The sequence below is a fragment of the Centropristis striata genome, chromosome 4, assembly GCF_030273125.1.
Source record: "Centropristis striata isolate RG_2023a ecotype Rhode Island chromosome 4, C.striata_1.0, whole genome shotgun sequence".
Lineage (NCBI taxonomy): Eukaryota > Metazoa > Chordata > Actinopteri > Perciformes > Serranidae > Centropristis > Centropristis striata.
In genome coordinates this window covers 28655134-28784348 of record NC_081520.1, presented here as the reverse complement: position 1 = coordinate 28784348, position 129215 = coordinate 28655134, and the positions used below count along the sequence as shown (strand labels likewise).

At 40.6% G+C, this 129215-nt stretch overlaps 1 protein-coding gene, 113 non-coding genes and 8 pseudogenes across 114 annotated transcripts; all 122 read left to right on the top strand.

Moving 5' to 3' along the window:
* Positions 1-2240: 2240 nt before the first annotated feature.
* LOC131970866 (U4 spliceosomal RNA) lies at positions 2241-2382 on the top strand. The gene has a single exon (XR_009394280.1). It is a non-coding gene; the product is annotated as a U4 spliceosomal RNA (small nuclear RNA).
* Positions 2383-23773: 21391 nt separating this feature from the next.
* On the top strand, positions 23774-23914 carry LOC131970814 (U4 spliceosomal RNA). The gene has a single exon (XR_009394231.1). It is a non-coding gene; the product is annotated as a U4 spliceosomal RNA (small nuclear RNA).
* A 376-nt stretch (positions 23915-24290) lies between these two features.
* Positions 24291-24431, top strand: LOC131970852 (U4 spliceosomal RNA). The gene has a single exon (XR_009394267.1). It is a non-coding gene; the product is annotated as a U4 spliceosomal RNA (small nuclear RNA).
* Positions 24432-24801: 370 nt separating this feature from the next.
* LOC131970861 (U4 spliceosomal RNA) lies at positions 24802-24942 on the top strand. The gene has a single exon (XR_009394275.1). It is a non-coding gene; the product is annotated as a U4 spliceosomal RNA (small nuclear RNA).
* Positions 24943-25312: 370 nt separating this feature from the next.
* Positions 25313-25453, top strand: LOC131970838 (U4 spliceosomal RNA). Its single transcript, XR_009394254.1, has one exon. It is a non-coding gene; the product is annotated as a U4 spliceosomal RNA (small nuclear RNA).
* Positions 25454-25829: 376 nt separating this feature from the next.
* On the top strand, positions 25830-25970 carry LOC131970864 (U4 spliceosomal RNA). The gene has a single exon (XR_009394278.1). It is a non-coding gene; the product is annotated as a U4 spliceosomal RNA (small nuclear RNA).
* A 377-nt stretch (positions 25971-26347) lies between these two features.
* On the top strand, positions 26348-26488 carry LOC131970829 (U4 spliceosomal RNA). Its single transcript, XR_009394245.1, has one exon. It is a non-coding gene; the product is annotated as a U4 spliceosomal RNA (small nuclear RNA).
* A 1215-nt stretch (positions 26489-27703) lies between these two features.
* LOC131970902 (U4 spliceosomal RNA) lies at positions 27704-27844 on the top strand. The gene has a single exon (XR_009394306.1). It is a non-coding gene; the product is annotated as a U4 spliceosomal RNA (small nuclear RNA).
* Positions 27845-28221: 377 nt separating this feature from the next.
* Positions 28222-28362, top strand: LOC131970837 (U4 spliceosomal RNA). Its single transcript, XR_009394253.1, has one exon. It is a non-coding gene; the product is annotated as a U4 spliceosomal RNA (small nuclear RNA).
* A 373-nt stretch (positions 28363-28735) lies between these two features.
* On the top strand, positions 28736-28876 carry LOC131970789 (U4 spliceosomal RNA). The gene has a single exon (XR_009394209.1). It is a non-coding gene; the product is annotated as a U4 spliceosomal RNA (small nuclear RNA).
* A 377-nt stretch (positions 28877-29253) lies between these two features.
* On the top strand, positions 29254-29394 carry LOC131970813 (U4 spliceosomal RNA). The gene has a single exon (XR_009394230.1). It is a non-coding gene; the product is annotated as a U4 spliceosomal RNA (small nuclear RNA).
* A 373-nt stretch (positions 29395-29767) lies between these two features.
* LOC131970876 (U4 spliceosomal RNA) lies at positions 29768-29881 on the top strand (annotated as a pseudogene).
* Positions 29882-31829: 1948 nt separating this feature from the next.
* LOC131970901 (U4 spliceosomal RNA) lies at positions 31830-31970 on the top strand. The gene has a single exon (XR_009394305.1). It is a non-coding gene; the product is annotated as a U4 spliceosomal RNA (small nuclear RNA).
* Positions 31971-32347: 377 nt separating this feature from the next.
* LOC131970787 (U4 spliceosomal RNA) lies at positions 32348-32488 on the top strand. The gene has a single exon (XR_009394207.1). It is a non-coding gene; the product is annotated as a U4 spliceosomal RNA (small nuclear RNA).
* Positions 32489-32861: 373 nt separating this feature from the next.
* Positions 32862-33002, top strand: LOC131970786 (U4 spliceosomal RNA). Its single transcript, XR_009394206.1, has one exon. It is a non-coding gene; the product is annotated as a U4 spliceosomal RNA (small nuclear RNA).
* A 377-nt stretch (positions 33003-33379) lies between these two features.
* On the top strand, positions 33380-33520 carry LOC131970811 (U4 spliceosomal RNA). The gene has a single exon (XR_009394229.1). It is a non-coding gene; the product is annotated as a U4 spliceosomal RNA (small nuclear RNA).
* Positions 33521-33893: 373 nt separating this feature from the next.
* Positions 33894-34034, top strand: LOC131970785 (U4 spliceosomal RNA). Its single transcript, XR_009394205.1, has one exon. It is a non-coding gene; the product is annotated as a U4 spliceosomal RNA (small nuclear RNA).
* Positions 34035-34411: 377 nt separating this feature from the next.
* On the top strand, positions 34412-34552 carry LOC131970820 (U4 spliceosomal RNA). Its single transcript, XR_009394237.1, has one exon. It is a non-coding gene; the product is annotated as a U4 spliceosomal RNA (small nuclear RNA).
* Positions 34553-34929: 377 nt separating this feature from the next.
* Positions 34930-35043, top strand: LOC131970875 (U4 spliceosomal RNA; annotated as a pseudogene).
* Positions 35044-36991: 1948 nt separating this feature from the next.
* Positions 36992-37132, top strand: LOC131970802 (U4 spliceosomal RNA). The gene has a single exon (XR_009394221.1). It is a non-coding gene; the product is annotated as a U4 spliceosomal RNA (small nuclear RNA).
* Positions 37133-37509: 377 nt separating this feature from the next.
* On the top strand, positions 37510-37650 carry LOC131970784 (U4 spliceosomal RNA). Its single transcript, XR_009394204.1, has one exon. It is a non-coding gene; the product is annotated as a U4 spliceosomal RNA (small nuclear RNA).
* A 370-nt stretch (positions 37651-38020) lies between these two features.
* On the top strand, positions 38021-38161 carry LOC131970843 (U4 spliceosomal RNA). Its single transcript, XR_009394258.1, has one exon. It is a non-coding gene; the product is annotated as a U4 spliceosomal RNA (small nuclear RNA).
* A 373-nt stretch (positions 38162-38534) lies between these two features.
* LOC131970783 (U4 spliceosomal RNA) lies at positions 38535-38675 on the top strand. The gene has a single exon (XR_009394203.1). It is a non-coding gene; the product is annotated as a U4 spliceosomal RNA (small nuclear RNA).
* A 377-nt stretch (positions 38676-39052) lies between these two features.
* LOC131970804 (U4 spliceosomal RNA) lies at positions 39053-39193 on the top strand. Its single transcript, XR_009394223.1, has one exon. It is a non-coding gene; the product is annotated as a U4 spliceosomal RNA (small nuclear RNA).
* A 377-nt stretch (positions 39194-39570) lies between these two features.
* Positions 39571-39684, top strand: LOC131970868 (U4 spliceosomal RNA; annotated as a pseudogene).
* Positions 39685-41632: 1948 nt separating this feature from the next.
* On the top strand, positions 41633-41773 carry LOC131970900 (U4 spliceosomal RNA). Its single transcript, XR_009394304.1, has one exon. It is a non-coding gene; the product is annotated as a U4 spliceosomal RNA (small nuclear RNA).
* Positions 41774-42150: 377 nt separating this feature from the next.
* On the top strand, positions 42151-42291 carry LOC131970933 (U4 spliceosomal RNA). The gene has a single exon (XR_009394336.1). It is a non-coding gene; the product is annotated as a U4 spliceosomal RNA (small nuclear RNA).
* Positions 42292-42664: 373 nt separating this feature from the next.
* On the top strand, positions 42665-42805 carry LOC131970932 (U4 spliceosomal RNA). Its single transcript, XR_009394334.1, has one exon. It is a non-coding gene; the product is annotated as a U4 spliceosomal RNA (small nuclear RNA).
* Positions 42806-43182: 377 nt separating this feature from the next.
* On the top strand, positions 43183-43296 carry LOC131970874 (U4 spliceosomal RNA; annotated as a pseudogene).
* A 1948-nt stretch (positions 43297-45244) lies between these two features.
* LOC131970899 (U4 spliceosomal RNA) lies at positions 45245-45385 on the top strand. Its single transcript, XR_009394302.1, has one exon. It is a non-coding gene; the product is annotated as a U4 spliceosomal RNA (small nuclear RNA).
* A 354-nt stretch (positions 45386-45739) lies between these two features.
* Positions 45740-45880, top strand: LOC131970931 (U4 spliceosomal RNA). The gene has a single exon (XR_009394333.1). It is a non-coding gene; the product is annotated as a U4 spliceosomal RNA (small nuclear RNA).
* A 377-nt stretch (positions 45881-46257) lies between these two features.
* On the top strand, positions 46258-46398 carry LOC131970797 (U4 spliceosomal RNA). The gene has a single exon (XR_009394216.1). It is a non-coding gene; the product is annotated as a U4 spliceosomal RNA (small nuclear RNA).
* A 377-nt stretch (positions 46399-46775) lies between these two features.
* On the top strand, positions 46776-46916 carry LOC131970898 (U4 spliceosomal RNA). The gene has a single exon (XR_009394301.1). It is a non-coding gene; the product is annotated as a U4 spliceosomal RNA (small nuclear RNA).
* A 377-nt stretch (positions 46917-47293) lies between these two features.
* LOC131970796 (U4 spliceosomal RNA) lies at positions 47294-47434 on the top strand. Its single transcript, XR_009394215.1, has one exon. It is a non-coding gene; the product is annotated as a U4 spliceosomal RNA (small nuclear RNA).
* A 370-nt stretch (positions 47435-47804) lies between these two features.
* LOC131970897 (U4 spliceosomal RNA) lies at positions 47805-47945 on the top strand. Its single transcript, XR_009394300.1, has one exon. It is a non-coding gene; the product is annotated as a U4 spliceosomal RNA (small nuclear RNA).
* Positions 47946-48322: 377 nt separating this feature from the next.
* Positions 48323-48463, top strand: LOC131970840 (U4 spliceosomal RNA). The gene has a single exon (XR_009394256.1). It is a non-coding gene; the product is annotated as a U4 spliceosomal RNA (small nuclear RNA).
* A 377-nt stretch (positions 48464-48840) lies between these two features.
* LOC131970790 (U4 spliceosomal RNA) lies at positions 48841-48981 on the top strand. The gene has a single exon (XR_009394210.1). It is a non-coding gene; the product is annotated as a U4 spliceosomal RNA (small nuclear RNA).
* Positions 48982-49331: 350 nt separating this feature from the next.
* On the top strand, positions 49332-49472 carry LOC131970896 (U4 spliceosomal RNA). Its single transcript, XR_009394299.1, has one exon. It is a non-coding gene; the product is annotated as a U4 spliceosomal RNA (small nuclear RNA).
* Positions 49473-49849: 377 nt separating this feature from the next.
* LOC131970930 (U4 spliceosomal RNA) lies at positions 49850-49990 on the top strand. The gene has a single exon (XR_009394332.1). It is a non-coding gene; the product is annotated as a U4 spliceosomal RNA (small nuclear RNA).
* Positions 49991-50367: 377 nt separating this feature from the next.
* On the top strand, positions 50368-50508 carry LOC131970855 (U4 spliceosomal RNA). The gene has a single exon (XR_009394270.1). It is a non-coding gene; the product is annotated as a U4 spliceosomal RNA (small nuclear RNA).
* Positions 50509-50884: 376 nt separating this feature from the next.
* On the top strand, positions 50885-51025 carry LOC131970851 (U4 spliceosomal RNA). The gene has a single exon (XR_009394266.1). It is a non-coding gene; the product is annotated as a U4 spliceosomal RNA (small nuclear RNA).
* Positions 51026-51402: 377 nt separating this feature from the next.
* On the top strand, positions 51403-51543 carry LOC131970795 (U4 spliceosomal RNA). Its single transcript, XR_009394214.1, has one exon. It is a non-coding gene; the product is annotated as a U4 spliceosomal RNA (small nuclear RNA).
* Positions 51544-51913: 370 nt separating this feature from the next.
* Positions 51914-52054, top strand: LOC131970822 (U4 spliceosomal RNA). Its single transcript, XR_009394239.1, has one exon. It is a non-coding gene; the product is annotated as a U4 spliceosomal RNA (small nuclear RNA).
* Positions 52055-52431: 377 nt separating this feature from the next.
* On the top strand, positions 52432-52572 carry LOC131970844 (U4 spliceosomal RNA). The gene has a single exon (XR_009394259.1). It is a non-coding gene; the product is annotated as a U4 spliceosomal RNA (small nuclear RNA).
* Positions 52573-52945: 373 nt separating this feature from the next.
* On the top strand, positions 52946-53086 carry LOC131970929 (U4 spliceosomal RNA). Its single transcript, XR_009394331.1, has one exon. It is a non-coding gene; the product is annotated as a U4 spliceosomal RNA (small nuclear RNA).
* A 377-nt stretch (positions 53087-53463) lies between these two features.
* On the top strand, positions 53464-53604 carry LOC131970805 (U4 spliceosomal RNA). Its single transcript, XR_009394224.1, has one exon. It is a non-coding gene; the product is annotated as a U4 spliceosomal RNA (small nuclear RNA).
* Positions 53605-53981: 377 nt separating this feature from the next.
* On the top strand, positions 53982-54122 carry LOC131970842 (U4 spliceosomal RNA). Its single transcript, XR_009394257.1, has one exon. It is a non-coding gene; the product is annotated as a U4 spliceosomal RNA (small nuclear RNA).
* Positions 54123-54495: 373 nt separating this feature from the next.
* On the top strand, positions 54496-54636 carry LOC131970831 (U4 spliceosomal RNA). The gene has a single exon (XR_009394247.1). It is a non-coding gene; the product is annotated as a U4 spliceosomal RNA (small nuclear RNA).
* Positions 54637-55013: 377 nt separating this feature from the next.
* LOC131970803 (U4 spliceosomal RNA) lies at positions 55014-55154 on the top strand. The gene has a single exon (XR_009394222.1). It is a non-coding gene; the product is annotated as a U4 spliceosomal RNA (small nuclear RNA).
* A 377-nt stretch (positions 55155-55531) lies between these two features.
* Positions 55532-55645, top strand: LOC131970867 (U4 spliceosomal RNA; annotated as a pseudogene).
* A 1948-nt stretch (positions 55646-57593) lies between these two features.
* On the top strand, positions 57594-57734 carry LOC131970835 (U4 spliceosomal RNA). The gene has a single exon (XR_009394251.1). It is a non-coding gene; the product is annotated as a U4 spliceosomal RNA (small nuclear RNA).
* A 377-nt stretch (positions 57735-58111) lies between these two features.
* On the top strand, positions 58112-58252 carry LOC131970926 (U4 spliceosomal RNA). Its single transcript, XR_009394329.1, has one exon. It is a non-coding gene; the product is annotated as a U4 spliceosomal RNA (small nuclear RNA).
* Positions 58253-58625: 373 nt separating this feature from the next.
* Positions 58626-58766, top strand: LOC131970925 (U4 spliceosomal RNA). The gene has a single exon (XR_009394328.1). It is a non-coding gene; the product is annotated as a U4 spliceosomal RNA (small nuclear RNA).
* A 377-nt stretch (positions 58767-59143) lies between these two features.
* Positions 59144-59257, top strand: LOC131970872 (U4 spliceosomal RNA; annotated as a pseudogene).
* A 1948-nt stretch (positions 59258-61205) lies between these two features.
* LOC131970893 (U4 spliceosomal RNA) lies at positions 61206-61346 on the top strand. Its single transcript, XR_009394298.1, has one exon. It is a non-coding gene; the product is annotated as a U4 spliceosomal RNA (small nuclear RNA).
* A 377-nt stretch (positions 61347-61723) lies between these two features.
* Positions 61724-61864, top strand: LOC131970924 (U4 spliceosomal RNA). The gene has a single exon (XR_009394327.1). It is a non-coding gene; the product is annotated as a U4 spliceosomal RNA (small nuclear RNA).
* A 350-nt stretch (positions 61865-62214) lies between these two features.
* On the top strand, positions 62215-62355 carry LOC131970923 (U4 spliceosomal RNA). Its single transcript, XR_009394326.1, has one exon. It is a non-coding gene; the product is annotated as a U4 spliceosomal RNA (small nuclear RNA).
* Positions 62356-62732: 377 nt separating this feature from the next.
* On the top strand, positions 62733-62873 carry LOC131970892 (U4 spliceosomal RNA). Its single transcript, XR_009394297.1, has one exon. It is a non-coding gene; the product is annotated as a U4 spliceosomal RNA (small nuclear RNA).
* Positions 62874-63250: 377 nt separating this feature from the next.
* On the top strand, positions 63251-63391 carry LOC131970794 (U4 spliceosomal RNA). Its single transcript, XR_009394213.1, has one exon. It is a non-coding gene; the product is annotated as a U4 spliceosomal RNA (small nuclear RNA).
* A 377-nt stretch (positions 63392-63768) lies between these two features.
* Positions 63769-63909, top strand: LOC131970891 (U4 spliceosomal RNA). The gene has a single exon (XR_009394296.1). It is a non-coding gene; the product is annotated as a U4 spliceosomal RNA (small nuclear RNA).
* Positions 63910-64286: 377 nt separating this feature from the next.
* On the top strand, positions 64287-64427 carry LOC131970792 (U4 spliceosomal RNA). The gene has a single exon (XR_009394212.1). It is a non-coding gene; the product is annotated as a U4 spliceosomal RNA (small nuclear RNA).
* Positions 64428-64797: 370 nt separating this feature from the next.
* LOC131970889 (U4 spliceosomal RNA) lies at positions 64798-64938 on the top strand. Its single transcript, XR_009394295.1, has one exon. It is a non-coding gene; the product is annotated as a U4 spliceosomal RNA (small nuclear RNA).
* Positions 64939-65315: 377 nt separating this feature from the next.
* LOC131970832 (U4 spliceosomal RNA) lies at positions 65316-65456 on the top strand. The gene has a single exon (XR_009394248.1). It is a non-coding gene; the product is annotated as a U4 spliceosomal RNA (small nuclear RNA).
* Positions 65457-65833: 377 nt separating this feature from the next.
* On the top strand, positions 65834-65974 carry LOC131970922 (U4 spliceosomal RNA). The gene has a single exon (XR_009394325.1). It is a non-coding gene; the product is annotated as a U4 spliceosomal RNA (small nuclear RNA).
* Positions 65975-66324: 350 nt separating this feature from the next.
* LOC131970882 (U4 spliceosomal RNA) lies at positions 66325-66465 on the top strand. Its single transcript, XR_009394287.1, has one exon. It is a non-coding gene; the product is annotated as a U4 spliceosomal RNA (small nuclear RNA).
* Positions 66466-66842: 377 nt separating this feature from the next.
* On the top strand, positions 66843-66983 carry LOC131970921 (U4 spliceosomal RNA). Its single transcript, XR_009394323.1, has one exon. It is a non-coding gene; the product is annotated as a U4 spliceosomal RNA (small nuclear RNA).
* A 377-nt stretch (positions 66984-67360) lies between these two features.
* On the top strand, positions 67361-67501 carry LOC131970854 (U4 spliceosomal RNA). Its single transcript, XR_009394269.1, has one exon. It is a non-coding gene; the product is annotated as a U4 spliceosomal RNA (small nuclear RNA).
* A 376-nt stretch (positions 67502-67877) lies between these two features.
* Positions 67878-68018, top strand: LOC131970850 (U4 spliceosomal RNA). The gene has a single exon (XR_009394265.1). It is a non-coding gene; the product is annotated as a U4 spliceosomal RNA (small nuclear RNA).
* Positions 68019-68395: 377 nt separating this feature from the next.
* Positions 68396-68536, top strand: LOC131970818 (U4 spliceosomal RNA). The gene has a single exon (XR_009394235.1). It is a non-coding gene; the product is annotated as a U4 spliceosomal RNA (small nuclear RNA).
* Positions 68537-68906: 370 nt separating this feature from the next.
* LOC131970821 (U4 spliceosomal RNA) lies at positions 68907-69047 on the top strand. The gene has a single exon (XR_009394238.1). It is a non-coding gene; the product is annotated as a U4 spliceosomal RNA (small nuclear RNA).
* A 377-nt stretch (positions 69048-69424) lies between these two features.
* LOC131970845 (U4 spliceosomal RNA) lies at positions 69425-69565 on the top strand. Its single transcript, XR_009394260.1, has one exon. It is a non-coding gene; the product is annotated as a U4 spliceosomal RNA (small nuclear RNA).
* A 377-nt stretch (positions 69566-69942) lies between these two features.
* LOC131970920 (U4 spliceosomal RNA) lies at positions 69943-70083 on the top strand. Its single transcript, XR_009394322.1, has one exon. It is a non-coding gene; the product is annotated as a U4 spliceosomal RNA (small nuclear RNA).
* A 373-nt stretch (positions 70084-70456) lies between these two features.
* On the top strand, positions 70457-70597 carry LOC131970919 (U4 spliceosomal RNA). Its single transcript, XR_009394321.1, has one exon. It is a non-coding gene; the product is annotated as a U4 spliceosomal RNA (small nuclear RNA).
* Positions 70598-70974: 377 nt separating this feature from the next.
* LOC131970833 (U4 spliceosomal RNA) lies at positions 70975-71115 on the top strand. Its single transcript, XR_009394249.1, has one exon. It is a non-coding gene; the product is annotated as a U4 spliceosomal RNA (small nuclear RNA).
* Positions 71116-71492: 377 nt separating this feature from the next.
* Positions 71493-71606, top strand: LOC131970871 (U4 spliceosomal RNA; annotated as a pseudogene).
* Positions 71607-73554: 1948 nt separating this feature from the next.
* Positions 73555-73695, top strand: LOC131970834 (U4 spliceosomal RNA). Its single transcript, XR_009394250.1, has one exon. It is a non-coding gene; the product is annotated as a U4 spliceosomal RNA (small nuclear RNA).
* A 373-nt stretch (positions 73696-74068) lies between these two features.
* Positions 74069-74209, top strand: LOC131970918 (U4 spliceosomal RNA). Its single transcript, XR_009394320.1, has one exon. It is a non-coding gene; the product is annotated as a U4 spliceosomal RNA (small nuclear RNA).
* A 377-nt stretch (positions 74210-74586) lies between these two features.
* On the top strand, positions 74587-74727 carry LOC131970916 (U4 spliceosomal RNA). The gene has a single exon (XR_009394319.1). It is a non-coding gene; the product is annotated as a U4 spliceosomal RNA (small nuclear RNA).
* A 350-nt stretch (positions 74728-75077) lies between these two features.
* LOC131970863 (U4 spliceosomal RNA) lies at positions 75078-75218 on the top strand. Its single transcript, XR_009394277.1, has one exon. It is a non-coding gene; the product is annotated as a U4 spliceosomal RNA (small nuclear RNA).
* Positions 75219-75588: 370 nt separating this feature from the next.
* LOC131970860 (U4 spliceosomal RNA) lies at positions 75589-75729 on the top strand. The gene has a single exon (XR_009394274.1). It is a non-coding gene; the product is annotated as a U4 spliceosomal RNA (small nuclear RNA).
* A 370-nt stretch (positions 75730-76099) lies between these two features.
* LOC131970848 (U4 spliceosomal RNA) lies at positions 76100-76240 on the top strand. The gene has a single exon (XR_009394263.1). It is a non-coding gene; the product is annotated as a U4 spliceosomal RNA (small nuclear RNA).
* Positions 76241-76617: 377 nt separating this feature from the next.
* Positions 76618-76758, top strand: LOC131970816 (U4 spliceosomal RNA). Its single transcript, XR_009394233.1, has one exon. It is a non-coding gene; the product is annotated as a U4 spliceosomal RNA (small nuclear RNA).
* A 373-nt stretch (positions 76759-77131) lies between these two features.
* Positions 77132-77272, top strand: LOC131970914 (U4 spliceosomal RNA). The gene has a single exon (XR_009394317.1). It is a non-coding gene; the product is annotated as a U4 spliceosomal RNA (small nuclear RNA).
* Positions 77273-77649: 377 nt separating this feature from the next.
* LOC131970913 (U4 spliceosomal RNA) lies at positions 77650-77790 on the top strand. The gene has a single exon (XR_009394316.1). It is a non-coding gene; the product is annotated as a U4 spliceosomal RNA (small nuclear RNA).
* Positions 77791-78140: 350 nt separating this feature from the next.
* On the top strand, positions 78141-78281 carry LOC131970862 (U4 spliceosomal RNA). The gene has a single exon (XR_009394276.1). It is a non-coding gene; the product is annotated as a U4 spliceosomal RNA (small nuclear RNA).
* A 370-nt stretch (positions 78282-78651) lies between these two features.
* LOC131970858 (U4 spliceosomal RNA) lies at positions 78652-78792 on the top strand. Its single transcript, XR_009394272.1, has one exon. It is a non-coding gene; the product is annotated as a U4 spliceosomal RNA (small nuclear RNA).
* Positions 78793-79162: 370 nt separating this feature from the next.
* On the top strand, positions 79163-79303 carry LOC131970846 (U4 spliceosomal RNA). Its single transcript, XR_009394261.1, has one exon. It is a non-coding gene; the product is annotated as a U4 spliceosomal RNA (small nuclear RNA).
* A 377-nt stretch (positions 79304-79680) lies between these two features.
* On the top strand, positions 79681-79821 carry LOC131970807 (U4 spliceosomal RNA). Its single transcript, XR_009394226.1, has one exon. It is a non-coding gene; the product is annotated as a U4 spliceosomal RNA (small nuclear RNA).
* Positions 79822-80193: 372 nt separating this feature from the next.
* LOC131970824 (U4 spliceosomal RNA) lies at positions 80194-80334 on the top strand. Its single transcript, XR_009394241.1, has one exon. It is a non-coding gene; the product is annotated as a U4 spliceosomal RNA (small nuclear RNA).
* A 370-nt stretch (positions 80335-80704) lies between these two features.
* Positions 80705-80845, top strand: LOC131970798 (U4 spliceosomal RNA). The gene has a single exon (XR_009394217.1). It is a non-coding gene; the product is annotated as a U4 spliceosomal RNA (small nuclear RNA).
* A 377-nt stretch (positions 80846-81222) lies between these two features.
* Positions 81223-81363, top strand: LOC131970801 (U4 spliceosomal RNA). The gene has a single exon (XR_009394220.1). It is a non-coding gene; the product is annotated as a U4 spliceosomal RNA (small nuclear RNA).
* A 372-nt stretch (positions 81364-81735) lies between these two features.
* On the top strand, positions 81736-81876 carry LOC131970912 (U4 spliceosomal RNA). Its single transcript, XR_009394315.1, has one exon. It is a non-coding gene; the product is annotated as a U4 spliceosomal RNA (small nuclear RNA).
* A 377-nt stretch (positions 81877-82253) lies between these two features.
* Positions 82254-82394, top strand: LOC131970870 (U4 spliceosomal RNA). The gene has a single exon (XR_009394281.1). It is a non-coding gene; the product is annotated as a U4 spliceosomal RNA (small nuclear RNA).
* A 377-nt stretch (positions 82395-82771) lies between these two features.
* On the top strand, positions 82772-82912 carry LOC131970799 (U4 spliceosomal RNA). Its single transcript, XR_009394218.1, has one exon. It is a non-coding gene; the product is annotated as a U4 spliceosomal RNA (small nuclear RNA).
* A 370-nt stretch (positions 82913-83282) lies between these two features.
* Positions 83283-83423, top strand: LOC131970911 (U4 spliceosomal RNA). The gene has a single exon (XR_009394314.1). It is a non-coding gene; the product is annotated as a U4 spliceosomal RNA (small nuclear RNA).
* Positions 83424-83773: 350 nt separating this feature from the next.
* Positions 83774-83914, top strand: LOC131970859 (U4 spliceosomal RNA). Its single transcript, XR_009394273.1, has one exon. It is a non-coding gene; the product is annotated as a U4 spliceosomal RNA (small nuclear RNA).
* Positions 83915-84291: 377 nt separating this feature from the next.
* Positions 84292-84432, top strand: LOC131970817 (U4 spliceosomal RNA). The gene has a single exon (XR_009394234.1). It is a non-coding gene; the product is annotated as a U4 spliceosomal RNA (small nuclear RNA).
* A 377-nt stretch (positions 84433-84809) lies between these two features.
* LOC131970853 (U4 spliceosomal RNA) lies at positions 84810-84950 on the top strand. The gene has a single exon (XR_009394268.1). It is a non-coding gene; the product is annotated as a U4 spliceosomal RNA (small nuclear RNA).
* A 376-nt stretch (positions 84951-85326) lies between these two features.
* Positions 85327-85467, top strand: LOC131970865 (U4 spliceosomal RNA). The gene has a single exon (XR_009394279.1). It is a non-coding gene; the product is annotated as a U4 spliceosomal RNA (small nuclear RNA).
* Positions 85468-85837: 370 nt separating this feature from the next.
* Positions 85838-85978, top strand: LOC131970856 (U4 spliceosomal RNA). The gene has a single exon (XR_009394271.1). It is a non-coding gene; the product is annotated as a U4 spliceosomal RNA (small nuclear RNA).
* Positions 85979-86348: 370 nt separating this feature from the next.
* Positions 86349-86489, top strand: LOC131970849 (U4 spliceosomal RNA). The gene has a single exon (XR_009394264.1). It is a non-coding gene; the product is annotated as a U4 spliceosomal RNA (small nuclear RNA).
* Positions 86490-86866: 377 nt separating this feature from the next.
* On the top strand, positions 86867-87007 carry LOC131970806 (U4 spliceosomal RNA). Its single transcript, XR_009394225.1, has one exon. It is a non-coding gene; the product is annotated as a U4 spliceosomal RNA (small nuclear RNA).
* Positions 87008-87379: 372 nt separating this feature from the next.
* On the top strand, positions 87380-87520 carry LOC131970910 (U4 spliceosomal RNA). The gene has a single exon (XR_009394312.1). It is a non-coding gene; the product is annotated as a U4 spliceosomal RNA (small nuclear RNA).
* A 370-nt stretch (positions 87521-87890) lies between these two features.
* LOC131970905 (U4 spliceosomal RNA) lies at positions 87891-88031 on the top strand. Its single transcript, XR_009394308.1, has one exon. It is a non-coding gene; the product is annotated as a U4 spliceosomal RNA (small nuclear RNA).
* A 372-nt stretch (positions 88032-88403) lies between these two features.
* LOC131970808 (U4 spliceosomal RNA) lies at positions 88404-88544 on the top strand. The gene has a single exon (XR_009394227.1). It is a non-coding gene; the product is annotated as a U4 spliceosomal RNA (small nuclear RNA).
* Positions 88545-88921: 377 nt separating this feature from the next.
* Positions 88922-89062, top strand: LOC131970847 (U4 spliceosomal RNA). Its single transcript, XR_009394262.1, has one exon. It is a non-coding gene; the product is annotated as a U4 spliceosomal RNA (small nuclear RNA).
* Positions 89063-89439: 377 nt separating this feature from the next.
* LOC131970836 (U4 spliceosomal RNA) lies at positions 89440-89580 on the top strand. Its single transcript, XR_009394252.1, has one exon. It is a non-coding gene; the product is annotated as a U4 spliceosomal RNA (small nuclear RNA).
* Positions 89581-89953: 373 nt separating this feature from the next.
* LOC131970909 (U4 spliceosomal RNA) lies at positions 89954-90094 on the top strand. Its single transcript, XR_009394311.1, has one exon. It is a non-coding gene; the product is annotated as a U4 spliceosomal RNA (small nuclear RNA).
* A 377-nt stretch (positions 90095-90471) lies between these two features.
* LOC131970810 (U4 spliceosomal RNA) lies at positions 90472-90612 on the top strand. The gene has a single exon (XR_009394228.1). It is a non-coding gene; the product is annotated as a U4 spliceosomal RNA (small nuclear RNA).
* A 373-nt stretch (positions 90613-90985) lies between these two features.
* On the top strand, positions 90986-91126 carry LOC131970908 (U4 spliceosomal RNA). The gene has a single exon (XR_009394310.1). It is a non-coding gene; the product is annotated as a U4 spliceosomal RNA (small nuclear RNA).
* Positions 91127-91503: 377 nt separating this feature from the next.
* Positions 91504-91644, top strand: LOC131970819 (U4 spliceosomal RNA). The gene has a single exon (XR_009394236.1). It is a non-coding gene; the product is annotated as a U4 spliceosomal RNA (small nuclear RNA).
* A 377-nt stretch (positions 91645-92021) lies between these two features.
* LOC131970869 (U4 spliceosomal RNA) lies at positions 92022-92135 on the top strand (annotated as a pseudogene).
* Positions 92136-94082: 1947 nt separating this feature from the next.
* Positions 94083-94223, top strand: LOC131970907 (U4 spliceosomal RNA). The gene has a single exon (XR_009394309.1). It is a non-coding gene; the product is annotated as a U4 spliceosomal RNA (small nuclear RNA).
* Positions 94224-94600: 377 nt separating this feature from the next.
* Positions 94601-94741, top strand: LOC131970828 (U4 spliceosomal RNA). Its single transcript, XR_009394244.1, has one exon. It is a non-coding gene; the product is annotated as a U4 spliceosomal RNA (small nuclear RNA).
* A 377-nt stretch (positions 94742-95118) lies between these two features.
* On the top strand, positions 95119-95259 carry LOC131970827 (U4 spliceosomal RNA). Its single transcript, XR_009394243.1, has one exon. It is a non-coding gene; the product is annotated as a U4 spliceosomal RNA (small nuclear RNA).
* Positions 95260-95632: 373 nt separating this feature from the next.
* On the top strand, positions 95633-95773 carry LOC131970826 (U4 spliceosomal RNA). Its single transcript, XR_009394242.1, has one exon. It is a non-coding gene; the product is annotated as a U4 spliceosomal RNA (small nuclear RNA).
* A 373-nt stretch (positions 95774-96146) lies between these two features.
* LOC131970839 (U4 spliceosomal RNA) lies at positions 96147-96287 on the top strand. Its single transcript, XR_009394255.1, has one exon. It is a non-coding gene; the product is annotated as a U4 spliceosomal RNA (small nuclear RNA).
* A 370-nt stretch (positions 96288-96657) lies between these two features.
* On the top strand, positions 96658-96798 carry LOC131970904 (U4 spliceosomal RNA). Its single transcript, XR_009394307.1, has one exon. It is a non-coding gene; the product is annotated as a U4 spliceosomal RNA (small nuclear RNA).
* A 377-nt stretch (positions 96799-97175) lies between these two features.
* Positions 97176-97316, top strand: LOC131970830 (U4 spliceosomal RNA). The gene has a single exon (XR_009394246.1). It is a non-coding gene; the product is annotated as a U4 spliceosomal RNA (small nuclear RNA).
* A 373-nt stretch (positions 97317-97689) lies between these two features.
* On the top strand, positions 97690-97830 carry LOC131970791 (U4 spliceosomal RNA). Its single transcript, XR_009394211.1, has one exon. It is a non-coding gene; the product is annotated as a U4 spliceosomal RNA (small nuclear RNA).
* A 370-nt stretch (positions 97831-98200) lies between these two features.
* Positions 98201-98341, top strand: LOC131970815 (U4 spliceosomal RNA). The gene has a single exon (XR_009394232.1). It is a non-coding gene; the product is annotated as a U4 spliceosomal RNA (small nuclear RNA).
* Positions 98342-99622: 1281 nt separating this feature from the next.
* LOC131970245 (alpha-2-macroglobulin-like) lies at positions 99623-121979 on the top strand. Its single transcript, XM_059331588.1, has 36 exons — positions 99623-99779; positions 100001-100181; positions 100349-100505; positions 101353-101405; positions 101683-101703; positions 102062-102227; positions 102317-102401; positions 102518-102668; positions 104543-104660; positions 104767-104876; positions 104977-105144; positions 105228-105455; positions 105809-105872; positions 105984-106129; positions 106605-106754; positions 107046-107192; positions 107296-107389; positions 109479-109620; positions 112122-112347; positions 113670-113796; positions 114079-114200; positions 114272-114323; positions 114619-114702; positions 115084-115260; positions 116527-116602; positions 116925-117081; positions 117183-117257; positions 118115-118277; positions 118709-118896; positions 119612-119824; positions 120692-120810; positions 120950-121040; positions 121128-121196; positions 121281-121386; positions 121526-121567; positions 121778-121979. The coding sequence occupies exons 1-36, from the start codon at positions 99694-99696 to the stop codon at positions 121780-121782; spliced, it is 4359 nt and encodes a 1452-aa protein (XP_059187571.1). The 5' UTR covers positions 99623-99693; the 3' UTR covers positions 121783-121979.
* Positions 121980-129215: the final 7236 nt, after the last annotated feature.

Genomic DNA, 129215 nt, shown 5'->3' with positions numbered 1-129215 from the left:
AATTGCCAATACATTTGGAATAAAATATATTTTTTAACCTTTCAATCAATCAATCTCTTCCAAACATATCACTATGAAAATGAAATCACAATTAGCAGAGGATTGTCTCTGAAAACAAAATGATTCCAACTTCATGGACGACCGTGTATTATTGGATTATTATTATCAATGCATTTGCATGCATATGCATAGCATAGCTTTTGCATTATCTCAAGGTAGAGCTAATTTTAACTACTAAACATACTGTTATGAGGTTTAATAAAAAATACAGAATCACTTTGAATTTAAATTAAACATTTTTTTATGTTAAACCGTGTTAAAAGAACAACAACAAATACAATATAAAATACAATTGCAATAAGTCTTATAGAGATATGTACAAATATGTATATGTAACAACAGTGTCAAAGTGACAAAGTGAATTATTGCACATGATTTCTATAGAAAGTAAGTATTGCGAGGATTAATTATTATAAACAAATAAGTTATGAATTATGTACTCGTGTCTGCTGCCATGTTGCACCAAAATTTCCTAATGGATGATAAAGTGGTATAAACTCTTAAATATATTTGTTCAGCTTTAATCTGACGGGAACAAAATATGGGGGCCAGCAACTAAAGATGAAACATAAAAAATATAAGTTACAGATAGAAGTCATAGAAATATAATTGTTAGCTCATTATCTTTGTCAGTGATAATACATTTGGTGATTTCTACTTGAAAAGGTGTTGAGTTTCAACTAGCTTTAAAATTAAGGTTAAAACTAATAATACAAAAAACTAGACAAACAATAACAAAAAATACACATTTGAATTGGACCTTGTCTGAATTAATTGAATTATTCATACATTTTTTTATGATGGTTAAGTTTTTATCCATTACTATGTCTACAACATTTCACTTACATAAATTAAATTAAAGGTTACTCTGCATGTTTAAATACGCTTGTTGAAACAGGATTCTCTGCAAAAAACAAACAAAAAATATGTTGCAAAAAAAGACATTTGTTTTAGGGGTTATCACAAGATCTACAAAAATATTTGACAACCTTCAACTCAGCACAGGCAGGTTTACCAAACTGTGGTTGTACTACTGACTGTAAAAATTTAACAGTAGGTCTAGCATGAAGTTATTTACAGAGACTGATTATAAACATACCCCGGATAAAGAACACAACCGTGTAGATTTCACTTCATTGTGTAACTTCTGTTCAGTTCCACTCTGTCAGCTGCTGTGTACATTGTGGTTGACTGGGTCACTAAAAGTTTGAGAAGAGAAGATGGAAGGTGAAATACTCATCGATTGATCAACAGGTCCCAACACATCCTGTGTAATGACTTTGAAATGGAAGAGAAATGCAGAGAGATATTTGGGGCTCTGGGTTGCGCTTTCTTGTCCAACAACCCAACAGATGACTGAAACTGCCAACTCCTGTTGAATGAGCTATTACATTGACATCAAACTTTAAAAAATTCTGTCATGTAAAGATAAAAAGTATTGTTGGTTTGTGGTGGTAAGAGGCCATTAACACCTACCATGAGACCTCATGCTGTAGTTTTTCATACACGGTAAAAGGCATTGGTTCATAAAACTGCAGTAGTTCATTCTCTAACAGCTAACTTGTGGCTGCTTTTGCTTGTACAATTAAATATTCAAACTAAACCACTGACAATAGTGCCAAGCATCTCGTTGTGTTGGCCCATTTTTAATCAGCAACAGCCCTATAGTGTCAGTAACTTCCAGTCACTGCTTTACAATAAAGGCCACTGCATGGTTCACCAATTAAATGCTTTATATTTTAGGCTGCAGTAAAAGGAAACGTTGAACTTGCACAGCAGTTCTAGGACAGTTATCAGTGCACAGAGAGGGTTTTCATGAATGAGATTTATTGGAAACACTTACACTTACTCTGAGTCTCTTGTGGATGTGTGGGCCATTTGAATCTTGTTTGGGAAAAGCAAAATCCACAACAATGAATGACACATATGTTTATTTTGCGTCTATTGTGTTAGGAGACATAGTTTCTGCATGATTCTCTTAATTTATATAATTGCTGTACATTCCATTTGCATTATTGTCAGTACTTTCAGTGTAAAGGCATGGTTGTTTTCTAATTTTCCTCTTGGGAGGCAGATCCAGGAAATGAAAACATATTCTCACTCATATCCATTAGTCCTAATGCACTAATGACTACAACACACTTAATTTCCAGGTGCAAAAGAAACATGCAGGTTGCATGAGCCAAAAACAGAGGCAATTTCATAGTCAATGAAGTTCTACTGAGACGTGATTTTTGCTGGGTAAAAACTTAAAACCAATACCCCGCAAGGATGACTTGAAATACAGTCAGCCAAGGCAATTTTTGTTAGTCTCTTAGGAGACTTTACACAATGTATAAAAGTAAATCCAATAGGTTTTTAATGTTAGACTGGCAATTTAAGTTCCTGTGTTTTTGCATTTTTGGGGGGTTTTTATTGCAAAAACTATGCATCTTTTGATCAGCTGAAGTCTTTGATTACATATGTCTATTCATTTCAATCCTGGCTGGCCACAGATATCTCACAAAGTAGGTTTTCCAAAGGGTCTAGTACTTCCCTATTATGACTGTCATTTTATGAAAAAGGTGTGGCTTCTACTCATGAAGGCCAATCAGAGGGACCATGACTTCATAGCATAGTGCCGGAGCACATGGACTAACTTAAATACTGACAACACCACCTCCTGTTGAAGGCCAGGAGGAACCCTTTGAACCTTGAATATTTTCATTAATGTTGTGTGACCAACTCTGACCAACTCTGATTTCCCCTAACAGGAACAATAAGCAGGAGGCATGAATAGTACAAAATAAGTTGTAATTTATGACAAAATTTAAACAGACTGTACTGTGTAAACAGTACACAGTACAGTCTCCTCGCGGCAGAAAGGTCGGGTCGGCTCACACACACCACCCCAGGAGGCGACTGAAAGAGAGAAAAGGGGAGACAGAATGCCTGACACAAGCACATGCACTACACACATAACATCTATAAGATAAACTACAAAAATGTCATGCAGTTGTCACTACATAAATGTCATGCAATTGTCACTACCAATTGTCATGCAGTGTCGCAGTTATACATACTAACCACTACAGAGCGTCCACCCAGTACAGTCTCATCACAAGGAGGCAGTGTGGCAACACAGACTCAGTCATGTACAGGTTTAAGCTGTGGATATACAGATTACCCCCTGTAGGCTCCTACACTGGTATGGTAAAGTAAACCATCAACCCAACTAAACTGATAAAAGAAAACAAAGGTAAGATAATAAGTAGAAAAACAGTGGCTGGCCTGATCCCCCTTTGAGAAAACAAACAAAACACATTAGTTGCCAGTCACAAGATTACCGTGTCTTGCAAATAATTAAAACAATAAAAATAATAAAATATGGGCCTACTTTGCAAGAATACACAAACTCCTGTAGCGCAGTAATGCAGGAGGATGGAGAGTTCCAATGCTACTGATAAAAAAGAGAACGCATTGTAAATATCACAAAGCTTTGACTCATAAAATACTGAGATAAACCATGTATCGTTTACCAGTATCCTCTACACCCACAGAAATTTGATGGTGGTGAGGTGGCATCAGTTGTAAAGTAAAACATACAAATGAACCTTCCTTAAACAGGCAGACAAACAACTGAAGCTGTTCACAAGTTAGACGTGCAACATTGGCCGGCATCAATAATGCACAGCCAAGCAGTCGCATCAGCAAACAAAAGGATAGCATTAGCCCAAACCATTCATTGTTACACCTTAATGTTAAATTACCGTCAGTTTGCTTCAGTTCCCTCAGTGAAGGATGAGATACTTCATCGCCCTGTGCGAAAGGGAAAGTCCACCCGATATGGTGCGCTCAGCCAGAGGAAAAGGACTGACTAAAGTAACTGGCAAACTTTTTATCACTTCCTGCTTAGCTGCGGGTCATGTGACTAGGCGTGTGCACAAATCGCCTGCGTTCCCACATCCATCCCCACCAGAAGACGTTGTCGCCCCGACTATCAACTGACTCATAACCAACCAACTGACCCATATCCCACTACCTCAGGCGTTAGGGAAGCAGTAGCCCTTACCAACACCATATTGTTATTTGCCACCGTGGACCTTGGCAGATTGTGGGGGTTCGGATTCCTCCTAGCAGTAGCCTGGGTGGTACGCCAAGGGGCCGATGTCTCCGGCCTGTCATGAGGTGCGGTAAACTCATCTTCAACTGCCCCACTGTCCCCTCCCTAGATGTCCGCTGCTCTATCTGGGATGAGCTGTTGAACATCCAGTGGAGTTGTGGCAGCAGGCTGGCAGAGTTATTCTATACCTACCAATACCTGGGTTTCTTCATCTCCACTACTGTCAGGGTCACTGTCTTGGGGACTAGCCTCAGTGGGCGGCTTAGCCACCACTGGTGCAGACGGCAGGTTTTCGAGCTGCTTCCTTGTGGATGGTATGGTATGGTATGGATTTCTCAATCTCGGTCAGAGGCTATCCTTTTGGGCATCCTAAACCGGTTGAACTAGCTATCAACCAGGGTCTTTGCTACAGTAACAGCACTTTGGTCCTTGGTTGGCACGGCCTGAGTATATTTGGTGGAAACGGCAGTCATGACCAACACATTCTCCCTCTGGTCTGCTGCAGGTTCAAGCAGGGCGAAGTTGATGGCGAGCACCTCCAGCGGGTGACTGGCCAGAAGAACGCCCTGGTAGGTCTTCACCTTCGGCTGGACAGCCTTTGACAATAAACAACGCTGGCAGTTCCGACAGTGCTTTTCTATTTCCATATATATCTATACAGCAGGCCATCCTTTTCCAGGATGTGGCCCCACTGCCCGAGTAGACGCTGACAGACTCTGGGAGTTGCAACTGCTCCTTCTTGTTGGGTGGCTTTCCCACTTTCCAGAAAGAAAGAAAGATTGTTAGAGTTGGGTCATCGCTCTGCACGGTTGCCACTTCAGTACCTGATCGACTCGGAAGAGCTGCAATTTGTTGCTGTGTCACCACCTCAGATACCTCCGGATCATGATAGACGTCTGGAGTGCTCCTGTTCTGCTGATCAGGCTCCTCACGCCTAGTCACTGTACTGGCGGAAGAGAGAATCAGCATTACCATTATTCCTCCCTGGTCGATAATGCACAATGAAGTCAAACTGGGCTGCCCATCGTTGTTCAGTGGCGCCAAGCTTGAAATTCTAAAAGTGACTTAGAGGGTTTTATCAGTATATACTGTGCACTTGCTTCCTTGCAGATATTCTCTTCATTTTTCGGACACTGACCATTTCACTGCAAGGAACTTCGGTTTCATAGAGCTAAAATCCATGTTGCGCTCAGAACCCCGCAAAGAACGGCTGGCATAAGCCACCGGCTTTAATTTACGCTGTTGTTCTTGTGAAAGGACTGCCCCTGATGACTAGCATCGACCTCCAAGACAAACGGCTTGGTGAAGTCAGCAAAAGCTAAAATAGGTGCACTTGTAAGCATCTTCTTAAGACCACTGAAGCTCTGCTCACACTCCTCAGTTCACATACTGGGCAGGACTGCAGCTGGCCTTATCCTGCTTAATTAGGCTACTTTAATGACATCTGCCACAAGTTGGTGCAAGGGGGCAGCTAGCTGTGTGAAGCCCTTTACAAAGCATTGGTAATAGTTGCAGAAGCGAAGGAATGATCGGATTTCAGTGACATCCCGGGGCCGCCTCCAGTTCTCCACAGCAGAGATATTTTCTGGGTCAGTAGCCACTCCCTCTCTGGATACATGGTGTCCAAGGTACTGCACCTCAGGTGAGGACCATTTCCAGCCTTTGCAAATGCTGCTCTATGGAAGAAGAAAAGACAATGACATCATCCAAAACTAAAAGGAATGACTGGAAGCTCTGATCACCAAATATCCTTTCCATGAGCCTCTGAAAGGTCCCAGGGGCATTGCATAGGCCGAAAGGCATTCTCTCACACTCAAAGACGCCAAATGGGGTCAAAAGGCTGTCTTAGCTTTGTCTCCTTCAGCTACATGGGACTTGATTGGAGCCACTTGCCAGGTCAAGTGTAGAGAACCATTAAGCACCGGCAAGGGCATCTAAAGACTCTTGGATGCGGGGCAATCGATAGGCATCCTTCCTGGTTTTGGCGTTAAGTAATCAATGGACGACACACACCCTTAGCCCTCCCGTCTTCTTCCGCACCAAGACAATCGGTGATGCATAAGGGCTGCTGCTCTCCCTAATCACTTTACTATCAAGGAGCTGCTGAATATGGTTTTATACTGCCTGCCACTGTGTAGGAGGTATTCGCCTGTATCTTTGACGGATGGGGACCTCATCAGTAAGTGGTATCTCATGTACGTGTGTTGTACATGTATGTGTTGCTGTGATGTTACGGAGAGTGTCTTTCACAACTGCAGCCATAACTTTGGCCACGAGAATAGGCGAGTTCCAGGCCCTGTTGGTTTGTGCTAACTGCTGCAGGTTTTGGCCGGACAAGTCAGACAAGGTCCGTTGTCTCAACCCTGCATTCCTGCCTCAGGTCCTGTCTGAGTTCCACAGTCCCAGTCAGTTGGCTGTGATCTCTCTCTGCTCCTGGAGAGATCAATCAGCAGCAGATGTGCGCTGTGTCCTGTCCAGGCTCTGACGGAGTACATCCAACACACACAGGACATCAGAATGACGGATGGGCTCCGTCATTCTGTTTATGATATCTGATATTTTCAGGTGTGCCTGCTCCTGCTCTGGGCACTCTTGACTTGTGGTACGGCTGCTTCATGGGCTTTAGGGTAGGAGCCTCTGTGGCTACCAAATGCGCTTCAGCCACTTGGTCCTTCCAATCCACATTTTCCAGGTTCTACCGGCTACATGTAGCAGCCAGCCCCTCCTCTGGTGAGCGGGTACTTGCATGGCTCGTTAGTAGACAACTGGGTGACTTTCGTTTCCGAGTGGCCACTGTTCACAGGTTTGGCCTTTGTGCCTTTCCACAAAACTCTGATTTTCTGACCTAAGTGTACTCTTCACTGTCAGTATTGCACTGGGACTATCATGGTAGGTCTCCTGGACTCTAGTAGGATGCAGTTCATTGTCAAGCCTCATCTTAGTTGGTGTGAAGCAGTAACACATTGCTGGGTAGCAGCAAGAATAATCCCAGATACTTCTGGAACTGATGGTGGCAGCGTTCATCAAAGACATTGTCACTCTCGTTTATCCATGTGAATCGGATGTTCTCAACTTCTCTGTTGATCAGGAAGTCATACAAGTCCTTTGGACTTTGTGGGTCTTTGCCCCCATGGACATAGTTGTCCGCCATCCGTTTCACTGCTCCCCCAACTTCATCAGGTGCATCCTTACCATTGGTTCTCTCTGAGTAATTCCATTTGATGTGCTTGAGCCCCCAAATATGAGGTACACTGCTGAGGAGGTAACAGTTTGCCTTATTTTTATATTGCGTAACCGGACCGTCTCAACACATTGAAGAGTGTCAATCTTGTGGGCATTGAGGCTGAGAGAGTCAGAGATTGTGGCAAGACACTTTGACCCTGTTGATGTGTAAGCCACTTGCATGGATGGATGCTTGCTGCCGGTTTCCTCCAAAATGGAATGACTGAATCTTTGTGTAACCTAGGTTACTAGGCCCTAACCATGAGACTAAAAGAAGGCAAGAGTTAAACAAAGGATTAACAGTAGTTTTATTAATGTCAGATTAATATTCCTCTTGAAAACTGAAATAGTGCACTGTCGTGCAATAAATAGACCTAAATCTTTCATTTTGAAGGTTGTTTATTTTCATTTTGATTTGTGACTGTAGTTATTTTCCATTATTTGCATAAGTCCAGGTGACATTTGAGTGAAATAGCCCTTTAATTGGTGTCCATGTGATACATGCATGATAAAAGTAACCAGCCAATCAGGTTTCAGCCTGGCTGCATGATTTGCTAGCACAGTAGTTGTGCTTCATATTTTTGCCTGTTTGGCAAGGATATACATTTTTGTTGATATATGTCGAGTTTGCCTTGGACAGACGAGGATTTGGCTGTTGTATGCAGTGCTAAGTCGACGGAGATGTAAGTTTATCTCATGTTACCTTGTGTTTGCTAGTGATAGTGAATTACCTGCATAAAATGGTCGGAATTTAATAATTGTGAGAAGCTAGATGTTAAATTAATACTGATTTTATTCCCATGTCACCTGGCTCTGCAAAAGTGGATGGATAACTGGGTTTTGTGAGTCGTGGTTTTTCACCAGCTAGGAGAATTGACCCTTCTGGTGAGTAAATCTTATTGTTATTCCTGTAAATGAATTAATTGAATCCGACCTCTATTAACTGTCAATTGGTGAATAAACTGACAGGTTTTTTGGTGTTCCAATGTGATTTTTTTTAACATGATTGAGCTACCTAAATTTCCCGCTGTGTGTGTGTTTTTTCTAAGCGGCAACCTCCAGTCCTGAGCTGTGAGGCCTATGAGGAAGTACCAAAAACACTTCCTCGCAGTTGCAATTCTTCGATTTACAGATTGAGGCTGGCTGCAGAGGAGAGCAAGTTAGATTGACCCTCATGTTAAAATGCAGTCCAGTCCAGTTTTACAGTAGAAATGAACATGTACAGCCTGGTTCTAAAGATGCCTCTATTCTCAAAACCGTTCCATGACAACTCTGAGGGGGGTGAATTTTTTTATATCTCACTCGTTTAAGTTTTGAAAATTCTGCATAATTGAGGGCGCTCCACTTTGAGTGACAGGTGACGTAGCTGTCCGTCACTAGCCGCTAGCTGTCTATTACCGCAGCTAATTCACTGGAAACTGTTGGCTGTCGGAGAGTTTTACATGCAAACATCAGACAAATAACACCACTTGCTGTGTGATGAGCTGTACCACTGCTGCACAAGAAGCCCATGCTCCAGTTTGTTTGGTGAGTGATATTCTCGTTTTATGTTATCTTATATTAGCAATTATTAGCATCCACAGTAGTTTGTTAGCTTACGTTAATAGCCAGCTAATGCTGCCTTCGATGCTAACAGGAGCGAATGAAAGGAGATATTATTAGGGCCTCGGGGCAATCGCACCGAGCACTGGTCCCATACAGCAATAGCTGTAGGGACCAGTACTGTTATACTGTGGATTTCTTCCCGCTACTAGTCCTACAACTTGAAGAGTTGCAGGACAAATTATACATCAAAACGTGCGGTTTGATTGGGATCGGTGTGCTATTACTTTTCTCTACAGAATATGAATTTTTTAGAAAAACTGCCCAAAATTTTGTATGAAATGAATGGGACGGCCGAAAGAAAATGAGCGAAAAAGAACAATAATTGGAGATTTTCAAACGTCTACTTCTCCGGCATAATTTCAGCTAGAGACTCCATTTAAACTTTAAACAGTAGACACAAGTCTTGTGTATTGGTGTATTAATCCACGTTTCGATAGGTCATATAGTTTTTTATCAATCCCTGTTCAATGACCATGATCATTTTTGTAGAAATTCTGAGATTATAATGGGTGTGTATTGCACGGAATGTTTGTGTCACAGTGTGTGATGTCATCGCTCAGAGTGTAGAGGGAGAGAAACATTGTCAAAAAATAAATTTGAAAACTGCGCTCCAGGCCGCAAATTCCACTCTACAGAAATAATTTATACATAGAAACGTAGGAAAATTTGTCTTCTCACTCACAATCCTCTGGTAAAGCTGTCAGAGTTATAGTTTTGGTGTACGACGCATAGATGCGCCACCAACACCACTAACAGCCTCATTGGGTCCCATATTAAAAACGCAGGGAGATTTCGGAAAAGGGGAGATGGAACAGTTTTTTTAGATCACTCTAACAAAGCTATTTTTTCATTTTTCTTAAAAAAAAAAATATGTAGACGTTCAGGAAGAACGTGGTGGCGCGTCTGGTCTACAACCAGCCAAAAAGGTCACATGTCACACCGCTGCTCATCGAGGTCCAGTGGATACCTGTTGCAGCCTGCATCAAATTCAGATCTAAAATATAAAACTGTGCTTATCTGGTTGTGTCCATTGTCTTTGATTACATATTTCTGTTCAATTCATTCCTGCCTGACCACAGAAATCTCAAGACTTCCGGTGTAGTGACTGATGGAGTAGGACACGCCTCTCTGAGCTCCTGCAACAACCTTCACAAATTCTATTTTAGGCACACTTTTTCTCTCTTTTTTCGGTCTGTGTTTTCCCCACCACCATAATCTGAACTCTACGCCGACCTCTTACTGATCAAAATGCCTCAAAAAGCTAAACAAACTTTACAACCTCCGCAGCCTACTCCGCCCGCCGCATCCCCGCCTGCTGCATCCCCGCCTGCTGCATCCCCGCCTCGCGGTGGCTCCAGCTCCTGCTCCTGCTCTCACACCTGGATTCCACTGGATGCGTAACGGCTGCAGATCCGTCGTCGGAGCCGTTACGCAACCATTATAATCAATGTGTGAGATTCCACCGACTGCAGATCCGCTGCGTAATGAGTCCGACAACACATGGCCATCCGACAGCCCTTGCAACACTTGCGCAGAGCTTCTATTTTTGTCGGACGACGGAGCACTACGCATAAATTCAGCACAGAGCAGATCGTTCGGGACAGGAAGTCTTGCACAGACACAAAATAAAACACCGGTATATTTTCAAAATAAAATACCTCAGGTTCGCTAACGAGGTCGGCCGGCTCGTTAACAAGCCGGCCGACCTCATTAGCGCTCATTAAGACAGAGTCGCTGGATTTGTCTCCAGTCATTAACGAGGAGATGTTGATTATCTTCCAGTTATATCAATTGATTAGGCGTGAATTCGCGAGATCTCGTGCGTCCTCGGGACTCTGCTGTCGGCAACAGCTCCGACACAGACGGATCCGGTGGGTGTTGACGGACTGCGTAGATACGCAGCCGTTGCGGACAGATCCATGTCGGAGTCGTTACGCATCCAGTGGAATCCAGGCGTTATGGAGCCGCAGGCGGCACTCCTCACCCCGACTTCAAGGCCGAGCTGCTCTCGTCACTCCGGGTTGAGATGGCAGCTATTTTTAAAACCGAGCTTCAAGCGGCCTTTGACAAAATTTGTCAAACATCAAGACTGAGCTACGGGCAGTGAAGTCGGAGTTATCTGACAGCATTACAAACATTCAGTCTGATGTATGCGCTCTGAAGGGCACCGTTGGTGAAATGGAAGCGTTGCTTTCCTCCTGCACTGACGACATCACTACCTTACAAGCTAAAGTGGAGCGTCTGTCAACAGAAATGATAAGATTGGACAATAAATGCGACGATTTGGAGGCAAGATCTCAGCGCAATAATATACGGTTAGTGGGAATCCCTGAGGATTTTTTCACCTCTTCTACTGCTACAGCTATTTCCTCTCTGCTCAAGGAGGCACTGAAGCTCGAGAAGGAGCCTCTCGTGGACCGCGCTCATCACACTCTCCAGCTGAAGCCGAAACCCGGTGACCGTGCCCGCCCCATTGTCGCTCGCCTACATTACCATGTGGACTGTGTTGACATATTACGCCGCGCCAGGGCTCAGCAACGGATCAAGATTGGAGACATGAGTTTCTCTATCTTCCCCGACCACACTCCGAGGACGGCTCGTGCTCGAGCCGCCTTCAATGATGTCCGGCGCCAGCTCCGTGAGATACCGGGGATACGTTTTGGGCTGCTCTACCCGGCGCGCCTCCGGGTTACACACAGCGGTGCAGAGAAGGAGTTTAAATCACCAGAGGAAGCCAGCGCATTCATCAGGTCGCTGGACGCATAAGGGGAAAACATACACCACACTGATGTAATAATTAATTATTAATTATTAGTTTTTCAATTTATATGGACGTGTTTCACGTCTTTACGGGTTGTGTTTTGTTTTCTTTTTCTTTTCACCCTTCAGTGGTTCTCAGTTTAACTTGGACTTGATTAGTGCCTTGTTGCCAAATGTTGCTAGCTTTGCTGGAGCTCAAACCGAAGCCTGACTGTTACTATTAGTCTAAAAGCCGTAAGCATTTGTTATAGGGATGTAACTCCTTGTGGAGTTTGCACTAGGTTCTCCATCGTTTGGGGGTGGGGTCGTGGTTAGTGCTATATGGGGGTGGGGGGCCTGTGTTCTGAAAGTGTTTCTGTGTTTTTTGTTTTTTTTTCTCTCTTTTTAATTTTTTTTTCTCCTCTCCTTTTCTCTTTTTTTCTTCTTTCTTCTTCTTGGGGGTTCCACATTCAGTCTATTTCTATGTCCAAGAACATGAGAAATGGCCTCAATTCCTACTGCTTCTGATACCCCACAGATTGGGTCTTCTGTGAGATTTTTGAGCTGGAATATTAAAGGCATGGGGAGTCCAATTAAGAGATCTAGGATATTTGCGCATTTGAAACGTCTTAAAGCTGATCTAGTGTTTCTACAAGAAACCCACATGCGCACCAAAGATCAGGTCAGACTTAAATGTCCTTGGGTTTCTTTGGTATTTCACTCAAATTTCAATTCTAAAGCCAGGGGGTTTGCTATTTTAATTGGTAAGTCAATTCAGTATTCACCTTCTAAGGTTATATCAGACAAAAATGGCAGATACTTAATTGTTACAGGTACACTATTCAATGTTCCCATTTTATTAGTTAACATATATGCCCCCAATTTCGATGATCTGCATTTTATGAATAAGCTTTTTGAATGTCTTCCCTCATTCCCTCAATAATAATCTCCTTATAATTGGAGGGGACATGAATTGTGTAATCAATCCCAATTTAGATCGCTCTAACCCGCGCACTTTGACCCCATCATTAATGTCAAGGTCTCTTTCGGATTTCATGTCCAAAAATGGTTGCATTGATCCTTGGAGATTTTACAACCCTCACACCAAGGAATATTCATTATTTTCACAGATGCATCAGTCTTTCTCTCGGATTGACTATTACTTTATTGATTCTAAACTAATTTCTAAAGTACTTACTGTTAATTACCACCCTATTGTTATTTCTGGCCATGCCCCTCTTTCTTTAGACATTCAGTTTTACTCACAACCCCGGTACCCTACACCTTGGAGGTTCAATATGTGATGAGTAGGGCTCTCCCCTTCCTCTTGCCAGTGCAGCCACACCCCTTAATCAACCCAACTGATAGCAGGTGAGTGCTAATCACCACAGTCCCTTTTTAAATGTAGCTGCAAGCAGCCTGCAGCAGGCTGGCCTTGCTCTCTCTACCTACCGTCCTGGTGGAGCAATATTGTCCCGGAAGGATCAGAGCTATATGTGGACGCAGTGGCTGCTCTCCTCCCCTCCTTGTGCTGTGTAGCACATAGTGCATTTGTATTCCAGATCACATAGGAATGAGATGATGATGGTGATTGCTGCATGACCTAATTGCTGTAAGACAATTGCCAAGGAGGAGCTCTGACCTACTGCTGTTTTTGTCCCTGTTTAATTTACTTTGTATATTTTTGGGGTTATTTTGCTTTAGTATACTACCTGTGAGTGATTTTTATATAGTTGTTGGTGCCAGTACAGGTGGGCGGCCATATTTCTGTAGGCGGTGAGTCACATGGTGGAGGTTTTCCTTTTTGTCTGCTTCTCCCCTGCCTGTGTTTGGCATGTATAATTTATGGCATTTTGCATGATTATTTTGACTTTGTGTGAAACTTATCACTCGCGTGTCTTTTGTGTTGCAGTGCGTTTGACTTCCCTTTATCCCGGCCTGGTGGTGGTTCCCCCTTCCCCTCACTCACTCCCTCCTGCAGACTTCCCTGACACCCCCTCCCTTGTACTGGTAGCCATTTTAGCTTGTCACTGTTGCGCATTTTTAAGTATTGTGTGCATTATTTTATATCGAAATAAAATCTCATCTATTTGTCTATACCTGGAAACGCACTTCTCTGCTCCTCCTTTTTATTAAGAACCGAGGTAGTAAATGTGTATTTCCCTGGGTGAAACTCCCAGGGTGGCGTTGTCATATCCAGTGTCAGGGGCTTATAGTTGCCCCGGTCACATTTTGGCGTTGTCGGCAGGATTTGTAAAGCAGAGACGTGTCCTTCTAGTATATTCACTCACAGGACATAATTTGTTTTTTGTTTTCATGATGTACATTTTGCTTTAGTTGGTTTAAAGAAAATTAGTTTTTTTTTTCTTTTTGGGACAAAAACAGCAGTTTGACTAGAATTCTACTCGGAGACACTTCTTCTGGGAAAGAATCTTCATTCCTGCTCTGGACTTTGCTCCCCGCTGTCAATCCAGGACATTGACTCTGTTTCATAGATATGGAGGACGAACCGCAGGATTTGCGGGACGTGGTGATCCAGCTCAGAGCTCAAAATGAACAGCTTAGACAGGAACTGTCTGCATCACAAGCTCGCCCTCCAAGCTCTGTTTCTGGCTCCTCTTGGCCCTCTGTCCCTTCTGGGTCTGCTGGCCCTCCTGGTACAGTCCCTGAACGCCTCCTCTACGTGCCCAGAGAGAGGAAGTGCCCTGTGTTTAGTGGGAATGTGGGTATGGGTATAGTAGAATGGGTTAGAGAGGTTCGGGCTAGCATGAGAGCTAGGCACCTGGCTCCAATAGATCAGGCATACTTTATTTATGATCATTTGACAGGGCCTGCCAAAGATGAGATAAAGTATAGGCCTAAACAAGATCGTGAGGACCCAGAAAAGGTTTTGTCTATACTGCATGAAGTGTATGGATGTCCACTGTCTTATGTTGCTTTGCAGAAGGATTTCTTCTCTAGAAAACAGCTTGAGGCTGAGTCATTACAAGAATACTCCCATGCTTTATTTGAGCTTATGGAAAAAATAATGAGAAATGCCCCCCAGGCCCTACCTAACTCTGCCATTCTATTGCGAGATCAGTTTGTTGAACATGTTAATGATCCAGATCTCCGTAGGACTTTAAAACAGATTGTTCGTGCCAAGCCAGCAGCTACCCTCCTAGATGTGCGAGGTGAGGCGATCAGATGGGAGAGGGAAGGTAGACAACCAGAAGGTAGGCCACGCAGCTTTTCAGTCCCCTCTATCTGTGCCACCCATACTTTTAGGGTGTCAGATCAGAACATTGTGCCACCTCAAACTGATTTGTCTGAGATAAAAGAGATGCTAAAGAACCACCAAGAACAGCTTAATAAACTTTCTGCACACCTTCTGCAGCTACAGACCCCTCCCATGCGGTCCCGGCCTCCTAATAGTGGTCCTCTGATCTGTAGGCGCTGCCAACAGCCAGGGCACTTTGCTAGCGATTGTGACAATGAAAGGGTCCCTTCTCAGCAACAGCGCCCCCAGTCACGTCCCATACAAAGGTCAGCTGTACAGAATCAGCTGTCGGAAAACTAGCGCCCTCTGTTTTGCAGAGCCACAAATCAGAAGGGGGCGTTGCAGGCTCAGATCATACAGTAGATGAACAGTTTATCTCTCAACTTGTAAGTCCTTGTCCCCATGTCACAGTGCGTATGGGGGAAGTGAAGGTGAATTGTCTGCTTGATACCGGATCCATGGTCTCTACCATCAGGGAGTCATTTTTCCTTCAGCATTTTAGCAACTCTCCTAATGCATGCCACTGGTTAGAACTCAAAGCGGCTAATGGGCTTCGCATTCCATATGTGGGGTATGTAGAGCTAGATGTTGCGGTATTGGGTAAAGTCATTGCCAAGAGGGGGATTCTTATTGTAGAGGACCCCCCTGGGTCCTCCCCAGAGACTGATGTCCCGGGCATACTGGGCATGAATGTAATACAGCCATGCTATGCAGAGTTGTTTGGTCAGTATGCTTCATCCCTGTTCGATATCCCCCTCGTGAAAGACGCCCCCATGACGTGGAGGAGGGCCCTCCAGGAGTGCCATGAGGCTCGGCTCAAGAGGCCAGCACGTGACAGCGGAGTTGCCAGGGTGAGGGGTAGGCATCCGATTCACATACCTGGGGGGACAATTAAGTTGGTGGCAGCAACCTGTTCTCACAAATGTTTTCCGTCATCTCAGGCTTTATTTGAACCTTTGGCCAACCACGATGCCCTCCCCTCAGGTTTGTTAGTGTCCCCTGCCATGGTCACAGTGCATTATGGCACTGCATACATCCCAGTGGTGAATGTTGGTGCTACTGATGCTAAACTTTACCCCCGTTGCGCTCTAGGGATGCTGAACCAGGCCCAGATAGTGAGTTTACCCACAGGCATCAGCGAGGTCCCCAAGGAGCCAGAGGGATTGTATACCACGGCCACTGTGAGTTCCCAGGCAGGGCAGGTGAGCAACATTTCTGACACTGTAGAGTCCCTTGACCTAGGTAATGTTCCAGAGGCAGAGCAGGCTAAGATAAGGTCTTTGTTAACAAAACATCAGTCTGTCTTTTCTGCATTTGAAGGGGATCTGGGGTGTACTAATCTCATTGAACATGAGATCCCACTGCTGGACGATGTGCCTGTGAGACAGAGGTTTAGGAGAATCCCCCCCTCAGACTATGATGGTGTTAAGGCCCATATTAACCAGCTCTTAGAGGCCCAGGTGATCAGAGAGAGTTGCAGTCCCTATGCTTCCCCCATAGTCCTTGTGAAGAAAAAAAATGGCAGCCTGCGGATGTGCGTGGATTATCGTCAGCTCAATAGCAAGACACGCAGGGATGCTTTCCCTCTTCCCCGGATAGAGGAGTCTCTGGATGCTCTGTCTGGGGCACAGTGGTTCTCAACCATGGATCTGGCAAGTGGCTACAACCAGGTACCTGTAGCCGAGAAAGACAAGGCAAAAACAGCTTTCTGCACACCTTTCGGCCTTTTTGAATTCAACCGCATGCCCTTCGGCCTCTGTAATGCACCAGGTACATTTCAGAGGCTGATGGAGCGAATCTTTGGCCCTCAGCACTTTCAGACACTGTTATTATATCTGGATGATGTGATTGTGTTCTCCTCCACAGTAGAAGAGCATCTGGAGCGCCTTGACACAGTGCTGACTCGTCTTCAACATGAGAACCTGAAAGTGAAGTTGGAAAAATGCTTTCTTCCGTCCAGAGGTAAACTATCTTGGTCACGTGATCTCCAAAGAGGGGGTGGCCACAGACCCTGGAAAGATCTCAGCAGTATCAAATTGGCCGAGGCCAACAGGTGTGAAAGAGTTGAGGTCATTTTTAGGTTTCTGCAGTTATTACAGACGATTTGTGGGGGGATTTGCGAAGATTGCTACCCCTCTGCATCGCCTGGTTACTGAAATGACAGACCCTCACACAAAAAGAGCATCTCGGAAAGTAATTGGGGAACTTTGGACTGAGCAATGTGAGGAAAGCTTCCAGAACCTTAAGGCCAGATTGGTTAGTGCCCCTGTATTGGCCTATGCTGACTTTTCTCTGCCTTTCATTCTAGAAGTGGATGCCAGTCTCAGTGGATTGGGGGCCGTGCTGTCGCAGGAGCAGAATGGTAAAGTGAGGCCGATAGCATACGCCAGCAGGGCCCTGACCCAGTCAGAGAGGAACATGCCCAACTACAGCTCCATGAGACTTGAATTCCTGGCCCTGAAATGGGCCATGACTGAAAAGTTTCGGGAGTATTTGCTGGGTCAAAAGTGTGTGGTTTGGACTGACAACAATCCACTCAGTCACCTGAACACTGCAAAATTGGGGGCCACCGAACAGCGGTGGGCGGCCCAGTTAGCAGCATTTGACTTTTCCATCCGGTACCGTTCAGGCCGCTCTAATACTAATGCTGACTCCCTCTCTAGGCAACACCAAAGCGCTAACCTACCCCTAGATCTGGGGACAGTCCTCCCTGGCACGGCCCTCCCGGAGTCCCTGAGGAACAAAAAAGCTAAACAGCCACTGCAGGTAACGCAGCTGTCGATGTCTGTCCTCCCCTCTTACACTTCAACCCATCTTCTCACCCTTCAGCAGGCAGAGCCGGTGTTGGGGCCCTTCCTCCAGTTTTGGCGCCGTAACTCTATTCCTGACAAGACGGAACGTCAGGCCCTCTCTAAACCAGTTCGGGAACTGGTACGTCAATGGAATCGAGTGGTGGAGAAAGAGGGGCTTCTGTATCGCCGCATCCTCCGCCCAGATGGTGGGGAAGAAATCGACCAGCTGTTACTACCCGCCTCTTTGAGAGAAGAAGTCCTCCAACAATTGCACCAGGGGCATGGACATCAGGGAGTGGAGAGAACCACCAACCTGGTCAGACAGCGGTGTTATTGGCCAGGTTTGTATAAGGACGTGAAGGACTGGTGTCAGAAGTGTGACCGTTGCATCCTGGCCAAACCGGTACACCCTGCTGTGAGAACACCCATGGGTCATCTGCTGGCTTCCCGACCAAACCAGATCCTAGCCATTGACTTTTCCCTATTAGAACGTTCTCATGATGGCAGAGAACAAGTTCTAATCATGACAGACGTCTTTTCCAAATTCACCCAAGCTGTACCTACCCGTGACCAGAAAGCGTCAACTGTGGCAGGAGTACTGGTCCGGGAATGGTTTTATAGGTTCGGGGTGCCAGCACGAATACATTCCGATCAAGGCCGTAACTTTGAGAGCCACCTAATCCAGCAGCTTTGCTGTTTCTATGGCGTACAGAAGACTCATACCACACCATACCACCCTCAGGGAAATGGCCAGTGCGAAAGGTTCAACAGGACCCTACATGGCCTGTTGCAAACCCTCCCACCTGATAAGAAAATGGATTGGCCCACCTACCTGCCGCATGTGACCTTCTCCTATAACACCACTGCCCATCAAACCACGGGTGAGTCACCACATCTCTTAATGTTTGGTCAGGAACCCCAACTCCCTGTTGATTTTCTCCTTGGCAGGATTCAGGATCCGATCAGAGGTACGGTCAGTGATTGGTTGCGGGAACATCAAAGGCGACTCCAGACTGCCTTCGATGGTGCCAAAGAGCGAATTCAAGCAGCGGCTCGCCTCAGGAAGGAACGGAACGACCAACAGGTAGTCGGTGACAGTCTGACTGAGGGTGAAGTGGTCTACTTGCGAGACAACAGTGCTCGAGGCAGAGTGAAACTCCAGGACGCTTGGGGTCCCAGGAAGTACCAAGTCATTAAGACCCCCTCTAATGGCGGGGCCGTATATGCAATCGCACCTCTGGATGCCCCAGGAAATGTTAAACATGTCCACCGAACCTTGTTGCGACCAGCTCCACCAACCACTCCACTTCCTCTGGAGCCGCAACCTGTGGAACCAGTGGGCCCCTCTGCTAGTGGAAGTGAAGAACCCAGTGGTGAGTGGTGGATCATTCCTCAATCGGTGACAATTATTCATGATGCCCCTGCTTCTCCTCCGCAGCCACTCTCAGCGGCGGAGCCTGTTGCCACTGCCCCTCCAGCAAACATGGAGACTGACGATCCCATGGAGGGGCCTAGTAGGCCCCCCCTTCGCAGAACTCAGCGTGAGACAGCAGGGAGGCACACAAATCCCTATCATCTTCCCGTGACAGTGGGGAGAAGAGGGACTGGGGCTGCAAACTCTCGGGTCCCTGGGTCTTGTAATAGGATTTCTGCCATCTCTAGGCTATGGAACTAATTCCCAATATGCCCTTTTTAGATTTGGTTATCGGCGGGACGCCAATAGAAAGCGGGGGGTAGATTGTGATGAGTAGGGCTCTCCCCTTCCTCTTGCCAGTGCAGCCACACCCCTTAATCAACCCAACTGATAGCAGGTGAGTGCTAATCACCACAGTCCCTTTTTAAATGTAGCTGCAAGCAGCCTGCAGCAGGCTGGCCTTGCTCTCTCTACCTACCGTCCTGGTGGAGCAATATTGTCCCGGAAGGATCAGAGCTATATGTGGACGCAGTGGCTGCTCTCCTCCCCTCCTTGTGCTGTGTAGCACATAGTGCATTTGTATTCCAGATCACATAGGAATGAGATGATGATGGTGATTGCTGCATGACCTAATTGCTGTAAGACAATTGCCAAGGAGGAGCTCTGACCTACTGCTGTTTTTGTCCCTGTTTAATTTACTTTGTATATTTTTGGGGTTATTTTGCTTTAGTATACTACCTGTGAGTGATTTTTATATAGTTGTTGGTGCCAGTACAGGTGGGCGGCCATATTTCTGTAGGCGGTGAGTCACATGGTGGAGGTTTTCCTTTTTGTCTGCTTCTCCCCTGCCTGTGTTTGGCATGTATAATTTATGGCATTTTGCATGATTATTTTGACTTTGTGTGAAACTTATTGCGTGTCTTTTGTGTTGCAGTGCGTTTGACTTCCCTTTATCCCGGCCTGGTGGTGGTTCCCCCTTCCCCTCACTCACTCCCTCCTGCAGACTTCCCTGACACCCCCTCCCTTGTACTGGTAGCCATTTTAGCTTGTCACTGTTGCGCATTTTTAAGTATTGTGTGCATTATTTTATATCGAAATAAAATCTCATCTATTTGTCTATACCTGGAAACGCACGTCTCTGCTCCTCCTTTTTATTAAGAACCGAGGTAGTAAATGTGTATTTCCCTGGGTGAAACTCCCAGGGTGGCGTTGTCATATCCAGTGTCAGGGGCTTATAGTTTCCCCGGTCACAAATATATTACTTCTTTCAGATGATAAGTTTAATAAATTCATTGCAGCTAAAATTGATGATTTTATTGCTATAAATAAAAATGACACGGACCCAGTCTCATGCTCACTGCTCTGGGAATCGTTAAAAGCATACCTACGGGGACAAATTATCTCGTACTCCGCCCATTTGAACAAGTCCCGTAAAGCCAAATTGCAAGAACTCTCTATGAATATCACTAAATTAGACCAACAACTTGCTACCTGCCCCTCTCCCACTTTACTTAAACAACGGGTTGAGCTACAGACTGAATTTGATTTTATCACCACTAATGATGCAGAGCGACTTCTCTTACGATCACGCGCCACATATTATGAACATGGTGATAAGGCAAGCCGGCTTCTAGCTCATCAGATACGCCGCTAGGCAGCTTCACGTATGATTCCCCAGATAAAAGATTCTTCAGGCACTTTGCATAGAGATCCCACCACCATTAATTCTGTTTTTCACTCATTCTATTCCTCCTTATATAAGTCTGAATCTCCACCCGACACTACTGAAATGAGCTCGTTCTTAGAGCCTCAATTTCCCAGTGATAAATCCAGATTCTGCTAAAAAACTTGACTCACCATTAACAGTAGAAGAAATTATTCTCGCTATGAGAAACATGCAAAATAACAAAGCTCCTGGCCCTGACGGATTCCCAGTTGAGTTTTTTAAGAGATTTCAGGATAAACTGTCCCCATTATTGCATGCTGTGTATAAGGAATCGCTACAACATGGTACTCTCCCTCCCACTTAAGACAAGCCTCCATAAGTCTCCTCTTAAAAAAAGAAAAGGATCCGGTTCTCTGCAGCTCCTACAGACCCCTCTCATTAATAAATGTAGATGCTAAGATCCTAGCGAAAGCTCTGGCCAATCGCCTAGAAAATATTGTACCAACTATTGTTTCACCTGAGCAAACTGGATTTGTTAAGGGGCGGCAGCTGTTCTTTAATATCTGTACTCTTCTAAATATTATCTACTCTAAAACTAACACAGCAACACCTGAAGTAGTGATCTCGGTTGACGCTGAGAAAGCATTCGACAGGGTTGAATGGGACTATTTATTCACTGTACTAAAGAAATTTGGGCTGGGAAATGTGTTCATTTCGTGGATACGTCTCCTTTATACATCTCCACAAGCTAGTATCTTCACCAATAACATCCAATCTAGTTTTTTAACTCTTGCCCGTGGCACCAGGCAGGGTTGTCCTTTATCTCCCTTATTATTTGCACTAGCTATAGAGCCCTTGTCAACTTTTCTGAGGTCCTCTTCCATTTTTACTGGGATTTCACGATTGGGCACTGAATTTATCTGAATTTAGAAATCACTTTATGCTGATGATTTATTGCTGTATGTCTCAGATCCTGTCCTTTCCATCCCAACAATTTTATCAACTCTTCAGAGTTTTGGATCATTCTCAGGCTAAGAGTAAATATTTCTAAAAGTGAATGCTACCCTGTCAATGCTTCAGCATCACAGCTCAAACAGTCTGACATCCCTTTTAAATTTAGCCAGTCTGGCTTTAAGTATCTAGGGATCAATGTAACCAGAATGCTTAATTCTCTATTTTCTGCTAATTTCCTGCCTTTAATGTCTAAAATTAAATCTGACCTCCAAAGATGGGGAAGCTTACCTCTCTCGTTAATTGGAAGAATTAATGCAGTCAAAATGAACATTTTGCCCAAATTTCTATTTTTGTTCCACTGTCTCCCACTTTTTCTCCCAAAACAGTTCTTTAAAACAATTGATCAAACTATTTCTCATTTCCTATGGTGTGGAAAGGCACCCAGGATCCGCAAATCCACACTTCAGAGATGTAAATTCAATGGCGGATTGTCACTTCCAAATTTTCAATTGTATTATTGGGCAGCACATATCCACAAGATTTCGTTTTGGTTCAAATCAGTTGATCTGCCATGGTGTGATTTAGAGGCGCGGTCATGTGTTTCATCCTCTCTAACTGCTTTACTTACCTCTTCTATTCCATGCAACCTCTCTGACTTTACAAATAACCAAGTGGTTCGTTCCACACTAAAATTTGGTATCAATTTAGGAGGCACTTCAAATATAAGTCAGCATCTACTTTGGCTCCTTTATTGAGGAATCATTTATTTCGACCTGCATTTACAGATTCAACCTTTTTTGCATGGCATAATAAGGGCCTGAAATGTTTTAAAGACCTTTACAAGGATGGTATTTTTCGTAGCTTTACAGATCTCTCAGGAGAATTTCATCTCCCACCCTCTCATCTTTTTCGCTACTTTCAAATTAGACACTGTGCTAACGGTTTGTTTCCAGTTTTTCCCTCATTACCACCAAGTCTACAGTGGGAGGAGCTTCTAAGCCACGACCCACTTCATAAGTCACTCATCTCTAAAGTTTATAATGAACTCCTGTCTTTTGATTGCTCACCAGTTACCAAAGTCAAGGCTGCTTGGGAACAAGTGGCTCAATGATACCATGTCTTTTCTAAAGCTGGAGAAGATAATAGGTAATAGGTAATTCTGATAAATTCTATAACAAGTGGCTTCCCTTTTTAAGATTCTTTCACTCTCTTCACTCTATACCTACTGATTGATGGACCCCCACCTCCTCTCTTTGTTTTTCTTCTTATCTTTATCATTATTATTATTATTTATTTATTTGTTTATTTTCTCTTTTCTCCTGTCTTTTGGCTTCCCTTGTATTTTGTCTACACCCTGTGTAGCTAAAACACTTATTTAATTATTACATACAAGAATCCTCAGTTACTTATTTATTTATTATCATTACTTATTTATTTTTACGTTATTTTTTAATTTTTCATTTTAATTATTATTTTTTGATTTATACATTTTTTTGTTGTTCGTTTGTTAGTCACCCAATCATGTTCCTATTGGGCCATAAATATAAAATAAGAAAACATCCTAGGAGGCAGACTGTATGTCTTGCTCTTCATTCTTCATGATGCACAGTATTTCTATTGTATCGATATGTTTATATTTTCAATTGTGATGCGGATGTGATGTGATACTCCATGTAGTTATAACATTGGTTAACTGGTTCCTGTTGTAATGTGCCTTACCTCCTAATAGAAATATTGAGAAAAAAAAAAAAAGCAATCTCAAAAAATAGGTTTTCCAAAGTGTCCAGTATTCCCCATAAAGGTGTGATTGTCAATTCATGAAAAAGGGGTGGTCTTTGCCCATGAAGGCCAATCAGATGGTCCGTCAACAAGACTGTATACCCTATGGAGTGGGGAAAATGCACCACGTGTGTTGTGAGTTTTTGACCGGGTGCCTTTCAAACATCTATTTTTCCTGGGCATTCTTGTGCAGAGGCAATTTCATAGTCAATGAAGTTCTACTGAGACATGATTATTGCTAGTTGAAAACTTAAACCAATGCCCCGCCAGGATGACCTGAAATACAGTCAGCCAAGGCAATTTTTGTTAGTCTCTAAGGAGACTTGACAGAATGTATAAAAGCAAGCCCAATCTGTTCTTAATGGAAGACTAACATTATAAATTTTGCTGTCTTCTAAATTGATCTAGGTTATTGCTGAAACTATGCTCATCTGGTCGTCCGTCGTCTTTGATTACATATTTCTGTTCAATTAATTCCTGCCTGACCACAGAAATCTCAAAAATTAGGTTTCCCAAAGTGAACAGTATTCCCCATAAAGGTGTGATTGTCAGTTAATGAAAAAGGGGTGGTCTTTGCCCATGAAGGCCAATCAGATGGTCCGTCAACAAGACTGTATACCCAATGGAGTGGGGAAAATGCACCACGTGTGTTGTGAGTTTTTGACCGGGTGCCTTTCAAACATCTATTTTTCCTGGGCATTCTTGCGCAGAGGCAATTTCAGAGTCAATGAAGTTCTACTGAGAAGTGATTATTGCTAGTTGAAAACTTAAACCAATACCCCGCCAGGATGACTTGAAATATAGTCAGCCAAGGCCATTTTTGTTAGTCTCTAAGGAGACTTGACAGAATGTATAAAAGCAAACCCAATCTGTTCTTAATGGTAGACTGGTACTATCATTTTTCTCTGTCGTTGTATTTTTCGTATGTTATTGCTAAAACTGTGCTCTTCTGGTCGTCTTTGATTACATATTTTTGTTCAATTAACTTCTGCCTGACCACAGAAATCTCAAAAAACAGGTTTTCCAAAGTGTCCAGTATTCCCCATGAAGGTGTGATTGTCAATTCATGAAAAAGGGGTGGTCTTTGCCCATGAAGGCCAATCAGATGGTCCGTCAACAAGACTGTATACCCTATGGAGTGGGGAAAATGCACCACGTGTGTTGTGAGTGTTTGACCAGGTGCCTGTCAAACATCTATTTTTCCTGGGCATTCTTGCACAGAGGCAGTTTCATAGTAAATGAAGTTCTACTGAGACGTGATTATTGCTAGTTGAAAACTGAAACCAATACCCTGCCAGGATGACTTGAAATACAGTCAGCCAAGGCAATTTTTGTTAGTCTCTAAGGAGACTTTACAGAATGTATGAAAGCAAACCCAATCTGTTCTTAATGGTAGACTGGTACTATAGTTTTTCTCTGTCGTTGTATTTTTCGTATGTTATTGCTAAAACTGTGCTCTTCTGGTCGTCTTTGATTACATATTTTTGTTCAATTAATTTCTGCCTGACCACAGAAATCTCAAAAAATAGGTTTTTCAAAGTGTCCAGTATTCCCCATAAAGGTGTGATTGTCAATTCATGAAAAATGTGTGGTCTTTACCCATGAAGGCCAATCAGATGGTCCGTCAACAAGACTGTATACCCTATGGAGTGGGGACAATGCAACACGTGTGTTGTGAGTGTTTGACCGGGTGCCTTTCAAACATCTATTTTTTCTGGGCATTCTTGTGCAGAGGCAATTTCATAGTTAATGAAGTTCTACTGAGACGTGATTATTGCTAGTTGAAAACTTAAACCAATACCCCGCCAGCATGACTTGAAATACAGTCAGCCATGGCAATTTTTGTTAGTCTCTAAGGAGACTTTACAGAATGTATGAAAGCAAACCCAATCTGTTCTTAATGGTAGACTAACATTATAAATTTTGCTGTCTTCTAAATTGATCTAGGTTATTGCTGAAACTATGCTCATCTGGCCGTCCGTCGTCTTTGATTACATATTTCTGTTCAATTAATTCCAGCCTGACCACAGAAATCTCAAAAATTAGGTTTCCCAAAGTGAACAGTATTCCCCATGAAGGTGTGATTGTCAGTTAATGAAAAAGGGGTGGTCTTTGCCCATGAAGGCCAATCAGATGGTCCGTCAACAAGACTGTATACCCTATGGAGTGGGGAAAATGCACCACGTGTGTTGTGAGTTTTTGACCGGGTGCCTTTCAAACATCTATTTTTCCTGGGCATTCTTGCGCAGAGGCAATTTCATAGACGATGAAGTTCTACTGAGAAGTGATTATTGCTAGTTGAAAACTTATACCAATACCCCGCCAGGATGACTTGAAATATAGTCAGCCAAGGCCATTTTTGTTAGTCTCTAAGGAGACTTGACAGAATGTATAAAAGCAAACCCAATCTGTTCTTAATGGTAGACTGGTACTATCATTTTTCTCTGTCGTTGTATTTTTCGTATGTTATTGCTAAAACTGTGCTCTTCTGGTCGTCCATCGTCTTTGATTACATATTTTTGTTCAATTAATTTCTGCCTGACCACAGAAATCTCAAAAAATATGTTTTCCAAAGTGTCCAGTATTCCCCATACAGGTGTGATTGTCAATTCATGAAAAAGGGGTGGTCTTTGCCCATGAAGGCCAATCAGATGGTCCGTCAACAAGACTGTATACCCTATGGAGTGGGGAAAATGCACCACGTGTGTTGTGAGTGTTTGACCGGGTGCCTTTTAAACATTTATTTTTTCTGGGCATTCTTGTGCAGAGGCAATTTCATAGTCAATGAAGTTCTACTGAGACGTGATTATTGCTAGTTGAAAACTTAAACCAATACCCTGTCAGGATGACTTGAAATACAGTCAGCCATGGCAATTTTTGTTAGTCTCTAAGGAGACTTGACAGAATGTATGAAAGCAAACCCAATCTGTTCTTAATAGTAGACTGGTACTATAGTTTTTTCTGTTGTATTTTTCGTATGTTATTGCTAAAACTGTGCTCTTCTGTAGTGATGGCTGATCGAGGCTTTGTTGAAGCTTCGACACTTTATACAAAAGATGGTTCATTACTCAAAGCTTCAATGACACACAGTGCTCCAGTAGGACATCTAGTGGTCAATAAAATGAAGTGCAATCGAGACGTCTCATTGATTGGTTCATGCATTTGTTTTCAACTACACGACTGAATACAACAACAATGATGTTTTATAAGGCGTCCCGGTGGCTCACACCGGTAGAGCGCGTACCTCTGAGGTTGAGTGCTGCGGCGGACCCGGGTGCGAATCCGGCCTGAGGTCCCTTTTCACATGGGGCTGGCGCAAATACAGATTATATTATGGAATTTGGCAAATAATGTTTTGGGGTTCATTAGTAAAGAGGTTCATGGGTGGGTGGGGAAAGAGATTGTGCTTGAAAAACAGGGCAGTGACTGTGCTTGTGTCACTTGTTATGAATTTTTATTTAGAAACAACAGTTTTTCCACAGTTTTGGGATTCAAGCGGTTTCTTCTTTTCAATACAATTTCCCCAGCCTTGGAAATAACCTGTTCACACGGCACGGATGAGGCTGGGGTGCATAAGAAATGTTTAGCAACTTGATAAAGATTGGGATATACATTTTTGTGGTTTGCCCAGTATGTGAGCAGTTCTGAAGTTCTTTCTAGTGGAGGATCAGCGAGGTAGCGGTTCACTTCCACTGTTGGTGATTCGGTGACGTTCGAAGCACTTTGCTGCTTCGAACGTCACCGAATCACGTGACCAAACCAAGCCTCGGCACAGTGCTTCGGGACGTTTGCTTCATGAGCTACCGCGCATGTGTCGGAGCTTCAAGTGTCAGCGGACCATCACTACTCTTCTGGTCGTCTTTGATTACATATTTTTGTTCAATTCATTTCTGCCTGACCACAGAAATCTCAAAAAATAGGTTTTCCAAAGTGTCCAGTATTCCCCATAAAGGTGTGATTGTCAATTCATGAAAAAGGTGTGGTCTTTACCCATGAAGGCCAATCAGATGGTCCGTCAACAAGACTGTATACCCTATGGAGTGGGGACAATGCAACACGTGTGTTGTGAGTTTTTGACCGGGTGCCTTTCAAACATCTATTTTTCCTGGGCATTCTTGCGCAGAGGCAATTTCATAGTCAATGAAGTTCTACTGAGACGTGATTATTGCTAGTTGAAAACTTAAACCAATACCCCGCCAGGATGACTTGAAATATAGTCAGCCAAGGCAATTTTTGTTAGTCTCTAAGGAGACTTGACAGAATGCATAAAAGCAAACCCAATATGTTCTTAATGGTAGACTGGTACTATCATTTTTCTCTGTCGTTGTATTTTTCGTATGTTATTGCTAAAACTGTGCTCTTCTGGTCATCCATCGTCTTTGATTACATATTTTTGTTCAATTAATTTCTGCCTGACCACAGAAATCTCAAAAAATATGTTTTCCAAAGTGTCCAGTATTCCCCATAAAGGTGTGATTGTCAATTCATGAAAAAGGTGTGGTCTTTACCCATGAAGGCCAATCAGATGGTCCGTCAACCAGACTGTATACCCTATGGATTGGGGAAAATGCACCACGTGTGTTGTGAGTGTTTGACCGGGTGCCTTTCAAACATCTATTTTTTCTGGGTACTCTTGTGCAGAGGCAATTTCATAGTCAATGAAGTTCTGCTGAGACGTGATTATTGCTAGTTGAAAACTTAAACCAATACCCCGTCAGGATGACTTGAAATACAGTCAACCATGGCAATTTTTGTTAGTCTCTAAGGAGACTTGACAGAATGTATGAAAGCAAACCCAATCTGTTCTTAATGGCAGACTGGTACTATAGTTTTTTCTGTTGTATTTTTCGTATGTTATTGCTAAAACTGTGCTCTTCTGGTCGTCCGTCGTCTTTGATTACATATTTTTGTTCAATTAATTTCTGCCTGACCACAAAAATCTCAAAAAATATGTTTTCCAAAGTGTCCAGTATTCCCCATAAAGGTGTGATTGTCAATTCATGAAAAAGGGGTGGTCTTTGCCCATGAAGGCCAATCAGATGGTCCGTCAACAAGACTGTATACCCTATGGAGTGGGGAAAATGCACCACGTGTGTTGTGAGTTTTTGACCGGGTGCCTTTCAAACATCTATTTTTCTTGGGCATTCTTGCGCAGAGGCAATTTCATAGTCAATGAAGTTCTACTGAGACGTGATTATTGCTAGTTGAAAACTTAAACCAATACCCCGCCAGGATGACTTGAAATACAGTCAGCCAAGGCAATTTTTGTTAGTCTCTAAGGAGACTTTACAGAATGTATGAAAGCAAACCCAATCTGTTCTTAATGGTAGACTGGTACTATAATTTTTCTCTGTCGTTGTATGTTTTGTATGTTATTGCTAAAACTGTGCTTTTCTGGTCGTCCGTCGTCTTCGATTACATATTTCTGTTCAATTAATTCCTGCCTGACCACAGAAATCTCAAAAAATATGTTTTCCAAAGTGTCCAGTATTCCCCATACAGGTGTGATTGTCAATTCATGAAAAAGGTGTGGTCTTTACCCATGAAGGCCAATCAGATGGTCCGTCAACCAGACTGTATACCCTATGGAGTGGGGAAAATGCACCACGTGTGTTGTGAGTGTTTGAGCGGGTGCCTTTCAAACATCTATTTTTTCTGGGCATTCTTGTGCAGAGGCAATTTCATAGTCAATGAAGTTCTACTGAGACGTGATTATTGCTAGTTGAAAACTTAAACCAATACCCCGTCAGGATGACTTGAAATACAGTCAACCATGGCAATTTTTGTTAGTCTCTAAGGAGACTTGACAGAATGTATGAAAGCAAACCCAATCTGTTCTTAATGGTAGACTGGTACTATAGTTTTTTCTGTTGTATTTTTCGTATGTTATTGCTAAAACTGTGCTCTTCTGGTCGTCCGTCGTCTTTGATTACATATTTTTGTTCAATTAATTTCTGCCTGACCACAAAAATCTCAAAAAATATGTTTTCCAAAGTGTCCAGTATTCCCCATAAAGGTGTGATTGTCAATTCATGAAAAAGGGGTGGTCTTTGCCCATGAAGGCCAATCAGATGGTCCGTCAACAAGACTGTATACCCTATGGAGTGGGGAAAATGCACCACGTGTGTTGTGAGTGTTTGACCGGGTGCCTTTTAAACATTTATTTTTTCTGGGCATTCTTGTGCAGAGGCAATTTCATAGTCAATGAAGTTCTACTGAGACGTGATTATTGCTAGTTGAAAACTTAAACCAATACCCCGTCAGGATGACTTGAAATACATAGTGATGGGTCGGATCGTGCCGATGCTTCGGAGCGTGTGTCGAGAAATCCCGGAAGTCTTTGGTGGAGCGCGTATCGACGCTTGTGTTGTTTAGGGCGAGTGACGTCATTGATGACGTTCGAAGCCTCGGTGGTTGAGGAAATGGTTCGACTTGTGCACCCCTGCCTCCTCAGTCCCATGCGAACGAGTTTTTTCGAAAGCTGGAGAGGTTGTCTCCAAAATAGAAACCGACTGAGTCCAAGCACAGTGGAGAAATTGTTGTTTTTAAACTGCAATCAATAAAGTCACAAGCATCTCTGCCCCGTGCTTTGAAAACACTGTAACATTTTTAACAAACACCTCATGTCCTATTGGATTTATTTTATCATTGTCTGAAATGATGCTGGTAAAGTAAATAATAATGATTATTATATATTATTATTAATAATTACTAATACACTGCTATTAGCATTACCCACATATTAATCAAAACAACAGATAAATAAAATCCACACTATATCAAATTAAGGTGTTTTTATTTCTGTTGGCAGTGATTATTCCCATGCACCAAGAGGCCTCACAAACAGCTCAAAGGTCAATGACAATTTGGACCAGCAGGGGGTTTGTGAGCACATGAAGCCTCAAGATATGAACCTTTTCTCGAACCAGTTGGCTGGAAAGGTTCAAGGCTTCATGAGGCTTCATCTACCCATCACTAGAAATACAGTCAGCCATGGCAATTTTTGTTAGTCTCTAAGGAGACTTGACAGAATGTATGAAAGCAAACCCAATCTGTTCTTAATAGTAGACTGGTACTATAGTTTTTTCTGTTGTATTTTTCGTATGTTATTGCTAAAACTGTGCTCTTCTGTAGTGATGGCTGATCGAGGCTTTGTTGAAGCTTCGACACTTTATACAAAAGATGGTTCATTACTCAAAGCTTCAATGACACACAGTGCTCCAGTAGGACATCTAGTGGTCAATAAAATGAAGTGCAATCGAGACGTCTCATTGATTGGTTCATGCATTTGTTTTCAACTACACGACTGAATACAACAACAATGATGTTTTATAAGGCGTCCCGGTGGCTCACACCGGTAGAGCGCGTACCTCTAAGGTTGAGTGCTGCGGCGGACCCGGGTGCGAATCCGGCCTGAGGTCCCTTTTCACATGGGGCTGGCGCAAATACAGATTATATTATGGAATTTGGCAAATAATGTTTTGGGGTTCATTAGTAAAGAGGTTCATGGGTGGGTGGGGAAAGAGATTGTGCTTGAAAAACAGGGCAGTGACTGTGCTTGTGTCACTTGTTATGAATTTTTATTTAGAAACAACAGTTTTTCCACAGTTTTGGGATTCAAGCGGTTTCTTCTTTTCAATACAATTTCCCCAGCCTTGGAAATAACCTGTTCACACGGCACGGATGAGGCTGGGGTGCATCAGAAATGTTTAGCAACTTGATAAAGATTGGGATATACATTTTTGTGGTTTGCCCAGTATGTGAGCAGTTCTGAAGTTCTTTCTAGTGGAGGATCAGCGAGGTAGCGGTTCACTTCCACTGTTGGTGATTCGGTGACGTTCGAAGCACTTTGCTGCTTCGAACGTCACCGAATCACGTGACCAAACCACGCCTCGGCACAGTGCTTCGGGACGTTTGCTTCATGAGCTAGCGCGCATGTGTCGGAGCTTCAAGTGTCAGCGGACCATCACTACTCTTCTGGTCGTCTTTGATTACATATTTTTGTTCAATTCATTTCTGCCTGACCACAGAAATCTCAAAAAATAGGTTTTCCAAAGTGTCCAGTATTCCCCATAAAGGTGTGATTGTCAATTCATGAAAAAGGTGTGGTCTTTACCCATGAAGGCCAATCAGATGGTCCGTCAACAAGACTGTATACCCTATGGAGTGGGGACAATGCAACACGTGTGTTGTGAGTTTTTGACCGGGTGCCTTTCAAACATCTATTTTTCCTGGGCATTCTTGCGCAGAGGCAATTTCATAGTCAATGAAGTTCTACTGAGACGTGATTATTGCTAGTTGAAAACTTAAACCAATACCCCGCCAGGATGACTTGAAATATAGTCAGCCAAGGCAATTTTTGTTAGTCTCTAAGGAGACTTGACAGAATGCATAAAAGCAAACCCAATATGTTCTTAATGGTAGACTGGTACTATCATTTTTCTCTGTCGTTGTATTTTTCGTATGTTATTGCTAAAACTGTGCTCTTCTGGTCGTCCATCGACTTTGATTACATATTTTTGTTCAATTAATTTCTGCCTGACCACAGAAATCTCAAAAAATATGTTTTCCAAAGTGTCCAGTATTCCCCATAAAGGTGTGATTGTCAATTCATGAAAAAGGTGTGGTCTTTACCCATGAAGGCCAATCAGATGGTCCGTCAACCAGACTGTATACCCTATGGATTGGGGAAAATGCATCACGTGTGTTGTGAGTGTTTGACCGGGTGCCTTTCAAACATCTATTTTTCTTGGGCATTCTTGCGCAGAGGCAATTTCATAGTCAATGAAGTTCTACTGAGACGTGATTATTGCTAGTTGAAAACTTAAACCAATACCCCGCCAGGATGACTTGAAATACAGTCAGCCAAGGCAATTTTTGTTAGTCTCTAAGGAGACTTTACAGAATGTATGAAAGCAAACCCAATCTGTTCTTAATGGTAGACTGCTACTATAGTTTTTTCTGTTGTATTTTTCGTATGTTATTGCTAAAACTGTGCTCTTCTGGTCGTCCGTCATCTTTGATTACATATTTTTGTTCAATTAATTTCTGCCTGACCACAAAAATCTCAAAAAATATGTTTTCCAAAGTGTCCAGTATTCCCCATAAAGGTGTGATTGTCAATTCATGAAAAAGGGGTGGTCTTTGCCCATGAAGGCCAATCAGAGGGTCCGTCAACAAGACTCTATACCCTATGGAGTGGGGAAAATGCACCACGTGTGTTGTGAGTTTTTGACCGGGTGCCTTTCAAACATCTATTTTTCTTGGGCATTCTTGCGCAGAGGCAATTTCATAGTCAATGAAGTTCTACTGAGACGTGATTATTGCTAGTTGAAAACTTAAACCAATACCCCGCCAGGATGACTTGAAATACAGTCAGCCAAGGCAATTTTTGTTAGTCTCTAAGGAGACTTTACAGAATGTATGAAAGCAAACCCAATGTCTTCTTAATGGTAGACTGGTACTATAATTTTTCTCTGTCGTTGTATTTTTCGTATGTTATTGCTAAAACTGTGCTCTTCTGGTCGTCCATCGTCTTTGATTACATATTTTTGTTCAATTAATTTCTGCCTGACCACAGAAATCTCAAAAAATATGTTTTCCAAAGTGTCCAGTATTCCCCATACAGGTGTGATTGTCAATTCATGAAAAAGGGGTGGTCTTTGCCCATGAAGGCCAATCAGATGGTCCGTCAACAAGACTGTATACCCTATGGAGTGGGGAAAATGCACCACGTGTGTTGTGAGTGTTTGAGCGGGTGCCTTTCAAACATCTATTTTTTCTGGGCATTCTTGTGCAGAGGCAATTTCATAGTCAATGAAGTTCTACTGAGACGTGATTATTGCTAGTTGAAAACTTAAACCAATACCCCGTCAGGATGACTTGAAATACAGTCAACCATGGCAATTTTTGTTAGTCTCTAAGGAGACTTGACAGAATGTATGAAAGCAAACCCAATCTGTTCTTAATGGTAGACTGGTACTATAGTTTTTTCTGTTGTATTTTTCGTATGTTATTGCTAAAACTGTGCTCTTCTGGTCGTCCGTCGTCTTTGATTACATATTTTTGTTCAATTAATTTCTGCCTGACCACAAAAATCTCAAAAAATATGTTTTCCAAAGTGTCCAGTATTCCCCATAAAGGTGTGATTGTCAATTCATGAAAAAGGGGTGGTCTTTGCCCATGAAGGCCAATCAGATGGTCCGTCAACAAGACTGTATACCCTATGGAGTGGGGAAAATGCACCACGTGTGTTTTGAGTTTTTGACCGGGTGCCTTTCAAACATCTATTTTTCTTGGGCATTCTTGCGCAGAGGCAATTTCATAGTCAATGAAGTTCTACTGAGACGTGATTATTGCTAGTTGAAAACTTAAACCAATACCCCGCCAGGATGACTTGAAATACAGTCAGCCAAGGCAATTTTTGTTAGTCTCTAAGGAGACTTTACAGAATGTATGAAAGCAAACCCAATCTGTTCTTAATGGTAGACTGGTACTATAATTTTTCTCTGTCGTTGTATTTTTTGTATGTTATTGCTAAAACTGTGCTTTTCTGGTCGTCCGTCGTCTTCGATTACATATTTCTGTTCAATTAATTCCTGCCTGACCACAGAAATCTCAAAAATTAGGTTTCCCAAAGTGACCAGTATTCCCCATAAAGGTGTGATTGTCAGTTAATGAAAAAGGGGTGGTCTTTGCCCATGAAGGCCAATCAGATGGTCCGTCAACAAGACTGTATACCCTATGGAGTGGGGAAAATGCACCACGTGTGTTGTGAGTTTTTGACCGGGTGCCTTTCAAACATCTATTTTTCCCGGGCATTCTTGCGCAGAGGCAATTTCATAGTCAATGAAGTTCTACTGAGACGTGATTATTGCTAGTTGAAAACTTAAACCAATACCCCGCCAGGACGACTTGAAATACAGTCAGCCAAGGCAATTTTTGTTAGTCTCTAAGGAGACTTGACACAATGTATAAAAGCAAACCCAATCTGTTCTTAATGGTAGACTGGTACTATAATTTTTCTCTGTCGTTGTATTTTTCGTATGTTATTGCTAAAACTGTGCTCTTCTGGTCGTCCATCGTCTTTGATTACATATTTTTGTTCAATTAATTTCTGCCTGACCACAGAAATCTCAAAAAATATGTTTTCCAAAGTGTCCAGTATTCCCCATACAGGTGTGATTGTCAATTCATGAAAAAGGGGTGGTCTTTGCCCATGAAGGCCAATCAGATGGTCCGTCAACAAGACTGTATACCCTATGGAGTGGGGAAAATGCACCACGTGTGTTGTGAGTGTTTGACCGGGTGCCTTTTAAACATTTATTTTTTCTGGGCATTCTTGTGCAGAGGCAATTTCATAGTCAATGAAGTTCTACTGAGACGTGATTATTGCTAGTTGAAAACTTAAACCAATACCCCGTCAGGATGACTTGAAATACATAGTGATGGGTCGGATCGTGCCGATGCTTCGGAGCGTGTGTCGAGAAATCCCGGAAGTCTTTGGTGGAGCGCGTATCGACGCTTGTGTTGTTTAGGGCGAGTGACGTCATTGATGACGTTCGAAGCCTCGGTGGTTGAGGAAATGGTTCGACTTGTGCACCCCTGCCTCCTCAGTCCCATGCGAACGAGTTTTTTCGAAAGCTGGAGAGGTTGTCTCCAAAATAGAAACCGACTGAGTCCAAGCACAGTGGAGAAATTGTTGTTTTTAAACTGCAATCAATAAAGTCACAAGCATCTCTGCCCCGTGCTTTGAAAACACTGTAACATTTTTAACAAACACCTCATGTCCTATTGGATTTATTTTATCATTGTCTGAAATGATGCTGGTAAAGTAAATAATAATGATTATTATATATTATTATTAATAATTACTAATACACTGCTATTAGCATTACCCACATATTAATCAAAACAACAGATAAATAAAATCCACACTATATCAAATTAAGGTGTTTTTATTTCTGTTGGCAGTGATTATTCCCATGCACCAAGAGGCCTCACAAACAGCTCAAAGGTCAATGACAATTTGGACCAGCAGGGGGTTTGTGAGCACATGAAGCCTCAAGATATGAACCTTTTCTCGAACCAGTTGGCTGGAAAGGTTCAAGGCTTCATGAGGCTTCATCTACCCATCACTAGAAATACAGTCAGCCATGGCAATTTTTGTTAGTCTCTAAGGAGACTTGACAGAATGTATGAAAGCAAACCCAATCTGTTCTTAATAGTAGACTGGTACTATAGTTTTTTCTGTTGTATTTTTCGTATGTTATTGCTAAAACTGTGCTCTTCTGTAGTGATGGCTGATCGAGGCTTTGTTGAAGCTTCGACACTTTATACAAAAGATGGTTCATTACTCAAAGCTTCAATGACACACAGTGCTCCAGTAGGACATCTAGTGGTCAATAAAATGAAGTGCAATCGAGACGTCTCATTGATTGGTTCATGCATTTGTTTTCAACTACACGACTGAATACAACAACAATGATGTTTTATAAGGCGTCCCGGTGGCTCACACCGGTAGAGCGCGTACCTCTAAGGTTGAGTGCTGCGGCGGACCCGGGTGCGAATCCGGCCTGAGGTCCCTTTTCACATGGGGCTGGCGCAAATACAGATTATATTATGGAATTTGGCAAATAATGTTTTGGGGTTCATTAGTAAAGAGGTTCATGGGTGGGTGGGGAAAGAGATTGTGCTTGAAAAACAGGGCAGTGACTGTGCTTGTGTCACTTGTTATGAATTTTTATTTAGAAACAACAGTTTTTCCACAGTTTTGGGATTCAAGCGGTTTCTTCTTTTCAATACAATTTCCCCAGCCTTGGAAATAACCTGTTCACACGGCACGGATGAGGCTGGGGTGCATCAGAAATGTTTAGCAACTTGATAAAGATTGGGATATACATTTTTGTGGTTTGCCCAGTATGTGAGCAGTTCTGAAGTTCTTTCTAGTGGAGGATCAGCGAGGTAGCGGTTCACTTCCACTGTTGGTGATTCGGTGACGTTCGAAGCACTTTGCTGCTTCGAACGTCACCGAATCACGTGACCAAACCACGCCTCGGCACAGTGCTTCGGGACGTTTGCTTCATGAGCTAGCGCGCATGTGTCGGAGCTTCAAGTGTCAGCGGACCATCACTACTCTTCTGGTCGTCTTTGATTACATATTTTTGTTCAATTCATTTCTGCCTGACCACAGAAATCTCAAAAAATAGGTTTTCCAAAGTGTCCAGTATTCCCCATAAAGGTGTGATTGTCAATTCATGAAAAAGGTGTGGTCTTTACCCATGAAGGCCAATCAGATGGTCCGTCAACAAGACTGTATACCCTATGGAGTGGGGACAATGCAACACGTGTGTTGTGAGTTTTTGACCGGGTGCCTTTCAAACATCTATTTTTCCTGGGCATTCTTGCGCAGAGGCAATTTCTTAGTCAATGAAGTTCTACTGAGACGTGATTATTGCTAGTTGAAAACTTAAACCAATACCCCGCCAGGATGACTTGAAATATAGTCAGCCAAGGCAATTTTTGTTAGTCTCTAAGGAGACTTGACAGAATGCATAAAAGCAAACCCAATATGTTCTTAATGGTAGACTGGTACTATCATTTTTCTCTGTCGTTGTATTTTTCGTATGTTATTGCTAAAACTGTGCTCTTCTGGTCGTCCATCGTCTTTGATTACATATTTTTGTTCAATTAATTTCTGCCTGACCACAGAAATCTCAAAAAATATGTTTTCCAAAGTGTCCAGTATTCCCCATAAAGGTGTGATTGTCAATTCATGAAAAAGGTGTGGTCTTTACCCATGAAGGCCAATCAGATGGTCCGTCAACCAGACTGTATACCCTATGGATTGGGGAAAATGCACCACGTGTGTTGTGAGTGTTTGACCGGGTGCCTTTCAAACATCTATTTTTCTTGGGCATTCTTGCGCAGAGGCAATTTCATAGTCAATGAAGTTCTACTGAGACGTGATTATTGCTAGTTGAAAACTTAAACCAATACCCCGCCAGGATGACTTGAAATACAGTCAGCCAAGGCAATTTTTGTTAGTCTCTAAGGAGACTTTACAGAATGTATGAAAGCAAACCCAATCTGTTCTTAATGGTAGACTGCTACTATAGTTTTTCTCTGTCGTTGTATTTTTCGTATGTTATTGCTAAAACTGTGCTCTTCTGGTTGTCTTTGATTACATATTTTTGTTCAATTCATTTCTGCCTGACCACAGAAATCTCAAAAAATATGTTTTCCAAAGTGTCCAGTATTCCCCATAAAGGTGTGATTGTCAATTCAAGAAAAAGGTGTGGTCTTTACCCATGAAGGCCAATCAGATGGTCCGTCAACCAGACTGTATACCCTATGGAGTGGGGAAAATGCACCACGTGTGTTGTGAGTGTTTGACCGGGTGCCTTTCAAACATCTATTTCTCCTGGGTTTTCTAGTGCAGAGGCAATTTCATAGTCAATGAAGTTCTACTGAGACGTGATTATTGCTAGTTGAAAACTTAAACCCCTACCCCGTCAGGATGACTTGAAATACAGTCAGCCATGGCAATTTTTGTTAGTCTCTAAGGAGACTTGACAGAATGTATGAAAGCAAACCCAATCTGTTCTTAATGGTAGACTGCTACTATAGTTTTTTCTGTTGTATTTTTCGTATGTTATTGCTAAAACTGTGCTCTTCTGGTCGTCCGTCGTCTTTGATTACATATTTTTGTTCAATTAATTTCTGCCTGACCACAAAAATCTCAAAAAATATGTTTTCCAAAGTGTCCAGTATTCCCCATAAAGGTGTGATTGTCAATTCATGAAAAAGGGGTGGTCTTTGCCCATGAAGGCCAATCAGATGGTCCGTCAACAAGACTGTATACCCTATGGAGTGGGGAAAATGCACCACGTGTGTTGTGAGTTTTTGACCGGGTGCCTTTCAAACATCTATTTTTCTTGGGCATTCTTGCGCAGAGGCAATTTCATAGTCAATGAAGTTCTACTGAGACGTGATTATTGCTAGTTGAAAACTTAAACCAATACCCCGCCAGGATGACTTGAAATACAGTCAGCCAAGGCAATTTTTGTTAGTCTCTAAGGAGACTTTACAGAATGTATGAAAGCAAACCCAATCTGTTCTTAATGGTAGACTGGTACTATAATTTTTCTCTGTCGTTGTATTTTTTGTATGTTATTGCTGAAACTGTGCTTTTCTGGTCGTCCGTCGTCTTCGATTACATATTTCTGTTCAATTAATTCCTGCCTGACCACAGAAATCTCAAAAATTAGGTTTCCCAAAGTGACCAGTATTCCCCATAAAGGTGTGATTGTCAGTTAATGAAAAAGGGGTGGTCTTTGCCCATGAAGGCCAATCAGATGGTCCGTCAACAAGACTGTATACCCTATGGAGTGGGGAAAATGCACCACGTGTGTTGTGAGTTTTTGACCGGGTGCCTTTCAAACATCTATTTTTCCCGGGCATTCTTGCGCAGAGGCAATTTCATAGTCAATGAAGTTCTACTGAGACGTGATTATTGCTAGTTGAAAACTTAAACCAATACCCCGCCAGGACGACTTGAAATATAGTCAGCCAAGGCAATTTTTGTTAGTCTCTAAGGAGACTTGACACAATGTATAAAAGCAAACCCAATCTGTTCTTAATGGTAGACTGGTACTATAATTTTTCTCTGTCGTTGTATTTTTCGTATGTTATTGCTAAAACTGTGCTCTTCTGGTCGTCCATCGTCTTTGATTACATATTTTTGTTCAATTAATTTCTGCCTGACCACAGAAATCTCAAAAAATATGTTTTCCAAAGTGTCCAGTATTCCCCATACAGGTGTGATTGTCAATTCATGAAAAAGGGGTGGTCTTTGCCCATGAAGGCCAATCAGATGGTCCGTTAACAAGACTGTATACCCTATGGAGTGGGGAAAATGCACCACGTGTGTTGTGAGTGTTTGACCGGGTGCCTTTTAAACATTTATTTTTTCTGGGCATTCTTGTGCAGAGGCAATTTCATAGTCAATGAAGTTCTACTGAGACGTGATTATTGCTAGTTGAAAACTTAAACCAATACCCCGTCAGGATGACTTGAAATACATAGTGATGGGTCGGATCGTGCCGATGCTTCGGAGCGTGTGTCGAGAAATCCCGGAAGTCTTTGGTGGAGCGCGTATCGACGCTTGTGTTGTTTAGGGCGAGTGACGTCATTGATGACGTTCGAAGCCTCGGTGGTTGAGGAAATGGTTCGACTTGTGCACCCCTGCCTCCTCAGTCCCATGCGAACGAGTTTTTTCGAAAGCTGGAGAGGTTGTCTCCAAAATAGAAACCGACTGAGTCCAAGCACAGTGGAGAAATTGTTGTTTTTAAACTGCAATCAATAAAGTCACAAGCATCTCTGCCCCGTGCTTTGAAAACACTGTAACATTTTTAACAAACACCTCATGTCCTATTGGATTTATTTTATCATTGTCTGAAATGATGCTGGTAAAGTAAATAATAATGATTATTATATATTATTATTAATAATTACTAATACACTGCTATTAGCATTACCCACATATTAATCAAAACAACAGATAAATAAAATCCACACTATATCAAATTAAGGTGTTTTTATTTCTGTTGGCAGTGATTATTCCCATGCACCAAGAGGCCTCACAAACAGCTCAAAGGTCAATGACAATTTGGACCAGCAGGGGGTTTGTGAGCACATGAAGCCTCAAGATATGAACCTTTTCTCGAACCAGTTGGCTGGAAAGGTTCAAGGCTTCATGAGGCTTCATCTACCCATCACTAGAAATACAGTCAGCCATGGCAATTTTTGTTAGTCTCTAAGGAGACTTGACAGAATGTATGAAAGCAAACCCAATCTGTTCTTAATAGTAGACTGGTACTATAGTTTTTTCTGTTGTATTTTTCGTATGTTATTGCTAAAACTGTGCTCTTCTGTAGTGATGGCTGATCGAGGCTTTGTTGAAGCTTCGACACTTTATACAAAAGATGGTTCATTACTCAAAGCTTCAATGACACACAGTGCTCCAGTAGGACATCTAGTGGTCAATAAAATGAAGTGCAATCGAGACGTCTCATTGATTGGTTCATGCATTTGTTTTCAACTACACGACTGAATACAACAACAATGATGTTTTATAAGGCGTCCCGGTGGCTCACACCGGTAGAGCGCGTACCTCTAAGGTTGAGTGCTGCGGCGGACCCGGGTGCGAATCCGGCCTGAGGTCCCTTTTCACATGGGGCTGGCGCAAATACAGATTATATTATGGAATTTGGCAAATAATGTTTTGGGGTTCATTAGTAAAGAGGTTCATGGGTGGGTGGGGAAAGAGATTGTGCTTGAAAAACAGGGCAGTGACTGTGCTTGTGTCACTTGTTATGAATTTTTATTTAGAAACAACAGTTTTTCCACAGTTTTGGGATTCAAGCGGTTTCTTCTTTTCAATACAATTTCCCCAGCCTTGGAAATAACCTGTTCACACGGCACGGATGAGGCTGGGGTGCATCAGAAATGTTTAGCAACTTGATAAAGATTGGGATATACATTTTTGTGGTTTGCCCAGTATGTGAGCAGTTCTGAAGTTCTTTCTAGTGGAGGATCAGCGAGGTAGCGGTTCACTTCCACTGTTGGTGATTCGGTGACGTTCGAAGCACTTTGCTGCTTCGAACGTCACCGAATCACGTGACCAAACCACGCCTCGGCACAGTGCTTCGGGACGTTTGCTTCATGAGCTAGCGCGCATGTGTCGGAGCTTCAAGTGTCAGCGGACCATCACTACTCTTCTGGTCGTCTTTGATTACATATTTTTGTTCAATTCATTTCTGCCTGACCACAGAAATCTCAAAAAATAGGTTTTCCAAAGTGTCCAGTATTCCCCATAAAGGTGTGATTGTCAATTCATGAAAAAGGTGTGGTCTTTACCCATGAAGGCCAATCAGATGGTCCGTCAACAAGACTGTATACCCTATGGAGTGGGGACAATGCAACACGTGTGTTGTGAGTTTTTGACCGGGTGCCTTTCAAACATCTATTTTTCCTGGGCATTCTTGCGCAGAGGCAATTTCATAGTCAATGAAGTTCTACTGAGACGTGATTATTGCTAGTTGAAAACTTAAACCAATACCCCGCCAGGATGACTTGAAATATAGTCAGCCAAGGCAATTTTTGTTAGTCTCTAAGGAGACTTGACAGAATGCATAAAAGCAAACCCAATATGTTCTTAATGGTAGACTGGTACTATCATTTTTCTCTGTCGTTGTATTTTTCGTATGTTATTGCTAAAACTGTGCTCTTCTGGTCGTCCATCGACTTTGATTACATATTTTTGTTCAATTAATTTCTGCCTGACCACAGAAATCTCAAAAAATATGTTTTCCAAAGTGTCCAGTATTCCCCATAAAGGTGTGATTGTCAATTCATGAAAAAGGTGTGGTCTTTACCCATGAAGGCCAATCAGATGGTCCGTCAACCAGACTGTATACCCTATGGATTGGGGAAAATGCACCACGTGTGTTGTGAGTGTTTGACCGGGTGCCTTTCAAACATCTATTTTTCTTGGGCATTCTTGCGCAGAGGCAATTTCATAGTCAATGAAGTTCTACTGAGACGTGATTATTGCTAGTTGAAAACTTAAACCAATACCCCGCCAGGATGACTTGAAATACAGTCAGCCAAGGCAATTTTTGTTAGTCTCTAAGGAGACTTTACAGAATGTATGAAAGCAAACCCAATCTGTTCTTAATGGTAGACTGCTACTATAGTTTTTTCTGTTGTATTTTTCGTATGTTATTGCTAAAACTGTGCTCTTCTGGTCGTCCGTCATCTTTGATTACATATTTTTGTTCAATTAATTTCTGCCTGACCACAAAAATCTCAAAAAATATGTTTTCCAAAGTGTCCAGTATTCCCCATAAAGGTGTGATTGTCAATTCATGAAAAAGGGGTGGTCTTTGCCCATGAAGGCCAATCAGAGGGTCCGTCAACAAGACTCTATACCCTATGGAGTGGGGAAAATGCACCACGTGTGTTGTGAGTTTTTGACCGGGTGCCTTTCAAACATCTATTTTTCTTGGGCATTCTTGCGCAGAGGCAATTTCATAGTCAATGAAGTTCTACTGAGACGTGATTATTGCTAGTTGAAAACTTAAACCAATACCCCGCCAGGATGACTTGAAATACAGTCAGCCAAGGCAATTTTTGTTAGTCTCTAAGGAGACTTTACAGAATGTATGAAAGCAAACCCAATGTCTTCTTAATGGTAGACTGGTACTATAATTTTTCTCTGTCGTTGTATTTTTCGTATGTTATTGCTAAAACTGTGCTCTTCTGGTCGTCCATCGTCTTTGATTACATATTTTTGTTCAATTAATTTCTGCCTGACCACAGAAATCTCAAAAAATATGTTTTCCAAAGTGTCCAGTATTCCCCATACAGGTGTGATTGTCAATTCATGAAAAAGGGGTGGTCTTTGCCCATGAAGGCCAATCAGATGGTCCGTCAACAAGACTGTATACCCTATGGAGTGGGGAAAATGCACCACGTGTGTTGTGAGTGTTTGACCGGGTGCCTTTTAAACATTTATTTTTTCTGGGCATTCTTGTGCAGAGGCAATTTCATAGTCAATGAAGTTCTACTGAGACGTGATTATTGCTAGTTGAAAACTTAAACCAATACCCCGTCAGGATGACTTGAAATACATAGTGATGGGTCGGATCGTGCCGATGCTTCGGAGCGTGTGTCGAGAAATCCCGGAAGTCTTTGGTGGAGCGCGTATCGACGCTTGTGTTGTTTAGGGCGAGTGACGTCATTGATGACGTTCGAAGCCTCGGTGGTTGAGGAAATGGTTCGACTTGTGCACCCCTGCCTCCTCAGTCCCATGCGAACGAGTTTTTTCGAAAGCTGGAGAGGTTGTCTCCAAAATAGAAACCGACTGAGTCCAAGCACAGTGGAGAAATTGTTGTTTTTAAACTGCAATCAATAAAGTCACAAGCATCTCTGCCCCGTGCTTTGAAAACACTGTAACATTTTTAACAAACACCTCATGTCCTATTGGATTTATTTTATCATTGTCTGAAATGATGCTGGTAAAGTAAATAATAATGATTATTATATATTATTATTAATAATTACTAATACACTGCTATTAGCATTACCCACATATTAATCAAAACAACAGATAAATAAAATCCACACTATATCAAATTAAGGTGTTTTTATTTCTGTTGGCAGTGATTATTCCCATGCACCAAGAGGCCTCACAAACAGCTCAAAGGTCAATGACAATTTGGACCAGCAGGGGGTTTGTGAGCACATGAAGCCTCAAGATATGAACCTTTTCTCGAACCAGTTGGCTGGAAAGGTTCAAGGCTTCATGAGGCTTCATCTACCCATCACTAGAAATACAGTCAGCCATGGCAATTTTTGTTAGTCTCTAAGGAGACTTGACAGAATGTATGAAAGCAAACCCAATCTGTTCTTAATAGTAGACTGGTACTATAGTTTTTTCTGTTGTATTTTTCGTATGTTATTGCTAAAACTGTGCTCTTCTGTAGTGATGGCTGATCGAGGCTTTGTTGAAGCTTCGACACTTTATACAAAAGATGGTTCATTACTCAAAGCTTCAATGACACACAGTGCTCCAGTAGGACATCTAGTGGTCAATAAAATGAAGTGCAATCGAGACGTCTCATTGATTGGTTCATGCATTTGTTTTCAACTACACGACTGAATACAACAACAATGATGTTTTATAAGGCGTCCCGGTGGCTCACACCGGTAGAGCGCGTACCTCTAAGGTTGAGTGCTGCGGCGGACCCGGGTGCGAATCCGGCCTGAGGTCCCTTTTCACATGGGGCTGGCGCAAATACAGATTATATTATGGAATTTGGCAAATAATGTTTTGGGGTTCATTAGTAAAGAGGTTCATGGGTGGGTGGGGAAAGAGATTGTGCTTGAAAAACAGGGCAGTGACTGTGCTTGTGTCACTTGTTATGAATTTTTATTTAGAAACAACAGTTTTTCCACAGTTTTGGGATTCAAGCGGTTTCTTCTTTTCAATACAATTTCCCCAGCCTTGGAAATAACCTGTTCACACGGCACGGATGAGGCTGGGGTGCATCAGAAATGTTTAGCAACTTGATAAAGATTGGGATATACATTTTTGTGGTTTGCCCAGTATGTGAGCAGTTCTGAAGTTCTTTCTAGTGGAGGATCAGCGAGGTAGCGGTTCACTTCCACTGTTGGTGATTCGGTGACGTTCGAAGCACTTTGCTGCTTCGAACGTCACCGAATCACATGACCAAACCACGCCTCGGCACAGTGCTTCGGGACGTTTGCTTCATGAGCTAGCGCGCATGTGTCGGAGCTTCAAGTGTCAGCGGACCATCACTACTCTTCTGGTCGTCTTTGATTACATATTTTTGTTCAATTCATTTCTGCCTGACCACAGAAATCTCAAAAAATAGGTTTTCCAAAGTGTCCAGTATTCCCCATAAAGGTGTGATTGTCAATTCATGAAAAAGGTGTGGTCTTTACCCATGAAGGCCAATCAGATGGTCCGTCAACAAGACTGTATACCCTATGGAGTGGGGACAATGCAACACGTGTGTTGTGAGTTTTTGACCGGGTGCCTTTCAAACATCTATTTTTCCTGGGCATTCTTGCGCAGAGGCAATTTCATAGTCAATGAAGTTCTACTGAGACGTGATTATTGCTAGTTGAAAACTTAAACCAATACCCCGCCAGGATGACTTGAAATATAGTCAGCCAAGGCAATTTTTGTTAGTCTCTAAGGAGACTTGACAGAATGCATAAAAGCAAACCCAATATGTTCTTAATGGTAGACTGGTACTATCATTTTTCTCTGTCGTTGTATTTTTCGTATGTTATTGCTAAAACTGTGCTCTTCTGGTCGTCCATCGTCTTTGATTACATATTTTTGTTCAATTAATTTCTGCCTGACCACAGAAATCTCAAAAAATATGTTTTCCAAAGTGTCCAGTATTCCCCATAAAGGTGTGATTGTCAATTCATGAAAAAGGGGTGGTCTTTGCCCATGAAGGCCAATCAGATGGTCTGGAGTGGGGAAAATGCACCACGTGTGTTGTGAGTTTTTGACCGGGTGCCTTTCAAACATCTATTTTTCTTGGGCATTCTTGCGCAGAGGCAATTTCATAGTCAATGAAGTTCTACTGAGACGTGATTATTGCTAGTTGAAAACTTAAACCAATACCCCGCCAGGATGACTTGAAATACAGTCAGCCAAGGCAATTTTTGTTAGTCTCTAAGGAGACTTGACAGAATGTATAAAAGCAAACCCAATATGTTCTTAATGGTAGACTGGTACTATCATTTTTCTCTGTCGTTGTATTTTTTGTATGTTATTGCTAAAACTGTGCTCTTCTGGTCGTCCGTCGTCTTTGATTACATATTTTTGTTCAATTAATTTCTGCCTGACCACAAAAATCTCAAAAAATATGTTTTCCAAAGTGTCCAGTATTCCCCATAAAGGTGTGATTGTCAATTCATGAAAAAGGGGTGGTCTTTGCCCATGAAGGCCAATCAGATGGTCCGTCAACAAGACTGTATACCCTATGGAGTGGGGAAAATGCACCACGTGTGTTGTGAGTTTTTGACCGGGTGCCTTTCAAACATCTATTTTTCCTGGGCATTCTTGCGCAGAGGCAATTTCATAGTCAATGAAGTTCTACTGAGACGTGATTATTGCTAGTTGAAAACTTAAACCAATACCCCGCCAGGATGACTTGAAATACAGTCAGCCAAGGCAATTTTTGTTAGTCTCTGAGGAGACTTTACAGAATGTATGAAAGCAAACCCAATCTGTTCTTAATGGTAGACTGGTACTATAGTTTTTCTCTGTCGTTGTATTTTTCGTATGTTATTGCTAAAACTGTGCTTTTCTGGTCGTCCGTCGTCTTCGATTACATATTTCTGTTCAATTAATTCCTGCCTGACCACAGAAATCTCAAAAATTAGGTTTCCCAAAGTGACCAGTATTCCCCATAAAGGTGTGATTGTCAGTTAATGAAAAAGGGGTGGTCTTTGCCCATGAAGGCCAATCAGATGGTCCGTCAACAAGACTGTATACCCTATGGAGTGGGGAAAATGCACCACGTGTGTTGTGAGTTTTTGACCGGGTGCCTTTCAAACATCTATTTTTCCTGGGCATTCTTGCGCAGAGGCAATTTCATAGTCAATGAAGTTCTACTGAGACGTGATTATTGCTAGTTGAAAACTTAAACCAATACCCCGCCAGGATGACTTGAAATATAGTCAGCCAAGGCAATTTTTGTTAGTCTCTAAGGAGACTTGACAGAATGTATAAAAGCAAACCCAATATGTTCTTAATGGTAGACTGGTACTATCATTTTTCTCTGTCGTTGTATTTTTTGTATGTTATTGCTAAAACTGTGCTCTTCTGGTCGTCCGTCGTCTTTGATTACATATTTTTGTTCAATTAATTTCTGCCTGACCACAAAAATCTCAAAAAATATGTTTTCCAAAGTGTCCAGTATTCCCCATAAAGGTGTGATTGTCAATTCATGAAAAAGGGGTGGTCTTTGCCCATGAAGGCCAATCAGATGGTCCGTCAACAAGACTGTATACCCTATGGAGTGGGGAAAATGCACCACGTGTGTTGTGAGTTTTTGACCGGGTGCCTTTCAAACATCTATTTTTCGTGGGCATTCTTGCGCAGAGGCAATTTCATAGTCAATGAAGTTCTACTGAGACGTGATTATTGCTAGTTGAAAACTTAAACCAATACCCCGCCAGGATGACTTGAAATACAGTCAGCCAAGGCAATTTTTGTTAGTCTCTGAGGAGACTTTACAGAATGTATGAAAGCAAACCCAATCTGTTCTTAATGGTAGACTGGTACTATAGTTTTTCTCTGTCGTTGTATTTTTCGTATGTTATTGCTAAAACTGTGCTCTTCTGGTTGTCTTTGATTACATATTTTTGTTCAATTCATTTCTGCCTGACCACAGAAATCTCAAAAAATAGGTTTTCCAAAGTGTCCAGTATTCCCCATAAAGGTGTGATTGTCAATTCATGAAAAAGGTGTGGTCTTTACCCATGAAGGCCAATCAGATGGTCCGTCAACCAGACTGTATACCCTATGGAGTGGGGAAAATGCACCACGTGTGTTGTGAGTTTTTGACCGGGTGCCTTTCAAACATCTATTTTTCCTGGGCATTCTTGCGCAGAGGCAATTTCATAGTCAATGAAGTTCTACTGAGACGTGATTATTGCTAGTTGAAAACTTAAACCAATACCCCGCCAGGATGACTTGAAATATAGTCAGCCAAGGCAATTTTTGTTAGTCTCTAAGGAGACTAGACAGAATGCATAAAAGCAAACCCAATATGTTCTTAATGGTAGACTGGTACTATCATTTTTCTCTGTCGTTGTATTTTTCGTATGTTATTGCTAAAACTGTGCTCTTCTGGTCGTCCATCGTCTTTGATTACATATTTTTGTTCAATTAATTTCTGCCTGACCACAAAAATCTCAAAAAATATGTTTTCCAAAGTGTCCAGTATTCCCCATAAAGGTGTGATTGTCAATTCATGAAAAAGGGGTGGTCTTTGCCCATGAAGGCCAATCAGATGGTCCGTCAACAAGACTGTATACCCTATGGAGTGGGGAAAATGCACCACGTGTGTTGTGAGTTTTTGACCGGGTGCCTTTCAAACATCTATTTTTCTTGGGCATTCTTGCGCAGAGGCAATTTCATAGTCAATGAAGTTCTACTGAGACGTGCTGATTGCTAGTTGAAAACTTAAACCAATACCCCGCCAGGATGACTTGAAATACAGTCAGCCAAGGCAATTTTTGTTAGTCTCTAAGGAGACTTTACAGAATGTATGAAAGCAAACCCAATCTGTTCTTAATGGTAGACTGGTACTATAATTTTTCTCTGTCGTTGTATGTTTTGTATGTTATTGCTAAAACTGTGCTTTTCTGGTCGTCCGTCGTCTTCGATTACATATTTCTGTTCAATTAATTCCTGCCTGACCACAGAAATCTCAAAAATTAGGTTTCCCAAAGTGACCAGTATTCCCCATAAAGGTGTGATTGTCAGTTAATGAAAAAGGGGTGGTCTTTGCCCATGAAGGCCAATCAGATGGTCCGTCAACAAGACTGTATACCCTATGGAGTGGGGAAAATGCACCACGTGTGTTGTGAGTTTTTGACCGGGTGCCTTTCAAACATCTATTTTTCCCGGGCATTCTTGCGCAGAGGCAATTTCATAGTCAATGAAGTTCTACTGAGACGTGATTATTGCTAGTTGAAAACTTAAACCAATATCCCGCCAGGATGACTTGAAATACAGTCAGCCAAGGCAATTTTTGTTAGTCTCTAAGGAGACTTTACAGAATGTATGAAAGCAAACCCAATCTGTTCTTAATGGTAGACTGCTACTATAGTTTTTTCTGTTGTATTTTTCGTATGTTATTGCTAAAACTGTGCTCTTCTGGTCGTCCGTCGTCTTTGATTACATATTTTTGTTCAATTAATTTCTGCCTGACCACAAAAATCTCAAAAAATATGTTTTCCAAAGTGTCCAGTATTCCCCATAAAGGTGTGATTGTCAATTCATGAAAAAGGGGTGGTCTTTGCCCATGAAGGCCAATCAGATGGTCTGGAGTGGGGAAAATGCACCACGTGTGTTGTGAGTTTTTGACCGGGTGCCTTTCAAACATCTATTTTTCTTGGGCATTCTTGCGCAGAGGCAATTTCATAGTCAATGAAGTTCTACTGAGACGTGATTATTGCTAGTTGAAAACTTAAACCAATACCCCGCCAGGATGACTTGAAATATAGTCAGCCAAGGCAATTTTTGTTAGTCTCTAAGGAGACTTGACAGAATGTATAAAAGCAAACCCAATATGTTCTTAATGGTAGACTGGTACTATCATTTTTCTCTGTCGTTGTATTTTTTGTATGTTATTGCTAAAACTGTGCTCTTCTGGTCGTCCGTCGTCTTTGATTACATATTTTTGTTCAATTAATTTCTGCCTGACCACAAAAATCTCAAAAAATATGTTTTCCAAAGTGTCCAGTATTCCCCATAAAGGTGTGATTGTCAATTCATGAAAAAGGGGTGGTCTTTGCCCATGAAGGCCAATCAGATGGTCCGTCAACAAGACTGTATACCCTATGGAGTGGGGAAAATGCACCACGTGTGTTGTGAGTTTTTGACCGGGTGCCTTTCAAACATCTATTTTTCTTGGGCATTCTTGCGCAGAGGCAATTTCATAGTCAATGAAGTTCTACTGAGACGTGATTATTGCTAGTTGAAAACTTAAACCAATACCCCGCCAGGATGACTTGAAATACAGTCAGCCAAGGCAATTTTTGTTAGTCTCTAAGGAGACTTTACAGAATGTATGAAAGCAAACCCAATCTGTTCTTAATGGTAGACTGGTACTATAATTTTTCTCTGTCGTTGTATTTTTTGTATGTTATTGCTAAAACTGTGCTTTTCTGGTCATCCGTCGTCTTCGATTACATATTTCTGTTCAATTAATTCCTGCCTGACCACAGAAATCTCAAAAATTAGGTTTCCCAAAGTGACCAGTATTCCCCATAAAGGTGTGATTGTCAGTTAATGAAAAAGGGGTGGTCTTTGCCCATGAAGGCCAATCAGATGGTCCGTCAACAAGACTGTATACCCTATGGAGTGGGGACAATGCAACACGTGTGTTGTGAGTGTTTGACCGGGTGCCTTTCAAACATCTATTTTTTCTGGGCATTCTTGCGCAGAGGCAATTTCATAGACAATGAAGTTCTACTGAGAAGTGATTATTGCTAGTTGAAAACTTAAACCAATACCCCGTCAGGATGACTTGAAATACAGTCAGCCATGGCAATTTTTGTTAGTCTCTAAGGAGACTTTACAGAATGTATGAAAGCAAACCCAATCTGTTCTTAATGGTAGACTAACATTATAAATTTTGCTGTCTTCTAAATTGATCTAGGTTATTGCTGAAACTATGCTCATCTGGCCGTCCGTCGTCTTTGATTACATATTTCTGTTCAATTAATTCCTGCCTGACCACAGAAATCTCAAAAATTAGGTTTCCCAAAGTGACCAGTATTCCCCATAAAGGTGTGATTGTCAGTTAATGAAAAAGGGGTGGTCTTTGCCCATGAAGGCCAATCAGATGGTCCGTCAACAAGACTGTATACCCTATGGAGTGGGGACAATGCAACACGTGTGTTGTGAGTGTTTGACCGGGTGCCTTTCAAACATCTATTTTTTCTGGGCATTCTTGCGCAGAGGCAATTTCATAGACAATGAAGTTCTACTGAGAAGTGATTATTGCTAGTTGAAAACTTAAACCAATACCCCGCCAGGATGACTTGAAATATAGTCAGCCAAGGCAATTTTTGTTAGTCTCTAAGGAGACTTGACAGAATGTATAAAAGCAAACCCAATATGTTCTTAATGGTAGACTGGTACTATCATTTTTCTCTGTCGTTGTATTTTTTGTATGTTATTGCTAAAACTGTGCTCTTCTGGTCGTCCGTCGTCTTTGATTACATATTTTTGTTCAATTAATTTCTGCCTGACCACAAAAATCTCAAAAAATATGTTTTCCAAAGTGTCCAGTATTCCCCATAAAGGTGTGATTGTCAATTCATGAAAAAGGGGTGGTCTTTGCCCATGAAGGCCAATCAGATGGTCCGTCAACAAGACTGTATACCCTATGGAGTGGGGAAAATGCACCACGTGTGTTGTGAGTTTTTGACCGGGTGCCTTTCAAACATCTATTTTTCGTGGGCATTCTTGCGCAGAGGCAATTTCATAGTCAATGAAGTTCTACTGAGACGTGATTATTGCTAGTTGAAAACTTAAACCAATACCCCGCCAGGATGACTTGAAATACAGTCAGCCAAGGCAATTTTTGTTAGTCTCTGAGGAGACTTTACAGAATGTATGAAAGCAAACCCAATCTGTTCTTAATGGTAGACTGGTACTATAGTTTTTCTCTGTCGTTGTATTTTTCGTATGTTATTGCTAAAACTGTGCTCTTCTGGTTGTCTTTGATTACATATTTTTGTTCAATTCATTTCTGCCTGACCACAGAAATCTCAAAAAATAGGTTTTCCAAAGTGTCCAGTATTCCCCATAAAGGTGTGATTGTCAATTCATGAAAAAGGTGTGGTCTTTACCCATGAAGGCCAATCAGATGGTCCGTCAACCAGACTGTATACCCTATGGAGTGGGGAAAATGCACCACGTGTGTTGTGAGTTTTTGACCGGGTGCCTTTCAAACATCTATTTTTCCTGGGCATTCTTGCGCAGAGGCAATTTCATAGTCAATGAAGTTCTACTGAGACGTGATTATTGCTAGTTGAAAACTTAAACCAATACCCCGCCAGGATGACTTGAAATATAGTCAGCCAAGGCAATTTTTGTTAGTCTCTAAGGAAACTAGACAGAATGCATAAAAGCAAACCCAATATGTTCTTAATGGTAGACTGGTACTATCATTTTTCTCTGTCGTTGTATTTTTCGTATGTTATTGCTAAAACTGTGCTCTTCTGGTCTTCCATCGTCTTTGATTACATATTTTTGTTCAATTAATTTCTGCCTGACCACAGAAATCTCAAAAAATATGTTTTCCAAAGTGTCCAGTATTCCCCATAAAGGTGTGATTGTCAATTCAAGAAAAAGGTGTGGTCTTTACCCATGAAGGCCAATCAGATGGTCCGTCAACCAGACTGTATACCCTATGGAGTGGGGAAAATGCACCACGTGTGTTGTGAGTGTTTGACCGGGTGCCTTTCAAACATCTATTTCTCCTGGGTTTTCTAGTGCAGAGGCAATTTCATAGTCAATGAAGTTCTACTGAGACGTGATTATTGCTAGTTGAAAACTTAAACCCCTACCCCGTCAGGATGACTTGAAATACAGTCAGCCATGGCAATTTTTGTTAGTCTCTAAGGAGACTTGACAGAATGTATGAAAGCAAACCCAATCTGTTCTTAATGGTAGACTGCTACTATAGTTTTTTCTGTTGTATTTTTCGTATGTTATTGCTAAAACTGTGCTCTTCTGGTCGTCCGTCGTCTTTGATTACATATTTTTGTTCAATTAATTTCTGCCTGACCACAAAAATCTCAAAAAATATGTTTTCCAAAGTGTCCAGTATTCCCCATAAAGGTGTGATTGTCAATTCATGAAAAAGGGGTGGTCTTTGCCCATGAAGGCCAATCAGATGGTCCGTCAACAAGACTGTATACCCTATGGAGTGGGGAAAATGCACCACGTGTGTTGTGAGTTTTTGACCGGGTGCCTTTCAAACATCTATTTTTCTTGGGCATTCTTGCGCAGAGGCAATTTCATAGTCAATGAAGTTCTACTGAGACGTGATTATTGCTAGTTGAAAACTTAAACCAATACCCCGCCAGGATGACTTGAAATACAGTCAGCCAAGGCAATTTTTGTTAGTCTCTAAGGAGACTTTACAGAATGTATGAAAGCAAACCCAATCTGTTCTTAATGGTAGACTGGTACTATAATTTTTCTCTGTCGTTGTATTTTTTGTATGTTATTGCTAAAACTGTGCTTTTCTGGTCGTCCGTCGTCTTCGATTACATATTTCTGTTCAATTAATTCCTGCCTGACCACAGAAATCTCAAAAATTAGGTTTCCCAAAGTGACCAGTATTCCCCATAAAGGTGTGATTGTCAGTTAATGAAAAAGGGGTGGTCTTTGCCCATGAAGGCCAATCAGATGGTCCGTCAACAAGACTGTATACCCTATGGAGTGGGGAAAATGCACCACGTGTGTTGTGAGTTTTTGACCGGGTGCCTTTCAAACATCTATTTTTCCCGGGCATTCTTGCGCAGAGGCAATTTCATAGTCAATGAAGTTCTACTGAGACGTGATTATTGCTAGTTGAAAACTTAAACCAATACCCCGCCAGGACGACTTGAAATATAGTCAGCCAAGGCAATTTTTGTTAGTCTCTAAGGAGACTTGACACAATGTATAAAAGCAAACCCAATCTGTTCTTAATGGTAGACTGGTACTATAATTTTTCTCCGTCGTTGTATTTTTCGTATGTTATTGCTAAAACTGTGCTCTTCTGGTCGTCCATCGTCTTTGATTACATATTTTTGTTCAATTAATTTCTGCCTGACCACAGAAATCTCAAAAAATATGTTTTCCAAAGTGTCCAGTATTCCCCATAAAGGTGTGATTGTCAATTCAAGAAAAAGGTGTGGTCTTTACCCATGAAGGCCAATCAGATGGTCCGTCAACCAGACTGTATACCCTATGGAGTGGGGAAAATGCACCACGTGTGTTGTGAGTGTTTGACCGGGTGCCTTTCAAACATCTATTTCTCCTGGGTTTTCTAGTGCAGAGGCAATTTCATAGTCAATGAAGTTCTACTGAGACGTGATTATTGCTAGTTGAAAACTTAAACCCCTACCCCGTCAGGATGACTTGAAATACAGTCAGCCATGGCAATTTTTGTTAGTCTCTAAGGAGACTTGACAGAATGTATGAAAGCAAACCCAATCTGTTCTTAATGGTAGACTGCTACTATAGTTTTTTCTGTTGTATTTTTCGTATGTTATTGCTAAAACTGTGCTCTTCTGGTCGTCCGTCGTCTTTGATTACATATTTTTGTTCAATTAATTTCTGCCTGACCACAAAAATCTCAAAAAATATGTTTTCCAAAGTGTCCAGTATTCCCCATAAAGGTGTGATTGTCAATTCATGAAAAAGGGGTGGTCTTTGCCCATGAAGGCCAATCAGATGGTCCGTCAACAAGACTGTATACCCTATGGAGTGGGGAAAATGCACCACGTGTGTTGTGAGTTTTTGACCGGGTGCCTTTCAAACATCTATTTTTCTTGGGCATTCTTGCGCAGAGGCAATTTCATAGTCAATGAAGTTCTACTGAGACGTTATTATTGCTAGTTGAAAACTTAAACCAATACCCCGCCAGGATGACTTGAAATACAGTCAGCCAAGGCAATTTTTGTTAGTCTCTAAGGAGACTTTACAGAATGTATGAAAGCAAACCCAATCTGTTCTTAATGGTAGACTGGTACTATAATTTTTCTCTGTCGTTGTATTTTTTGTATGTTATTGCTAAAACTGTGCTTTTCTGGTCGTCCGTCGTCTTCGATTACATATTTCTGTTCAATTAATTCCTGCCTGACCACAGAAATCTCAAAAATTAGGTTTCCCAAAGTGACCAGTATTCCCCATAAAGGTGTGATTGTCAGTTAATGAAAAAGGGGTGGTCTTTGCCCATGAAGGCCAATCAGATGGTCCGTCAACAAGACTGTATACCCTATGGAGTGGGGAAAATGCACCACGTGTGTTGTGAGTTTTTGACCGGGTGCCTTTCAAACATCTATTTTTCCCGGGCATTCTTGCGCAGAGGCAATTTCATAGTCAATGAAGTTCTACTGAGACGTGATTATTGCTAGTTGAAAACTTAAACCAATACCCCGCCAGGACGACTTGAAATATAGTCAGCCAAGGCAATTTTTGTTAGTCTCTAAGGAGACTTGACACAATGTATAAAAGCAAACCCAATCTGTTCTTAATGGTAGACTGGTACTATAATTTTTCTCTGTCGTTGTATTTTTCGTATGTTATTGCTAAAACTGTGCTCTTCTGGTCGTCCATCGTCTTTGATTACATATTTTTGTTCAATTAATTTCTGCCTGACCACAGAAATCTCAAAAAATATGTTTTCCAAAGTGTCCAGTATTCCCCATACAGGTGTGATTGTCAATTCATGAAAAAGGGGTGGTCTTTGCCCATGAAGGCCAATCAGATGGTCCGTTAACAAGACTGTATACCCTATGGAGTGGGGAAAATGCACCACGTGTGTTGTGAGTGTTTGACCGGGTGCCTTTTAAACATTTATTTTTTCTGGGCATTCTTGTGCAGAGGCAATTTCATAGTCAATGAAGTTCTACTGAGACGTGATTATTGCTAGTTGAAAACTTAAACCAATACCCCGTCAGGATGACTTGAAATACATAGTGATGGGTCGGATCGTGCCGATGCTTCGGAGCGTGTGTCGAGAAATCCCGGAAGTCTTTGGTGGAGCGCGTATCGACGCTTGTGTTGTTTAGGGCGAGTGACGTCATTGATGACGTTCGAAGCCTCGGTGGTTGAGGAAATGGTTCGACTTGTGCACCCCTGCCTCCTCAGTCCCATGCGAACGAGTTTTTTCGAAAGCTGGAGAGGTTGTCTCCAAAATAGAAACCGACTGAGTCCAAGCACAGTGGAGAAATTGTTGTTTTTAAACTGCAATCAATAAAGTCACAAGCATCTCTGCCCCGTGCTTTGAAAACACTGTAACATTTTTAACAAACACCTCATGTCCTATTGGATTTATTTTATCATTGTCTGAAATGATGCTGGTAAAGTAAATAATAATGATTATTATATATTATTATTAATAATTACTAACACACTGCTATTAGCATTACCCACATATTAATCAAAACAACAGATAAATAAAATCCACACTATATCAAATTAAGGTGTTTTTATTTCTGTTGGCAGTGATTATTCCCATGCACCAAGAGGCCTCACAAACAGCTCAAAGGTCAATGACAATTTGGACCAGCAGGGGGTTTGTGAGCACATGAAGCCTCAAGATATGAACCTTTTCTCGAACCAGTTGGCTGGAAAGGTTCAAGGCTTCATGAGGCTTCATCTACCCATCACTAGAAATACAGTCAGCCATGGCAATTTTTGTTAGTCTCTAAGGAGACTTGACAGAATGTATGAAAGCAAACCCAATCTGTTCTTAATAGTAGACTGGTACTATAGTTTTTTCTGTTGTATTTTTCGTATGTTATTGCTAAAACTGTGCTCTTCTGTAGTGATGGCTGATCGAGGCTTTGTTGAAGCTTCGACACTTTATACAAAAGATGGTTCATTACTCAAAGCTTCAATGACACACAGTGCTCCAGTAGGACATCTAGTGGTCAATAAAATGAAGTGCAATCGAGACGTCTCATTGATTGGTTCATGCATTTGTTTTCAACTACACGACTGAATACAACAACAATGATGTTTTATAAGGCGTCCCGGTGGCTCACACCGGTAGAGCGCGTACCTCTAAGGTTGAGTGCTGCGGCGGACCCGGGTGCGAATCCGGCCTGAGGTCCCTTTTCACATGGGGCTGGCGCAAATACAGATTATATTATGGAATTTGGCAAATAATGTTTTGGGGTTCATTAGTAAAGAGGTTCATGGGTGGGTGGGGAAAGAGATTGTGCTTGAAAAACAGGGCAGTGACTGTGCTTGTGTCACTTGTTATGAATTTTTATTTAGAAACAACAGTTTTTCCACAGTTTTGGGATTCAAGCGGTTTCTTCTTTTCAATACAATTTCCCCAGCCTTGGAAATAACCTGTTCACACGGCACAGATGAGGCTGGGGTGCATCAGAAATGTTTAGCAACTTGATAAAGATTGGGATATACATTTTTGTGGTTTGCCCAGTATGTGAGCAGTTCTGAAGTTCTTTCTAGTGGAGGATCAGCGAGGTAGCGGTTCACTTCCACTGTTGGTGATTCGGTGACGTTCGAAGCACTTTGCTGCTTCGAACGTCACCGAATCACGTGACCAAACCACGCCTCGGCACAGTGCTTCGGGACGTTTGCTTCATGAGCTACCGCGCATGTGTCGGAGCTTCAAGTGTCAGCGGACCATCACTACTCTTCTGGTCGTCTTTGATTACATATTTTTGTTCAATTCATTTCTGCCTGACCACAGAAATCTCAAAAAATAGGTTTTCCAAAGTGTCCAGTATTCCCCATAAAGGTGTGATTGTCAATTCATGAAAAAGGTGTGGTCTTTACCCATGAAGGCCAATCAGATGGTCCGTCAACAAGACTGTATACCCTATGGAGTGGGGACAATGCAACACGTGTGTTGTGAGTTTTTGACCGGGTGCCTTTCAAACATCTATTTTTCCTGGGCATTCTTGCGCAGAGGCAATTTCATAGTCAATGAAGTTCTACTGAGACGTGATTATTGCTAGTTGAAAACTTAAACCAATACCCCGCCAGGATGACTTGAAATATAGTCAGCCAAGGCAATTTTTGTTAGTCTCTTAGGAGACTTGACAGAATGCATAAAAGCAAACCCAATATGTTCTTAATGGTAGACTGGTACTATCATTTTTCTCTGTCGTTGTATTTTTCGTATGTTATTGCTAAAACTGTGCTCTTCTGGTCGTCCATCGACTTTGATTACATATTTTTGTTCAATTAATTTCTGCCTGACCACAGAAATCTCAAAAAATATGTTTTCCAAAGTGTCCAGTATTCCCCATAAAGGTGTGATTGTCAATTCATGAAAAAGGTGTGGTCTTTACCCATGAAGGCCAATCAGATGGTCCGTCAACCAGACTGTATACCCTATGGATTGGGGAAAATGCACCACGTGTGTTGTGAGTGTTTGACCGGGTGCCTTTCAAACATCTATTTTTCTTGGGCATTCTTGCGCAGAGGCAATTTCATAGTCAATGAAGTTCTACTGAGACGTGATTATTGCTAGTTGAAAACTTAAACCAATACCCCGCCAGGATGACTTGAAATACAGTCAGCCAAGGCAATTTTTGTTAGTCTCTAAGGAGACTTTACAGAATGTATGAAAGCAAACCCAATCTGTTCTTAATGGTAGACTGCTACTATAGTTTTTTCTGTTGTATTTTTCGTATGTTATTGCTAAAACTGTGCTCTTCTGGTCGTCCGTCATCTTTGATTACATATTTTTGTTCAATTAATTTCTGCCTGACCACAAAAATCTCAAAAAATATGTTTTCCAAAGTGTCCAGTATTCCCCATAAAGGTGTGATTGTCAATTCATGAAAAAGGGGTGGTCTTTGCCCATGAAGGCCAATCAGAGGGTCCGTCAACAAGACTCTATACCCTATGGAGTGGGGAAAATGCACCACGTGTGTTGTGAGTTTTTGACCGGGTGCCTTTCAAACATCTATTTTTCTTGGGCATTCTTGCGCAGAGGCAATTTCATAGTCAATGAAGTTCTACTGAGACGTGATTATTGCTAGTTGAAAACTTAAACCAATACCCCGCCAGGATGACTTGAAATACAGTCAGCCAAGGCAATTTTTGTTAGTCTCTAAGGAGACTTTACAGAATGTATGAAAGCAAACCCAATGTCTTCTTAATGGTAGACTGGTACTATAATTTTTCTCTGTCGTTGTATTTTTCGTATGTTATTGCTAAAACTGTGCTCTTCTGGTCGTCCATCGTCTTTGATTACATATTTTTGTTCAATTAATTTCTGCCTGACCACAGAAATCTCAAAAAATATGTTTTCCAAAGTGTCCAGTATTCCCCATACAGGTGTGATTGTCAATTCATGAAAAAGGGGTGGTCTTTGCCCATGAAGGCCAATCAGATGGTCCGTCAACAAGACTGTATACCCTATGGAGTGGGGAAAATGCACCACGTGTGTTGTGAGTGTTTGACCGGGTGCCTTTTAAACATTTATTTTTTCTGGGCATTCTTGTGCAGAGGCAATTTCATAGTCAATGAAGTTCTACTGAGACGTGATTATTGCTAGTTGAAAACTTAAACCAATACCCCGTCAGGATGACTTGAAATACATAGTGATGGGTCGGATCGTGCCGATGCTTCGGAGCGTGTGTCGAGAAATCCCGGAAGTCTTTGGTGGAGCGCGTATCGACGCTTGTGTTGTTTAGGGCGAGTGACGTCATTGATGACGTTCGAAGCCTCGGTGGTTGAGGAAATGGTTCGACTTGTGCACCCCTGCCTCCTCAGTCCCATGCGAACGAGTTTTTTCGAAAGCTGGAGAGGTTGTCTCCAAAATAGAAACCGACTGAGTCCAAGCACAGTGGAGAAATTGTTGTTTTTAAACTGCAATCAATAAAGTCACAAGCATCTCTGCCCCGTGCTTTGAAAACACTGTAACATTTTTAACAAACACCTCATGTCCTATTGGATTTATTTTATCATTGTCTGAAATGATGCTGGTAAAGTAAATAATAATGATTATTATATATTATTATTAATAATTACTAATACACTGCTATTAGCATTACCCACATATTAATCAAAACAACAGATAAATAAAATCCACACTATATCAAATTAAGGTGTTTTTATTTCTGTTGGCAGTGATTATTCCCATGCACCAAGAGGCCTCACAAACAGCTCAAAGGTCAATGACAATTTGGACCAGCAGGGGGTTTGTGAGCACATGAAGCCTCAAGATATGAACCTTTTCTCGAACCAGTTGGCTGGAAAGGTTCAAGGCTTCATGAGGCTTCATCTACCCATCACTAGAAATACAGTCAGCCATGGCAATTTTTGTTAGTCTCTAAGGAGACTTGACAGAATGTATGAAAGCAAACCCAATCTGTTCTTAATAGTAGACTGGTACTATAGTTTTTTCTGTTGTATTTTTCGTATGTTATTGCTAAAACTGTGCTCTTCTGTAGTGATGGCTGATCGAGGCTTTGTTGAAGCTTCGACACTTTATACAAAAGATGGTTCATTACTCAAAGCTTCAATGACACACAGTGCTCCAGTAGGACATCTAGTGGTCAATAAAATGAAGTGCAATCGAGACGTCTCATTAATTGGTTCATGCATTTGTTTTCAACTACACGACTGAATACAACAACAATGATGTTTTATAAGGCGTCCCGGTGGCTCACACCGGTAGAGCGCGTACCTCTAAGGTTGAGTGCTGCGGCGGACCCGGGTGCGAATCCGGCCTGAGGTCCCTTTTCACATGGGGCTGGCGCAAATACAGATTATATTATGGAATTTGGCAAATAATGTTTTGGGGTTCATTAGTAAAGAGGTTCATGGGTGGGTGGGGAAAGAGATTGTGCTTGAAAAACAGGGCAGTGACTGTGCTTGTGTCACTTGTTATGAATTTTTATTTAGAAACAACAGTTTTTCCACAGTTTTGGGATTCAAGCGGTTTCTTCTTTTCAATACAATTTCCCCAGCCTTGGAAATAACCTGTTCACACGGCACGGATGAGGCTGGGGTGCATCAGAAATGTTTAGCAACTTGATAAAGATTGGGATATACATTTTTGTGGTTTGCCCAGTATGTGAGCAGTTCTGAAGTTCTTTCTAGTGGAGGATCAGCGAGGTAGCGGTTCACTTCCACTGTTGGTGATTCGGTGACGTTCGAAGCACTTTGCTGCTTCGAACGTCACCGAATCACGTGACCAAACCACGCCTCGGCACAGTGCTTCGGGACGTTTGCTTCATGAGCTAGCGCGCATGTGTCGGAGCTTCAAGTGTCAGCGGACCATCACTACTCTTCTGGTCGTCTTTGATTACATATTTTTGTTCAATTCATTTCTGCCTGACCACAGAAATCTCAAAAAATAGGTTTTCCAAAGTGTCCAGTATTCCCCATAAAGGTGTGATTGTCAATTCATGAAAAAGGTGTGGTCTTTACCCATGAAGGCCAATCAGATGGTCCGTCAACAAGACTGTATACCCTATGGAGTGGGGACAATGCAACACGTGTGTTGTGAGTTTTTGACCGGGTGCCTTTCAAACATCTATTTTTCCTGGGCATTCTTGCGCAGAGGCAATTTCATAGTCAATGAAGTTCTACTGAGACGTGATTATTGCTAGTTGAAAACTTAAACCAATACCCCGCCAGGATGACTTGAAATATAGTCAGCCAAGGCAATTTTTGTTAGTCTCTAAGGAGACTTGACAGAATGCATAAAAGCAAACCCAATATGTTCTTAATGGTAGACTGGTACTATCATTTTTCTCTGTCGTTGTATTTTTCGTATGTTATTGCTAAAACTGTGCTCTTCTGGTCGTCCATCGTCTTTGATTACATATTTTTGTTCAATTAATTTCTGCCTGACCACAGAAATCTCAAAAAATATGTTTTCCAAAGTGTCCAGTATTCCCCATAAAGGTGTGATTGTCAATTCATGAAAAAGGTGTGGTCTTTACCCATGAAGGCCAATCAGATGGTCCGTCAACCAGACTGTATACCCTATGGATTGGGGAAAATGCACCACGTGTGTTGTGAGTGTTTGACCGGGTGCCTTTCAAACATCTATTTTTCTTGGGCATTCTTGCGCAGAGGCAATTTCATAGTCAATGAAGTTCTACTGAGACGTGATTATTGCTAGTTGAAAACTTAAACCAATACCCCGCCAGGATGACTTGAAATACAGTCAGCCAAGGCAATTTTTGTTAGTCTCTAAGGAGACTTTACAGAATGTATGAAAGCAAACCCAATCTGTTCTTAATGGTAGACTGCTACTATAGTTTTTTCTGTTGTATTTTTCGTATGTTATTGCTAAAACTGTGCTCTTCTGGTCGTCCGTCGTCTTTGATTACATATTTTTGTTCAATTAATTTCTGCCTGACCACAAAAATCTCAAAAAATATGTTTTCCAAAGTGTCCAGTATTCCCCATAAAGGTGTGATTGTCAATTCATGAAAAAGGGGTGGTCTTTGCCCATGAAGGCCAATCAGATGGTCTGGAGTGGGGAAAATGCACCACGTGTGTTGTGAGTTTTTGACCGGGTGCCTTTCAAACATCTATTTTTCTTGGGCATTCTTGCGCAGAGGCAATTTCATAGTCAATGAAGTTCTACTGAGACGTGATTATTGCTAGTTGAAAACTTAAACCAATACCCCGCCAGGATGACTTGAAATACAGTCAGCCAAGGCAATTTTTGTTAGTCTCTAAGGAGACTTTACAGAATGTATGAAAGCAAACCCAATCTGTTCTTAATGGTAGACTGATACTATAATTTTTCTCTGTCGTTGTATTTTTTGTATGTTATTGCTAAAACTGTGCTTTTCTGGTCGTCCGTCGTCTTCGATTACATATTTCTGTTCAATTAATTCCTGCCTGACCACAGAAATCTCAAAAATTAGGTTTCCCAAAGTGACCAGTATTCCCCATAAAGGTGTGATTGTCAGTTAATGAAAAAGGGGTGGTCTTTGCCCATGAAGGCCAATCAGATGGTCCGTCAACAAGACTGTATACCCTATGGAGTGGGGAAAATGCACCACGTGTGTTGTGAGTTTTTGACCGGGTGCCTTTCAAACATCTATTTTTCCTGGGCATTCTTGCGCAGAGGCAATTTCATAGTCAATGAAGTTCTACTGAGACGTGATTATTGCTAGTTGAAAACTTAAACCAATACCCCGCCAGGATGACTTGAAATATAGTCAGCCAAGGCAATTTTTGTTAGTCTCTAAGGAGACTTGACAGAATGTATAAAAGCAAACCCAATATGTTCTTAATGGTAAACTGGTACTATCATTTTTCTCTGTCGTTGTATTTTTTGTATGTTATTGCTAAAACTGTGCTCTTCTGGTCGTCCGTCGTCTTTGATTACATATTTTTGTTCAATTAATTTCTGCCTGACCACAAAAATCTCAAAAAATATGTTTTCCAAAGTGTCCAGTATTCCCCATAAAGGTGTGATTGTCAATTCATGAAAAAGGGGTGGTCTTTGCCCATGAAGGCCAATCAGATGGTCCGTCAACAAGACTGTATACCCTATGGAGTGGGGAAAATGCACCACGTGTGTTGTGAGTTTTTGACCGGGTGCCTTTCAAACATCTATTTTTCGTGGGCATTCTTGCGCAGAGGCAATTTCATAGTCAATGAAGTTCTACTGAGACGTGATTATTGCTAGTTGAAAACTTAAACCAATACCCCGCCAGGATGACTTGAAATACAGTCAGCCAAGGCAATTTTTGTTAGTCTCTGAGGAGACTTTACAGAATGTATGAAAGCAAACCCAATCTGTTCTTAATGGTAGACTGGTACTATAGTTTTTCTCTGTCGTTGTATTTTTCGTATGTTATTGCTAAAACTGTGCTTTTCTGGTCGTCCGTCGTCTTCGATTACATATTTCTGTTCAATTAATTCCTGCCTGACCACAGAAATCTCAAAAATTAGGTTTCCCAAAGTGACCAGTATTCCCCATAAAGGTGTGATTGTCAGTTAATGAAAAAGGGGTGGTCTTTGCCCATGAAGGCCAATCAGATGGTCCGTCAACAAGACTGTATACCCTATGGAGTGGGGAAAATGCACCACGTGTGTTGTGAGTTTTTGACCGGGTGCCTTTCAAACATCTATTTTTCCTGGGCATTCTTGCGCAGAGGCAATTTCATAGTCAATGAAGTTCTACTGAGACGTGATTATTGCTAGTTGAAAACTTAAACCAATACCCCGCCAGGATGACTTGAAATATAGTCAGCCAAGGCAATTTTTGTTAGTCTCTAAGGAGACTTGACAGAATGTATAAAAGCAAACCCAATATGTTCTTAATGGTAGACTGGTACTATCATTTTTCTCTGTCGTTGTATTTTTTGTATGTTATTGCTAAAACTGTGCTCTTCTGGTCGTCCGTCGTCTTTGATTACATATTTTTGTTCAATTAATTTCTGCCTGACCACAAAAATCTCAAAAAATATGTTTTCCAAAGTGTCCAGTATTCCCCATAAAGGTGTGATTGTCAATTCATGAAAAAGGGGTGGTCTTTGCCCATGAAGGCCAATCAGATGGTCCGTCAACAAGACTGTATACCCTATGGAGTGGGGAAAATGCACCACGTGTGTTGTGAGTTTTTGACCGGGTGCCTTTCAAACATCTATTTTTCGTGGGCATTCTTGCGCAGAGGCAATTTCATAGTCAATGAAGTTCTACTGAGACGTGATTATTGCTAGTTGAAAACTTAAACCAATACCCCGCCAGGATGACTTGAAATACAGTCAGCCAAGGCAATTTTTGTTAGTCTCTGAGGAGACTTTACAGAATGTATGAAAGCAAACCCAATCTGTTCTTAATGGTAGACTGGTACTATAGTTTTTCTCTGTCGTTGTATTTTTCGTATGTTATTGCTAAAACTGTGCTCTTCTGGTTGTCTTTGATTACATATTTTTGTTCAATTCATTTCTGCCTGACCACAGAAATCTCAAAAAATAGGTTTTCCAAAGTGTCCAGTATTCCCCATAAAGGTGTGATTGTCAATTCATGAAAAAGGTGTGGTCTTTACCCATGAAGGCCAATCAGATGGTCCGTCAACCAGACTGTATACCCTATGGAGTGGGGAAAATGCACCACGTGTGTTGTGAGTTTTTGACCGGGTGCCTTTCAAACATCTATTTTTCCTTGGCATTCTTGCGCAGAGGCAATTTCATAGTCAATGAAGTTCTACTGAGACGTGATTATTGCTAGTTGAAAACTTAAACCAATACCCCGCCAGGATGACTTGAAATATAGTCAGCCAAGGCAATTTTTGTTAGTCTCTAAGGAGACTAGACAGAATGCATAAAAGCAAACCCAATATGTTCTTAATGGTAGACTGGTACTATCATTTTTCTCTGTCGTTGTATTTTTCGTATGTTATTGCTAAAACTGTGCTCTTCTGGTCGTCCATCGTCTTTGATTACATATTTTTGTTCAATTAATTTCTGCCTGACCACAAAAATCTCAAAAAATATGTTTTCCAAAGTGTCCAGTATTCCCCATAAAGGTGTGATTGTCAATTCATGAAAAAGGGGTGGTCTTTGCCCATGAAGGCCAATCAGATGGTCCGTCAACAAGACTGTATACCCTATGGAGTGGGGAAAATGCACCACGTGTGTTGTGAGTTTTTGACCGGGTGCCTTTCAAACATCTATTTTTCTTGGGCATTCTTGCGCAGAGGCAACTTCATAGTCAATGAAGTTCTACTGAGACGTGATGATTGCTAGTTGAAAACTTAAACCAATACCCCGCCAGGATGACTTGAAATACAGTCAGCCAAGGCAATTTTTGTTAGTCTCTAAGGAGACTTTACAGAATGTATGAAAGCAAACCCAATCTGTTCTTAATGGTAGACTGGTACTATAATTTTTCTCTGTCGTTGTATGTTTTGTATGTTATTGCTAAAACTGTGCTTTTCTGGTCGTCCGTCGTCTTCGATTACATATTTCTGTTCAATTAATTCCTGCCTGACCACAGAAATCTCAAAAATTAGGTTTCCCAAAGTGACCAGTATTCCCCATAAAGGTGTGATTGTCAGTTAATGAAAAAGGGGTGGTCTTTGCCCATGAAGGCCAATCAGATGGTCCGTCAACAAGACTGTATACCCTATGGAGTGGGGAAAATGCACCACGTGTGTTGTGAGTTTTTGACCGGGTGCCTTTCAAACATCTATTTTTCCCGGGCATTCTTGCGCAGAGGCAATTTCATAGTCAATGAAGTTCTACTGAGACGTGATTATTGCTAGTTGAAAACTTAAACCAATACCCCGCCAGGATGACTTGAAATACAGTCAGCCAAGGCAATTTTTGTTAGTCTCTAAGGAGACTTTACAGAATGTATGAAAGCAAACCCAATCTGTTCTTAATGGTAGACTGCTACTATAGTTTTTTCTGTTGTATTTTTCGTATGTTATTGCTAAAACTGTGCTCTTCTGGTCGTCCGTCGTCTTTGATTACATATTTTTGTTCAATTAATTTCTGCCTGACCACAAAAATCTCAAAAAATATGTTTTCCAAAGTGTCCAGTATTCCCCATAAAGGTGTGATTGTCAATTCATGAAAAAGGGGTGGTCTTTGCCCATGAAGGCCAATCAGATGGTCTGGAGTGGGGAAAATGCACCACGTGTGTTGTGAGTTTTTGACCGGGTGCCTTTCAAACATCTATTTTTCTTGGGCATTCTTGCGCAGAGGCAATTTCATAGTCAATGAAGTTCTACTGAGACGTGATTATTGCTAGTTGAAAACTTAAACCAATACCCCGCCAGGATGACTTGAAATATAGTCAGCCAAGGCAATTTTTGTTAGTCTCTAAGGAGACTTGACAGAATGTATAAAAGCAAACCCAATATGTTCTTAATGGTAGACTGGTACTATCATTTTTCTCTGTCGTTGTATTTTTTGTATGTTATTGCTAAAACTGTGCTCTTCTGGTCGTCCGTCGTCTTTGATTACATATTTTTGTTCAATTAATTTCTGCCTGACCACAAAAATCTCAAAAAATATGTTTTCCAAAGTGTCCAGTATTCCCCATAAAGGTGTGATTGTCAATTCATGAAAAAGGGGTGGTCTTTGCCCATGAAGGCCAATCAGATGGTCCGTCAACAAGACTGTATACCCTATGGAGTGGGGAAAATGCACCACGTGTGTTGTGAGTTTTTGACCGGGTGCCTTTCAAACATCTATTTTTCTTGGGCATTCTTGCGCAGAGGCAATTTCATAGTCAATGAAGTTCTACTGAGACGTGATTATTGCTAGTTGAAAACTTAAACCAATACCCCGCCAGGATGACTTGAAATACAGTCAGCCAAGGCAATTTTTGTTAGTCTCTAAGGAGACTTTACAGAATGTATGAAAGCAAACCCAATCTGTTCTTAATGGTAGACTGGTACTATAATTTTTCTCTGTCGTTGTATTTTTTGTATGTTATTGCTAAAACTGTGCTTTTCTGGTCGTCCGTCGTCTTCGATTACATATTTCTGTTCAATTAATTCCTGCCTGACCACAGAAATCTCAAAAATTAGGTTTCCCAAAGTGACCAGTATTCCCCATAAAGGTGTGATTGTCAGTTAATGAAAAAGGGGTGGTCTTTGCCCATGAAGGCCAATCAGATGGTCCGTCAACAAGACTGTATACCCTATGGAGTGGGGACAATGCAACACGTGTGTTGTGAGTGTTTGACCGGGTGCCTTTCAAACATCTATTTTTTCTGGGCATTCTTGCGCAGAGGCAATTTCATAGACAATGAAGTTCTACTGAGAAGTGATTATTGCTAGTTGAAAACTTAAACCAATACCCCGTCAGGATGACTTGAAATACAGTCAGCCATGGCAATTTTTGTTAGTCTCTAAGGAGACTTTACAGAATGTATGAAAGCAAACCCAATCTGTTCTTAATGGTAGACTAACATTATAAATTTTGCTGTCTTCTAAATTGATCTAGGTTATTGCTGAAACTATGCTCATCTGGCCGTCCGTCGTCTTTGATTACATATTTCTGTTCAATTAATTCCTGCCTGACCACAGAAATCTCAAAAATTAGGTTTCCCAAAGTGACCAGTATTCCCCATAAAGGTGTGATTGTCAGTTAATGAAAAAGGGGTGGTCTTTGCCCATGAAGGCCAATCAGATGGTCCGTCAACAAGACTGTATACCCTATGGAGTGGGGACAATGCAACACGTGTGTTGTGAGTGTTTGACCGGGTGCCTTTCAAACATCTATTTTTTCTGGGCATTCTTGCGCAGAGGCAATTTCATAGACAATGAAGTTCTACTGAGAAGTGATTATTGCTAGTTGAAAACTTAAACCAATACCCCGCCAGGATGACTTGAAATATAGTCAGCCAAGGCAATTTTTGTTAGTCTCTAAGGAGACTTGACAGAATGTATAAAAGCAAACCCAATATGTTCTTAATGGTAGACTGGTACTATCATTTTTCTCTGTCGTTGTATTTTTTGTATGTTATTGCTAAAACTGTGCTCTTCTGGTCGTCCGTCGTCTTTGATTACATATTTTTGTTCAATTAATTTCTGCCTGACCACAAAAATCTCAAAAAATATGTTTTCCAAAGTGTCCAGTATTCCCCATAAAGGTGTGATTGTCAATTCATGAAAAAGGGGTGGTCTTTGCCCATGAAGGCCAATCAGATGGTCCGTCAACAAGACTGTATACCCTATGGAGTGGGGAAAATGCACCACGTGTGTTGTGAGTTTTTGACCGGGTGCCTTTCAAACATCTATTTTTCGTGGGCATTCTTGCGCAGAGGCAATTTCATAGTCAATGAAGTTCTACTGAGACGTGATTATTGCTAGTTGAAAACTTAAACCAATACCCCGCCAGGATGACTTGAAATACAGTCAGCCAAGGCAATTTTTGTTAGTCTCTGAGGGGACTTTACAGAATGTATGAAAGCAAACCCAATCTGTTCTTAATGGTAGACTGGTACTATAGTTTTTCTCTGTCGTTGTATTTTTCGTATGTTATTGCTAAAACTGTGCTCTTCTGGTTGTCTTTGATTACATATTTTTGTTCAATTCATTTCTGCCTGACCACAGAAATCTCAAAAAATAGGTTTTCCAAAGTGTCCAGTATTCCCCATAAAGGTGTGATTGTCAATTCATGAAAAAGGTGTGGTCTTTACCCATGAAGGCCAATCAGATGGTCCGTCAACCAGACTGTATACCCTATGGAGTGGGGAAAATGCACCACGTGTGTTGTGAGTTTTTGACCGGGTGCCTTTCAAACATCTATTTTTCCTGGGCATTCTTGCGCAGAGGCAATTTCATAGTCAATGAAGTTCTACTGAGACGTGATTATTGCTAGTTGAAAACTTAAACCAATACCCCGCCAGGATGACTTGAAATATAGTCAGCCAAGGCAATTTTTGTTAGTCTCTAAGGAAACTAGACAGAATGCATAAAAGCAAACCCAATATGTTCTTAATGGTAGACTGGTACTATCATTTTTCTCTGTCGTTGTATTTTTCGTATGTTATTGCTAAAACTGTGCTCTTCTGGTCTTCCATCGTCTTTGATTACATATTTTTGTTCAATTAATTTCTGCCTGACCACAGAAATCTCAAAAAATATGTTTTCCAAAGTGTCCAGTATTCCCCATAAAGGTGTGATTGTCAATTCAAGAAAAAGGTGTGGTCTTTACCCATGAAGGCCAATCAGATGGTCCGTCAACCAGACTGTATACCCTATGGAGTGGGGAAAATGCACCACGTGTGTTGTGAGTGTTTGACCGGGTGCCTTTCAAACATCTATTTCTCCTGGGTTTTCTAGTGCAGAGGCAATTTCATAGTCAATGAAGTTCTACTGAGACGTGATTATTGCTAGTTGAAAACTTAAACCCCTACCCCGTCAGGATGACTTGAAATACAGTCAGCCAAGGCAATTTTTGTTAGTCTCTAAGGAGACTTTACAGAATGTATGAAAGCAAACCCAATCTGTTCTTAATGGTAGACTGGTACTATAATTTTTCTCTGTCGTTGTATGTTTTGTATGTTATTGCTAAAACTGTGCTTTTCTGGTCGTCCGTCGTCTTCGATTACATATTTCTGTTCAATTAATTCCTGCCTGACCACAGAAATCTCAAAAATTAGGTTTCCCAAAGTGACCAGTATTCCCCATAAAGGTGTGATTGTCAGTTAATGAAAAAGGGGTGGTCTTTGCCCATGAAGGCCAATCAGATGGTCCGTCAACAAGACTGTATACCCTATGGAGTGGGGAAAATGCACCACGTGTGTTGTGAGTTTTTGACCGGGTGCCTTTCAAACATCTATTTTTCCCGGGCATTCTTGCGCAGAGGCAATTTCATAGTCAATGAAGTTCTACTGAGACGTGATTATTGCTAGTTGAAAACTTAAACCAATACCCCGCCAGGATGACTTGAAATACAGTCAGCCAAGGCAATTTTTGTTAGTCTCTAAGGAGACTTTACAGAATGTATGAAAGCAAACCCAATCTGTTCTTAATGGTAGACTGCTACTATAGTTTTTTCTGTTGTATTTTTCGTATGTTATTGCTAAAACTGTGCTCTTCTGGTCGTCCGTCGTCTTTGATTACATATTTTTGTTCAATTAATTTCTGCCTGACCACAAAAATCTCAAAAAATATGTTTTCCAAAGTGTCCAGTATTCCCCATAAAGGTGTGATTGTCAATTCATGAAAAAGGGGTGGTCTTTGCCCATGAAGGCCAATCAGATGGTCCGTCAACAAGACTGTATACCCTATGGAGTGGGGAAAATGCACCACGTGTGTTGTGAGTTTTTGACCGGGTGCCTTTCAAACATCTATTTTTCTTGGGCATTCTTGCGCAGAGGCAATTTCATAGTCAATGAAGTTCTACTGAGACGTGATTATTGCTAGTTGAAAACTTAAACCAATACCCCGCCAGGATGACTTGAAATACAGTCAGCCAAGGCAATTTTTGTTAGTCTCTAAGGAGACTTTACAGAATGTATGAAAGCAAACCCAATCTGTTCTTAATGGTAGACTGGTACTATAATTTTTCTCTGTCGTTGTATTTTTTGTATGTTATTGCTAAAACTGTGCTTTTCTGGTCGTCCGTCGTCTTCGATTACATATTTCTGTTCAATTAATTCCTGCCTGACCACAGAAATCTCAAAAATTAGGTTTCCCAAAGTGACCAGTATTCCCCATAAAGGTGTGATTGTCAGTTAATGAAAAAGGGGTGGTCTTTGCCCATGAAGGCCAATCAGATGGTCCGTCAACAAGACTGTATACCCTATGGAGTGGGGAAAATGCACCACGTGTGTTGTGAGTTTTTGACCGGGTGCCTTTCAAACATCTATTTTTCCCGGGCATTCTTGCGCAGAGGCAATTTCATAGTCAATGAAGTTCTACCGAGACGTGATTATTGCTAGTTGAAAACTTAAACCAATACCCCGCCAGGACGACTTGAAATATAGTCAGCCAAGGCAATTTTTGTTAGTCTCTAAGGAGACTTGACAGAATGTATAAAAGCAAACCCAATCTGTTCTTAATGGTAGACTGGTACTATAATTTTTCTCTGTCGTTGTATTTTTCGTATGTTATTGCTAAAACTGTGCTCTTCTGGTCGTCCATCGTCTTTGATTACATATTTTTGTTCAATTAATTTCTGCCTGACCACAGAAATCTCAAAAAATATGTTTTCCAAAGTGTCCAGTATTCCCCATACAGGTGTGATTGTCAATTCATGAAAAAGGGGTGGTCTTTGCCCATGAAGGCCAATCAGATGGTCCGTCAACAAGACTGTATACCCTATGGAGTGGGGAAAATGCACCACGTGTGTTGTGAGTGTTTGACCGGGTGCCTTTTAAACATTTATTTTTTCTGGGCATTCTTGTGCAGAGGCAATTTCATAGTCAATGAAGTTCTACTGAGACGTGATTATTGCTAGTTGAAAACTTAAACCAATACCCCGTCAGGATGACTTGAAATACATAGTGATGGGTCGGATCGTGCCGATGCTTCGGAGCGTGTGTCGAGAAATCCCGGAAGTCTTTGGTGGAGCGCGTATCGACGCTTGTGTTGTTTAGGGCGAGTGACGTCATTGATGACGTTCGAAGCCTCGGTGGTTGAGGAAATGGTTCGACTTGTGCACCCCTGCCTCCTCAGTCCCATGCGAACGAGTTTTTTCGAAAGCTGGAGAGGTTATCTCCAAAATAGAAACCGACTGAGTCCAAGCACAGTGGAGAAATTGTTGTTTTTAAACTGCAATCAATAAAGTCACAAGCATCTCTGCCCCGTGCTTTGAAAACACTGTAACATTTTTAACAAACACCTCATGTCCTATTGGATTTATTTTATCATTGTCTGAAATGATGCTGGTAAAGTAAATAATAATGATTATTATATATTATTATTAATAATTACTAATACACTGCTATTAGCATTACCCACATATTAATCAAAACAACAGATAAATAAAATCCACACTATATCAAATTAAGGTGTTTTTATTTCTGTTGGCAGTGATTATTCCCATGCACCAAGAGGCCTCACAAACAGCTCAAAGGTCAATGACAATTTGGACCAGCAGGGGGTTTGTGAGCACATGAAGCCTCAAGATATGAACCTTTTCTCGAACCAGTTGGCTGGAAAGGTTCAAGGCTTCATGAGGCTTCATCTACCCATCACTAGAAATACAGTCAGCCATGGCAATTTTTGTTAGTCTCTAAGGAGACTTGACAGAATGTATGAAAGCAAACCCAATCTGTTCTTAATAGTAGACTGGTACTATAGTTTTTTCTGTTGTATTTTTCGTATGTTATTGCTAAAACTGTGCTCTTCTGTAGTGATGGCTGATCGAGGCTTTGTTGAAGCTTCGACACTTTATACAAAAGATGGTTCATTACTCAAAGCTTCAATGACACACAGTGCTCCAGTAGGACATCTAGTGGTCAATAAAATGAAGTGCAATCGAGACGTCTCATTGATTGGTTCATGCATTTGTTTTCAACTACACGACTGAATACAACAACAATGATGTTTTATAAGGCGTCCCGGTGGCTCACACCGGTAGAGCGCGTACCTCTAAGGTTGAGTGCTGCGGCGGACCCGGGTGCGAATCCGGCCTGAGGTCCCTTTTCACATGGGGCTGGCGCAAATACAGATTATATTATGGAATTTGGCAAATAATGTTTTGGGGTTCATTAGTAAAGAGGTTCATGGGTGGGTGGGGAAAGAGATTGTGCTTGAAAAACAGGGCAGTGACTGTGCTTGTGTCACTTGTTATGAATTTTTATTTAGAAACAACAGTTTTTCCACAGTTTTGGGATTCAAGCGGTTTCTTCTTTTCAATACAATTTCCCCAGCCTTGGAAATAACCTGTTCACACGGCACGGATGAGGCTGGGGTGCATCAGAAATGTTTAGCAACTTGATAAAGATTGGGATATACATTTTTGTGGTTTGCCCAGTATGTGAGCAGTTCTGAAGTTCTTTCTAGTGGAGGATCAGCGAGGTAGCGGTTCACTTCCACTGTTGGTGATTCGGTGACGTTCGAAGCACTTTGCTGCTTCGAACGTCACCGAATCACGTGACCAAACCACGCCTCGGCACAGTGCTTCGGGACGTTTGCTTCATGAGCTAGCGCGCATGTGTCGGAGCTTCAAGTGTCAGCGGACCATCACTACTCTTCTGGTCGTCTTTGATTACATATTTTTGTTCAATTCATTTCTGCCTGACCACAGAAATCTCAAAAAATAGGTTTTCCAAAGTGTCCAGTATTCCCCATAAAGGTGTGATTGTCAATTCATGAAAAAGGTGTGGTCTTTACCCATGAAGGCCAATCAGATGGTCCGTCAACCAGACTGTATACCCTATGGATTGGGGAAAATGCACCACGTGTGTTGTGAGTGTTTGACCGGGTGCCTTTCAAACATCTATTTTTTCTGGGTAGTCTTGTGCAGAGGCAATTTCATAGTCAATGAAGTTCTACTGAGACGTGATCATTGCTAGTTGAAAACTTAAACCAATACCCCGTCAGGATGACTTGAAATACAGTCAACCATGGCAATTTTTGTTAGTCTCTAAGGAGACTTGACAGAATGTATGAAAGCAAACCCAATCTGTTCTTAATGGCAGACTGGTACTATAGTTTTTTCTGTTGTATTTTTCGTATGTTATTGCTAAAACTGTGCTCTTCTGGTCGTCCGTCGTCTTTGATTACATATTTTTGTTCAATTAATTTCTGCCTGACCACAAAAATCTCAAAAAATATGTTTTCCAAAGTGTCCAGTATTCCCCATAAAGGTGTGATTGTCAATTCATGAAAAAGGGGTGGTCTTTGCCCATGAAGGCCAATCAGATGGTCCGTCAACAAGACTGTATACCCTATGGAGTGGGGAAAATGCACCACGTGTGTTGTGAGTTTTTGACCGGGTGCCTTTCAAACATCTATTTTTCTTGGGCATTCTTGCGCAGAGGCAATTTCATAGTCAATGAAGTTCTACTGAGACGTGATTATTGCTAGTTGAAAACTTAAACCAATACCCCGCCAGGATGACTTGAAATACAGTCAGCCAAGGCAATTTTTGTTAGTCTCTAAGGAGACTTTACAGAATGTATGAAAGCAAACCCAATCTGTTCTTAATGGTAGACTGGTACTATAATTTTTCTCTGTCGTTGTATGTTTTGTATGTTATTGCTAAAACTGTGCTTTTCTGGTCGTCCGTCGTCTTCGATTACATATTTCTGTTCAATTAATTCCTGCCTGACCACAGAAATCTCAAAAATTAGGTTTCCCAAAGTGACCAGTATTCCCCATAAAGGTGTGATTGTCAGTTAATGAAAAAGGGGTGGTCTTTGCCCATGAAGGCCAATCAGATGGTCCGTCAACAAGACTGTATACCCTATGGAGTGGGGAAAATGCACCACGTGTGTTGTGAGTTTTTGACCGGGTGCCTTTCAAACATCTATTTTTCCCGGGCATTCTTGCGCAGAGGCAATTTCATAGTCAATGAAGTTCTACTGAGACGTGATTATTGCTAGTTGAAAACTTAAACCAATACCCCGCCAGGATGACTTGAAATACAGTCAGCCAAGGCAATTTTTGTTAGTCTCTAAGGAGACTTTACAGAATGTATGAAAGCAAACCCAATCTGTTCTTAATGGTAGACTGCTACTATAGTTTTTTCTGTTGTATTTTTCGTATGTTATTGCTAAAACTGTGCTCTTCTGGTCGTCCGTCGTCTTTGATTACATATTTTTGTTCAATTAATTTCTGCCTGACCACAAAAATCTCAAAAAATATGTTTTCCAAAGTGTCCAGTATTCCCCATAAAGGTGTGATTGTCAATTCATGAAAAAGGGGTGATCTTTGCCCATGAAGGCCAATCAGATGGTCTGGAGTGGGGAAAATGCACCACGTGTGTTGTGAGTTTTTGACCGGGTGCCTTTCAAACATCTATTTTTCTTGGGCATTCTTCCACAGAGGCAGTTTCGTAGTTAATGAAGTTCTACTGAGACGTGATTATTGCTAGTTGAAAACTTAAACCAATACCCCGCCAGGATGACTTGAAATATAGTCAGCCAAGGCCATTTTTGTTAGTCTCCAAGGAGACTTGACAGAATGTATAAAAGCAAACCCAATCTGTTCTTAATGGTAGACTGGTACTATCATTTTTCTCTGTCGTTGTATTTTTCGTATGTTATTGCTAAAACTGTGCTCTTCTGGTCGTCTTTTATTACATGTTTTTGTTCAATTAATTTCTGCCTGACCACAGAAATCTCAAAAAATAGGTTTTCCAAAGTGTCCAGTATTCCCCATGAAGGTGTGATTGTCAATTCATGAAAAAGGGGTGGTCTTTGCCCATGAAGGCCAATCAGATGGTCCGTCAACAAGACTGTATACCCTATGGAGTGGGGAAAATGCACCACGTGTGTTGTGAGTGTTTGACCGGGTGCCTTTCAAACATCTATTTTTCCTGGGCATTCTTCCACAGAGGCAGTTTCGTAGTTAATGAAGTTCTACTGAGACGTGATTATTGCTAGTTGAAAACTTAAACCAATACCCTGCCAGGATGACTTGAAATACAGTCAGCCAAGGCAATTTTTGTTAGTCTCTAAGGAGACTTTACAGAATGTATGAAAGCAAACCCAATCTCTTCTTAAAGGTAGACTGGTACTATAGTTTTTCTCTGTCGTTGTATTTTTCGTATGTTATTGCTAAAACTGTGCTCTTCTGGTCGTCTTTGATTACATATTTTTGTTCCATTAATTCCTGCCTGACCACAGACATCTCAAAAAATATGTTTTCCAAAGTGTCCAGTATTCCCCATAAAAGTGTGATTGTCAATTCATGAAAAAGGTGTGGTCTTTACCCATGAAGGCCAATCAGATGGTCCGTCAACAAGACTGTATACCCTATGGAGTGGGGACAATGCAACACGTGTGTTGTGAGTTTTTGACCGGGTGCCTTTCAAACATCTATTTTTCCTGGGCATTCTTGCGCAGAGGCAATTTCATATTCAATGAAATTCTACTGAGACGTGATTATTGCTAGTTGAAAACTTAAACCAATACCCCGCCAGGATGACTTGAAATATAGTCAGCCAAGGCAATTTTTGTTAGTCTCTAAGGAGACTTGACAGAATGCATAAAAGCAAACCCAATATGTTCTTAATGGTAGACTGGTACTATCATTTTTCTCTGTCGTTGTATTTTTCGTATGTTATTGCTAAAACTGTGCTCTTCTGGTCGTCCATCGTCTTTGATTACATATTTTTGTTCAATTAATTTCTGCCTGACCACAAAAATCTCAAAAAATATGTTTTCCAAAGTGTCCAGTATTCCCCATAAAGGTGTGATTGTCAATTCATGAAAAAGGGGTGGTCTTTGCCCATGAAGGCCAATCAGATGGTCCGTCAACAAGACTGTATACCCTATGGAGTGGGGAAAATGCACCACGTGTGTTGTGAGTTTTTGACCGGGTGCCTTTCAAACATCTATTTTTCTTGGGCATTCTTGCGCAGAGGCAATTTCATAGTCAATGAAGTTCTACTGAGACGTGATTATTGCTAGTTGAAAACTTAAACCAATACCCCGTCAGGATGACTTGAAATACAGTCAACCATGGCAATTTTTGTTAGTCTCTAAGGAGACTTGACAGAATGTATGAAAGCAAACCCAATCTGTTCTTAATGGCAGACTGGTACTATAGTTTTTTCTGTTGTATTTTTCGTATGTTATTGCTAAAACTGTGCTCTTCTGGTCGTCCGTCGTCTTTGATTACATATTTTTGTTCAATTAATTTCTGCCTGACCACAAAAATCTCAAAAAATATGTTTTCCAAAGTGTCCAGTATTCCCCATAAAGGTGTGATTGTCAATTCATGAAAAAGGGGTGGTCTTTGCCCATGAAGGCCAATCAGATGGTCCGTCAACAAGACTGTATACCCTATGGAGTGGGGAAAATGCACCACGTGTGTTGTGAGTTTTTGACCGGGTGCCTTTCAAACATCTATTTTTCTTGGGCATTCTTGCGCAGAGGCAATTTCATAGTCAATGAAGTTCTACTGAGACGTGATTATTGCTAGTTGAAAACTTAAACCAATACCCCGCCAGGATGACTTGAAATACAGTCAGCCAAGGCAATTTTTGTTAGTCTCTAAGGAGACTTTACAGAATGTATGAAAGCAAACCCAATCTGTTCTTAATGGTAGACTGGTACTATAATTTTTCTCTGTCGTTGTATGTTTTGTATGTTATTGCTAAAACTGTGCTTTTCTGGTCGTCCGTCGTCTTCGATTACATATTTCTGTTCAATTAATTCCTGCCTGACCACAGAAATCTCAAAAATTAGGTTTCCCAAAGTGACCAGTATTCCCCATAAAGGTGTGATTGTCAGTTAATGAAAAAGGGGTGGTCTTTGCCCATGAAGGCCAATCAGATGGTCCGTCAACAAGACTGTATACCCTATGGAGTGGGGAAAATGCACCACGTGTGTTGTGAGTTTTTGACCGGGTGCCTTTCAAACATCTATTTTTCCCGGGCATTCTTGCGCAGAGGCAATTTCATAGTCAATGAAGTTCTACTGAGACGTGATTATTGCTAGTTGAAAACTTAAACCAATACCCCGCCAGGATGACTTGAAATACAGTCAGCCAAGGCAATTTTTGTTAGTCTCTAAGGAGACTTTACAGAATGTATGAAAGCAAACCCAATCTGTTCTTAATGGTAGACTGCTACTATAGTTTTTTCTGTTGTATTTTTCGTATGTTATTGCTAAAACTGTGCTCTTCTGGTCGTCCGTCGTCTTTGATTACATATTTTTGTTCAATTAATTTCTGCCTGACCACAAAAATCTCAAAAAATATGTTTTCCAAAGTGTCCAGTATTCCCCATAAAGGTGTGATTGTCAATTCATGAAAAAGGGGTGATCTTTGCCCATGAAGGCCAATCAGATGGTCTGGAGTGGGGAAAATGCACCACGTGTGTTGTGAGTTTTTGACCGGGTGCCTTTCAAACATCTATTTTTCTTGGGCATTCTTCCACAGAGGCAGTTTCGTAGTTAATGAAGTTCTACTGAGACGTGATTATTGCTAGTTGAAAACTTAAACCAATACCCCGCCAGGATGACTTGAAATATAGTCAGCCAAGGCCATTTTTGTTAGTCTCCAAGGAGACTTGACAGAATGTATAAAAGCAAACCCAATCTGTTCTTAATGGTAGACTGGTACTATCATTTTTCTCTGTCGTTGTATTTTTCGTATGTTATTGCTAAAACTGTGCTCTTCTGGTCGTCTTTGATTACATGTTTTTGTTCAATTAATTTCTGCCTGACCACAGAAATCTCAAAAAATAGGTTTTCCAAAGTGTCCAGTATTCCCCATGAAGGTGTGATTGTCAATTCATGAAAAAGGGGTGGTCTTTGCCCATGAAGGCCAATCAGATGGTCCGTCAACAAGACTGTATACCCTATGGAGTGGGGAAAATGCACCACGTGTGTTGTGAGTGTTTGACCGGGTGCCTTTCAAACATCTATTTTTCCTGGGCATTCTTCCACAGAGGCAGTTTCGTAGTTAATGAAGTTCTACTGAGACGTGATTATTGCTAGTTGAAAACTTAAACCAATACCCTGCCAGGATGACTTGAAATACAGTCAGCCAAGGCAATTTTTGTTAGTCTCTAAGGAGACTTTACAGAATGTATGAAAGCAAACCCAATCTCTTCTTAAAGGTAGACTGGTACTATAGTTTTTCTCTGTCGTTGTATTTTTCGTATGTTATTGCTAAAACTGTGCTCTTCTGGTCGTCTTTGATTACATATTTTTGTTCCATTAATTCCTGCCTGACCACAGACATCTCAAAAAATATGTTTTCCAAAGTGTCCAGTATTCCCCATAAAAGTGTGATTGTCAATTCATGAAAAAGGTGTGGTCTTTACCCATGAAGGCCAATCAGATGGTCCGTCAACAAGACTGTATACCCTATGGAGTGGGGACAATGCAACACGTGTGTTGTGAGTTTTTGACCGGGTGCCTTTCAAACATCTATTTTTCCTGGGCATTCTTGCGCAGAGGCAATTTCATATTCAATGAAATTCTACTGAGACGTGATTATTGCTAGTTGAAAACTTAAACCAATACCCCGCCAGGATGACTTGAAATATAGTCAGCCAAGGCAATTTTTGTTAGTCTCTAAGGAGACTTGACAGAATGCATAAAAGCAAACCCAATATGTTCTTAATGGTAGACTGGTACTATCATTTTTCTCTGTCGTTGTATTTTTCGTATGTTATTGCTAAAACTGTGCTCTTCTGGTCGTCCATCGTCTTTGATTACATATTTTTGTTCAATTAATTTCTGCCTGACCACAAAAATCTCAAAAAATATGTTTTCCAAAGTGTCCAGTATTCCCCATAAAGGTGTGATTGTCAATTCATGAAAAAGGGGTGGTCTTTGCCCATGAAGGCCAATCAGATGGTCCGTCAACAAGACTGTATACCCTATGGAGTGGGGAAAATGCACCACGTGTGTTGTGAGTTTTTGACCGGGTGCCTTTCAAACATCTATTTTTCTTGGGCATTCTTGCGCAGAGGCAATTTCATAGTCAATGAAGTTCTACTGAGACGTGATTATTGCTAGTTGAAAACTTAAACCAATACCCCGTCAGGATGACTTGAAATACAGTCAGCCATGGCAATTTTTGTTAGTCTCTAAGGAGACTTGACAGAATGTATGAAAGCAAACCCAATCTGTTCTTAATGGTAGACTGCTACTATAGGTTTTCTGTTGTATTTTTCGTATGTTATTGCTAAAACTGTGCTCTTCTGGTCGTCCGTCATCTTTGATTACATATTTTTGTTCAATTAATTTCTGCCTGACCACAAAAATCTCAAAAAATATGTTTTCCAAAGTGTCCAGTATTCCCCATAAAGGTGTGATTGTCAATTCATGAAAAAGGGGTGGTCTTTGCCCATGAAGGCCAATCAGAGGGTCCGTCAACAAGACTCTATACCCTATGGAGTGGGGAAAATGCACCACGTGTGTTGTGAGTTTTTGACCGGGTGCCTTTCAAACATCTATTTTTCTTGGGCATTCTTGCGCAGAGGCAATTTCATAGTCAATGAAGTTCTACTGAGACGTGATTATTGCTAGTTGAAAACTTAAACCAATACCCCGCCAGGATGCCTTGAAATACAGTCAGCCAAGGCAATTTTTGTTAGTCTCTAAGGAGACTTTACAGAATGTATGAAAGCAAACCCAATGTCTTCTTAATGGTAGACTGGTACTATAATTTTTCTCTGTCGTTGTATTTTTCGTATGTTATTGCTAAAACTGTGCTCTTCTGGTTGTCTTTGATTACATATTTTTGTTCAATTCATTTCTGCCTGACCACAGAAATCTCAAAAATTAGGTTTCCCAAAGTGACCAGTATTCCCCATAAAGGTGTGATTGTCAGTTAATGAAAAAGGGGTGGTCTTTGCCCATGAAGGCCAATCAGATGGTCCGTCAACAAGACTGTATACCCTATGGAGTGGGGAAAATGCACCACGTGTGTTGTGAGTTTTTGACCGGGTGCCTTTCAAACATCTATTTTTCCTGGGCATTCTTGCGCAGAGGCAATTTCATAGTCAATGAAGTTCTACTGAGACGTGATTATTGCTAGTTGAAAACTTAAACCAATACCCCGCCAGGATGACTTGAAATATAGTCAGCCAAGGCAATTTTTGTTAGTCTCTAAAGAGTCTTGACAGAATGTATAAAAGCAAACCCAATATGTTCTTAATGGTAGACTGGTACTATCATTTTTCTCTGTCGTTGTATTTTTCGTATGTTATTGCTAAAACTGTGCTCTTCTGGTCGTCCATCATCTTTGATTACATATTTTTGTTCAATTAATTTCTGCCTGACCACAGAAATCTCAAAAAATATGTTTTCCAAAGTGTCCAGTATTCCCCATAAAGGTGTGATTGTCAATTCATGAAAAAGGTGTGGTCTTTACCCATGAAGGCCAATCAGATGGTCCGTCAACCAGACTGTATACCCTATGGAGTGGGGAAAATGCACCACGTGTGTTGTGAGTGTTTGACCGGGTGCCTTTCAAACATCTATTTTTTCTGGGTATTCTTGTACAGAGGCAATATCATAGTCAATGAAGTTCTACTGAGACGTGATTATTGCTAGTTGAAAACTTAAACCAATACCCCGTCAGGATGACTTGAAATACAGTCAGCCATGGCAATTTTTGTTAGTCTCTAAGGAGACTTGACAGAATGTATGAAAGCAAACCCAATCTGTTCTTAATGGTAGACTGCTACTATAGGTTTTCTGTTGTATTTTTCGTATGTTATTGCTAAAACTGTGCTCTTCTGGTCGTCCGTCGTCTTTGATTACATATTTTTGTTCAATTAATTTCTGCCTGACCACAAAAATCTCAAAAAATATGTTTTCCAAAGTGTCCAGTATTCCCCATAAAGGTGTGATTGTCAATTCATGAAAAAGGGGTGGTCTTTGCCCATGAAGGCCAATCAGAGGGTCCGTCAACAAGACTCTATACCCTATGGAGTGGGGAAAATGCACCACGTGTGTTGTGAGTTTTTGACCGGGTGCCTTTCAAACATCTATTTTTCTTGGGCATTCTTGCGCAGAGGCAATTTCATAGTCAATGAAGTTCTACTGAGACGTGATTATTGCTAGTTGAAAACTTAAACCAATACCCCGCCAGGATGACTTGAAATACAGTCAGCCAAGGCAATTTTTGTTAGTCTCTAAGGAGACTTTACAGAATGTATGAAAGCAAACCCAATGTGTTCTTAATGGTAGACTGGTACTATAATTTTTCTCTGTCGTTGTATTTTTCGTATGTTATTGCTAAAACTGTGCTTTTCTGGTCGTCCGTCGTCTTCGATTACATATTTCTGTTCAATTAATTCCTGCCTGACCACAGAAATCTCAAAAATTAGGTTTCCCAAAGTGACCAGTATTCCCCATAAAGGTGTGATTGTAAGTTAATGAAAAAGGGGTGGTCTTTGCCCATGAAGGCCAATCAGATGGTCCGTCAACAAGACTGTATACCCTATGGAGTGGGGAAAATGCACCACGTGTGTTGTGAGTTTTTGACCGGGTGCCTTTCAAACATCTATTTTTCCTGGGCATTCTTGCGCAGAGGCAATTTCATAGTCAATGAAGTTCTACTGAGACGTGATTATTGCTAGTTGAAAACTTAAACCAATACCCCGCCAGGATGACTTGAAATATAGTCAGCCAAGGCAATTTTTGTTAGTCTCTAAGGAGACTTGACAGAATGTATAAAAGCAAACCCAATATGTTCTTAATGTTAGACTGGTACTATCATTTTTCTCTGTCGTTGTATTTTTCGTATGTTATTGCTAAAACTGTGCTCTTCTGGTCGTCCATCGTCTTTGATTACATATTTTTGTTCAATTAATTTCTGCCTCACCACAGAAATCTCAAAAAATATTTTTTCCAAAGTGTCCAGTATTCCCCATAAAGGTGTGATTGTCAATTCATGAAAAAGGTGTGGTCTTTACCCATGAAGGCCAATCAGATGGTCCGTCAACCAGACTGTATACCCTATGGAGTGGGGAAAATGCACCACATGTGTTGTGAGTGTTTGACCGGGTGCCTTTCAAACATCTATTTTTTCTGGGTATTCTTGTGCAGAGGCAATATCATAGTCAATGAAGTTTTACTGAGACGTGATTATTGATAGTTGAAAACTTAAACCAATACCCCGTCAGGATGACTTGAAATACAGTCAGCCATGGCAATTTTTGTTAGTCTCTAAGGAGACTTGACAGAATGTATGAAAGCAAACCCAATCTGTTCTTAATGGTAGACTGCTACTATAGGTTTTCTGTTGTATTTTTCGTATGTTATTGCTAAAACTGCTCTTCTGGTCGTCCGTCGTCTTTGATTACATATTTTTGTTCAATTAATTTCTGCCTGACCACAAAAATCTCAAAAAATATGTTTTCCAAAGTGTCCAGTATTCCCCATAAAGGTGTGATTGTCAATTCATGAAAAAGGGGTGGTCTTTGCCCATGAAGGCCAATCAGAGGGTCCGTCAACAAGACTCTATACCCTATGGAGTGGGGAAAATGCACCACGTGTGTTGTGAGTTTTTGACCGGGTGCCTTTCAAACATCTATTTTTCTTGGGCATTCTTGCGCAGAGGCAATTTCATAGTCAATGAAGTTCTACTGAGACGTGATTATTGCTAGTTGAAAACTTAAACCAATACCCCGCCAGGATGACTTGAAATACAGTCAGCCAAGGCAATTTTTGTTAGTCTCTAAGGAGACTTTACAGAATGTATGAAAGCAAACCCAATCTGTTCTTAATGGTAGACTGCTACTATAGTTTTTTCTGTTGTATTTTTCGTATGTTATTGCTAAAACTGTGCTCTTCTGGTCGTCCGTCGTCTTTGATTACATATTTTTGGTCAATTAATTTCTGCCTGACCACAAAAATCTCAAAAAATATGTTTTCCAAAGTGTCCAGTATTCCCCATAAAGGTGTGATTGTCAATTCATGAAAAAGGGGTGGTCTTTGCCCATGAAGGCCAATCAGATGGTCTGGAGTGGGGAAAATGCACCACGTGTGTTGTGAGTTTTTGACCGGGTGCCTTTCAAACATCTATTTTTCTTGGGCATTCTTGCGCAGAGGCAATTTCATAGTCAATGAAGTTCTACTGAGACGTGATTATTGCTAGTTGAAAACTTAAACCAATACCCCGCCAGGATGACTTGAAATATAGTCAGCCAAGGCAATTTTTGTTAGTCTCTAAGGAGACTTGACAGAATGTATAAAAGCAAACCCAATATGTTCTTAATAGTAGACTGGTACTATCATTTTTCTCTGTCGTTGTATTTTTTGTATGTTATTGCTAAAACTGTGCTCTTCTGGTCGTCCGTCGTCTTTGATTACATATTTTTGTTCAATTAATTTCTGCCTGACCACAAAAATCTCAAAAAATATGTTTTCCAAAGTGTCCAGTATTCCCCATAAAGGTGTGATTGTCAATTCATGAAAAAGGGGTGGTCTTTGCCCATGAAGGCCAATCAGATGGTCCGTCAACAAGACTGTATACCCTATGGAGTGGGGAAAATGCACCACGTGTGTTGTGAGTTTTTGACCGGGTGCCTTTCAAACATCTATTTTTCTTGGGCATTCTTGCGCAGAGGCAATTTCATAGTCAATGAAGTTCTACTGAGACGTGATTATTGCTATTTGAAAACTTAAACCAATACCCCGCCAGGATGACTTGAAATACAGTCAGCCAAGGCAATTTTTGTTAGTCTCTAAGGAGACTTTACAGAATGTATGAAAGCAAACCCAATCTGTTCTTAATGGTAGACTGGTACTATAATTTTTCTCTGTCGTTGTATTTTTTGTATGTTATTGCTAAAACTGTGCTTTTCTGGTCGTCCGTCGTCTTCGATTACATATTTCTGTTCAATTAATTCCTGCCTGACCACAGAAATCTCAAAAATTAGGTTTCCCAAAGTGACCAGTATTCCCCATAAAGGTGTGATTGTCAGTTAATGAAAAAGGGGTGGTCTTTGCCCATGAAGGCCAATCAGATGGTCCGTCAACAAGACTGTATACCCTATGGAGTGGGGACAATGCAACACGTGTGTTGTGAGTGTTTGACCGGGTGCCTTTCAAACATCTATTTTTTCTGGGCATTCTTGCGCAGAGGCAATTTCATAGACAATGAAGTTCTACTGAGAAGTGATTATTGCTAGTTGAAAACTTAAACCAATACCCCGTCAGGATGACTTGAAATACAGTCAGCCATGGCAATTTTTGTTAGTCTCTAAGGAGACTTTACAGAATGTATGAAAGCAAACCCAATCTGTTCTTAATGGTAGACTAACATTATAAATTTTGCTGTCTTCTAAATTGATCTAGGTTATTGCTGAAACTATGCTCATCTGGCCGTCCGTCGTCTTTGATTACATATTTCTGTTCAATTAATTCCTGCCTGACCACAGAAATCTCAAAAATTAGGTTTCCCAAAGTGAACAGTATTCCCCATGAAGGTGTGATTGTCAGTTAATGAAAAAGGGGTGGTCTTTGCCCATGAAGGCCAATCAGATGGTCCGTCAACAAGACTGTATACCCTATGGAGTGGGGAAAATGCACCACGTGTGTTGTGAGTGTTTGACCGGGTGCCTGTCAAACATCTATTTTTCCTGGGCATTCTTCCACAGAGGCAGTTTCGTAGTTAATGAAGTTCTACTGAGACGTGATTATTGCTAGTTGAAAACTTAAACCAATTCCCCGCCAGGATGACTTGAAATATAGTCAGCCAAGGCCATTTTTGTTAGTCTCCAAGGAGACTTGACAGAATGTATAAAAGCAAACCCAATCTGTTCTTAATGGTAGACTGGTACTATCATTTTTCTCTGTCGTTGTATTTTTCGTATGTTATTGCTAAAACTGTGCTCTTCTGGTCGTCTTTGATTACATGTTTTTGTTCAATTAATTTCTGCCTGACCACAGAAATCTCAAAAAATAGGTTTTCCAAAGTGTCCAGTATTCCCCATGAAGGTGTGATTGTCAATTCATGAAAAAGGGGTGGTCTTTGCCCATGAAGGCCAATCAGATGGTCCGTCAACAAGACTGTATACCCTATGGAGTGGGGAAAATGCACCACGTGTGTTGTGAGTGTTTGACCGGGTGCCTGTCAAACATCTATTTTTCCTGGGCATTCTTCCACAGAGGCAGTTTCGTAGTTAATGAAGTTCTACTGAGACGTGATTATTGCTAGTTGAAAACTTAAACCAATACCCTGCCAGGATGACTTGAAATACAGTCAGCCAAGGCAATTTTTGTTAGTCTCTAAGGAGACTTTACAGAATGTATGAAAGCAAACCCAATCTCTTCTTAAAGGTAGACTGGTACTATAGTTTTTCTCTGTCGTTGTATTTTTCGTATGTTATTGCTAAAACTGTGCTCTTCTGGTCGTCTTTGATTACATATTTTTGTTCCATTAATTCCTGCCTGACCACAGACATCTCAAAAAATATGTTTTCCAAAGTGTCCAGTATTCCCCATAAAAGTGTGATTGTCAATTCATGAAAAAGGTGTGGTCTTTACCCATGAAGGCCAATCAGATGGTCCGTCAACAAGACTGTATACCCTATGGAGTGGGGACAATGCAACACGTGTGTTGTGAGTTTTTGACCGGGTGCCTTTCAAACATCTATTTTTCCTGGGCATTCTTGCGCAGAGGCAATTTCATATTCAATGAAATTCTACTGAGACGTGATTATTGCTAGTTGAAAACTTAAACCAATACCCCGCCAGGATGACTTGAAATATAGTCAGCCAAGGCAATTTTTGTTAGTCTCTAAGGAGACTTGACAGAATGCATAAAAGCAAACCCAATATGTTCTTAATGGTAGACTGGTACTATCATTTTTCTCTGTCGTTGTATTTTTCGTATGTTATTGCTAAAACTGTGCTCTTCTGGTCGTCCATCGTCTTTGATTACATATTTTTGTTCAATTAATTTCTGCCTGACCACAAAAATCTCAAAAAATATGTTTTCCAAAGTGTCCAGTATTCCCCATAAAGGTGTGATTGTCAATTCATGAAAAAGGGGTGGTCTTTGCCCATGAAGGCCAATCAGATGGTCCGTCAACAAGACTGTATACCCTATGGAGTGGGGAAAATGCACCACGTGTGTTGTGAGTTTTTGACCGGGTGCCTTTCAAACATCTATTTTTCTTGGGCATTCTTGCGCAGAGGCAATTTCATAGTCAATGAAGTTCTACTGAGACGTGATTATTGCTAGTTGAAAACTTAAACCAATACCCCGTCAGGATGACTTGAAATACAGTCAGCCATGGCAATTTTTGTTAGTCTCTAAGGAGACTTGACAGAATGTATGAAAGCAAACCCAATCTGTTCTTAATGGTAGACTGCTACTATAGGTTTTCTGTTGTATTTTTCGTATGTTATTGCTAAAACTGTGCTCTTCTGGTCGTCCGTCATCTTTGATTACATATTTTTGTTCAATTAATTTCTGCCTGACCACAAAAATCTCAAAAAATATGTTTTCCAAAGTGTCCAGTATTCCCCATAAAGGTGTGATTGTCAATTCATGAAAAAGGGGTGGTCTTTGCCCATGAAGGCCAATCAGAGAGTCCGTCAACAAGACTCTATACCCTATGGAGTGGGGAAAATGCACCACGTGTGTTGTGAGTTTTTGACCGGGTGCCTTTCAAACATCTATTTTTCTTGGGCATTCTTGCGCAGAGGCAATTTCATAGTCAATGAAGTTCTACTGAGACGTGATTATTGCTAGTTGAAAACTTAAACCAATACCCCGCCAGGATGACTTGAAATACAGTCAGCCAAGGCAATTTTTGTTAGTCTCTAAGGAGACTTTACAGAATGTATGAAAGCAAACCCAATGTGTTCTTAATGGTAGACTGGTACTATAATTTTTCTCTGTCGTTGTATTTTTCGTATGTTATTGCTAAAACTGTGCTCTTCTGGTTGTCTTTGATTACATATTTTTGTTCAATTCATTTCTGCCTGACCACAGAAATCTCAAAAAATATGTTTTCCAAAGTGTCCAGTATTCCCCATAAAGGTGTGATTGTCAATTCATGAAAAAGGTGTGGTCTTTACCCATGAAGGCCAATCAGATGGTCCGTCAACCAGACTGTATACCCTATGGAGTGGGGAAAATGCACCACGTGTGTTGTGAGTGTTTGACCGGGTGCCTTTCAAACATCTATTTTTTCTGGGTATTCTTGTGCAGAGGCAATATCATAGTCAATGAAGTTCTGCTGAGACGTGATTATTGCTAGTTGAAAACTTAAACCAATACCCCGTCAGGATGACTTGAAATACAGTCAGCCATGGCAATTTTTGTTAGTCTCTAAGGAGACTTGACAGAATGTATGAAAGCAAACCCAATCTGTTCTTAATGGTAGACTGCTACTATAGGTTTTCTGTTGTATTTTTCGTATGTTATTGCTAAAACTGTGCTCTTCTGGTCGTCCGTCGTCTTTGATTACATATTTTTGTTCAATTAATTTCTGCCTGACCACAAAAATCTCAAAAAATATGTTTTCCAAAGTGTCCAGTATTCCCCATAAAGGTGTGATTGTCAATTCATGAAAAAGGGGTGGTCTTTGCCCATGAAGGCCAATCAGAGGGTCCGTCAACAAGACTGTATACCCTATGGAGTGGGGAAAATGCACCACGTGTGTTGTGAGTTTTTGACCGGGTGCCTTTCAAACATCTATTTTTCTTGGGCATTCTTGCGCAGAGGCAATTTCATAGTCAATGAAGTTCTACTGAGACGTGATTATTGCTAGTTGAAAACTTAAACCAATACCCCGTCAGGATGACTTGAAATACAGTCAGCCAAGGCAATTTTTGTTAGTCTCTAAGGAGACTTTACAGAATGTATGAAAGCAAACCCAATGTGTTCTTAATGGTAGACTGGTACTATAATTTTTCTCTGTCGTTGTATTTTTCGTATGTTATTGCTAAAACTGTGCTTTTCTGGTCGTCCGTCGTCTTCGATTACATATTTCTGTTCAATTAATTCCTGCCTGACCACAGAAATCTCAAAAATTAGGTTTCCCAAAGTGACCAGTATTCCCCATAAAGGTGTGATTGTAAGTTAATGAAAAAGGGGTGGTCTTTGCCCATGAAGGCCAATCAGATGGTCCGTCAACAAGACTGTATACCCTATGGAGTGGGGAAAATGCACCACGTGTGTTGTGAGTTTTTGACCGGGTGCCTTTCAAACATCTATTTTACCTGGGCATTCTTGCGCAGAGGCAATTTCATAGTCAATGAAGTTCTACTGAGACGTGATTATTGCTAGTTGAAAACTTAAACCAATACCCCGCCAGGATGACTTGAAATATAGTCAGCCAAGGCAATTTTTGTTAGTCTCTAAGGAGACTTGACAGAATGTATAAAAGCAAACCCAATATGTTCTTAATGTTAGACTGGTACTATCATTTTTCTCTGTCGTTGTATTTTTCGTATGTTATTGCTAAAACTGTGCTCTTCTGGTCGTCCATCGTCTTTGATTACATATTTTTGTTCAATTAATTTCTGCCTCACCACAGAAATCTCAAAAAATATTTTTTCCAAAGTGTCCAGTATTCCCCATAAAGGTGTGATTGTCAATTCATGAAAAAGGTGTGGTCTTTACCCATGAAGGCCAATCAGATGGTCCGTCAACCAGACTGTATACCCTATGGATTGGGGAAAATGCACCACGTGTGTTGTGAGTGTTTGACCGGGTGCCTTTCAAACATCTATTTTTTCTGGGTACTCTTGTGCAGAGGCAATTTCATAGTCAATGAAGTTCTGCTGAGACGTGATTATTGCTAGTTGAAAACTTAAACCAATACCCCGTCAGGATGACTTGAAATACAGTCAACCATGGCAATTTTTGTTAGTCTCTAAGGAGACTTGACAGAATGTATGAAAGCAAACCCAATCTGTTCTTAATGGCAGACTGGTACTATAGTTTTTTCTGTTGTATTTTTCGTATGTTATTGCTAAAACTGTGCTCTTCTGGTCGTCCGTCGTCTTTGATTACATATTTTTGTTCAATTAATTTCTGCCTGACCACAAAAATCTCAAAAAATATGTTTTCCAAAGTGTCCAGTATTCCCCATAAAGGTGTGATTGTCAATTCATGAAAAAGGGGTGGTCTTTGCCCATGAAGGCCAATCAGATGGTCCGTCAACAAGACTGTATACCCTATGGAGTGGGGAAAATGCACCACGTGTGTTGTGAGTTTTTGACCGGGTGCCTTTCAAACATCTATTTTTCTTGGGCATTCTTGCGCAGAGGCAATTTCATAGTCAATGAAGTTCTACTGAGACGTGATTATTGCTAGTTGAAAACTTAAACCAATACCCCGCCAGGATGACTTGAAATACAGTCAGCCAAGGCAATTTTTGTTAGTCTCTAAGGAGACTTTACAGAATGTATGAAAGCAAACCCAATCTGTTCTTAATGGTAGACTGGTACTATAATTTTTCTCTGTCGTTGTATGTTTTGTATGTTATTGCTAAAACTGTGCTTTTCTGGTCGTCCGTCGTCTTCGATTACATATTTCTGTTCAATTAATTCCTGCCTGACCACAGAAATCTCAAAAAATATGTTTTCCAAAGTGTCCAGTATTCCCCATACAGGTGTGATTGTCAATTCATGAAAAAGGTGTGGTCTTTACCCATGAAGGCCAATCAGATGGTCCGTCAACCAGACTGTATACCCTATGGAGTGGGGAAAATGCACCACGTGTGTTGTGAGTGTTTGAGCGGGTGCCTTTCAAACATCTATTTTTTCTGGGCATTCTTGTGCAGAGGCAATTTCATAGTCAATGAAGTTCTACTGAGACGTGATTATTGCTAGTTGAAAACTTAAACCAATACCCCGTCAGGATGACTTGAAATACAGTCAACCATGGCAATTTTTGTTAGTCTCTAAGGAGACTTGACAGAATGTATGAAAGCAAACCCAATCTGTTCTTAATGGTAGACTGGTACTATAGTTTTTTCTGTTGTATTTTTTGTATGTTATTGCTAAAACTGTGCTCTTCTGGTCGTCCGTCGTCTTTGATTACATATTTTTGTTCAATTAATTTCTGCCTGACCACAAAAATCTCAAAAAATATGTTTTCCAAAGTGTCCAGTATTCCCCATAAAGGTGTGATTGTCAATTCATGAAAAAGGGGTGGTCTTTGCCCATGAAGGCCAATCAGATGGTCCGTCAACAAGACTGTATACCCTATGGAGTGGGGAAAATGCACCACGTGTGTTTTGAGTTTTTGACCGGGTGCCTTTCAAACATCTATTTTTCTTGGGCATTCTTGCGCAGAGGCAATTTCATAGTCAATGAAGTTCTACTGAGACGTGATTATTGCTAGTTGAAAACTTAAACCAATACCCCGCCAGGATGACTTGAAATACAGTCAGCCAAGGCAATTTTTGTTAGTCTCTAAGGAGACTTTACAGAATGTATGAAAGCAAACCCAATCTGTTCTTAATGGTAGACTGGTACTATAATTTTTCTCTGTCGTTGTATTTTTTGTATGTTATTGCTAAAACTGTGCTTTTCTGGTCGTCCGTCGTCTTCGATTACATATTTCTGTTCAATTAATTCCTGCCTGACCACAGAAATCTCAAAAATTAGGTTTCCCAAAGTGACCAGTATTCCCCATAAAGGTGTGATTGTCAGTTAATGAAAAAGGGGTGGTCTTTGCCCATGAAGGCCAATCAGATGGTCCGTCAACAAGACTGTATACCCTATGGAGTGGGGAAAATGCACCACGTGTGTTGTGAGTTTTTGACCGGGTGCCTTTCAAACATCTATTTTTCCCGGGCATTCTTGCGCAGAGGCAATTTCATAGTCAATGAAGTTCTACTGAGACGTGATTATTGCTAGTTGAAAACTTAAACCAATACCCCGCCAGGACGACTTGAAATACAGTCAGCCAAGGCAATTTTTGTTAGTCTCTAAGGAGACTTGACACAATGTATAAAAGCAAACCCAATCTGTTCTTAATGGTAGACTGGTACTATAATTTTTCTCTGTCGTTGTATTTTTCGTATGTTATTGCTAAAACTGTGCTCTTCTGGTCGTCCATCGTCTTTGATTACATATTTTTGTTCAATTAATTTCTGCCTGACCACAGAAATCTCAAAAAATATGTTTTCCAAAGTGTCCAGTATTCCCCATACAGGTGTGATTGTCAATTCATGAAAAAGGGGTGGTCTTTGCCCATGAAGGCCAATCAGATGGTCCGTCAACAAGACTGTATACCCTATGGAGTGGGGAAAATGCACCACGTGTGTTGTGAGTGTTTGACCGGGTGCCTTTTAAACATTTATTTTTTCTGGGCATTCTTGTGCAGAGGCAATTTCATAGTCAATGAAGTTCTACTGAGACGTGATTATTGCTAGTTGAAAACTTAAACCAATACCCCGTCAGGATGACTTGAAATACATAGTGATGGGTCGGATCGTGCCGATGCTTCGGAGCGTGTGTCGAGAAATCCCGGAAGTCTTTGGTGGAGCGCGTATCGACGCTTGTGTTGTTTAGGGCGAGTGACGTCATTGATGACGTTCGAAGCCTCGGTGGTTGAGTAAATGGTTCGACTTGTGCACCCCTGCCTCCTCAGTCCCATGCGAACGAGTTTTTTCGAAAGCTGGAGAGGTTGTCTCCAAAATAGAAACCGACTGAGTCCAAGCACAGTGGAGAAATTGTTGTTTTAAACTGCAATCAATAAAGTCACAAGCATCTCTGCCCCGTGCTTTGAAAACACTGTAACATTTTTAACAAACACCTCATGTCCTATTGGATTTATTTTATCATTGTCTGAAATGATGCTGGTAAAGTAAATAATAATGATTATTATATATTATTATTAATAATTACTAATACACTGCTATTAGCATTACCCACATATTAATCAAAACAACAGATAAATAAAATCCACACTATATCAAATTAAGGTGTTTTTATTTCTGTTGGCAGTGATTATTCCCATGCACCAAGAGGCCTCACAAACAGCTCAAAGGTCAATGACAATTTGGACCAGCAGGGGGTTTGTGAGCACATGAAGCCTCAAGATATGAACCTTTTCTCGAACCAGTTGGCTGGAAAGGTTCAAGGCTTCATGAGGCTTCATCTACCCATCACTAGAAATACAGTCAGCCATGGCAATTTTTGTTAGTCTCTAAGGAGACTTGACAGAATGTATGAAAGCAAACCCAATCTGTTCTTAATAGTAGACTGGTACTATAGTTTTTTCTGTTGTATTTTTCGTATGTTATTGCTAAAACTGTGCTCTTCTGTAGTGATGGCTGATCGAGGCTTTGTTGAAGCTTCGACACTTTATACAAAAGATGGTTCATTACTCAAAGCTTCAATGACACACAGTGCTCCAGTAGGACATCTAGTGGTCAATAAAATGAAGTGCAATCGAGACGTCTCATTGATTGGTTCATGCATTTGTTTTCAACTACACGACTGAATACAACAACAATGATGTTTTATAAGGCGTCCCGGTGGCTCACACCGGTAGAGCGCGTACCTCTAAGGTTGAGTGCTGCGGCGGACCCGGGTGCGAATCCGGCCTGAGGTCCCTTTTCACATGGGGCTGGCGCAAATACAGATTATATTATGGAATTTGGCAAATAATGTTTTGGGGTTCATTAGTAAAGAGGTTCATGGGTGGGTGGGGAAAGAGATTGTGCTTGAAAAACAGGGCAGTGACTGTGCTTGTGTCACTTGTTATGAATTTTTATTTAGAAACAACAGTTTTTCCACAGTTTTGGGATTCAAGCGGTTTCTTCTTTTCAATACAATTTCCCCAGCCTTGGAAATAACCTGTTCACACGGCACGGATGAGGCTGGGGTGCATCAGAAATGTTTAGCAACTTGATAAAGATTGGGATATACATTTTTGTGGTTTGCCCAGTATGTGAGCAGTTCTGAAGTTCTTTCTAGTGGAGGATCAGCGAGGTAGCGGTTCACTTCCACTGTTGGTGATTCGGTGACGTTCGAAGCACTTTGCTGCTTCGAACGTCACCGAATCACGTGACCAAACCACGCCTCGGCACAGTGCTTCGGGACGTTTGCTTCATGAGCTACCGCGCATGTGTCGGAGCTTCAAGTGTCAGCGGACCATCACTACTCTTCTGGTCGTCTTTGATTACATATTTTTGTTCAATTCATTTCTGCCTGACCACAGAAATCTCAAAAAATAGGTTTTCCAAAGTGTCCAGTATTCCCCATAAAGGTGTGATTGTCAATTCATGAAAAAGGTGTGGTCTTTACCCATGAAGGCCAATCAGATGGTCCGTCAACAAGACTGTATACCCTATGGAGTGGGGACAATGCAACACGTGTGTTGTGAGTGTTTGACCGGGTGCCTTTCAAACATCTATTTTTCCCGGGCATTCTTGTGCAGAGGCAATTTCATAGTCAATGAAGTTCTACTGAGACGTGATTATTGCTAGTTGAAAACTTAAACCAATACCCCGCCAGGATGACTTGAAATACAGTCAGCCAAGGCAATTTTTGTTAGTCTCTAAGGAGACTTGACACAATGTATGAAAGCAAACCCAATCTGTTCTTCATGGTAGACTGGTACTATAATTTTTCTCTGTCGTTGTATTTTTCGTATGTTATTGCTAAAACTGTGCTTTTCTGGTCGTCCGTCGTCTTTGATTACATATTTCTGTTCAATTAATTCCTGCCTGACCACAGAAATCTCAAAAAATAGGTTTTCCAAAGTGTCCAGTATTCCCCATAAAGGTGTGATTGTCAATTCATGAAAAAGGTGTGGTCTTTACCCATGAAGGCCAATCAGATGGTCCGTCAACCAGACTGTATACCCTATGGAGTGGGGAAAATGCACCACGTGTGTTGTGAGTTTTTGACCGGGTGCCTTTCAAACATCTATTTTTCCTGGGCATTCTTGCGCAGAGGCAATTTCATAGTCAATGAAGTTCTACTGAGACGTGATTATTGCTAGTTGAAAACTTAAACCAATACCCCGCCAGGATGACTTGAAATACAGTCAGCCAAGGCAATTTTTGTCAGTCCCTAAGGAGACTTTACAGAATGTATGAAAGCAAACCCAATCTGTTCTTCATGGTAGACTGGTACTATAATTTTTCTCTGTCGTTGTATTTTTCGTATGTTATTGCTAAAACTGTGCTTTTCTGGTCGTCCGTCGTCTTCGATTACATATTTCTGTTCAATTAATTCCTGCCTGACCACAGAAATCTCAAAAATTAGGTTTCCCAAAGTGACCAGTATTCCCCATAAAGGTGTGATTGTCAGTTAATGAAAAAGGTGTGGTCTTTGCCCATGAAGGCCAATCAGATGGTCCGTCAACAAGACTGTATACCCTATGGAGTGGGGAAAATGCACCACGTGTGTTGTGAGTTTTTGACCGGGTGCCTTTCAAACATCTATTTTTTCTGGGCATCCTTGTGCAGAGGCAATTTCATAGTCAATGAAGTTCTACTGAGACATGATTATTGGTAGTTGAAAACTTAAACCAATACCCCGCCAGGATGACTTGAAATACAGTCAGCTATGGCAATTTTTGTTAGTCTCTAAGGAGACTTGACAGAATGTATGAAAGCAAACCCAATCTGTTCTTAATGGTAGACTGGTACTATAGTTTTTTCTGTTGTATTTTTTGTATGTTATTGCTAAAACTGTGCTCTTCTGGTCGTCCGTCGTCTTTGATTACATATTTTTGTTCAATTAATTTCTGCCTGACCACAAAAATCTCAAAAAATATGTTTTCCAAAGTGTCCAGTATTCCCCATAAAGGTGTGATTGTCAATTCATGAAAAAGGGGTGGTCTTTGCCCATGAAGGCCAATCAGATGGTCCGTCAACAAGACTGTATACCCTATGGAGTGGGGAAAATGCACCACGTGTGTTGTGAGTTTTTGACCGGGTGCCTTTCAAACATCTATTTTTTCTGGGCATCCTTGTGCAGAGGCAATTTCATAGTCAATGAAGTTCTACTGAGACATGATTATTGGTAGTTGAAAACTTAAACCAATACCCCGCCAGGATGACTTGAAATACAGTCAGCTATGGCAATTTTTGTTAGTCTCTAAGGAGACTTGACAGAATGTATGAAAGCAAACCCAATCTGTTCTTAATGGTAGACTGGTACTATAGTTTTTTCTGTTGTATTTTTTGTATGTTATTGCTAAAACTGTGCTCTTCTGGTCGTCCGTCGTCTTTGATTACATATTTTTGTTCAATTAATTTCTGCCTGACCACAAAAATCTCAAAAAATATGTTTTCCAAAGTGTCCAGTATTCCCCATAAAGGTGTGATTGTCAATTCATGAAAAAGGGGTGGTCTTTGCCCATGAAGGCCAATCAGATGGTCCGTCAACAAGACTGTATACCCTATGGAGTGGGGAAAATGCACCACGTGTGTTGTGAGTTTTTGACCGGGTGCCTTTCAAACATCTATTTTTCTTGGGCATTCTTGCGCAGAGGCAATTTCATAGTCAATGAAGTTCTACTGAGACGTGATTATTGCTAGTTGAAAACTTAAGCCAATACCCCGCCAGGGTGACTTGAAATACAGTCAGCCAAGGCAGTTTTTGTTAGTCTCTAAGGAGACTTTACAGAATGTATGAAAGCAAACCCAATCTGTTCTTAATGGTAGACTGGTACCATAGTTTTTCTCTGTTGTTGTATTTTTCGTATGTTATTGCTAAAACTGTGCTCTTCTGGTCGTCTTTGATTACATATTTTTGTTCAATTCATTTCTGCCTGACCACAGAAATCTCAAAAAATATGTTTTCCAAAGTGTCCAGTATTCCCCATAAAGGTGTGATTGTCAATTCATGAAAAAGGTGTGGTCTTTACCCATGAAGGCCAATCAGATGGTCCGTCAACAAGACTGTATACCCTATGGAGTGGGGACAATGCAACACGTGTGTTGTGAGTGTTTGACCGGGTGCCTTTCAAACATTTATTTTTCCTGGGCATTCTTGTGCAGAGGCAATTTCATAGTCAATGAAGTTCTACTGAGACATGATTATTGCTAGTTGAAAACTTAAACCAATACCCCGCCAGGATGACTTGAAATACAGTCAGCCAAGGCAATTTTTGTTAGTCTCTAAGGAGACTTTACAGAATGTCTGAAAGCAAACCCAATCTCTTCTTAATGGTAGACTGGTACTATAATTTTTCTCTGTCGTTGTATTTTTCGTATGTTATTGCTAAAACTGTGCTCTTCTGGTCGTCCATCGTCTTTGATTACATATTTTTGTTCAATAAATTCCTGCCTGACCACAGAAATCTCAAAAAATATGTTTTCCAAAGTGTCCAGTATTCCCCAGAAAGGTGTGATTGTCAATTCATGAAAAAGATGTTGTCTTTACCCATGAAGGCCAATCAGATGGTCCGTGAACCAGACTCTATACCCTATGGAGTGGGGAAAATGCACCACGTGTGTTGTGAGTGTTTGACCGGGTGCCTTTCAAACATCTATTTTTTCTGGACATTCTTGTGCAGAGGCAATTTCATAGTCAATGAAGTTCTACTGAGATGTGATTATTGCTAGTTGAAAACTTAAACCAATACCCCGTCAGGATGACTTGAAATACAGTCAGCCAAGGCAATTTTTGTTAGTCTCTAAGGAGACTTGACAGAATGTATAAAAGCAAACCCAATCTGTTCTACATGGTACACTAACATACATTTTTCTGTCTTCTTCATTGATCTAGGTTATTGCTGAAACTATGCTTATCTGGTCGTCCGTCGTCTTTGATTACATATTTTTGTTCAATTAATTTCTGCCTGACCACAGAAATCTCAAAAAATAGGTTTTCCAAAGTGTCCAGTATTCCCCATGAAGGTGTGATTGTCAATTCATGAAAAAGGGGTGGTCTTTGCCTATGAAGGCCAATCAGATGGTCCGTCAACAAGACTGAATACCCTATGGAGTGGGGAAAATGCACCACGTGTGTTGTGAGTGTTTGACCGGATGCCTGTCAAATATCTATTTTTCCTGGGCATTCTTGCGCAGAGGCAGTTTCATAGTCAATGAAGTTCTACTGAGACGTGATTATTGCTAGTTGAAAACTTAAACCAATACCCCGCCAGGATGACTTGAAATACAGTCAGCCAAGGCAATTTTTGTTAGTCTCTAAGGAGACTTTACAGAATGTATGAAAGCAAACCCAATCTGTTCTTAATGGTAGACTGGTACTATAATTTTTCTCTGTCGTTGTATTTTTCGTATGTTATTGCTAAAACTGTGCTCTTCTGGTCATCTTTGATTACATATTTTTGTTCAATTAATTCCTGCCTGACCACAGAAATCTCAAAAAATAGGTTTTCCAAAGTGTCCAGTATTCCCCATAAAGGAGTGATTGTCAATTCATGAAAAAGGGGTTGTCTTTGCCCATGAAGGCCAATCAGATGGTCCGTCAACAAGACTGTATACCCTATGGAGTGGGGAAAATGCACCACGTGTGTTGTGAGTGTTTGACCGGGTGCCTGTCAAACATCTATTTTTCCTGGGCATTCTTGCGCAGAGGCAATTTCATAGTCAATGAAGTTCTACTGAGACGTGATTATTGCTAGTTGGAAACTTAAACCAATACCCCGCCAGGATGACTTGAAATACAGTCAGCCAAGGCAATTTTTGTTAGTCTCTAAGGAGACTTTACAGAATGTATGAAAGCAGACCCGATCTGTTCTTTATGGTAGACTAACATTATAAATTTAATTTAATTTAAAAAAAAAGCCCCAAAAAAATTTGAAGAGGACAAAAGTGGATACAGACATGAAGCATCAGCAGTTACAATGGGGAAAACTGTGAGATCTTGACACTCACTATGGTTAATGTTAACTTTTAGACAACCATGGGCTGAAACTGTAAAATAAATTAATAAATAAAAATAAAGTGTGTTTCTAGCTAAAACTATGAGAATTAAACATATCATTTGATTATTTCAGCACTCTATGTCTACCAAAAAGGACAAGTCAGCTGTTAGAAAGCTAATGGAAGCAAATATCCACTTTTGTCTTCTTAAAAGTTTTTATCTAAGTGTTTTTACATTTGATATTTTAAGTACATTTTGATGATGATACTTGTGCACTTTTACTTCAATTCATTTTTAATCCAGGACTTTTACTTGTAGTAGAGTAATTACACAGTGTTAATACTTAACAAATGCTCCTGAATCTGTTTGTTGAGTGGGACAGGAACAGTCCATTAAACTATGACACCCTCTTGGCTGATCCCTGTGATACTACTGCTACCACTCTCACCACTGCTGTCAAGCTTTGCCTCCACCAGACCCACCTTTATCTTTCTAGTTCAGAATCCTGGCATGGCACAAGGGTTAAAATTGTATGCAGTCTTGCTTTGGACCCACTCTTGTAATCCTATGGGGGTTTTCTACATTGCATTGATTGTTGCAATTTAGCATGATTTTTGGATAATCCAGGGAGAATCAATAGAGTGAAGCAAACGGCACTCTATTTCCATTTGTTTCAATACATGGTAAAATCTATGAAGAGAGTGTTCGCGACTGAACTTTTCCTGCATACTGATCAAACAAAAGTTCAGACTCTTGCCAGCTGAGTGTCGCAATTATGGTGTCAGACCTGATCAAACAAACTTTTTTCAACTCATGGCCTCAGTTCCTCTTGCATAACCATATGCATTTTCTTGGATGTAATTGTTGTTAAAATTACAGTAAAAAACGAGGCTTGGCTTCTTTTCTAGTGCAAAAAAAAAAAACCCAAACTATACAAAGCACATGTCAGGAATTGCTGACGTCCACACTGTCCCTGAAGGGAAAATTACAGTCAGCCTTACACACTATTAATCAACATGTAGTCTGTAAATGATTGGCTTATGGGTTCACTGGACATCCAGTAAAGGGGTTGCGTGATGAGTGAGTGGGTGGGTGGGTGAGTGTGTGTGTGTGTTTGTAGCGGGGGTGGATTTTTCAATCAGAGGCTATTTAACAGATGCTGAGTCAGGATCATCTCACTTCAGTCAGTCATGGGTTGTCCTGGGACTCAGATGTGGACATGGACACTCTGTGTCTTCTTGAGCTGGATGAGTGCGGGTCAAGCAGCTGCAGGACCGTAAGTTTGCCTTTACTGTGTAGAAAAATAAAATAATGGCGTGTAGCTCAGTGAATTTAATGTAAATCAATGGTAGTAGTTTTGGTTGTTGCATGTTGGAGTTTTTTCCATGTCAGATCCAGTGACATGACATATCATGTAACGTGTGTGTGTGTGTGTGTGTGTGTGTGTGTGTGTGTGTGCGTGTGCGTGTGTGTGTGTGTGTGTGTGTGTGTCTGTAGGAAGTACATGGTAGCCATTCCTGCCGTTCTTGAAGCCGGAGCTGAGACCAAATTCTGTGCGAGTCTCCTGCAGCCCAACGAGACTCTGGTCATGACCGTCACTCTGAAGTCCGAGGAGGCGAACACAACCCTTCTCAAGCAGACGTCGGCTCAAGACTTTCATACCTGCACTGAATTTACGGTCAACACATTTTATTCCTTTGTGTAAATGTTTAAATACTTTTGTTATATGGCATACATTTCTAATTTTAGGTTTTTTTTTACACAGATCAAGTTTAATATTCCTGAATCATTTTTTCAGTAAAAGGAATTGGCTCTTTTGGTGTCTAAAATATCTTTATGCCACAGGTTCCTGTAGTGGAGAATGAAGTGGTGAAAAATTTCGAGGTGGAGGTACGAGGCGACACGTTTTACTCCAAAGAAGTCAGGAAAGTCCAGATTAAAGTCTACAATCCAATGACATTCGTCCAAACAGATAAACCAATCTACCTTCCTGGACAAACAGGTAAACTTGAGGTGATGATCTATGATGTTGTAGAAAATATGGTAGCGTATATAAAAATGTTTACCTTTTACAAGCAATTGCAAATGTGCAGCACAGGGGAAAAATCACATTTTCCTCAGTGTTAACATATCTTATGTGTAAAATGGCAAGGAAGAGCGTGGGATGAACTGGTCTCCACCTTTCTGAACTGTTGCCCTTCGGGAGGCGCTTCAGGACAAAAAGAGGCCAAAACAAACACACTAGATAGTTTCTACCCCAATACTGTTATTGCACAATATGTGCAATATTTGTATTCATATATGTATTTGCAACTTATACCTATTTACTTTTAACTTATCTTTTGTTTTATGTAGAAATTGCATTGAATTTAAGAGTTTCTACCTCAATATCGTTGTACTAGTCCAATGAGATTCTGATTCTCAAAAGTAACGTTGGCTCATGAGAAAAATAACATTAGCCTATATGAGAAAAAGTAAACATTAAAACAGTTATATTTCCATTCGTTTTGTTAGCATGTATTTATGTCACACTTTTACAGTCAGCCTGTTCAAAATAGGTTAAAAGAGTAACCACCTTAATATTGGTAATTTATTTATTACCAGTTTCTTTGCCAACTAATTTTTAAATTTAAATCCAAGGATGTCACCAGATTGCTTTGCTGTAGACAATAGAGGTAATAATGTACATGGCAACTGTAATTTATCTTTTATTCTAACCTTTTTCAACTTGAAGATTTGATATGAATAATGATGTCGTTACTAAATTGAGAGAAAATCACTGTGTCAATGTTTAAGAGTGCAGTAAAGAGCTGTGAAAGCTTTATCTAATTTCTCTGTGTTTCTCTCAGTGCATTTTAGAGTCATCACACTGGACACCAAGTTGAGACCTGCCAATCAGCTGGTGAGTGTGTGAACAGTCTCTGTGTGAAACTATACTAAGGATTAAAGAGAACTGTGAATGTTTTTCTGAAAAACTATAAATCAGAATGACATACTGCAAGGACTATTTGAATGTTTTTGATTTGTTTTAATTTTGTTTTAGATTTTCAAATCATAAATATCATATAAGAGTTGACATCTGAGTTGAACTTGACATGCAGTTTATCTCCTGAAAACTGAATTTATTGAACTAATAGCTTGTCCTTTAACAAGTCGCTCTCTCTCTCTCTTTTTTGCAGTATAATATCATCGAACTTGAGGTATGACTGTTTACTCTGTATATTAGACTAAAAGTTATTATTTTAAAGTTTAATTTATCAGTTTACTAATTTGTCTTGTTCAGCCTGTTAATCTCCTAAAAACTTCAGCCGTCACAAACATATATACTTTATTTTTGCAGTAATTTATTTTTGTATCCCTGCGATGAATGTTATATACAAAAATATATAATTATAATATATATATATTATCAGGATCTGTTTGAGAGAAGTTTAAAATAGTGTGTTGAGAAAGTGTGTGCTTTAAGACTTCTCAAAAAGGGCACAAAGTACGCAAGTTAAAGAGAAACATTGAACACGTTCTCCCTGAATTCACATTCTCATTGACGTTATTTAACAGGATTCTAACAGCAACAGGATTGGACAGTGGCTGAATGAAACAGCCGACAGTAAGATATTGCAGCTTTCTTACGCTTTGAACTCTGAGGCCCGTGAAGGAACCTACCAAGTTATTGTGTCGATTGGGGAAAATAAAAATCATCATACCTTCAAGGTAGAGAAATATGGTAAGTTAGTTTTTTTTGTTGATGTTTTTTTTACCATCTATTTCAATCCAATTGTAATGAAGTAACTAATATTCCTATTTTGTCCCCAGTTTTGCCTAAATTTGATGTAAAATTAAATGCACCTGCTGAAGTTAGTATTGATCAGAAGGAAATAAAAGCTGAAGTATGTGCAAAGTAAGTGAAAGCTCACTCATTACACTCTTAAAATAAAATAAAATAAAATATGTTGTGTTTGGTGAGTGAATGGCTTCTTTTCAACAACACTGTTTTTCGTCTGTCTATCTAATTAGGTATACATACGGACAGCCTGTGCCAGCCAATGTTCAACTTAAGATGTGCCGACCTCTTAATCGCTACGTCTCTATAAACTATCTGACCACCCCTGAACATCCAGAGGGACTCCCTGATATAATTGCACCATGCTACAATGAGACAAAGCAGGTACAGTAAAGACAGTGTCAGCCTCATCTCTCTGACAAGGTGCAAACAATGTATGAATACAGTACATATAACCCTGAATATTTTAACACTATGTATGGTGCAGTGGTTAAAGATAATTAATTAATTAATTAATTAGCTTAATGCGACAACATCGGCTGCGGTGGGATAGACCTTTTTGGTTAGGAAGGTTCCTAATAGAGTGAAATGACCAAGAAGTATCTAAATGCAGCCATGAAAGGAGTTGTTTGAATGAAAAAAAAAAAAAAAAAAAAAGCTAAGGAGAGGCTTCCCTTTCTTAATTATTTTAGCATAGGATTTACTGGACCATCCTTTAAAGGAAAGGAGAGAATAGCAGATTTAGAGACCTAAAACATTATGCTTACATAAAGTTTAACAGTATGTTTCTTTTACAATCATACAAATTCGGAATTATCCCAATATGTAAGAGTGGACAGGAGCATAAGCCACCATTCTCAGTGTGACAACAATTTAATTTTTTAAATCTTTTTTGGCAGGCAAGTATTGCTTCATTTACTACAATACCAACTTTGGTAGCAAAGTAATATTTTTCACATGTGCATGTTTAAGTTCCTTTATTAATCCCACAGCGGAAAAATCTACAGTATTACAGCAGCAAATTGGACAGTGTAATAACAGGAAGCACCAGGTTATAGAAGTACAATAAAATAAACTAGATAATGCAATTTCTGAAGAAATTGTGGTGGAAATGCTGGATGCTGAATTGCTTACCCTATGTTGCTGGCTGGAATGTGTGAAGCTGAAGTAAGAATACCAGTAGTTTGAAAAGTGAGATTGGCTGGAATCAATATGAATGTAATGAAAGGCTGAATAACAACAATAATGTATACAAAACGTGGAATATTTTTCAAGTTCATTGAAGAGCTGATGATACACTGCAATGGTGGCTTAAAGGGGCAAAATTAGGTTGAAGTAGTCGGAAAAGTGCTGAATCATGGTTGAATAGAATTAGTGCTAAAACACAATAGTAGTATTTTGAGGCACAAATCCCCAAAACAACTTAAGGGCAATAAACCAGTCAGAAATTTTGTGAAACTGATGTAAATGTAGGCAGTTGTCTAAAAAAGTGCTGAGTCATGTTTGAGAAGAACTGGTGATAAAACATAATTGTAGGATGTAGAGACAGAGGTCCCCAAAACAGCTTGAGAACAATGCATTATTCAGAATCAGAGCGATACTGATGTAAATGTAGGTAGATGTCTAAAAAGTGAAATTTTGTTACACTATCCATTCATTTCAATGGAGATTAAAGTTACGGAATATGCAGAATATATTATAAATGATGAAAGATATGATTGAGAAAGGACACCCGTGTATGTCCTAATTGAGCTTATACCCTGAACCATAAAAAAAGCATGTTGATCAACTTAATCCACATCAGGGCAGTTTGTGGCCTAGAGGTAATTGGAGAGTTGCCGGTTCGAATCCCATGACTGACAGGTCAAGGACTGAACCTAACACCTAACCCCCTGCACAGCTGCCCGGGCGCAGTAATGTGCTGCCCACTGCTCCTTGCATGGGTGTGTAAAAAAAAAGGATGGGTTAAATGCAGAGGTTGAATTTCCCCATTGTAGGATTAATAAAAGTAATTAATCTAAATCTTAATCTAATCTAAACATGAAAAACGAACTGCCAATACACTTGGATATCTGGGATTCCTTCCCACCCACAAACTGACAACCCAGTACGTTTTTTCTGCCTCTATCAGAAATTGTGGCTCGTTAAATTATCCCACCCCCTGTCGAAGTATCTCCACCCAAAGCTTTAGCACATGGAAGGTATGGCTTTCTCAATTCATTGTATTTGATTTTTTCTTTTTCTAATGTGCTCTCTAGACGGACATAAAAGGCTGTGCCACTTTCACCTTCCCAATGTCAGCCTTTATAAAAGGTTCGGAAAAGGTGCTGCAAGACTCACTTCAAATCAGAGTCAAAGTAGAAGAAGAGGGCACAGGCAAGTCTTTTTCTATTTTTTAAAAAGAGAGTTAGTATATTGAGAAGTTGACATGTATTGAAACAATATGGTACACATCATGGTAACATGGAGGCTTGTTGTACAGGTGTTTCTCGCCCGCAGGAGCAGCAAGTTGCCATTTCATATGTTATTGGAAAGCTGTCCTTCGTTGACATGCCCAAGATCTATGAAGAAGGATCAAATGTGCAGGGGAAGGTAAGTGCACATGGTCTTCACCTGTCTTCAGTGTGATTGTATTCACAGGTCAGTTGAAATAATCTGCATTGTCAGTGATCAAACTCTGTGCTTCCGACAGGTTAAAGCCGTTTATTACAATGATACACCCATTGCCGACATGCCAGTGTACCTGTTTGAAGGGGAAAGGTGGTCAGCACGTCGCTTAGAGAATCTCACCACTGACAGCAATGGCATCGCAACTTTCTCATTTAACACGGATAACAATAAAAGGGAACTCACCTTCCACGTAAGTCAGAAGTAGTAATCCTACAATGTTCTCATAGAGATGATCAAATCTGAAACTTATAGTGTCTCTTTTCTGCTGTCCAGGTGAGCAGCAAACCGACACTGGTCTACGCTGGTTACAGAGTAGCGTACTATGATTCTGCACATCACACAGTGTCGTTGGCCCAAAGTTCATCTCATGATACAAAAACAGTCAGCACCCTGGAGGTGAAGAAGAAAGATGGACCACTTCCCTGTGACAAAGAAGAAGACATCTCCATCAAATACACAGCAGTGAGGGAGGCCCAGGGCTCTGTGGATGTCATGTATCTGGTGAGTGGATGTTGATGTTTCTCAGCTTGTCCCAGTCCTCTTCCAGAGACGAGGACAACTAGGGACACCTAAACAATAATTTGATCACTTTAGCATCAGCTATGTCGAGTAAGAGTAGGCAACGTTTGAAACATTGTAAAACAAATCTGCAAAAGCACAATGGTGGCACAAATACCCAGTCTGGTGTAATTAAACCACTGTATGATCATGATTTACTGTTGAGATAAATGGATAAAAACAATGTTATAACCACACACTAGAACAGCAGACAGTGGTGTGATGTGCTGTTGACAGGAACTGGGCTTTACTGTTACATGACTCATTCTTTGTGTAATTTTCCTATATTTCTGCAGGTTTTATCAAGAGGAGCCATTGTCATGCAAGGACTGAAACAGTTTGAAGTGAAAGATCAATCAGGTGAAGAATGACGTCTTGAAATGATCCTTTAGATTATCATGGCCAGGTAGTTCTGTTTTATTGATCTATGGAGGCATGTAAAAGTGATGATTGTTGTTCATGCTGTTTCAGTGACTGAGGGTGAGGTGTCCTTCAAGCTGACAGTGTCTCCAGACATGGCACCACTTGTCCAGGTTGTGGCTTACGCCATCCTCCCCAGTGAGACTGTGATCGCCCACAACGCTGAGTTCTCCACTGAGAAATGCTTCAGTAATAAGGTCAGTATAAGACATGTGGCAGCGACTGCTCTTGTCAGATATATGCAGGTGTTGACTCAAAGTGTATATTAGTTGTGTTTCAAAACACTTATTATGGTCTAGTTTGGTGAGCAAAAGGCAATTGTTCTTCTAAATAAACAGCAGACTCATTAAAGTGTCTTTTAGTCCAACCAAACACTGAACAAGACATTTTAAGCGACCAAAATGTAACATTTTTTACCCTTTACACACTGTGCACTGTCCTGCTGCAGTTCTCAACCCGGCTGGAAGCACATCTGTTACTTTACCTCCTCTCACTAAGCAGAGCAAAAACTGAGCTAGGTGCAAAAATAATTAAAATACAATCATTCAAACCTGGTTCGAGCACCATAATTTGAAAGTGTTGTTGTTGAAAGTGATTTTGGTGTCAGGTTGAAAAGATCATCTTCCTCCTCTGAGGTCCAGATTGTGCAAAGTGTCATTCTGTATGTGTCAGGCGTCGCTGGAGTTTTCTCCATCCTCAGCCGTCCCAGGAGAGGAGACCATCCTGCAGGTGACGGCTCAGCCACACTCTCTGTGTGGTGTGAGCGCTGTGGACCAGAGTGTCCTCATCAAGGAGCCGGGGAAGACTCTGACTGCAGACAAGGTAACTGCTGGAATCAATCAAAGAAATTCAAACATCATCTGCTAATAGGTTACAGTTTCTACTCTGCTGCTAGTTCTGACCAACTGTTTCATACAATACAACACAATACATATACTGCAAAAATCTTAGTCCTGTGCTGTTAATAATGTCATTTTTTGGAGTATTTGAAACAAAAAAATGGACATATTTTACATATTGTGCCTTTAAAAGTTCCCTATTTGTCAGATCTTCATTTCACAACAAACAATTGTTCCTTTATAGCTTTGAATGACACCTTTCCTTTATTTTCAGATATTTAACTTGTTGCCAGTCCAAAAAACAACGTATATTCCATATCAAGTTCGGGATCCTGTAGAATGCCTGCACGTGAGACCGAGAAGATACGTTATGCCATACCCTGATGATAACGACAAAGAGGATGCTCATACAGTTTTCCAGGTATGTCCTGCAGAAAAATAAATATAAAAAAATAATAATACATTTTGTTGTTGCACATTTAATCAACTTTCCAGCGATTCTTTATGTTGTTTGATTTTTTTAGAATGTGGGAATGAAGATGGCAACAAACATGGTTATCAGAGTGCCTACATGCCTCAAGTACAGAGGAAGACAATACCACCAGGGCCGTGGTATTGGTACGGTTATGATTTATATATTTTGATTGATTGATTTTTTTTCTCTTGTGACACATGATGTCCCTGTGTTATTGCTTTCGAAAATACGGAGCCGGGCGAGGGGGGTAATATTTCGAGAAAAAAGTCGCAAATGTACAAGATTAAAGTGGCAAATTGATGAGGGAAAAAAGTCGCAGATTTCTGAAATTTAAAGTGGCAAATTTGCGGAAAAAAGTAGCAGATTTACGAGATTAAAAGTGACAAATTTGCCGGGGAAAAAGTTGCAGATTTATGAGAAAAAAAAGTGGCAAATCTACAAGAAACAAGTAGCAAATTTATGAGAAAAGGCAGGGGATGCTACACGGACACATTAGTGTGGAGGTGCAACAGTATGGAACAAACTTTGCCAGTGAGGACCAGGGGCCTCATGTATGAAAGAGTGCATAGCTTCCATACTAAAAGATGGCGTACTCCCAAAACTAGAAAAGTACGTATGCAAACTCACCTCCACATGTATTAAACTGTGCTTACGCCAGATTCAGCGCACCTTTTCTGTGATACATCCCAACCAGCGTGGAACTGAGCGCACACGCACGAGCCACCAACCACGCCCCGGCTCCTCCCGAAAATGAATACGCAAATGACGCGCAAATGACTATAAATCGCCGGCGGCATGCCCGCTGATTATCAACAAAAAAACGGCAAATCAACTTACTTCCACTGCGCGCAAGGTGGACGTGGTGATCTCTAGGTGGAGGCGGGAAAATTAGCTTTTTGGTGCCTCAAGTCTGGGATCAGCAACAAGGTGTCACTGTAGCTGTTAACGCAGCCGGATCAGAGACCTGCACCATGACAGAAGGGTCCCTCAACACACGCTCCTTCTAAATTCCACTGTTGATATATTTTGTTAGAACAGCCAGTGCAAAATGCGTGCGGGGAGAGGGATCTGTGTGTCATGGATCGCTGTTCACCTGCAGCGTTAACATCTCCATGTTAAACCAAAAGGGAATATGAAAATAGATGAAAAAAAAAAATCATCTATCCCCTCATATTTAGAATGGGTTATTGATGGTGGAAAACAGCATTTTCCTTCCATTTTCCGAGAGCTATAAACTATAAAAAATAATGCCAGTTGTGTGTAGTATGAGTTTAGACATGAAACACGTTTTAAATAGAGCATAAAAGACAGTAGTTTCTGCCAAACAAAAGTTTGCGGTGCTAACGCACATTCTCACGGCACCTCGAAAGGTTGCGGAGCGGTCCGCACATTCTCACGGCAAGTTCACTTTTCATACATGTGGCGTGTGCGGACAGCGTACGCTTTTTTTTTTTGCGTACGTAGCGTTGATACATGAGGCCGCAGGTCTGAGAGGGTTGCGCCTATACTCATAGAATGTAGAATTTCAGTACCTAACCAAAGTTCTATTTTGTATAGGCTTTGCCCTCTAAGAGCTATTGCTATTTGGTTAAGGGCAAAGTACGATATGGTTCATGCCTCACTGGGTCCGTCCGGTACCACCCACACACTTCAGAGATGAATAAAGAATCACTAAACCCAGCCACCATGCCACACGTAAAAACGCATCACATGAGAATTCCCGTGAGGAATGAAGGCTGGGAATAAACATGCTGCCGTGAAAAAAGCTTAGAGAAATGTTATGCACTGTAACTGCCAAGCAAGGAGCAGAAAAGGGTAGAAAGACAGCGCTCCGTGTGCCGACAGGCTGGAGGTGAGCGCGCAGTCGAATCACTCATGAACAATCACTCTGATAAAACACCCAAAACAGAGTGAGTCATGGAAAAACACTAGCCTATTTTTCCACCTTTTTTCTCATAAATCTGCTACTTTTTTCTCGTAGATTTGCCCGTTTTAATCTCATAAATCTGCTATTTTTTCTCACAGATTTGCCACTTTTAGTCTCATAAATCTGTGACTTTTTTTCTCGTAGATTTGCCCCTTTAATCTCATAAATTTGCATTTTTTTTCTCGAAATATTACCCCCTTTCCCCGGGTCTGTAATTTTATTTATTTTTTCAAACTTGGCCCTAATACGCCGTCGTACTTTCTTCTGTTTCTGATGTTTTTTGGGGGGTTCTGCATTCTTTTCAGGTATTGCTTTAAGATATGAAGATCGATCTTATATGGCAGCGCCAGGCCCTGTTAACAGGATTGTAGCTCTAGAAGATTCACCAATAGAGACAGTCCGCACTTTCTTCCCTGAAACCTGGATATGGGACCTGGTGGAAATTGGGTCAGTTTTTGCCACAAAGGATTTTGATGGTCATTATTGTGTGCTTTCTCCCTGCACAAATAAGAAAAAAATCATGTTCAGGGTTATGCTCTTAATTTAGTTAATTGCTGACATTTCTTCAGCAACATGGACCTCTTTATTAATGCATTTTTTAGGTTTTGACTTTCTTAGACCTTAGGAATGCAGCCATTAGTATAATTATTATTTTAGCTTTTTAAATCATTTTGTAGCTTTGCAGTAGTGTTCCTTATGTATTCATGTCCAAACATTCACATTTTAGTCAAAGTATGTGTGTATTAGCATCAAAATGCTATAGTAAGAATATTATCACCCCTTTACCTTTCCGTCAGACAGTCCTTTCTGGGAATTGAAGCCATTATCTGTGATTTCTTCAAAGTCACCATACTCTATTGACAAAAACAGCAATTTTACCTCGCAGAACACCGGGGTGGCTGGTTTACCTTTACCGATACCTTGTTCGGTTTGTTTGTGTTATTGTGTGTCTTTATGATCTGAACTAACCTGGGGCCTCTTGTATCAAAGAGTGCGTAGCTTTCATACTGAAAGATGGCGTAGTCCCAAAACTAGAAAAGTGCATACGCAAAGTTACCTCCACATGTATCAAACTGTGCTTACGCCAGGTTCTGCTCACCTTTCCTTGTTAAATCCCAATCAACCTGGAATTGAGCGCACATGCACAAGCCAGCAACCACGGCCTGGCTCCTCCCGCAAATTAATATACAGATGACATGCCAATGACTATAAATCCCCGGCTTGCCCGCTGTTTATCCGAAAAATAATGACAAATCAACGTGATGCCCATGCACGCAAGTTGGACTTGGTAATCTCCGACATGGAGGCAGGAAAATGTGCTTTTTGGTGCATCAGGTCTGGGATCAGCAACAAGGTGTCACAGAGATTCGAAGCGTCCGTAAACACACGCTCCCTATAAGCTCTACCATTGTCCATTTTCTCCATAGCCAACAGAGCAGCACAATGCATGCCATAATAATTTCTACACATCAGTTTATAAGCCACATATTCTTCACATACGGGAAGAAATATGCACCACACCGGACTTATTCTGAAAGGATTTCCCACACACGTTTTTTCTCCGGAGAGAGGGATCTGTGCATCATGGATCGCTGTGCACCTGTAGCGTTAACATCTCCATGTTAAACCAAAGGGCGATCAGAACTTTGACACAGCGATTAAGGCAGGTTATCTGTGAAAAAGTTGTTTCACTAGGTTTTTATTGCGCTCCATATTATTCAGAATCAGAAATACTTTATTGATCCCCAGAGGGAAATTCGGTATATATGTATAAAAATAGTGGAAATAGCAGAATATATAGACTTAAGAAAATATACAATCTTAAAAAGTAAAGAGACTTAAGTATATACAGACTTCAACATACTATTATTGCACAAGTAAGCAGCAGTACGCAGGTGACATATAAAATATGAAAATAGATGAAAAAAAATAATCATCTATCCCCTCATATTTAGAACGGGTTATTGATGGTGGAAAACGGCATTGTCCTTCCATTTTCCGAGAGCTATAAACTATAAAAATAATGCCAGTTGTGTGTAGTATGAGTTTAGACATGAAACACGTTTTAAATAGAGCATAAAAGACAGTAGTTTCTGCCAAACAAAAGTTTGCGGTGCCACCGCACATTCTCACAGCACCTCGAAAGGTTTGCGGAGCGGTCCGCACATTCTCACGGCAAGTTCACTTTTCATACATGTGGCGTGTGCGGAAAAAACAGCGTACCCATTTTTTTTTTGCGTACGCAGCGTAGATACATGAGGCCCCAGGTCTGAGAGGGTTGCGCCTATACTCATAGAATGTAGAATTTCAGTACCTAACTAACGTTCTATTTTGTATAGGCTTTGCCCTCTAAGAGCTATTGCTACTTGGTTAAGGGCAAAGTACGATACGGTTCATGCCTCACTGGGTCCGTCCGGTACCACCCACACACTTCAGAGATGAATAAAGAATCCCTAAACCCAGCCACCATGCCACACGTAAAAACGCATCACATGAGAATTCCCGTGAGGAATGAAGGCTGGGAACAATAAACATGCTGCCGTGAAAAAAGCTTAGAGAAATGTTAAGCACTGTAACTGTCAAGCAAGGAGCAGAAAAGGGTAGAAAGACAGCGCTCCGTGTGCCGACAGGCTGGAGGTGAGCGCGCAGTCGATTCACTCATGAACAATCACTCTGATAAAATCTATCCTCCTCATATTCAGAATATCCCAATATCGTTTCTGGGAAAGTGGAGACGTATATAGACGTATACATTGACTTAATGATGTAGCTATGGTTGGTTGGGAACCCTGCAGGAGTCGGCAAAAAGTAACCTAATGTGGTGTTGTTAAAGCAATTAACTCTTTGGATTATAGTTAGCGTTACCCATACATAAGGTTGTCCAACCATCCACTGACATTCACATTCTTTGCTAGTTCTGATTCATGTTTTTCAATCTGTTGATCCAGAGGGACCGGACAGAGGGATGTGCCCCTCACTGTCCCAGACACCATCACCACCTGGGAGACGGAGGCTTTCTGTCTGTCCCCTCAGGGTTTCGGCTTGGCTCCTCGGAAAGAGATTACCGTCTTCCAGCCCTTCTTCCTCGAGCTCAGCCTGCCCTACTCCATCATCCGAGGGGAGCACTTTGAACTGAAGGCAACCGTCTTTAACTACCTGACCACCTGCATCATGGTAATGAGTGTTCCTCACAGGGACTAAATGTTGTTAGTCTTGTCTATATTTTGGTCATAAACCTGGCAAATTGAATATTTGACCTGATGATGGGCAGCAGTGGCTCAGTTGATAGAGCGGTCATCCACTAATCGGTTGGTGCTTTGATCCCTGACCATGGCAGCCTACATGTTGAAGTATCCTTGGGCAAGATACTGAATCCCACATTGCTTCCAATGCTGCGCTCATCGGTGAATGTATGAATGAATTCCCAATGGTGGCAGATGGCACCGGTAGCCACTGCTGCAAGTGTGAATGGGTGAATGAGCGCAGTCTATAGTGTAAATCACAGCGCGACTAGAAAAAGCGCTAAATAAGTGCAGGTCCATGATGGTGCTACAGGATAAGCTAAGGGATCACTAAATTAATTTTGTGATGTGAATTTATAATGAATTAATCCATTTTATATTACCTGGACTGGGAATTTGTGATAAAGCAATACTTCAGTTGTTGTTATTTTTCTGCTGTCATTGTTTTATATGAATACTTCTCTCTTAATAAAGGATAATATTATAATACAATATTTAATAATATTTAATTATTCAACAAGAAGACCAAGAAGACTAAAGAAGTAAACACAGATGACAAACTGGAAAATGTGTTTTAATGCAGATGACCTTCTTTAATATATTTCTAACCCCAATTAACCTAAATTGATGGACAACAGACTTTAATTGTCCCCGCTTGGGGTAGGCTCATGGAAGGAAGAGGACCAAATATGAACATCCATTGAAGTAGAGGATTTGTGGGTCAATCGCTCCACAGATTCCTCAGTGTACTGGGCATCACAGGAGGAGCAAGGGCCAGAGCCATCAATAACATCACTGAGGTAGCTGAGAAAGCCTCGAGATGGCTCTGGATCCGGAGAGAAGGTCCAAGGTGGGGTTGCCTGGAAGAGGGTGAATTATGTTGATAGACCCGAAACACCCGAGGACACCAGGTTACATCACTGATGATGTGTTCAGGTGCATCAGAACATGTATTCAAAAACTGGGTTGTGACTTCAGCTAGAAGATAAAAGTCTCCTTTTTCTTATTAAATAGATTTGATCAGATAGTGACTTAATCCACTCCCTTTTCAATCAGAGACGTGTCTAAAGCACAATAATCCTTAGTATCCGTAGTATTTCCTTTTATTTGTAACATAAATATTTGCAAGAGGCACCTGTATACTTTCAAAAAAGGTCAGAATAGTTTCAGCATTGTGATGTAGATTTAACAATTGTTTGCATTTGCCATAAATGTTCAGTTTTTTTTAAATATATCGTTGTTTCTGTTGAACAGGTCAGTGTGACTCCAGCCGCCTCCTTGGATTACACCCTCACCCCTCTCTCTGGGGACAAGTACACTTCCTGTCTCTGTGGCAGTGAGCGCAAGACCCTCAGCTGGACCATGGCCCCCTCAGCCTTAGGTGAGCATCAAGCTTCCCTCCACAGTGGCGCTGGTGGACTTCAGGGAGCTGCATGGGCACAACAGCCCCCCTGGTGTCCTCATGATAAAGTGCGCTCTAGGGTTCTCTTTCAGTGGACAAAACCTGATGAGGTGCCCTCTACTAAAATTAAGATGATGCGATGCATTATACATTTTAAGTATTTCCATATTTACAGACAAAAGGAAGAAAGGTATTGGCTGTTGGACTAAAAAAAAAAATTCTTAATCAACTTTTACACTGTGTATGTGGATGTTTTTTCAGGGGTTGTGAATGTGACGGTGGCGGCTGAGGCGGTGGCGTCCCACGCTTCATGTGACAATGAGATTGTGAGCGTGCCAGACAGAGGTCGCATTGACGTGGTCACAAAATCTCTCATAGTGAAGGTAGGTACCTTAAATACAAGATGACAAAGAAAAGGATGATCCTCGAACTCACATTATTTCTTCCCTTTCAGGCTGAAGGAACTGAGATGACAAAGGCCCACAACTGGCTGCTCTGCCCTAAAGGTCAGTCTGTTTACACCAGGCAAGACAAATACTGTAAGTTAAGAGGAGTTGAGTCTATTGCAGTAAAAAACGTAAAAGAGACATTCACTACATGTGGGTTTGCTCCTAGTTTCATTGTGATTATGGCCACGTTTAGCTCAGGGGTCTCAGATTGACTTAATTGTTTCATGGTGTAGATCCATCTTATTTCCAGTCTGACCTGTTTCAATTCATGATCCACTCACCATCCTTTAAACCTAGATGACATTCTTGTGGTTTTAGTGCTGATCAGTGTTTGTTCTCTGTCTGTCCACAGGGAAGGCTTTGACAGAGGAAGTAGAAATACAACTCCCCAAGAATGTGATTGATGGATCTGCCCGCGCTTCACTTTCAGTCCTGGGTAAACTAATATATTCACTTTTGTTTGGTTCATTTTTGTTATATTTCCTTGCAGCATCAGTGACAAGGGCATGGATAATAAAAATGGATATCTATGGCACATGCAAGCACACTGGATTGGCATTTCTTTAGCCTTTTCCTTTAAACCAGGAGGGTCACTTAGTGGTTTAAACAAACACAACTTAATGTTTATGAAGCTACATTTGGACATCACTGCTTTTCTTCCTGTTTAATATGATGTCACTTCCTGCTGTAGCCTTAACAGTGATTCTGCTACAACCTGCAAAAGAAATTAAAAGTCCGATCTTCAAGCCTATTCATAAATGGTCAAGGTCAAGGTGAGTCACATTAGCAGCGTTAGTGAGTCAGTGTGTTTGTGCAGGTGACATTCTGGGCCGAGCGCTGAAGAACCTGGACGGGCTGCTGCAGATGCCGTATGGATGCGGTGAGCAGAACATGGCGCTCTTGGCTCCCAACATTTACATCCTCCAGTACCTGAAAAACACAGAGCAGCTGACCCCGGCCATCAAGGAGAAGGCAGCCAACTTCCTGACCAGCGGTGAGCCTTTGTTTACCTTTTTTTTTTTTTCTTCATCTTAAACAGAAAATGAGGTAAATATACAAAAGAAATAATGAGTTGATATTTAAAACACCAGTTGTTGTTAACATTGGTTTCTGATAGTTAATAAATAGGAGGAGGGTTATTGTGTGGCCATACATGTATGCTGATAAGCAAATCAGCAGGCAGACGGACAGACAGACAGACAGACAGACCAATGGGGGAAATTTATGTAAATGCGTACGTTTGTTTGTGTGAGTGTGTGTACTTTGTATTTATAAGTGCTTGTATATATGTGTGGATATTTCAGGGAGGAAAAAGAATTGTGTTGCAAAGTTCTGTGGAATTGGGATCAGGCATTTGTAGAGGTGAATTTTTAAATAAATGTAGACCAAGTGTTATTGAATCGGGGTATATTGTGATTAATTGATGCTGACATTTTTTCCATTGAGATTTGCAAATCGTCCTTTGTTAACAGGCCTCTGTTTACTTTATATAGTAGCTAACAAGCATGAACACCCAATAAAACCTCACAAACACTAAAGTGAGGAGGAGTAACTAGCTCCAATGAAAAAGGAACTCTCTGCCCGACAACAAAAAAGTTTAATTAGACTGGACAGGCAAACCATCACCAAGGAAAAATGAAGGCTGCTTACTTCACAAGTGACCAAAACTCCTATCATTCCACCTCCTTTTATAGAGAATTGGGGGAGTTGGGCGGTGGGTTTTTAGGGAGACATAGTAGGTCAACAATAGATGCCATATAGAAGTGATGAACATCATCTGAAAGCTGGAACCTGAAGATAAATTTGAGATGCAGCTAAGCACTGTGAGTCAAGTTCTGGTCATACATCTCTAATTAAAATGACTTAAATAATCAATGAAGTTATTTAATTAAACCTATCAAGGTGTATAAAGGTTCAGAACATCACTGTTTCTGAAGACAATGCCCAGCTCAAATATGTCACATAAGTTGTTGCAGCAAGTTTTGGGTTGATACCCTTCATTACACACATTTGATGCAGAATTAGGTAGTTTATTTTCTATTCGAGGATGGATAAAATGGTCAAAACCCCTCCACAAAATTACATTGATATAGCATGACCTTTGAAATAACACAGAAAAATCCATGCTGTGATTTGGTTTCAGAAACTTGTTTTGCACATTCACTCACAGAGACATCATTAACTAAATTACCTGAAATGATAGAATTAAATCTGTGTTTAAATCTGTGTTCATAATAAGCTTGTTCCTGCTGTCGTTCAGGCTACCAGAGACAGCTGAACTACAAACACCACGACGGTGCTTACAGCACATTTGGAACAGGAACAGGAAACACTTGGTGAGAACATAACCTGTCAATCATCCATAAACAATAACTATATATGTACATAATGTGCAACATTTACCATGTAATAACATGAAACCGTTTATCCTGACAGAAAGTTTACTCTTTCTTAAACCGTTTTATCACTCACACTGTAGTTTATTCACAGTTGTACCACCAAGGTGAACTCAAGTTTGTTCAAGTGTTTCTGATTAATGCATGAATTAGCCCGTACGAGCTTCATGTTTAGTATATTTTGATTAAGAGGAGACAACAAGTGCTTCTTCTTGTCTTTTTTTCGATGATTTACTGTCTACCTTTGATTTAATTTCCTCAGGCTGACTGCGTTTGTGATGAGAGCGTTTGCTAAAGCCCAGTCTTTCGTCTACATCGACCCAACAAAGATCGAAGAGTCTATGGATTGGCTGAAAAAGAAACAACGAGAAAATGGCTGTTTTGAGCGGTCAGGAAAGCTCTTTAACAACAGAATGAAGGTAATAAAAGTCCTACTTGAGAGTGTTTGAAAAGGACTGATGATAGCTGAAACTACAGAAGGTTAGACTTGTGTCATGTATATGATGCTTCCTCTTTACAGGGCGGTGTGTCTGATGAAGTGACTCTCAGTGCTTACATCACTGCTGCCTTCCTGGAGATGAATTCATCTGTAGATGTGAGTCGAGTCCTTTCAGCACAGATATCTCATGCTGCTTTAACTGTAAACCGCTTGATGGAAAAAATACATAAACAAACTTTTACACAGAAAATTAAGAAAGAAAACAACAAGTTGGAGTATCTCATTACTCTCTGACTGTATTTTAATATTAGTGTACATTTTAATATTTACAGCCTTGTGTGTTGCAGTGGTAAATGTTTCAATAAACACAGAAAACTCCAGTATTATGTAGTAGTAGCTGTAGAAGAATGAAACCTTCTATGTCTATATGTCTTATTAAAACATACAAAAAAGCAATATATAAGTAGTAAGAATTCATTTGAATGCAACCCATGTAGCTTCTCCTCCACTTCATTTTTCAATTCATGTTTTTTCATTCACTAAACTGATTTTTACACAAAATTATTAAACAGAATTTTACGGATGCTAATGTTTTGTGTCGGAGCAAGTGTCATGTTTGATGTGGAGTGACGGCTCTGTAAAGTTTCGCAGAACATAACCTGACAGCTGCTTTTATTCTAAAACCTGGAAGAGTTTGATGAACCAACAAGCTCTGCTAACTGGCTGTAGTTTGCAGTAGTGATGTCCAAATGAAGCTTCATTAAGCTTCATCACTAGTGAGCAGCTAAATTACATAAGCAGGGATATCAACCATAGAAAATATACAACATCCAAAGAAAAGATCAATGAAAAATAAACAATTCCAAACAGAAACTGACTCAGTTCTGTTCTCACTTGAGACTGAAGTCTTTGTCTTCAAGTTTTCCTGAATATAGAAAGCAGTGAAGTCCAAAATGCAGTGGTCAAAGACAACATCAAACGGAATATACTTATATAGTTTTTTTCTTTTCCAGAACCCTGTGGTGAAGGAGAGCCTGTCCTGCCTGAAGGAGTCCACCAGCGACCTCAGCAACACCTACACTACAGCTCTGCTGGCATACGTCTTCACTCTGGCAGGAGACATGGAGACCCGTGCTGAGCTGCTGAAGCACCTCGACACTGTTGCAATACAGGAAGGTGAGACACAAGTAAAACTTTCACCTTATTACTGAAATGTATGTCAAATTTAGACAATGTGAGGGCAGAAAAAGCTAGTTTTAGAAGTTGGGAGAGGTTTTTTACTTTAAATGTAAATACAGTATATTTTGTGTGACACTAAGAAAATCAGTCATCTCCAGAGAATTTAACTCTTTATTCTGTCTTCAGCTGTGCCCGGCTCCAGCTACATTTTTTAGACTTTGTGTTTTTCTTCTATAAACTTTTTTCTAATAAGTGAGGGAGACTGACAGACGAGTTTGCAGTTGTTAATCCGTCAACCCCCTGGATCATTGTAGCTTTATTTATTTATATACTGTGAATGCAGCTCACCTCGTGCCTGTTTGTGTGTGTGTGTGTATGTGTGTGTGTGTGTGTGTGTGTGTGTGCGTCTGTCTGTCTGTCTGTTTTAGGAGGCTTCCTCCACTGGTCTCAGACAGCAGCAGACACTTCAGCCTCTCTGTCTGTGGAGATCAGCTCCTACGTGCTGTTGGCTAAACTCAGTGCCTCTCCTGCTGCTGAAGACCTGGGCTACGCCTCTCGCATCGTCAGATGGCTGACGGGGAAGCAGAACTATTATGGAGGCTTCTCCTCCACACAGGTACGGCCCAAACACCTGAACTTTAATTTCTGAAATTTATTTTCAAATGTCTGTGACTAAATACCTGCACCTAACCATTTCATTACTGTCTTACAAAAAACATGTCTCTCAAAAAAGGACAGCTTTTCATAAACTAATGAATAAATTTAAATTAAACTGATTTGCATATTTTTCCAGGACATAAATCTGAACATTGGATCAAGCAAATTCCTTTTTATCATTTTATTTTGTTGATATATTAGATTCAAAGTTTTTAAAAGAAGGAAAATGGGCAATGGCTTTTCTTATTTCTTATTTCACTGTCAACTGACAAGAGCAAAACAAAAAAAAGTCATGTTTCTAGGAATAAAATGCTCTATAAATTGTGAAAATCTTCAGAATATAGTTAGGAATAAAACTTGTCAATTTGGTGTCTGTAAGTGGAGCTTAAGCTGAGATGCATGACAAAAAAACTCATCTTGAGTATATTTTTCAAATATAGTAAAATATACACTTAAATGTTTGTTTTGGATGTTTTCTTTCACCTATTCTGAAAGGAGATATGTTGTGGGAGAAACAGCCCAAAACTTTCAAATGGACCAGTGCATTAGGAATGAAATGTCTCGTCTTGATTGATTTCTGTGTAAAATCAACAGAGAGAGACGTGATATTGATACAAGTGAAGTCCCACATATGAAAGCTGCTGTATGTATGAATGTACGTGTGTGTGTTGTAGGACACAGTGACAGCTCTGCAGGCTCTGGCTCTCTACTCCACTCTGGTGTTCAGTCCGGAGGGTTCCAGTACAGTGACGGTCCAATCTCCCAGTGGCAAGATGACGTTTGATGTGAACCAGGACAACAAACTGCTCTACCAGGAGAATCTGCTGCAGGACACGACAGGAAAGTTCAGCCTGGAGGTTAAGGGCACTACATGTGCTGCAGTGCAGGTCAGTGGTCCCTGCAGCTTCCCCTGTTCCTTTGTGGTATAATACACACCACTACAGACACTGCTAATATACAACTGTAACTAAACCCCAACAGCCCAGTAGTTATGCACTGCAAAAAAAATGGGCTTCTAAAAACAATATAAAAACACTAAATCTAAGGGAAATTATCTTGCTGCATGGACAGATAATTTTACTTGACAAGATTTCTTAAATTACGATTATTAATCTAGGAATAAGCATGTTGTAGGCTTAAAATAAGAAATTAACTCTTAAAACAAGATAAATTAAAGCTGCAAGCAGCGATGAACTGGCCCGAGCAGAGTGCACTGCAAATTATTTGTTTCTTACCAAGATTAAAACAAAAAACTGTAGAGTTAGAAGTGTTAGATCATTTATCTTGTTTTAAGAGTTAATTTCTTATTTTAAGTGTTCAACATGCTTATTTCTAGATTTAACAATCTTAATTTAAGACATTTTGTCGAGTGAAATTATCTGTCCATGCAGCAAGATAATTTCCCTCAGATTTTGTGTTTTTATCTGGTTTTTAGACATCCCTTTTTTGCAGTGTACACAGTGTTTGGAAGTGACACCCGCACTGTACTTTGTTTATTATGAGGTCATCTTGTTACAGTATGGAAGGATTTTCTTCAATGATTGGGAGGAAAGTGAAACATGTATAGAAAGTTTGAAACATTTGGAAATTTGGTAAGAAGGATCATTAGCTTTAAAAAGTTCATTATGACTGTGTATGATCCAGGTTGATAAGTATAATACAAACAGAGCTATAAAGATATTGCAAAGCAAATTCAGGAGATTCTAGTTCACTTTTTATGGAAATTGATTTATCCTTGTGCACTTCTTTTCCAGATTTCTCTTCGTTATAACATCCCAACTCCCAAGGATGTCACAACCTTCAGCGTTATGGTCAGACCAGAGGCCGACTGCTCCAGCAAGAAACCCAAACTCACCCTAAAGCTAAAGTCCCTGTACGCAATCAATAAGCAGATTCACGTTGCACATGATACTGACGAGCCATGTAACTGTTTGTGGGCGGACTCGGGAGAGGAATGTTTCCAACTTGGTAGTTAAAACTCACATCACAGTTTTATTGTACTTGCTTTACAGATATAGTGGAAAGGAGACCGGTACAAACATGGTGATCCTGGACATCAAATTGCTCTCTGGATTTGTCCTGTACCCAGAGTCTTTGAAGAGGGTGAGTTATTACTTTCACCTTTAGAGGAAACAGAATAATTTTCCTCTGTTGTCGATGAAGCACCAGCTGATTATCGTCTCCTCACAGCTCAAAGGAGCCCTGCTGGTGGATCGCGTTGAACTGAAAGACGATCATGTTCTGGTGTACATACAGGAGGTGAGAGGACTTCACAGTGAGGAACAAAAGATGACGCTCTGCAGACTTTTTGCTGATTGTGTCGTCTGTTTTTTTCCCCAACAGTTACCAAAGGGAATACCCATCAACCACAGCTTAGAGCTCATACAGGAGGTCCCAGTGCAGAACCTGAAGCCAGCCGTGGTCAAGATCTACGACTACTACCAGCCAAGTAAATCAGTCCTCTCTAAACCTCCTTCACTGCACTTTACAGCACACACACTGACACACTGTGATCCTTTGTAGAGCTGCACAACAAGATGAACACAAGTGAACCAAGTTTGACTCATGTTGTCTTTCCTTCCTCTCAGGTGATCAGGCTGAGACAGAATACATTTACCCTTGTGTTGCAGGTAACAGTCCAATAACATAGAACCATTTCTTCTTCTTTTACACAAACCATAAAAAGCTGCTTTAAAGTGGTCAGAATCATTCTCACAAATATTTACAACATTTTGGAAATTAATCAATACATTTTGTAATCTAAAACCAAATTAAGCAAACAACTGATGTAGACTGTAAGTTGTCACAGTTAATGATTCTTTTTTTTATTTGCTTTGCAGGTTGAAGATTGAAGTGTGATTAGTTCTCAGGCCATCACAGATTCCACTATAATTTAAATAGATTTGCACCATGTCTGTTTGTGTAAACATACAAAAAACGTTTCCACATATTTGACTCTGTGCTCTGAGTTGTGTAGCTACTGTATGGGTCTGAATTAAAATGCAAGCTTTTTGTACAATAAAATAATGTGATGGGGATGTATGACATCTTTCTGCTGTTTATTTTTTTGATGTGCTCAAGGAATTTAATGTTAAACTGCATCATGAGACCATTCAAAAAACTCCACAGAGTTAAAATATCTGAGCACTCAGCATCTGTAAATTGTTATTTAGTGTTGATGAAGTTTGATTTCCTGGAGGTGGTGCTGTTGACTTGTTTTCTTGTCATCACCTTCCAAACAATCCAAACAGAAGAAAACATCATTCACTAATTTCCTCACATATTAAGGTATTAGTTGTCAACTATAGACAAACATGAAACTTGTTTTTTAATAATTGAAATCATGGTTTTATTTTAATTTCTGGGGTTTAAACATTCAATCAAAGAGTAAAGTTCCTCCCTGGTGTCTCACCTTCACAGTTTTGTGCTCCAGCGTACACCTGACCCTTGTGGGACTGCTGGGGACTGAAAAAAAGGAAAAATAATAATGCATATACATATATACTGACCCTTGGCCTCTTATCATTTTCAAAAATGGCCCCTCGGAAGCAATTTATCCCTTCTAGTCAGGCAGTTTAGCTAAATAAAGGGGACATGCCGGACAAAACCACCACATTTTTTCCACATGCTCTCTTCTCTCACCATAGGTTTCAATTTTTGGTAGGACCCACTTTGCCATATAAAGTCTATGAGAATCAATATATCTTCCAAGCCACAAAATATACATTTTCTGGGTCAAGGAATCATTCAAAGCTATTGAGAATATCACAAGATGATTATTTGATCAAATAGATATGCTCATTTTCACCCAGACTGGTAGGCAGCTCGCTTCAAGTGCTGCAGCAGGGAATCCTGAGTTGATAATGTTTGGAATCTATGTTCACGAGAGAGTGCGGATTAGCTGCCATGTACACTGCTCAAAAAAATCAAGGGAATGCTTTCATCTTATGTCAGATCTTGATCAACAAATTATTTTCGGTGAGAATCTTTACTGATGTACATTGTATAACTTGTTGAGGGCTGGATTTAACCCTTTATCAGGTAAAGAACTATATTTGGTAACTTCAGGTAGTTTTTCAAGAAAAAAAGTCACAGATTTAAGAGATTTAAAGTGGCAAATCTGTGCAAAAAAAGTTGCAGATTTACGAGAGAAAAGTGGGAAAAAGCTACTTTTTTCTCCCAGATTCACCACTTTAAATCTCATAAATCGACGCATTTTTTTCTTGCCACTTTAATCTCGTAAAGTATTTCAAAGAGTGCCCTATGAAGGGTTAAAATCACACCAAAAATCTAAGTAAAACATTTACATCACAGGCTGATCCAACTTGCATGAATTTTATCACAGCAACTCATAATGTGACTCAGTAGTGTGTATGCACAATCAACAAAATTTGAGCAGCTTCTGTTGAGTCGGCGGATGGTGTACTTGTGGGATCTTCTCCTAGATCAGGGCATCACTTAGCTCCTGGATAGGACCAGCTTAAGGTCTGACAATCGATCTGAGGGTTTATTTCCTGTACCTAACAGCAGTCACCGTGGTACCGTTAACTATGACATGTAGGTCTGTGCAGACTCTTTCACACCTGGCACATGTGCTCACTGAGAACCTACTTTCATCTGTGAAGAGAATCAGGAGCCAATGGCAGAACTGCCAATTCTGGTGGTCTCTCACAAACACCAATCGAGCTGCGTGGTGCTGGGCAGTGAGCACAGATCCCAGTAGAGGACGTTGGGCCCTGATACCACCCTCATGAAGTCTGTTCTGACAGTTTGGTCAGAAACATGCACACCAGTAGCCTGTAGCAGTGCTCCTCCAGTTCCTCCCAAAACAAAGGAGCAGATATTAGTCCTGCTGCTGGGTTAATGCCCTTCTACCGCCCTGTCCAGCTCTCCTTGTGTAATGGCCGGCCTCCTGGTATCTCCTTCATGCCCTTGAGACTGCTGTGAAACACAGCAAACCCCTGCAACCATACATATGAATGTGCCATCCTAGAAGAGCTGGACTACCTGTGCAACCTGATTGGGCTGCCGGTGCCGCCTCATGCTACCAGTAGTGACAAGGACACTAGCAGAACACAAAACTAGAGAAGAATCAGTAAGAAAGGATAAGGAGAGAGAAATTGTTTGTGGCCACCACATGCAAAACCATTGGATGGTCTTGTTTTTGACCCTCCATTGTAGCTGTTGCCCCTTTATTTGCACCAAAGCAAGTGAAACTGATTCACAATCCCTTGTTATTCCTAAATGGACAGATTGGTGTCCCTGACATTTAGCTGACTTGCTGTCTTACTGTGACCATTAAGTGTTCCCTTAATTTTTTTGAGCAGTATAGTTGAAGGCCTGGGTGACCTCAGGGTACAAATTCCAAGCCACCCACGCTGACTTCTTCCCCTTCCTGCAGAATGCTGAGGTGTGCTCAGGAGTATATTTCAGTAGAAGGCAATAAACAACAACACCATGAAGAAGGAATGTCTACACAGGACACTGGATGAAGACAGCCAGGTCTGGCTTCCTGTGTGAAGCATTATACTAATCACGTCAAAAACCTGCAATAAACTGGTCAAGTGTGGTTGTAAAGGTGCAAGCAGTTGTGGTGCAAGGTGCTCATGCAAGAAGGCACTCTGCACTGTAAAATCGAATGTTGCTTGTTTGTTATGATAACTAATTTTTCCTTTTCAAAACAACAAGGATTTGTGCAAAAAGTCATTTTAACGTAAAATATTGAGTCAAATAGCAAGATTCATTTGAGTTAACTCCATTGTCTTTGTTGTCTTGACATAAAATTATTTCGCAGCATCGACACTCAAAAATTTAAGTTGAAACAACAAGTTGGGTTTTACAGTGTAGAATTGCAAAGATCTTTGTAGTTGTAAATGTAATAAATAATATGAGTGAAGCTAATAAAGTTCAATTAAATGTTTGCATGTTTTTTATTTTTCAGAATATGTGCACTGTATATGAACTATATCAATATATGTCCGACCACTTAGGAACTTGAAATTACATAAATACATGGCAAAAATGAACATAACTATTTGATCAAATAATCACCTAGTGATATTCTCAATAGCTTTGAATGATTCCTTGACCCAGAAAATGTAGATTTTGACAGCAAGATTGACCTTCTAAATGGCTTGGAAGATATTGGTTCTCTTAGACTTTATATCGCTGCCATCTCCGATCCGCAATCTTGATGAAGTGGCTCCTACCAAAAAATTAAAACCTATGGTGATAGAGAGCATGTGGAAAAAATGTGGTGCTTTTGTCCAGCGTGTCCCCATTCTTCACAAATCTGGTCCTAAGTCTCCTGAATATTCAGTAAGTAATGCCAGTGAGCCTGTATACCTACCGGCCAATTTATTAGGTACACCAGTACAATAAATACAACAGCTCTGCCATTAATTCTACAGTTACAAAGATTGTATTTTTTTATAGGTTTTGTTGATTTGTTTTGTTGTTGTCAGAAAGGTAATAATTCTACTTTATGTTTATTATTGAGCTCACTGTGGGTGGTGATGGTGTACTGAAGTGCAGTTTATTGACAGGTGTTCCTAATATTCTGCCACTACCATGTATGTAAATTGGGTGAACCAAACACCTCTTAATATAATGTTCATAACAAAGATATAGTTAATAGTTATAGTTAATAACTCTCTGAACATTATTATTATTATTATTATTATTATTATTATTATTATTATTGTAAAGGCAGGAGGATGGAGTTGTATTGGTTAAGTGTGCACCTAATAAAGTGAGATATATATATATATAATAAAAATAAAAAAATAAATAGGAGCCATTATTATTGTTATCAGTTTTCTCATCATAATCATCAGCAACACGATGACATCACTGTCTCCTGGAGGCATCTCAGTTTTCTTTTGTTTTTGTTTTTTTCTTCATATCGTATCATATCAGAAGCATCTCATAAAAATAGCGTCAGGAAAAAAAACTGCACGGTGAAACTTTAAAATGCTACTACTAAAAAGGAAATGAAAAGGGAAGGAAAAAAATAGTTTTCAGAAATCACGCTACGTCACTTCCGGGATGTATGGGAGAGCAAAATGACAGCTGGTTTGTTTTTATCAACAAGGAAAATTCAAAGTGGTCGTGAAAGGTATGTAGAACGACGACATTTTCTTTTATCAGCTTTTGAATTGTCCTGTGAGCGTGTTGTCATTAGCTGGTGATTATTGAACGTGGATTTATGTCGCTGCCATCTGTAATCCATCTCGGCTCCTTGGAGCTGATGCTGGGGGTCAGACTCAGTGATGCTGACTCTGGACAACAACAGCAGCAATATGCTCTTATTATCCATCAGTTGTATGTTGTTGTTGTTGTGCCCGAGGTATAAAGGGGGGAGTGTTGTAATTCTCTGCACACGATAAACGATAAGCTTTTTCGTAAAAAGCCAGACTCCATTAAAAAATCTTTCGTTTTTGTGTTATCTGAACAATATCAGCCTATGTAAAGCATAACCACACAACTATTTGATTCACCACTTATCTCTTAGAGTCATACATCAATTCGGCGAAGATCTCATAAAAAAATATCACATACAATATTAAAATATCAACTTTTAAAATTGGTCTGCCTATTGTTGCCAGGACCACTTTTCACCAAATAGATGGGACTCGGTGAGAGGTTTAAGCTGGTAAGCAAGGGTGAACGGTTAAATTCTGTCTAAATAAATATTGATTTGTCAAAAAGATATAAGCCATATTTTACAAGAGTTCAGTACTGAAACGTAGGTTAACATATTTAATAAAATGTACATGTGTAAAGTTACAGATGAGCAAAGAAGAATATAATTAAGATACTGTTAAAGGGAGTTTGGCGTAGAACCGAACAAGCCGAACTCCATTCATAAATCTGTATTTATTTAATTCTCTGAGCATTATCAACCTATAAAGCATAACAACGAAACGTTTTGATCCCCCTACTTATCACCAAGAGCCATATATCAGTTCTGCGAAAATCTCCTAGAAAAAAATATCACATGCAACAATAAAATATCAACTTTTATAATGGGTCTGCCTATTGTTGCCAGGACAGATTTTTACCCAATCGACTCGGTGATAGGTTTAAGCAATGCTAGTAAAGCAAGGGTAAAAGTTTAAATTCTGTACAAATTAAAATTGTTTTGAAAAAAAAACGTATACGCCGTATTTTATAAGAGTTCAGCTCTGAAATGTAGGTCATCATGTTTTACAAACTTTACATGTGTACAGTTACTGATAAGCAAAAAAGAAAAATAATTACGAGACTTTTAAAGGGCATTTTGAGCAGCGGGCTTAGCTTCAAATAGAACAAGCCACATCCATAAATCCATCTTTTTGTAGAAGCCTGTGCCGTATCCCCTTTGCATAACCTGGTAACACTATGCTTTAAACCTTTTACGAATCAGAAGGTCATATATCAGGTCGGCATAAATCTAATAGAATAACAAGTACAATAATAACATAAAATATCTACTTATAACCGGTTTGTCTGTTATTGGCGCGCTCGTTTTTTAACCAATGTGTTACTCTGTTGGAGGTTCTCTAGCTGGTAAACTTGATATTTCTAACGAATAATTATTGCTATGTTAATAAGATGCACGTCGAATTTACGAGAATGTTGTACTTAGTCATTAGCACCATGTTTTTTAAACTGTTAAATGTGCAAATTTATTGTTGAACAAAGATACATTGAAAAATCAGAGTTCCCAAGGGCATCCGGTGTAGCAGACTTTTATCTATTTTAACCAATCTTTATCTATCAAAAAGCTTGCTAACAGCAAAATCACTAGTCTTTGAGTATATTTATTATTTTGGTCATTTTCAATATGACTTTGCTGTATTTCCATGTTCTGTAGATTTTATTGATTATTATTATTATTATTATTATTATTATTATTATTATTATTATTAATAATAATAATAATAATAATAATAATAATAATAATAATAATATTTGACAAATGAATAACAGGACAGAAACTGATATTTGACTTGGTTTGTTCTTCAGTGTCATGTGGTGAACAGCCTCCAAGTCCTCCCTGTTCTGGTCTGCCCAGAGCAACTGACCCAAGAGGGACCAGCATTTCTTCTAGGAGACGTCTGCAAGCCACTCTGGAGTAAGACACTACTGACAATGCTATAGGACCTCCTTTCATCTTTAAAGAAAGACAGCATGTGTAAAATTACATTTGCACTTTAAATTAATGAATAAAAACATCTGCCAGTGGAAACAAAATGAACCGAGCTACTCTTGACAGGCCTTCAGAACAAACGCAGAAGAAGACAGCGAGCTGTGATTGTGGTCCAGTCAAGGGAAACATCTCTTCAGGTGAGGCGCATATCCTCTGTACATAAACACTTGGATATAACAGGAACAAGGAGAAATGTACAAACACTTAACATATGTCTGTAAAAATAACCATGGACTCAGAAAAATTACTAAATATAGATGTGTGTAAAAGAGTAATGAATTGCTTTAATGCATTACCATAATTTACTGCAGCCCATTTTTGTCAAATAAGATATTGTAACAGGATCCTTTTATTTTTTATTTCAGCAAAACCACTACATAATTTATGTTTCCCTGCAGCAGATTCCACAGCGAGTCTCTGCCTACAGTTTATTGAGAAGTGATAGTTAAAAACTGTGATTGTGGAAATGTCATTGTAAAAATGCCAGAATGCATTTTTTTTCCTTCTCACATTTTCTGCATTCATTAGGCTATTATTCTGTGGGCCGGGCTGGAAGCTGTATGTGGCCATGATCGCTGATCTAAAGGGAACTATAATTTTGTGTTGATTTTGGTGCCCCCTATGGATAAAAGGCAGTTATGTTTTCCTGAGCACCACTGCCTGGTGATGTCAAGAACCAGAAAATGTATAATGTCAAACGAAAAACATCCTGCTTCCTTTTAACCCTCTGGAGTCACCAAAATCACCGTCACATTACTTCTTCATGACGTCAAGACGAAAAAACGAAGCAGAAAAGTTGTTGGTGGAGTTTTTTCACTTTTCACATTTTTCTGATCTTTCATTGGCCAAGTTATTATTCATGAAAATATTTGGCAAATTAATGAAAGTAATGTAGCGGCAGCTGTTTCCTGGTCTCTTTCTTCTTTTCTTATATTGGCCATATTTGTTATGCATTGTCATGATTGGCACAGCTGTAAAAAAGGTCTGAGTTGAATAGTACATAATGTACATTGAAGCAAACATGTTCGGATTCACCCATGTGTGAGCTAATCACAGGCAATGTGTGTCGCTTTCCCACCATGCTG

Bases quoted from the DNA above. Each gene is read 5' to 3' on its own strand.
- LOC131970245 (XM_059331588.1), top strand. From the start codon at position 99,694: ATGGGTTGTCCTGGGACTCAGATGTGGACATGGACACTCTGTGTCTTC. The intron at 104,661-104,766 runs GCAAGTCTTTTT...CTTGTTGTACAG, and splicing joins AGTAGAAGAAGAGGGCACAG to GTGTTTCTCGCCCGCAGGAG. The intron at 114,703-115,083 runs GTAAACTAATAT...GTGTTTGTGCAG, and splicing joins CGCTTCACTTTCAGTCCTGG to GTGACATTCTGGGCCGAGCG.